Below are 144179 nucleotides of genomic sequence, written 5' to 3'. Positions count from 1 at the left end.
CACATAGCTTCCAAGTGAAGCTTATTCAAATTTTGCATGAAGTGACTAACAACCCCTATGACAAAAGATATGTCAGCTCAAGTCATGGTTAGGTAAATCAAATTACCTACCAATTGTTGATACATTGTGGTATCCTCAAAATCTTTTCCTTCTTTAGCATATAGCCTGGCATTAGTCTCCAAAGGTGTACTGATTGGCATGCACTCTATCATTCTAAATTTCTTTAGGAGGTCTTTAGCATACTTCCTCTGGCACAGGAACAAATTAACATCTATGCGCTCCACCTTGAGCCCAAGAAAATACTTGAGTTCTCCAAGTTCTTTCATTTGAAAATTAAAAGATAAGTTATCTCGTGTTTGGAGAATTTCTTCTTCATCGTCTCCTGTTATGATAAGATCATCCACGTAAACAAGCACTATTGCTAGTTTATCTCTTCTAACTTTGACAAGGAGACTTGAGTTAGCAGGTATCACCTTATATCCACTTTGCAGGAGGAACTCGACTACCTTCCTATACCATGCTCGTGGTGTCGACTTTAGTCCATAAAGAGCTTTTTTCAGCTTGTAGACAAAGTCAGGTTTGTTTTGATTTATGAATCCTCCAGGCTACTCCATATAAAATCTTAATCAATTTCTCTATGAAAGAAGGCATTCTTCACATCCATCTGCATAACTTCCAAGACTTATTAGCAGCCAGTGCTAATAAGACATGAATTGCTGTGATCTTCACTACTGGACTGAATGTCTTGTCATAGTCTAGGCGATATTGCTGAGAAAACCCATAAGCAACTAAGCGAGCCTTATATCTCTCGATTGAGCCATCGGAATGAGTCTTCACTTTATAGACCCATTAGCATGATATAAGCTTGACATCCTTCGGCTTTGGAACCAAGTCCCATGTCTGATTTTGTTTTAGAGCATTAATTTCTTCTTCCATCGCCTTTTGCTAATTATTGTTGTTGTATGCTTTTTCAAAAGTAGTAGGCTCCTCAATTTTATCTACTTCAGCATAGGTAGCATTGATATACCTTGGATTTGGACTCTTTACTCTACTAGATCTTTGAAGTTGAGGTTCTACTTGTTAAACTTCCTTATGTTGGCTCGGACGAATATCTTTAGGCGTTTCATGATGGACACCTGTCTGCCATAGGCTTCTAGATTGTTCTTAGTTTTGTGAGCTGGACTGCTCTCCATTATCAATGGTTGGCGCTTTGTTAGCTGCCTCTTGAACATCGTCTTCTTTATCTTGTTCTTCCTTATCCAACTTTTCATGTAGCTTATCTTTTAGCTCTTTGGAGTCAGGTAACACCATTTCCTCTGAAGACCACTATGATGACATTTTATCAAAGACTTGCTATGTAAGTGATCAGGCATGAACACATAGCAAACATAGCTGAAGACCTTCAAGTGACTGATAATAGGCTTATGATTCCATAGCTTCTCGAATAGGGAGTTGAAGCTTAACTTTGGTTATGGCAAACGATGGGTGATATACACCACTATCATCATACATTCAGCCCATAAATGTTTAGACATATTCTTAGCATGTAGCATGCTTCGAAAAATCTCTGTAAGATGCCAATTCTTTCTTGCTACAACTCCATTCTACAGCGGAGTGCCTGGACAAGTCAATTGGCATCATATATTTTATTCTTTTAGATACTCCGTGAACTCATCCGATATGTACTCTCTACCATTATTAGTACAAAGGCATCTAATTGTCCTTCCAACTTCATTTTCAACCTTTTGCTTGAATTCTTTAAATTTAATCAAAGTTTCAGACTTTTCTTTCATAAAGAATGTGAATACATACCTTGAATAATCATCGATGAAAGTCACCATATATTGCATCCCACTAATGGAAGGATCTTTGACTCGACCGAACACGTCTGAGTGGATGAGCTCCAAGAGTTCTTTTGCCTTGTACTCTAACTCTTTATATGGTAATTGTTGAGCTTTGCCATATTGACATTCAACGCAAACAATATCATCGTGTATCTCCAGTTGAGGAAGGCCTTTAGGCATTGACTTCGCCATCATAATCTTCAATTTATGGTAGCTAACATGTTCGAGTCAAGCCTGTCATAAGTCAACTGTCTCATTCTTTCTCGTTTTATCTGAAGGAGTGGAAGCGTGGATTAAAGGGCATTAGAACCTTGAATTTCAAAAAAATTATTTCTAAGGTTACATACACCATACCAAGTGTCTTATGATTCTAATCAATTTCCAATGCCCAATTGCATATCAAAACATATTTTAGCATGCATTAAAATTTTATTTGCTATTAAAGATTGTGAATTAACATTTAATTCAATTAAACCCTACCTAAAAGAGGGATTTTTAGGTAATAACCTCTTGATGCACAATTGATGTAAATCCAGGATGTTCTTAGGACCCCAAATGTTGTCTCTCTAGTTTGTCCACCGCAAGAACACACCAAAGTTGCAATGGCAGCCCCTAGATTGGCTTCTCAAGCCTTGTCAATCAATTTTGAGATAGAGTTTATACTTTGTGAAGGTTGTATGAATGTATTGAGAGTTAGAAACACTTTCTAATAATTTTAATTCAAGAGCAAATCAAAGTTTTTCCCTTGAATCAATTGAGAAATTGAAGAGGAGAGGAAGAGAGCATGTTGCCGTCCAACATAAGAGAAAAGAGAGAGGTGGCTGATTTTTTTTTATAACTTTTCTTTATATACTTAGGTCAAACCCTAACTCCCTTGCCACATATCATCACAAGATCCCATCTTGTTATTATTTGATTTAATCCTATGAAGCGAAGTGTCAAGCTCCATTTAAATCATGATATGTGGTCTTCCATCATAGGAAGACAAGTGGCAGGATCATATAGTGCTATGTGTCACCATCTCATGGTGCCACATGTCACCATGTGAAAAGACCAATTTGCTATTACTTTTTAATTTGAGTTCTGAACCCAAAATTATAATTTCTCCTCTTCAAATCAATTTATGGCAAATATAAATAAATAAATTAATTAATCTCCATTAATTAATTTCTCATAATTAAATTCATATTTAATCAAATTAAATACAAATTTAATTTATACTATACATCCAATAACCTAGATTTGGTTTCAAGTCATGCTAGGGACTTTACAATCTTATTGCAAACCAAACCTCTTTAATTAATTAATTAAACTCTTTAATTAATCAATTAAATCACATTTTAAATGATGATTAGCTTGTATAGATGTGTGACTTACTAGGCTCATTGCTTATTGGCAATGTGAAATGATATTAACTCTTAATATCATTAGAATTCTTTCTTACCATAAATAATTTCTCTAAATCATTTCAGGCATCTCATAGATCATGGTTGACACCTAGCATAGTATGCCATGGCTACCCAATCAGTAATAAGGAATACCTTAAATGAACATTTAATTATATGTTACCATACACTAGAATCTCTCCATTACAAAATCCCAATTCGAGCTGTAGTCATGATTAATGTCAAACCTCATTTGCTATAAACATTGTGTTCTCTTTTAATTTTAGTTCTTGATTAATTAGATTTTCTTGTAAGAAACTTTTTTCTGACTAAATCTGTCTGTCCTAGCCAGGAACTTGAAACATCAAGAACAATTAAATGAACATAGGATTTTATCCCTATTTACTTAGGGTAACAGATTCCATCTTGATCAACACCTATCTCCATATATAATTAGTAGGAGCCAACACATGCCCATATACCCATACACAGTACAAGTATGAAAGCAATATCAAACTCAAACCACCTATATACAAGATAATTGTGTTATCTCAGGTCTAAAGATTATATGCACTGATATGATATATGACAATGCATTGACAAGAGTAAACTCCATGTGCTTGTCATATGCGTCACTGGTTCGACCTACTTATCATGTATAAGTGCCTATCATGTTTGTTATGTGGCATGAGACTCACCACTCCATCTTATTTATATCTCATACAAATACCTTGGAAACAAACATGATTACAATCTTTCTAGATAAGTCATGTCCTTTGTGAAGTATCCATGATTGTGAATCAATTTATGATACTTTGTGCTAGAAATACTGTCACTCGTATTCTTAACAACTTAAGAATAGAATTTCCAACAAAACATCAATGGACCTTTTCTATTACATATAAATATATTATGTAAACGAAAAAGTGAAATTGCCTTTTATTAATAAGATATGTACAAGATACATACAAAATGATATGCTCTAGGACATACTACTAACAATCTCCCATTAGCACTAGAGCCATTCATTATAATATTTTAGACCCATCTTCTCAAAATGTCGGTCTAACTGAGTTTGTGACATAGGCTTTGTGAATGGATTAGCTAAATTTTTAGCTGATGCTATTTTCTGTATGGCTACATCGCCCAACTATCTCTCTGATAATGTGATAGTGCCTTTCTATGTGTTTGGATTTCTGGTGAGACCAGGGTTCCTTAGCCTGTATGACCGCTCCATTGTTGTCATAGTAGAAAGGAACTGCTGACTCAATGGAAGGAACTACTACAAGTTCTGTCACGAACTTCTTTATCCAAACAGCCTCTTTTGTAGCATTTGATGCAGCAATGTACTCTACCTCTGCAGTGGAATCAGTAGTCGTACTCTGTTTGGAACTCTTCCAACTGACTGCACCTTCATTTCAAATGAACACAAACCCAGAGGTAGACTTTTTATCATTGATATCTGATTGAAAATCAGAATCAGTATAACCATCCAATTGCAAGTCACCACCTCTATAAATAAAAAATAAATCCTTAGTTCTTCTCAAGTACTTAAGGATATTCTTGACAGCTATTCAGTGTTCCAAACCTGGATTGGATTGAAACCTGCTAGTCAAACTAATAGTATATGCGATATCCGGCCTAGTACACAACATTGCATACACTAAACTTCCAATAGCCGAAGCATATGAAATCCTGGCTATTTTATCTCTTTCTTCTGGTGTCTTTGGAGACATCTCTTTAGAAGGTGGATACCATGTTTTACTGGTAACAATCCTCTCTTGGAATCAAGCATGTTAAACCTCTTTAACACCTTTTCTAAGTATAGACTTTGGGATAAACCAATTATTCTTTTCGCTCTATCTCTATAGATGCGAATTTCAAGAATATAGGTTGCCTCCCCTAAGTCTTTCATGGAGAATGTATTTGACAACCATACCTTGATAGTTTTCAACATACCTATGTCATTACCTATCAATAAAATGCCATGTAACACCCTAGGCAAATCCCACATCGGCAAAACACGGGAGAGATGCTGGGTTTATAAATTGGTGGTTCGTAACCCCTAGTGACGCGTTTTAAAACCGTGAGGGCTTCGGCCCAGAGCGGACAATATCACTAGTGGGCCAGGCCATTACATTTGTGGTATCAGAGCAATGGCCCGGCCCACTAGTGATATTGTCCACTCTAGGCCGAAGCCCTCATGGTTTTAAAACGCGTCACTAGGGGTTACGAACAACCAACTTATAAACCAAGATCTCTCCCGTGTTTTGCCGATGTGGGATTTGCCTAAGGTGTTACATGCCATCTATATATAAAATAAGGAAAGTGACAACACTTTCACTAACCTTCTTATATACACATAGCTCATCCATATTTTTGATAAAACCAAATGATTTAATGACTTCATCAAAACAGATGTTCCAACTCCTCGAAACTTGTTTCAACCCATAAATAGATTGTTTTAGCTTGCATACCTTGGAATCATCTTGGGATTCAAAACCCCTAGGTTGTTCCATGAAAATGTTTTCATCAATGTTTTCATTAAGAAAAGCTGTTTTGACATCCATTTGCCAAATCTCATAATCATAGTATGCAGCTATTGCTAATTAAATCCTAATTGATTTAAGCATGCCAACAGGCGAGAAAGTATCCTCATAGTCGATTCCTTGCCTTTGGCGAAACCCTTTCACAACTAGGCTTGCTTTATAGGTCTCTACCTTTCCATCAGAACCATTTTTCTTCTTGAAAACTCATTTATTCCCTATATGTACAATACCTTCAGGTGGGTCAACTAGGTCCCAAACTTGGTTCTTATGCATAGAATCAATTTCAAATTTCATAGCTTCAATCCATTTTGAAGAATCTATATCTGATATAGCTTCTTCATAGGTAAAAGAATCATCTCCATGATCTATTTCTTCATGAGTAAACAACTCTCGTTCATCTTCATGAAGAAAACCATATCTCACTGGTGGGTAAGATATCCTGGTCGATCTGCGAGGAATTACTGTAGATGTTTCATCAATAGGTGTAAGTTGACTAGATGGATCTATATCCATTTGATCTATTGGTTGGTCAGAATTCTCTAATTCTAACTCTATTTGCCTTCCTTTGCCACTTTCTTGAATAAACTGTTGTTCAAGAAATATGGCATCTCTACTTGCCACAACCTTTTGTGATGTAGGCAAATAAAAATAATATCCAAAACTTTCTTTTGGATATCCAACAAATCGACCTTTTTCTGATCTGGTTTCCAATTTATTACTGTTTAGCTTTTTAATATAAGCTGGATAACCCCAAATCTTAACATGCTTAAGACTCGTTTTTCTTCCATGCCATATCTCATAAGGTATGAAAGAGACCGATTTTGATGGAATCCTATTCAGAATATGCAACGCTGATTCTAATGCAAATCCCCAAAAGGAGATTGGCATATCAGTATAGCTCATTATACTGCGTACCATATCTAATAGGGTACGATTTCTACTTTCAAATACACCATTCAGTTGTGGCATTCCTGGAGGAGTCAGTTAAGAGACAATGCCATGCTTTTTAAAGTATTCATCAAATTCAGTACTTAAGTATTCACCTCCATGATCTGATCGAAGAGTTTTAATACTTTTTCTTGTTTAATTTTCTACTTCACATTTAAATTCTTTAAACTTTTCAAAGGATTCATGTTTGTATTTCATCAAATACAAATACTCAAACCTTGATTTATCATCAGTAAAGGTAATAAAGTAATAAAAATCGCCTCTAGCTATTTCTTTAAATGGACCACATACATATCTATGTATCAATTCCAAAATATTTTCAGCTCTTAACCCTCATCCAACAAAAGGTGATCTAGTCATTTTGCCTTGAAGGCAGGGTTCACAAGTTGGAGCAGGTTCAGAACCCAATGAGGATAAAATCTCCATTTTCTCTAGCTTTGCAATCCTATCTTCTGCAACATGACCTAATCTTAAGTGAAAATATCTTCTGAACTTGAGTTGATTTTCATCATGGTATTACATTCATTTAGATTGCTTGCATTAGATTTGTATTTAACATTATTATCTAAATAATAAAGTCCATCATGCATATAACCCGAGCCAACATATTTATTTCCAAAATAAATATTACAAACATCATTTATGAATTAAAATTCATAGCCATTTCTAGTCAAACTAGATATAGAAATGATGTTCTTAAAAGCATTAGATATATGCAAAACATTATTTAAATACAAAATATGTCCATACATGTATAAAGATTTAGATCCTATGGCTAAAGCTTCAATAGTTGAGCCATTTCTAACCCAGAGTCTAATATCACGTGACTGCAAGCTACTACTATTTGCTAGTTCCTGCATATCAAAAGTAATGTGAGAACTAGCACCAGTATCTAAAACCCAAGCTGTATATGAACTATGAGTATCATCAGAATCTAAATAACAAGACACAGACATACCTTCTGAAGGTCTATCCTTCTTGTCTTTCAAAGAAGCAAGATACTCTGGGCAATTCCTCTTTCAGTGCCTATCCTTCTGGCAGTGGAAACACTTTCCCTTGCCTTTATCAGCTTTGGTCTTGCCCTTCTGTTTGGCTATCTTCTTGGAAGGTCCAAAAATTTGAGGTTTCTTATTCTTATTACCCTTCTTCTTTTTAGACTTTCCAGCAAAAGAAGAAGATGCAATCAAAGCCATCTCTTTTTCTTTATTACCCTGCATATTCTTTTGGGCAATAACCAGTATGTTAAGCAACCCAGCCAAAGTACACTCTTGCTTTGTCATATGAAAATTTGTCACAAAATTCCCAAATGACTCAGGCAGGGACTGAAGGATTAGATCCATCTGCAGTTGGAAATCCATGTGAAAATCAAGATATTTCAGCTACTCAATAAGCCAAATCATCTTGTGGGCATGATCTCCTACATTCTGTCCCTTAGACATTCTCATGCAGAATAGCTATCTAGATATCTCATACCTAGCATTCCTGCTGTGTAACACCCTCATTTGCATAGCCTGGTATATTTCACTGTTCCGGTGACCGGTGTTAGTCCGGACAATTATTGGGATTAGAACCACACCTAAGACAATTTGAGAAGCCATAAACACAAATAATTAGTAATGTTTAATTAGTTAACTATAAATAAGAAAAACAGAACATAAGAGGTTAAACGAGCCGAGAGTCACAGCGATGAGTGACCTCCTCGGGAACGCATCACAAGTCGTTTTAAACTCAAATTTCGAACCTTAAAAAGTGACGCTGCGGTCCTTAGGACCCTTATGAACACAGTGGAAAAGAGAAAATCACGAAAAAGAACTGTTAAGTCAGTCAAATAATTAGGTCAGGGAGCCGGAAGAAATATTGGATTATTTGCAAACCGGGATGAACCGGCGAGGGGCAATTTGGTCAATTGACCCCGAGAGCTGACTCCTGACATAACTGTCAAATAAAATCGGAGAAAAGAAAATATCGGAATCGACAATAGAATTAAAGAACTAATAGAAAAATAAATAGAAAAAAAAAAAGAAAAGGAAAGAGGTTGGAAAAGTCAAAGTTGATGACATCACTAATGATGTCATAAACAAATTAATTAAGTGAATTATTAAATTGGAATTTGTGGTCTTCCATAAGCCAAAAGAGATAAAAGAAAAGAAAAAAAAAATTTTGATTACTTCTCCATTCTCCATTCCCGTCACTCCTTCTCCCTCATTCATCTCATTTCATTTCCACCATTAACACTCTTCTCAAGCTTTCAAAAGCTTGATTTATGTTATAAACTCCCTAACTCCTTTAAGTAAGTCTTGTTCTTAGACTTTAACAAGCATCTTGACAACAAAAAGAAGAGGAAAGAAAGAAGATTTGAAGAGGGAGAAATTCAACAAAAGAGGTTAGTGGTTAGTTTTTAATATTATGTTTAAATTCATTATTAAGTAGTTGAATTACTTTAGAAATTGTTGAAAAATGAAATGAAATAAATTGTTGAAGGGCCAAACCTAAATTTTATTCAACTAGGGTTTGAAGATGTGTTTGCATGAATATGATGCAATTGAATGAGTTTAGAAACTTTACATAGTTAAATGATTAACATTTAAACCATTAGAACTAGTTAAAGGCATGAAAATGATGAGTTAGGGTTTTCAATGCTAGGGTTTATGAACCAAAAATTGGAGAAATACATAAATGGCATGTTTAACCTATTGTGAAATGAAATAATGGTCAATTATGACCAAATAAGTTGTGTGGGAATGGTGGAAAATTTAGCTAAATTCGTAGGTCAATGGTCATGCTGCTGGCAGCATGACCAAACCCACTTTGAAGGACCAAAACTCAAATTTTACAAGTCCAATTGATATGCCACCAATTGGAGATGAAAATAGACATAAAAGAGCACAATTTTCATTAAGGAACCATGACCAAAAACTGACCAAAACTTGGTGAAACAATTGACCAAAGTGAATTGATAGCAGGCTGCCCTGCACCAAACTGACCAAATGAACAGTAACTGTTCATTTGGTCATAACTCGAGCTAGGTAGGTCAAATTGACCTGAAATTTTACCAGCAATTAGATATGATATAGACCTAAAACTTTCATGAAGAACACCAACCCAAATTAGGCCATTAACCCTTTCAAAATCATTGAGCAAAATTAAATTACTGTACTGCAACTCTGCAGATTTTCAGTTGAGCAGCAATGTTTGGATAGCTATAACTCCCTCTAGAAAACTCGGATTTAGGCGATTCTTGAACCGATGGAAACGTAAGACATAGTACAACATTTCATATGAAGAAAGTGAGGCCAAATTATGAACTTAACTTGATCAAATTATTAACCAAAGTTGGACCAAAAAACTGCCAGCACCAAAATCTCAATATGAATAGTACACGTGAACAGTAAACTTATTTTGGCCATAACTTGAGCTACAAAACTCCGATTGAGGTGATCCAAAAATGAGAATACACTTAAGACAATAAGGAACATTTTCTATGAAGGAAGTTTTGTCAAATTCCAACAGTAGATCGACCAATGGAATAGTGCAACTTCGGAGTACAAAACCGAAAATTGGCAATTTTGCCAAAATGACATATGCTTTGAAAAAGTGACCAAAACCAACAAGTTTAATGAAAAAAATGTGGTATGTGGGTGAAGTTGGAGTTCCCATACCTATTAATCCTTAGAAAGTCAATTATTTGACTTAAATAGTGTAGTGAATAGTAACCCAAAACACAAAATTTCGAAAACGTCGAATTTAACAAGTTAGAAATAGGTAAATGCGAAGTTAAAATTTATTTTGGGATTTATGTTAAGTTCTAGTACTGAAACATTGTAAAATTTTGTGTTTCAGTTGAAAAGAATATCGGGAAGGAACCCGAGGAAACGAGTCGAGGCTAAGGGACGACTCGCTTGAGGTTTGTGCACAATAAACCCTATTTAAGCATTTTATCCTTGAAAAATTAATTTATTACGCATTATGAATTTATGAACTTTTGTGTTGCCACCTTGTGATCAAATTGTAACTTTGGAAATGGATTGATTTTTGTATGCAATATTTGAATGAAATGTTTGAAACGAATTTTTGATTCACACTTAGCATGACAGTTACTTATTATTCCTCCTCCATTTATGGGGTTGAGATCGTTTATTTTCCTCCCTCTCTGGCTTGCCAGTTGAGGTTGTAGATCGGATGAGTACTCATTAGCTAGCTAGCCACCTCCCTCATTGGTTTCGATTAATGGGGTTGAGATTGCTTTGTCGTGGTGTACAACACGGCATTGATCGGAAATTTTGTGTCATGGCTTAAGTTGTGTACGACTTTGGCAACACTGTGTTTATGCAATTGTTTGACTAAACTGTTGTTTAATATATTATTTGACAAAATGAATTGTTATGAGCTTTGATATTTGCGAAATGTGATTGTGAAGTATTCAAATTATGTTTCATCAATAAATGATTTATGTATCGCATTTTAAATCTTTATTGTGCACCACTGAGTATGTTTATACTCAGCGATAGTTTAATTTACTGTCGCAGATAAAAGCAAGGAGAAAGCAGCAGAGTGAGCTGCGGGATTGACAAGATCTTTTTGATCCCTTTTTGTACGGGTATTGTTTTATACCCTTATGGTTATTTTGATGTAAATACTGTAATGTCATAAGTATCAATGTAAATTGAGCAGTTGTAAATAAACTATAATCATATTATTTTAGATTTTCTTCTGTAAATTTAATATTTGTACATATGGATTTTCTGCCTTATGTTTTGTGAATGGAATTATTGAACCTACTGAGTTGACAAATTTGACTTGGATTGTGAAACTGTTTTGAAATGGATTGACTTGAGTTGAATTGTGAATTATTGGAGGTTGGGAGTTGTAAAATAGTTTTGGAAGTGCTTTTTACAGGTATTTGAAGAACTGGTTTCTCAAAATACAGAGGGAACTCTGTCAAAATTTTTATAAAATTTGTGACAAAATTTGAATGGACAAAAATTTTTACTAGTATTTAAACTTTGAATAAATGGTTTTTAATTCTTACCAAAATGCTCACCACTTCCAAAATGTAAGAAAATTGTTTTAAAATCCCTTGTAGGGTACTTAATGAGTTATCGGTAGGTGAAGTTCGGTAGTTCATTAAGTATTCTACGGGAGCATGCTATGCCTTACGGAGGGGTAAGGTGTGACATGTTTTAGTGGTATCAGAGCATGGTTTGCAATAAATTTTGACTATGTATGTGAATATTTCTTTGATAAGTACAACTGCTCAAGTGTCTTTAATTGATGCATATGACATATTTATATCATGAATATGCACTAACGGAGGTCAACCTCCTTGTGTTTGATCTCAGGAAGTAGAAAATTGTGAAAAACGGAATGGAAGGAGGAGATCATTCCGAAGAACAATCTGTTGAGGCTGAGGTTCAAGGGGAAGCCCCAGCACTCCAGAATGTGAGTGGGTCAGCCACTCCAGCTCCTGCTCCAGCATCGCAGTTTCCTGCTCAATTTATGCAGCAGATGGCTGCCTTCTTTCAGCAAATGGCGGGTAATGTGCCACCCCAAGCTCAAATGCCGATTACTGCAAAGACAACCACGACCCTCAGCTCGGCAGTATGAAAAATTGATGAAATTTGGGGCCACCGAGTTTAAAGGCACTGTGGATCCACTGGAAGCAGAACAGTGGTTGGAAAGAATGGAACGAGTTTTTAGAAAGCTGCAGTGTACAGAAGAAATGAAGTTTGAGTATTCTGTCTCCTTATTACAAGGGGATGCCTATGAATGGTGGAAGACCATCCCCCACAGCCTGGTGGAGCCACCTGTGTTAACACAGTCGACTTCTTGAGGGAGTTCAGCGAAATGGGTTCCGATGCATATGTGGACATGAAGTTGCAAGAATTCTTGAGTTTGAAACAAGGGAACCGAATCAGAGCGAGAATATGAGAGAGATTTTTCAAGACTAAGCCACTATCTTTGGAAGCTTAGTCTCCACCCCGAGACAGATGCAAGAGGTTTGAGGTGGGCTAAGGCAGTCCGAGAATGCAAATTGTGGGATTGGACATCGAATTTTGCGAATTGATCTCACAGCCCTAGAACTAGAAAAGATAGAATTAGAAGGCGGTGAAGAAGGGTCCACAAGAGAAAATCAAAAGACTACTGAACAAGCATCCGAAGTGGTTCTGGGAAGAGGAAGCAGTTTGGGGATCTAGCTCCGTGAGGCGAGGCAGATTTTACGGCCAAAGACCACCTCGATGCAGTCGTGACCCAACCAGACACCCGAGGAGCTCTATCGATGACGGCAGCGAAACCCGTGGTAGAACTCATGGTGGGGTTTGTTCTGAGAGCTCTTGGTGCGTGTTTTAGCGTGGAGGAGCGGACATTTTGCTAAGGATTGCACTAGTCCGCGCCGGCAGGTCTTTCACTACATCCAAGGATCACTCAAGTCTCGCACCTGCAGGGTCACAATCACCGCTAGAGGCAGAGCGGTAGGGGTCCCGTAACACCCACGGAAGTCGAGCACCGTTAACCACCAAAGATCGATGGCACACGGTTAGAGTATATACCATGCGTCAAAGGGAAGAGGCTGAAACATCAGATGTTGTAGCTGGTAATTTCTCCATCCTTGACAAAGATGTGCATGTGTTATTTGATCCTGGCTCCACACATTCATATGTTAGTGCTAGTGTGATGTGTTCTACTACTATTCCGTGTGTACCAATGGACTATGACGTGTTAGTAACTAGTCCATTAGGCCAGGAGGTCAGGGTAAATAGGCTATATAGAGACTGTCCTTTGGTGATCCAAGGACACACTTTTTTGTCTGATTTAATTAAAATGCCCTTCAGAGATTATGACATTATCTTGGGCATGGATTGGTTAGCCAGGCATCATGCTATGATTGACTGTAGACTGAAGACAGTCACTTTTGGTCTTCCTCAGTATGGTGATGTAGTAATACAGGGGGAGAGGCAGTTATTGCCTTCAAACATCATTTCAGCTGCACTGGCTAGAAAAATGATTAGAAAAGGGTGTGAGGCGTACTTGGCACATGTGATAGACACCCAAGTGGGGAGTCCAGCACTGAAGGACATTCCTACTGTATGTGACTTTCCGGATGTGTTTCCTGATGAATTGCCAGGATTACTTCTAGAAAGAGAAGTGCAGTTTGAAATTGATGTTATGCCTGGTGTGGACCCAATCTCCATAACGCCATACAGAATGGCACCAGCGGAACTAAAAGAATTGAAAGTGCAGTTGCAAGAGTTGCTTGATAAGGGCTTCATTCGCCCTAGTGTGTCACCTTGGGGAGCGCCAGTATTATTTGTAAAGAAGAAGGATGGCACTCTCCGGCTATGCATTGACTATCGGTAGTTGAATAAGGTGACAATAAAGAACAGATATCCATTACCCCGTATTGATGACTTGTTTGATCAGTTGAGGGGTGCAGCTGTGTTCTCTAAAATTGACCTGAGATCAGGTTATTATCAGCTAAAAGTACAAGAGCAGAGTATTTCTAAAACTGCCTTCAGAACCCGCTATCGCCATTATGAATTCCTAGTCATGCCATTCGGGTTAACCAATGCTCCGGCTGCTTTTATGGATCTGATGAACACTATCTTCAGACCATACCTAGACCAGTTTGTTGTGGTATTTATCGATGATATATTGGTCTATTCGAGGAATGCAGAAGAGCATGATAGACATCTGCGGATTGTACTACAGACTTTGAGGGAGAAACAACTATATGCCAAATTGTCGAAATGTGAATTTTGGCTGAATGAGATATCCTTTTTGGGGCATGTAGTATCAGAAGAGGGCATTAAGGTAGATCCTAGCAAGATTGAAGTCGTCCTTAATTGGAAGCCACCGAAATGTCACGAGATTCGCGATTTTAGGGTTAGTGGATACTACCGTCGATTTGTGAAGGATTCTCCATGTTGGCATCTCCATTGACCAAGCCGCTTAGAAAGGATGTGAAATTTCGGTGGACGGACAAATGCCAAAGTTTTGATGAATTGAAAAGATGTTTGACAGAGGCTCCAGTCCTGACTTTACCTACACCGGGTAAAGAATACACAGTCTACAGCGATGCTTCTCACAACGGGTTAGGTTGTGTGTTGATGCAAGATCGAAATGTCATTGCCTATGCATCACTCCAGCTAAAACCGCATCAGAGGAATTATCCGACACATTATATGGAGCTTGCAGCCATTGTGTTTGCTCTTAAGATCCGAGACATTATTTGTATGGGGAGAAATGTTACATCTACACGGATCATAAGAGTTTGAAGTATTTGGGCACCCGTAAAGAGTTGAATTTGAGACAGAGGAGATGGTTAGAGTTGATAAAGACTATAATTGTCGATAGACTATCACCGAGGAAAGCTAATGTTGTGGTCGACGCCTAAGTCGCAAGACTATGGCACGTCTACGGGTTACTCCTTTGTCTTTGGTACATGAGTTGAGGTTATTACATGCCAGTTTAGAGATTAATGATGATGGGCAAGCAGCAGTTGCATGGCATGTACAGCCAGTGTTGATTGATCAGATTAGAATGGCTACTCAGAATGATCAGAAGTATCAGAAGCTGTTGGGAGAAGTTCGGCAGGGCAAGAAACCAGAGTTCTCAGTTAGAGATGATGGTTTACTGCTACACCAGGGCAGAATATGTGTTCCTTTTGATGTTGAATTGAGGAAGATCATTTTGAAGGAAGCACATGAGTCTCCTTTTGCCATGCACCCTGGTGGTACAAAAATGTATAGAGGGCTAAAGGAGCATTACTGGTGGATGGGTATGAAGAGAGATGTGGCAGAGTTTGTGTCCAAATGCCTAACTTGTCAGCAAGTAAAGGCAGAGCATCAAGTACCAACTGGGTTGTTACATCCACTACCAGTGCCGGAATGGAAATGGGAAAGAATAACAATGGATTTTGTAATGGGACTTCCACGGACACAGAAGAGTCATGATGCAGTATGGGTCATTGTCGACAGACTGACTAAGTCTGCTCATTTTCTGCCAGTCCGGATGGACTCTGATTTAAACAGATTGGCTAGGTTGTACATTGATGAGATTGTGAGGCGCATGGAGTGCGGTATCCATTGTATCGACAGAGATCCTAGGTTCACTTCTAGATTCAGGGTAGTCTTGAGAGAGCCACGGGAACTAGATTGAACTTCGATCGCATTCCACCCACAGACAGATGGCCAGTCTGAAAGGGTAATTCAGATCTTGGAGGACATGCTACGGGCTTGTGTGATTGAGTTTGAGGGTAGTTGGGATACACACTTGCCTTTGATTGAGTTTGCTTACAACAATAGCTACCAATCAAGCATTGGGATGCCTCCATATAAAGCTTTGTATGGCAGAAAATGTAGAACCCCGTTGTGTTGCGATGACGTGGGTGAAAGAAAAATGATTGGACCCGAAATTGTTCAACAGACTGAAGAGAAAATCAAAGTGATCAGGGATCGACTTAAAACTGCATCAGACCATCAAAAGTCCTATGTTGATTTGAAAAGAAGGGATATTGAGTATGCAGTGGGTGAGAAAGTTTTCCTCAAGGTTTCTCCTTGGAAGAGAATTATGAGATTCGGCAGAAAGGGGAAACTAAGTCCTCGTTTTATCGGCCATATGAGGTTCTGGAAAGAGTGGGTCCTTTGGCATATCGGTTAGCACTACCTCCAGAGTTGGAGAAGATACATAATGTCTGCCATGTGTCTATGTTGAGGAGGTATCGATCAGATCCATCTCATGTACTACCAGCAGAGGAAATTGAAGTGAATCCAGACCTCACATATGAAGAAGAACCCATATAGATTCTGGCATATGAGGTGAAACAGCTAGGAAACAAGCAGATACTGTTAGTTAAAGTACTGTGGAACCATCATTCGGGCCAAGAAGCTACTTGGGAACGAGAGGAGGACATGAGGAGACAACACCCACAGCTGTTCAGAGATTGATACCAGGTAAAAATTTCGAGACGAAATTTATTTAAGGGGGGGAGAATTGTAACACCCCCGTTTGCATAGCCTGGTATATTTCACTGTTCCGGTGACCGGTGTCAATCCGGACAATTATTGGGATTAGAACCACACCTAAGACAATTTGAGAAGCCATAAACACAAATAATTAGTAATGTTTAATTAGTTAACTATAAATAAGAAAAACAGAACATAAGAGGTTAAACGAGCCGAGAGTCACAGCGATGAGTGACCTCCTCGGGAACGACTGCGAAGTCGTTTTAAACTCAAATTTCGAACCTTAAAAAGTGACGCTGCGGTCCTTAGGACCCTTATGAACACAAATGGAAAAGAAAATCACGAAAAAGAACTGTTAAGTCAGTCAAATAATTAGGTCAGGGAGCCGGAAGAAATATTGGATTATTTGCAAACCGGGATGAACCGGCGAGGGGCAATTTGGTCAATTGACCCCGAGAGCTGACTCCTGACATAACTGTCAAATAAAATCGGAGAAAAGAAAATATCGGAATCGACAATAGAATTAAAGAACTAATAGAAAAATAAATAGAAAAAAAAAAGAAAAGGAAAGAGGTTGGAAAAGTCAAAGTTGATGACATCACTAATGATGTCATAAACAAATTAATTAAGTGAATTATTAAATTGGAATTTGTGGTCTTCCATAAGCCAAAAGAGATAAAAGAAAAGAAAAAAAAAATTTTGATTACTTCTCCATTCTCCATTCCCGTCACTCCTTCTCCCTCATTCATCTCATTTCATTTCCACCATTAACACCCTTCTCAAGCTTTCAAAAGCTTGATTTATGTTATAAACTCCCTAACTCCTTTAAGTAAGTCTTGTTCTTGGACTTTAACAAGCATCTTGACAACAAAAAGAAGAGGAAAGAAAGAAGATTTGAAGAGGGAGAAATTCAACAAAAGAGGTTAGTGGTTAGTTTTTAATATTATGTTTAAATTCATTATTAAGTAGTTGAATTACTTTAGAAATTGTTGAAAAATGAAATGAAATAAATTGTTGAAGGGCCAAACCTAAATTTTAGTCAACTAGGGTTTGAAGATGTGTTTGCATGAATATGATGCAATTGAATGAGTTTAGAAACTTTACATAGTTAAATGATTAACATTTAAACCATTAGAACTAGTTAAAGGCATGAAAATGATGAGTTAGGGTTTTCAATGCTAGGGTTTATGAACCAAAAATTGGAGAAATACATAAATGGCATGTTTAACCTATTGTGAAATGAAATAATGGTCAATTATGACCAAATAAGTTGTGTGGGAATGGTGGAAAATTTAGCTAAATTCGTAGGTCAATGGTCATCTTCTTTGGCGGCATGACCAAACCCACTTTGAAGGACCAAAACTCAAATTTTACAAGTCCAATTGATATGCCACCAATTGGAGATGAAAATAGACATAAAAGAGCACAATTTTCATTAAGGAACCATGACCAAAAACTGACCAAAACTTGGTGAAACAATTGACCAAAGTGAATTGATAGCAGGCTGCCCTGCACCAAACTGACCAAATGAATAGTAACTGTTCATTTGGTCATAACTCGAGCTAGGTAGGTCCAATTGACCTGAAATTTTACCAACAATTAGATATGATATAGACCTAAAACTTTCATGAAGAACACCAACCCAAATTAGGCCATTAACCCTTTCAAAATCATTGAGCAAAATTAAATTACTGTACTGCAACTCTGCAGATTTTCAGTTGAGCAGCAATGTTTGGATAGCTATAACTCCCTCTAGAAAACTCGGATTTAGGCGATTCTTGAACCGATGGAAACGTAAGACATAGTACAACATTTCATATGAAGAAAGTGAGGCCAAATTATGAACTTAACTTGATCAAATTATTAACCAAAGTTGGACCAAAAAGCGCGACACCAAAATCTCAATATGAGCGATTACACGTGAACGAGAAACTTATTTTGGCCATAACTTGAGCTACAAAACTCCGATTGAGGTGATCCAAAAATGAGAATACACTTAAGACAATAAGGAACATTTTCTATGAAGGAAGTTTTGTCAAATTCCAACAGTAGATCGACCAATGGAATAGTGCAACCGAATTACAAAGCGAAAATTGGCAATTTTGCCAAAATGACCTATGCTTTGAAAAAGTGACCAAAACCAACAAGTTTAATGAAAAAAATGTGGTATGTGGGTGAAGTTGGAGTTCCCATACCTATTAATCCTTAGAAAGTCAATTATTTGACTTAAATAGTGTAGTGAATAGTAACTCAAAACACAAAATTTCGAAAACGTCGAATTTAACACGTTAGAAATAGGTAAATGCGAAGTTAAAATTTATTTTGGGATTTATGTTAAGTTCTAGTACTGAAACATTGTAAAATTTTGTGTTTCAGTTGAAAAGAATATCGGGAAGGAAACCGAGGAAACGAGTCGAGGCTAAGGGACGACTCGCTTGAGGTTTGTGCACAATAAACCCTATTTAAGCATTTTATCCTTGAAAAATTGATTTATTACGCATTATGAATTTATGAACTTTTGTGTTGCCACCTTGTGATCAAATTGTAACTTTGGAAATGGATTGATTTTTGTATGCAATATTTGAATGAAATGTTTGAAAGCAATTTTTGATTCACACTTAGCATGTGATTACTTATTATTCCTCCTCCATTTATGGGGTTGAGATCGTTTATTTTCCTCCCTCTCTGGCTTGCCAGTTGAGGTTGTAGATCGGATGAGTACTCATTAGCTAGCTAGCCACCTCCCTCATTGGTTTCGATTAATGGGGTTGAGATTGCTTTGTCGTGGTGTACAACACGGCATTGATCGGAAATTTTGTGTCATGGCTTAAGTTGTGTGCGACTTTGGCAACACCGTGTTTATGCAATTGTTTGACTAAACTGTTTTTAATATATTATTTGACAAAATGAATTGTTATGAGCTTTGATATTTGCGAAATGTGATTGTGAAGTATTCAAATTATGTTTCATCAATAAATGATTTATGTATCGCATTTTAAATCTTTATTGTGCACCACTGAGTATGTTTATACTCGTGATAGTTTAATTCTTATCGAGATAAAAGCAAGGAGAAAGCAGAGAGTGAGTCGGGATTGACAAGATCTTTTGATCCCTTTTTATGCGGGTATTGTTTTATACCCTTATGGTTATTTTGATGTAAATCGTAATGTCATAAGTATCAATGTAAATTGAGCAATTGTAAATAAACTATAATCATATTATTTTAGATTTTCTTCAGAAATTTAATATTTGTACATATGGATTTTCTGCCTTATGTTTTGTGAATGGAATTATTGAACCTACTGAGTTGACAAATTTGACTTGGATTGTGAAACTGTTTTGAAATGGATTGACTTGAGTTGAATTGTGAATTATTGGAGGTTGGGAGTTGTAAAATAGTTTTGGAAGTGCTTTTTACAGGTATTTGAAGAACTGGTTTCTCAAAATACAGAGGGAACTCTGTCAAAATTTTTATAAAATTTGTGACAAAATTTGAATGGACAAAAATTTTTACTAGTATTTAAACTTTGAATAAATGGTTTTTAATTCCTACCAAAATGCTCACCACTTCCAAAATGTAAGAAAATTGTTTTAAAATCCCTTGTAGGGTACTTAATGAGTTATCGGTAGGTGAAGTTCGGTAGTTCATTAAGTATTCTACGGGAGCATGCTATGCCTTACGGAGGGGTAAGGTGTGACATGCTGTGCTCACCATACAACTCTTACAGGTGAAGGAGTATCTCACTTGCATTCTGCATATTTTCATGCTGCTTTTGTAACTCATTAGTCATAAAAGCAAACATGTAACATTTAGCTCTCATATCATGCTCCTTCCACTTGTCCAAAGTGTCTAGTTCCTCTTGAGTGGCCTCTGGAGGTAAGGGACCAGGAACCTTTGAGTTTAAAAAATATCCAATACGTTCTAGGTTCAGGACAAGTTTTAATTTTCTGAGCCAATCAGAAAGATTAGGTCCCATCAACCTATTGTGATTAAGTATGCTCGCAAGGATATTGGATGGTGGTAGTTGTTGTGTGCTCATTATTATCAGAAAAATTAACTGTAGAAAATAACTAGATTAATTAGTAAATGTATCAAATAATTAACTAAAATGATTTTGGTCTTTTAATCAAATTGATCCTCCCACTAACTTGGCGAATCCTATACTTCCAAAGTAAGAAACGAAAATCACAGTTGGATGGATTTCTAGTGGGTTATTAAATTCTTATAATCTTATTGATCATCCTCAGGCATATCCATTATTGAAATCACAATAAACTATAAATGAGTAATTTATTGCCCATCAAATCTCATATGAGGTTCAATCATTTATTTAGCCCCTAATGCTCAAAATCTCAGGCACATCCATTATTAATTTTTCTTGCGTTAGTTAAGTTGATCCTGTTGAGCCAGTAAATATGCAAATAATTTTAATGTCCTCAGGCACATTCATTATTGGCCACCAACTATTTATATATTTATAACATCTTATGCTTAACAATTATTCTTAAGAAAATCTCTTAAATAAATGCATCACATGCAAGTATTTAAAATTTCTTAAAATAATTGCCTCAATGGAGGGCCATAATATAATTATCTTAATTATACCATTTCCAACTTAATCATTTATTTGGAAGATTTTGTGATCGACTTAATTACTATTATGGTCTCACTTTGCACATTATCCAATTGGCATGTATATATCATATAATTGCATACATTCATACACATCTCATGCATACATGGATAAACAAATAATATGGTATGATCATGGACTTTTTATGGGATTCAATTCTGAGCCACCAATAATTGAATAAGGGCATTCCTAGGTGTATTTCATTCATTCATTTTACAAGAGTTGCTGAAGAAGTACATAATCAACCCTTGATCTTGATTTCCTCCCACTGGTCCCACCAATGCTCTTGACCTCCTTGTTCTTCTTGCAATCCAATTGCATTGTAATCCTTGGCATACCAAGGCGAGTTTACAAAGAATATGGACTTTAAAGTCCTCAAATAAATGAAATTACAACCTAAATTATTATAACATTTATAATACATGCCACTAAAACAAAATTAATTATTTTACATCAAAAAAAAAAAAAGAAATAAATCTAATCACATTGGTTTTTTATTGTCCATGATCATCCATCGTGCATATTAAAATTTAACAATTAAATAAAATATATACACTAAAATTTAAATTGAATATCACATATTCAACCAAAATTAAATTTGAATCTCATTCAAATAATTTTAAATTTAGAAACCTTTTTCAAATTTAATACCTTGAAAATAATTTTTAAAAATTAATTGTGTAATTAAAATTCCTAATTAAACAATTTGATTAGGTATGAGCTTAATTATGGGCCTTAAGATATACAACAATTGCATAATGGGCCCAAAAACCTAGTCCAAAAATCCAATACACCCTTAGGGTGTGTATCTCGCCCAAACCGCCTATGGTGAGCGCCCAAACCAGCTTCAAATCAATCCAAATTTGATCTAATCACACAATTGAACCTCATAAACAATCTTAATGGCAAATATAGTGGCTCTGATACCAATTGAAGGAGTGGAAGCTTGGATTAAAGGGCATTAGAACCTTGAATTTCAAAAAAATTATTTCTAAGGTTACATACATCATACCAAGTGTCTTATGATCCTAATCAATTTCCAATGCCCAATTGCATATCAAAACATATTTTAGCATGCATTAAAATTTCATTTGCCATTAAAGATTGTGAATAAACATTTAATTCAATTAAACCTAACTAAAAGAGGGATTTTTAGATACTAACCTCTTGATGCACAATTGATGCAAATCCAGGATATTCTTAGGACCCCAAATGTTGTCTCTCTAGTTTGTCCACCACAAGCACACACCAAAGTTGCAATGGCAGCCCCTAGATTGGCTTCTCAAGCCTTGTCAACCAATTTTGAGATGGAGTTTATGCTTTGTGAAGGTTGTATGAATGTATTGAGAGTTAGAAACACTTTCTAATAATTTTAATTCAAGAGGAAATCAATGGTTTTCCCTTGAATCAATTAATAAATTAAAGAAGAGAAGAAGAGAGCATGTTGCCGTCTAACATAAGAGAAAAGAGAGAGGTGGCTGGTTTTTTTTTTTTTAATTTTTTTTTATATACTTAGGTCAAACCCTAACTCCCTTGCCACATGTCATCACAAGATCCCATCTTGTTATTATTTGATTTAATCCTATGAAGCCAAGAGTCAAGCTCCATTTAAATCATGATATGTGGTCTTCCATCATAGGAAGACAAGTGGCAAGATCATATGGTGCCATGTGTTACCATCTCATGGTGCTACATGTCACCATGTGAAAAGACCAATTTGCCCTTACATTTTAATTTGAGTTCTCAACCCAAAATTATAATTTCTCCTCTTCAAATCAATTTATATCAAATATAAATTAATTAATTAATTAATCTCCATCAATTAATTTCTCATAATTAAATTCATATTTAATCAAATTAAATACAAATTTAATTTATATTATATATCCAATAACCTAGATTTGGTTTCAAGTCATGCTAGGGACTTTGCAATCTTATTGCAAACCAAACATCTTTAATTAATTAATTAAACTCTTTAATTAATCAATTAAATCACATTTTAAATGGTGATAAGCTTGTATAGATGTGTGACTTACTAGGCTCATTACTTATTGGCAATGAGAAATGATATTGACTCTTAATATCATTAGAACTCTTTCTTACCGTAAATGATTTCTCTAAATCATATCAGGCATCTCATAGACCATGGTTGACACCTAGCATAGTATGCTATGGCCACCTAATCAGTAATAAGGAATACCTTAAATGAACCTTTAATCATATGTTACCATGCACTAGAATCTCTCCGTTACAAAATCCCAATTCGAGCTGGAGTCATGGTTAATGTGAAACCCCATTTGCCATGAACATCATGTTCTCTTTTAATTTCAGTTCTTGATTAATTAGATTTTCTTGTCAGAAACTCTTTTCTGACTAAATCTGTCTGTCCTGACCAGAAACTTAAAATATTAAGAACAATTAAATGAACATAGGATTTTATCCCTATTTATTTAGGGTAACGGATTTCATCTTGATCAACACCTATCTCCATATATAACTAGTAGGAGCTAACACATGCCCATATACCCATACACAGTACAAGTATGAAAGCAGTATCAAACTCAAACCACCTATATACAAGATAATTGTATTATCTCAGGTCTAAAGATTATATGCACTGATATGATATATGACAATGCATTAACAAGAGTAAACTCCATGTGCTTGTCATATGCATCACTGGTTCGGCCTACTTATCATGTATAAGTGCCTATCATGTTTGTTATGTGGCATGAGACTTACCACTCAATCTTATTTATATCTCATATAATACCTTTTTGGGAACAAACATGATTACAATTTTTCTGGATAAGTCATGTCCTTTGTGAAGTATCCTCGATTGTGAACCAATTTATGATACTTTGTGCTAGAAATACTGTCACTCATATTTTTAACAACTTAATAATAGAATTTCTAACAAAACATCAATGGACCTTTTCTATTACACATAAATATATTTTGTAAACGGAAAAGTGAAATTGTCTTTTATTAATAAGATATGTACAAGATACATATAAAATGATATACTCTAGGGCATACTACTAACATTATCTACGTATGCTGACTCAGCAGTAATTACGTAAATAGACTCTAATTTTTATCCCTCCATAATGGGGCCACAAAGTGATAAGCTTCTAAATACCTTGACATCATCTGGTCCAAACAATAAATAATTTCTAGAAGATGTTAATTGTGAAACTGATAATAAATTCTTCTTCATACTTGGGACATGAAGGACTTTCTCTAACTGCACTTGATTAGGACTAAAGCGTGGCACGATCATAGTACTGTCAACATTTTCGATAGGTAGTTTTGAATTATCCACAGTTATAACTACCATTCCTCCTTTATATTTAGACATGTTGCAGAGCCTCTTTCTATCTCCCGTTATGTGATTGGAGCATCCAGATTCTACGATCCAATCTTTTTTGTAGTCAACTAGCTTGTCATTATAGGCAATGAGTGACACCTCTTTTGTCTTCTTAGTTATGTCATTATATGTTGCATTTGCAAAGAATGTAAGAAAATCTCCTTCCTCATTGCTCTCTTGTGCATTAGTTGCTAAATTCCTTTCAACATATTGTTTCTTCAATCTACAGTATTGAGCGAAGTGACCTAGCTTACCACAGTTGAAGTAACTTCTATCACACTATCTATTATTTCTTCGATGTTGACCTCCTCTTCCAAGACTTTGTTGAGCTCCCCTTGATTGAGAGCTCCCTTTTTGTTGATCCTTTGATTGTTCTTGATTTTTCTTCAACCGCCCACCAGGGTGACACCCTTGTCTACCTCTACCTCTTTTGCTAAACAAGGCTTCTTCTTCTCTTTTTGAAGAAGTCCCCTCATTTTTCTTGTCTAGCATTTCCTATGAGGCTAATAGATTTTCCAATTCTAATAATGATGGTTGGGTTGCTTAACCATGTATTGCAGTGTTGGTTGGATTAAACTCTTCGCTCAAGCCATGAATATTATTCTTTTCATTCTTGTTTCACTAATTTTAGACTCAGGATCTAATTTGAAAATTTCATGGCAAAGAGACTTAATTTTTGTAAAATATTCACCATCATCTCCTTTTGCAAGGTAAACAAGAGCTCATTCTCCAACAATTGTAGACGAGCATCATTTCTCCTCTTGAATAAAGTGGCATAAGCATCCCATATCTCCTTAGGCAACTTTTCATCTTCGATGTGCATGAGCAAGTCATCCTCCACAGTGGTCTTGAGTGCAAACATGACCTTCCCTACTTTGATCATCCATGCTTCTTTCTCCTTGTTGTCAGTGGGTGGTGTTATCTTTGCTCTGTCGATAAGGCCCCACAAATTATGGCGTTGCAAACAAGACTGCATGCACGTGCACTAATACTTATAATTGGCAACATTCAGTTTCTTAGTGCTCCCCACAACGCAAGTTGAATATGCCATCATGACTTAGTATAATCTCAATTATAATACCAAGTAAGCGTGGTCCCTGACCAACAAGCTTCACAATCCTGGACTATACACGAGCAAAAATTTGAGCAGCACCTCGGGCAATACTCTGACCAACGATCCCAGACCGTTAGGCTCTGATACCAAGCTGTTGAAAAAATTGGAAGCAGAAGAAATAGGAAGCCCAAACTGAGGACTTGAGTGAAGAAAACTTTTTACTAGGAGGGACTAATTTGAAATTACAACTCACTCAGACATAGACTTTGGTGTATCTCACCAAACCATAGCACACTTACTTTCTTCACTCACACACACGCACTCTACTTTCATTCAAAAACTCCCACCACTTAGTTTACGCTCACACTTCACACGCTAGTCACTCTCACTCACACTCTGCACACATTCATCGTACTTGCCACCTGTACACACGTTCACCTATTTATAGTAGCAATAGGTTGGCAACTAAAGTGATTTGGGCACAATTTGAAGTCGGTGAAGGAGCTTCAATGAAACTTCTAGTATGGAGGTGATGATGCTTCTCCTACATTCTTGGTAACTCTGTAACTTTGTAGAATTCTCTGGAGGAAGAAAGGTGGTGATGAAGCTTCTAAACCCACTTTGCAGGCTCTTGAGCAATCTCCTAGAACTTAAAATGTGATGATGTGCTCTTTCACTTAAAAACATAAAATTTTCTAAACATTAATTTATTGTATATAAAAGTATTTCTAACATATGATGATAGGTTTCTTAATAATAATAATAATAATAATAATAATAAGATGACATAAATAATGGAGCTTCGGGCCATAAGGCCCAATTGAAAGAGGCCCATGAGCCCATTACCATCTAAAAATTCATATATACCGCCCCGAAACCGGCCCAAATGCCAACCTCAGACGCAGACGCATATAGACTCAAAGTTGTCCGAAGGTACTGAGGTTTTTGAGATTTTAGGTTCCACAGCTTTCGCTTTCCTCTCCTCCAAGCGCCCAAAATGGGAAAGAAGAAGAATAAGAATACGACGGAAAGTGGCCATGAAGGATCCGAAACCAAACACAGCCCTAATACTGTGTTCGTTTCTAACTTGCCTCGCTCTTTCACCAATTCTCAGGTACTTTACTTTCTTATCCTATGTTTGTTTCCTGAGAAAACGACAGAAAATACATCAGGATTTTTTAATTATAAAATTCTAAACAAACTGTATAATATAGTTGATTTAATGGAGTGGCTACTTATTTATAAGAACTGTTGTTTTAGCTTGAAGAAACATTCAGCGACGTCGGACCAATCAGGCGTTGTTTTATTGTTACGCAGAAGGGTAAGCAGAGCTTCCTATAAATAAGTGAAGAATTTTTGTTGATTTTGTGACTCTTTTTATTTGGAGGTTTGGCTGTTTTCAGAGTAATTGATTTAAGCTTTATGATATCTTTTCATCTTCCCAGGGTCAACTGAACACCGTGGTTTTGGTTTTGTTCAATTGTAAGTTGTATAGCTAAATTTTTCATCTTTTTTCTTCCTCAATGGTTGTTTGGGTCATTCCCTCTCTTTCTCTCTCTCTCTCTCTCTCTCTCTCTCTCTCTCTATGGTTGTGTGGTTTGTTTCATTTGGTAATTCTGATGTTCTTCAGAAGAATCTTCATTTATCTTTTTGTTGTGTTGTTTGCGTGCATTTTCAGTGCTATTAAAGAAGATGCTAACCGTGCAATTGAGCTAAAAAATGGTTCTTCTGTTGGGGGTCAGAAAATTGCCGTTAAACAAGCTAAGAGTCGTGCTCCACTAGAGCAACGTCAAACAAAGGCGGCTCAAGGTTGATTTGATTCATGAATTATTAGTTTCGGTCCACCTAAGTTTTCTTTTCCCCTATCCTGTTATTTCTTATCTCTCTTCTTCCTTTTTGTTTGTTACTATTCTTAGACAATGGTATATAAAACAAATTTGCTACTACGCCGAATATGTTCTGTTATTTTATTCATTTTCCTTTTTCCAATCAGTGGTTGACTCAGATGGTGCAACAAAGACCAAGAATGATGCTATTTCTAGGGTAGATAAGGATGCTTCAAACTTAACAGAATCAGGTTAAATGCTATTACATATATTTTCAAAATGTGTTCAATATTCATGTTTCACATTTGGCGTTTTTTATCTGAATTTGGTAATTTGAGCAAACATTCAGGGAAGGATCTGAAACCAAGACAAGCAGTGAAACTTGTCAATGAATTGGTCGACAAAGAGAGCTGTTCTGAAAAGCAGAGGTACTTATTTACTTATTGTTGTTTGAGTTGTTGAGAAAAGCAGCACACTGAATTTGTTAACCAGAGGAAATTAAATTTAACATGTTTAGTTATAAAACCTTCAACAAAACAGCTAAAATAGTAGTTTCAAACCGTTTTTCCCAATAGCATCTAAAAGGTTGTTCCTTGAAGAAGTATCTTAGAAACTCAATCCCAAATAGGCTCTTATTGATCTTACTGACATTTTCTGAGTCAAATAGATGGTTCAAACTTAGCTGTAAAGAACCTTATTAAGTTTTTTTAAAAGCATACATTTGTTGTATTTTATGTTTTTATGCTTATAAATGTCTAGATCCATGTTGCTTGTGAAAATGAGAATTTGGCAAATTAAGTCCAGTAAGTTTATATGTATGAATTTTGGAATGTTATTTGATATGGAAGGTTGGAATTATTAACTTTATTTTATTTTTCTTGATTAGACTTATATAATAGGGCATTTTTGTGATAACCCCAACTATCCCCAATATATCCTCTCTCTGGGAGGGCTTATGCTTGTTTCTATCCAACAAAACAACATTGAATATTTCTGTTGGGACCTAAGCTTGTGGTTTCAAGAAGCAGTTTGAGGGTCTAATGGCTTTGCTTTAGGACTTCTATGGCCCTTGGCTTGTTTTTCATTTCTTATAATGTGTAGATTAAATGGAATTAAATCTTAAATTTGGCATAATGGTGAAATAAGATTTCTAGTTGACTCCAAGGTGGTAGGATACAATATGGCATATTAACCAGATTGATGGTTCTTGACCGCAAAATTTGTAGCAATTAATTTGAATTGACAAGAGGATCTTGACCATCCTGTAATAATTTTTTTTATTATCAATTATATTATGGGCAATTTTCATGTTACATGTTCTATTTTGCATATGTATGCCATTCATCAAAAGATTGCATATGATTATTTTTATTCTCTTTTAGGGTAGCTAGGACTGTAATATTTGGTGGTCTTCTGAATGATGCTATGGCTGAAGAGGTTCATCATCATGCCAAAGAGGTTGGGAATGCATGTTCTGTAACTTATCCTCTTCCTGAGGAAGAGCTTCAGCAGCATGGTAAGGGCATTTGTTGGGGCTACGACTATATATATATATATATATATATATATATATATATATATATGCATGTGTGTGAATGTAATTATAATCATCAATTTTTATGTAGTCACCATGAAAAACTCAATTAAGATGGTAACATAATGTAAGATGCTGTCACACTTGTTTGAATTCACTGTTTGCAAATGTGTGCTGTCATGTATCATGTATAATGTTTTACTGTTGCACTAGTCATCCCATCACTGGTTACGTTATTTTTTTACTTTCAGGTATTGGTTAAAATGAGTTGATAATGAGTCTGCAATTCATTTAAAATGCATTTTTGCCTCCATATAGTATTTCTCGGATGTCTTCTGATATTGTGAATCTCTACTTCCATTTAAAGTTAAAAGATTGAGTTTTATGACCATCATATTGCTTTTTTAGAATCAACAGTGACAAATTTTCTCTGTTGTTTTGTTATAGATCCGTGGTGATATTATTGCATAAGGACCAAAATAAAGTTCCTTTTCTGTACATTCTCATGCAGCATGAATTTTTTTTTTCTTTTTTTTTGCGGTCTTATTACCTTTGGAATTATTTATAATTTCAACAATGGGGTAGTTGTCTGCTCATATGAATGGACCATCCTTTGGTCCTAGTAGTGTGTTTTGCTGTTATGGTTCTCAGCATCGATACTATAATGCTTTTCTCTCCTGCTGCTTTTTATTTGCTAGAGGTTTTTTAAGTTGCAGCATGCTATCTAATTTGAATTTCAACATTTCCAATTTTGAAATGCTCAATTGATTTAGTGGATAACTGGATATCATTTAAGCATCAAATTGATGCTTTTCCTGTTTGAATGCTACAAACTAACTTGAAACACTAATACACTTATTTGAGGATTTAGTTTTTTCAGTTCTCTGATGATAAATTGGTAAATGCCAAAATTTTCCAGGTCTTGCTCAAGATGGATGCAGATTGGGTGCATCAGCTGTACTTTATACTAGTGTCAAAGAAGCACGGTCTGCTGTGGCCATGTTACACCAAAAAGAAATCAAGGGAGGAATTGTTTGGGCACGCCAGCTAGGTGGAGAGGTAAATGAGAATTAGCTTGCTACCAGTATAATATTGCTTCAACAGAAACATAATTGGTTCATGCTTTACTAAGATTTGGTTAAAGGTTCCCATGTTAACTCTACAAAATAATGATTCCTCTATGTAGGAGTCAGCTTTATGGATTTATTCCTCTTAAAGATTATAACTTTGACTATTAGTGTACATAATTATCAGATGAGTCAAGGGTGATGTAAATTCTTCAAGCAAAAAGGATATCATGTAAAAGAAAGGGAGCACCATAATCTAATTATTTTTCTGTGTGTTTATGGGCCAGGGTTCCAGGACTCAGAAATGGAAAATTATTGTCAGAAATCTTCCATTCAAGGTTCTTCTGTGCTCATATTTTCTCACTACCACCAGTATTTATTTTGATGATGCTTGATTTAGAACTCAGCATGCTGGACATTAATGCAGGCTAAAGCAAATGAATTAAGAGATGCGTTTTCGTCAGCTGGTTTTGTCTGGGATGTATTTATTCCTCATAATTCTTCAACAGGGTACATGTTATTCAGAATAATCCTTGTTTGTCATGAACTGTTATATAATTTAATTTAACATTTTTGTTTTTCCTTTTGTTTTTTTAGGCTATCGAAGGGTTTTGCATTCGTCAAATTTACATGTAAACAGGACACAGAAAATGTATGGCTTGCTACTGTTCTTTTATTCTTATTACTGTTTGAATTCTGTAAAATTTCCAATTTTTATAGAATTTTTTCCATCTTACAGGCCATTAAAAGTTTCAATGCGCAAATGTATGGCAAAAGGACCATGGCTGTTGACTGGGCTGTTCCAAAGAAAATTTATAGTAGTGGTGCCAATGTGTCTGTCGCCACAGAAGATGGTAATTGTGGCTATTAATTAAATTCTATTTTCCTTTGTAGTTGTTAATCTTATTTTCAGTTCTGTATCTCTTTTTTCAGTGGACTTGAATAGCTAGCTTTTCAGTTGAAAATTTAAAAATGAAAGATGACGTATTTTATTCATAGTTGGGAAAAGCAGAAGGTAAGAAGATTTTTGATGGACCAACTGGAAATAGCTCCACCAGTATATTGGTGCTTCCTGTGTGATTATTCATTATCAGAAGTTGGGAATCTGAGGTAGATGAGTTTGGGTGGGTTATTATAGCTTGTGTTATGTGAGTCATGAAATGTAAGGGTGAGCATTAAACGGTTAAAATCGAAAAACGGAACCGAACCGATTTAGTTTAGTATTTCGGTTTAGTTCAGTTTTAATTTTTAAAAAATTTTGTTTATTACGTTCGGATTAGTTAATTCAGTATAAAAATCAAATCAACCAAATCGACTTGCTACTCTATAATACTACACTGTTTTACACCTTTCAAACCCTAGCTATTTAAATATCTTATTCTGCCTGTGTCTCTCATTCCATCATGCCACAACAATACCACCCTCCCTCCTCCCCCTCCTCTTTCTTCTTCTCCTTCTTCTTCTTCTTCTTCTTCTTCTTCTTCTTCTTCTTCTTCACTTTGACGTTGTTTTCGTTGATTCTGTTTTGGTTTGGCGAGATTCTGTTTTGAAACTTCTTCTTCTTCACTTTCCCACCGTTTCCCTCAATTCTTAACTAGCCATCACGCCGCCGCCGTAGTCGAGTTGGTTCAGTGAGATCAATGGAGAGCTTTGAGAATCTTGGAGGAATAGATCTTTTGCTCTGCTTGGGTTTGTTTTCCACCTTGGTTTGCTGACGATTTGACTGTTTGTATAGTAATTTTGGTTGCATTTCGTGAGAGTTTTCTAGAGTTTGTTAGATTTCCCTTCGAGGCTTATAGGTTTTTGTTTCAAGCTTGCAGATTTGTTGAGATTGAAACGTATTTGATGTATCTGAGTTAATTGAAATGATTTTAATTTGAGTTAATCTTAGTGGTTCTGTGTTTGTGATTTTGCGTTGATGTATTGAGAATTTGGGAGATTTTTTGCTGAGGATTTGGGAGGATGTTTGGTTCTGTAATCGTGGATGGGAACTGTTTAGGAACCAATTGGACTGAATTAAACTGAACCCTTTTTTCCTGGTTTGGTTTGATTTAGTTTTACTATTAGTTTGGTTCACAAAAATGCGATCGTCGGTTTTCCGGTTCGGCTTGGAACCAAACCGACTGATCACACCCCCCTAATGGTATGCATATTAAAGATTCCTATTCTGGGGGAGAAATCGTCGAAAAGTTATGTTTTCTTGAGTGTTTTAAGCATGGGTGTGTTTTCACTAGATCATGTACTGTAGAAACTTGGAAGCAATGCACAAAAGTGTATTTTCAAATCGGGACAAATAGTGCAAATATTGCGCTGATGCTTACTGTGATCCAGTGAATAGATTAGTGGCCCACATTTTTCGTTATGATTTATCCTCGTCAGTGCTGGAGTTTTAGCTAGATGAGTTTATTGGGAATATGTGGCTTGTTATGTAAGTCATACTCTATTAAATGTGCATGCACATTAGAAAGAGCTATTATGGGTGAAATTAGTCACTTTTTTAGAGTTTTTCTATACATGGGTGTCTTTTAGTAGATTATGTTCTGGAGAAACTTTGAAGCAGTGCACAAAACGTACTCTCATAGCAGGGCAAAATGCGCAAATATTACAAAGATGTGATCAAGTTAATTGGTTAATAACCCAAATATCTTGTTCTGTTTGTTAATTCTGAAATTTAATGATATTTTTGTTCAGGTGAATTGCAGCGCATTCTTCAGTTAGTAATTTTGCTTGTTAAAAATGTTCGTATTTTTTGTTTAGTGCTAATTGGATCATGCATAATTACTCCTTTGCTTTGTATGTGGTATATGATTTATGAAACAGGGGTTTATGCTTATCATTTCAGGTGTATGATCTATGGCTTTTTAAAAATGGATGCAGTTTGGTTCAAACATAGTTTTGCTTATTCTTATAAAACTTTAAAGTTGGAGACAGGGCAGTGCGAGGCTTTTATGTTTTGGGGTTTCTTTGAGCGAGGAGCTTCAGCTCGCAGATATTCAAACTGATCAAGCTATAAGGAATTTGCTGTCAAAAAGATTGATATTTCCTTTATAGATCTATTTCAGTTTTTACTTTTATGTCAACTCCTTTTCTTGTCTCTATACCTTTTTTATTAACAGAGCTCAACATCTTAGCATTTATGCTAGAAAATGATATCCTTATGTTGATTGTAGTTGAGCCATTTTAGTTCTTTTACAGGACAGCAGAATGAAACAGAAGGGAGCAGTGACAGTAGTAGTGATGATATAGAGGAGGAAGATTTTGATGATGATAGAGAAGATGTAGCTCCTGACAAGTCAGATTCATTTGAGAAAGAGGACATTCCTGCTGAAGTTGATTTTGATGCGGAGGCAGACATTGCAAGAAAAGTTCTTAAGAATTTGATCACATCTTCATCCAAAGGTTCCATTCTTTCTGATGTTAATGATTCCACACTGCCAAGGGGAAACAATAAGCCAAATTCTGATGAAACTGTTAATGTGCCAAATGAGAAGTCCAGTGAACAAGAAATTTCTTCTGGTATTACTCCAGCTGGAAGCTCGGGCAAGACTAATTCGGCTGATATTCAAAAGAGAGAGGCAGAAGACGATTTACAGAGAACAGTTTTCATAAGCAATCTTCCTTTTGATGTTGATAATGAAGAAGTGAAACAACGGTTCTCTGCATTTGGGGAAGTGAAATCCTTTGTCCCAGTCCTTCATCAAGTCACCAAGTACAGAGTCATACATAGTCCCACTTGTTTTCATATTTCCTATTCTTTAACTAACTTTATTTGATGCTTATTTTCATGGCAGGCGACCAAGGGGTACTGGTTTTCTCAAATTTAAAACAAAAGATGCAGCCAATGCAGCCGTTTCTGCAGCTAATATTGCGTCTGGTTTGGGGATTTTGCTGAAAGGTAGGCAGTTGACAGTCTTGAAGGCCTTGGATAAGAAGTCGGCCCATGATAAGGAAATGGAGAAGGCCAAAATTGAGGATCATGATCACCGGAATCTTTACCTGGCAAAGGTTGATTTTCAACAAGCCCACCCTCACCATTCTTAAATGCCTTTGTATTCCTGGTTTATTCTTGGTATCATCACATGATGGTTTTCTTTCTAATGCGCTTTGACCATTCTTTTTTCCCTCCCCAACTACTTATTAGGAAGGTCTTATTCTTGAGGGGACTCCAGCTTCTGAAGGCATTTCAGCCAGTGACATGGCTAAGCGGAAAACGTAAGTCTCTTTTCCCCTATTTCATTTGCCTTCAATTAATTGAGCTTAGAACGTGGTATGAGAAGAATACCTTCTCGACTGTGGTACATAAATGGTGCATGCAGGTATTGTTTAATATGTCATGTAACAGTTCTGTTCAGAACATTGGTCAGATGCCCAACTTATTTATAGCATTCTCTCATATACATATGTAGCCTGCTAGATGCCCACGTTAATTTTTCTTGAAACATTTTTTAAATTCAAAGGAAGTGGGAAGTTGTGCATAGTTTTTGAATTATGATACTGCCAGCTAGAGTTTGATGATGTTTCTCAATATTTTTATTGGTAATGATGGTGCTTTACTGCTCTTGTAAAATTTTACTGTGTTTTCCAATATCTCATGATGCTTCTTAAACGCTGCAGGCTGCATGAGAAAAAGATGACTAAGCTTCGATCTCCAAATTTTCATGTTTCGAGGACCAGGCTTGTTATATACAACTTACCGCAATCAGTGACTGAAAAAAAACTGAAAAAACTTTGTATTGATGCAGTTATCTCCCGAGCTACAAAGCAAAAACCCATGATTCGACAGGTGGGCTAAATTTATCAGTCAATAATTATTTTGAGGTGTTATTGTGTTGCTTTTTTTTGCATCTCAAGAACTACACAGACACTTCTTTCCCTCACTTGATATTGCTGATGCAGATAAAGCTCTTGAAAAGTATGAAGAAGGGAAAGGTTGTCATGAAGAACAATTCACGTGGGGTTGCCTTTGTTGAATTTTCAGAGCATCAACATGCACTTGTGGCTCTTAGGGTTCTTAATAATAATCCTGGTAATGCGTTTTGTTCTCCTTTTACAGTTGTTAATTCCTATGAATGTTGTGATAAGCAGCAAATTTGTTTCTAACTTCAATGCAACCTTTGACTACTTTGTAGATACTTTTGGTCCTGAACATCGTCCAATTGTGGAGTTTGCACTTGATAATGTTCAAAAATTGAAGCTCCGGAAAGCTAAGCTGCAAGCTCAGCAAAGCCATGGTGATTTGAAAGATATACAAGATAATGATGTGTCACATGAAACGAATGACATTCCAGGGAGAAAGGAGAATTCCAGAAAGCGAAAATCCCGGGTTGAGAATATAGCAGCAAAGAATTCAGAACTAGATAAAAATATAGAGGAAAATATGGTTTCAGAGGGAGCTTCCCCCAAAGAGCAAAGAAGTGATAAGAAGCGCAAGAGCAATGCAGGAAGTGGAGAAACAAAAGCTGCTGTACAAGATAAATTTAATAGCACAAAACAGAAGGTGAAAGGCTCTGTGCACGAGCAAAATGATAAGAGTTTCAGGAAACCTGATAACAGAAGTTTAGTCAAAGGTGAAATGACGGCTAGAAATACCGATGAATCCAAACCTGCCAAGGAAGCAGGTTTGAAGCTGAAAAAGAGGAAGCTGTTAAACCAGGCAGCACAGGGAGGGGAAAAAAGTTCAAAGAAAAGACCAAAAAAGAACAAAGATCCCTTAGGGCGGGACGTTGTAGACAAACTTGATATGCTTATAGAAGAATACAAGTCCAAGTTCTCAAAGCAGAGTTCTGAGAAACCTGAAGGTGACAAGCAAACTAATAAACCACTCAAGAGATGGTTCCAATCATAGTGAAATGATGAGGTTTTGTAGCGAACGTGGGTGGGATTTCAAATTTTGTGTTGTTAAATTCATCAATTTTGGGAATTTAAAAAAAATAATAAGTTAATATTTTTCATTGTAGGCATCTTTCCAATTGTTAAATTTATCATCATCATCATCATCATCTTTTCTTCGAGGGTTTGCCAATGCTACAACGTGTCTAAATATGCAGCTATTTTATGATTGTTTTGAAATAGGACATTACTGGGCATATTATTTGTTTTCATGTAATATGTTACCACTAGGAATTTGATTTCTACTTTTTTTCTGTGAATTATTATTATTATTATTATTATTATTATTATTATTATCAAAAAATGACATTTTAAAAATGATTTAATTTTTTTCGTGCCAAGAAAATATATCTGATTAATTCATTTTTTTTAGTGTAATAAACACTGAAAAAATGTGAAAAATGTTTTAAAAAAAAAATTATGAAAAAAATGGAGCTTAATCTCTCATTGCATATCTTAATAATATATATCTATTATTGTCCCCTAAACTCAATTTTAATGCAAGTAAAATTGGATATGTCATTGATTTTGATTCCAGTCAAATATTCTATGTATATATTAACAATGAGGAATAATCTTATCCACAGATAAGTATAAAAGTATAATGCAGTAAATAATATACTTTTTAGTGCGACCATTATTCTCTGAATAAACCTAAAAAGCCATGAATGAGGACTGGCTGGTATTTTTCTTTTTAATCTTAAATTACCTCTGTGGGATAATTATTTGGCTAATCTTTTCTAGAAGTTCATAGAATTTGCTGGTCCAAACTACCAAGCATTTACACTTGTACTTTTACTCTTTGTGATTCCACAGATAAGCTAGCATCCAAATAGTAGTGCGAAGGTGACATTACCTCCTTGGTGGTGATTGGAGTACCACGGAAGCTCCATGCTCTTTCACTGCTTTTGGATTGCCATTTAATAAATTCTCTGCATCGCTTCTTTGAAGATTTTATGCCTTTTTTTTTTTTTCTAGAACTGAAAGACTGGAATCCTAGGGCTCTCATTATCAGAGCACCTTCACAAATGATCTTACAAACTCCTTTAATATTATTCATTTCTCTGTTTTTTATTTTTTTTTATTTTTTTAGCTTTGTTTTTATTTAATAGTTTCCACTTCATGGGGTTTGATTTTTGTCTTTATTACACAAGAAAAGACATGAATCTATAATGAATTTCCTAATGGACTTACAGGCCTACTTTGATGCACCAAATGGGGAAGATGAAAGATCCCTTCCCTTGGGACAAGTTTGCTTCCAGGGAAATATATAATGGTTCATAAGTTTTCTACTCTCATTCTTGACAGTGAGGCTAATTTAGGGGCCCTGACCAAGGGAGACCTAGGTGCTGCACAGGACTAGAACTTTCGTCTAGTGACAAATAATATTGAAAATATCTTATTTAGTTGATATTTTATCACTATTTCTTGATAAATTAATGAAGTAATTTTCTTTACTTTTTAGAAAGTAATTAATTTACCTCTTAACAATCAGTCTTATCTATTTAATTGTGCTCAACCAACTAAGAAATGGTATCGAAAACTTTTCTAATAATTTATTTATTTTTTTCTTCAACTCAACAAATTTGGCCAATTTGGCTCCTACCTAATCTATAACTAATAATTCCTTGTAATCTTGTAGGTATCATATGTTCCTAAATAATGGTTGAAGCCAACAAAGAATATGGTGGTAGTGATGCGAATAAATTGGAGGAGATTTATCAAAGATATCACTTGTGAAAAAGATCGGTGACAAGTGGCTAATTCTAAGCCATATCTCTTATATATTTCATCTTTTACGGTATAAAAGAATTTTGGGATGGTATAAAGACCAAATTATTCTGACGTAAGAGCTTAAGATACAACAAGATGAAAAGTATAATTGAGAAATTAGTATTCCTATTTATGACAAAAGGGTTGATTGGTACCGAGCTACCTAAACATAGTTCAGGGAAAAGTCCTATAGAGTTATTTATTTTAAGCTTTTTTTTTTAGATAAAAGATTAGAGTACAAGCTCATATAAGTCCATGGCTTAAACAGGTGGATCCTAGATTGAAAGCTCAACTTCCCAACCCATAACAAAACCAAGCTCATACAAACAAATTCTAGCTAGGGTTGGAAATCTACCAAAAGCAAGGGACTTCTACAGTAAGAAGGCAACTGCGCCACGACAATGTCACAGAAGGACCATCACTGGGGAAGCTTTTTTATCGAGAAAAACACAAAAGAGTCGAGCAAATTGAGAGCCAAATCAAAAGATCCCAAAGAAGAAAAATATCTCGAATCATAAAGAATCTAAGCTAGGATCTCAAGCTTGGCAGAGCTCTAGGCACTCTCAATCTATTTTAGCCTTTGAGGTGCCGGAGAACCAACTATTGGTGCCGAAACGTCCTCGAGAATACCAGCCTCCGAAGATAAACCTAACACTTGCATGAATCACATAACCACAACACACACCCACAAACACAAATGCATATCAAAGAAAGAAAACCCTCTCAGTAGCTCAGATCTGTAGAGAAAACACAAACCAAAAATGCTTTTTACACCCCACCCAGTGGTGGGAAGGGCGAACCCACGGCCAAGCAAGGAGGAGACCTTCCCTACCGTAGATTGCAGCAGCGAAAAAGGACTGTGCCCAAGAAAAACAAAAACTAAGCTTTCTCTCTAAACTAAAGAGAGAAGCTTTCGAAGAGAACAAGTGTTTCAATAAAGATATAATTGATTAAAAGCCTTAAATTGGCATTGAGAAGATCATAAAATTTGTTTGGGTCAATCAAGCAAATACCTCCTCACTAAGCAATGTGCCGCCTAGTTTTTCATCCGATTAGCATGCATGAAGGAAACATTGTCCATGTCTCTCTTCAGATGGATTATTATATCCAAGATGACTATCCTGTCCGTGTCACGCCGGGAATGTGCTCGCATGACTATCCTCAATTAACCATCTACTTGAATTATTCTTATTATTATTATTGATTACTAAGCAATTATTATTATTACACAATAACTCAATTATGAAAATAAATTTATAAACTCAAAGAAATGAGGGTGCCCCCTTTTACTTGTTTTGCAGGAGTTCCAATAGCCTCATGCCTATGAGAAGCTTCCATCTTCAAACATCTAAAGAAATGAACAATTTAAATTGTCATCAATCATTCACATATTTAATTAAGCCACTTTAGGAGTGTTCATGGCTTGTTTTAATCAGTTTGAAGTAAAATATTTTAAATCAAACCATTAAAATTGATTTGTAAATAATCAAAATTATAATCAAACCAAATAAAATTTTTAAAAAAAATCCAAAATCAATCATTTAACCAAAAATAAAAATTATAATTTTTTATTTGAATTGGAATGAATTGATTCAGTTTTTATAATTTTTAATCATCATCCGCAAAATGCACAAAATCACTTTTTTTTTTAATTTTTTGGAAACTAACTCATTCTGCAATTGTTTTTCTCTTACTAATTAATTTCATAAAAAAAAATGCTATAAATAAAACTTGCATTTTTTTTTATAATTAAAATCATTAAATCATTAATTATATCACTTCCCTTATTAATTAAATATTCCAATAAAAATTAAAATTGCATGTGCTCGTTTATCCTTTCATCAATGCGGAACTCGCTGGATATGCTGACGTAACTCAGACCAGCATGACACTTGCAGAACACGCGAAAAACGAAACTTTGCTCGTGTTGTTCCTTGTTGCTGACCCATCCAATGGCCCCCTTCCTATGCTTTCATTTTCAACTTTTAATTATTATTATTATTATTAAGACTTATTTGTTTTGAAAAAATATATTTTAAAAAAAAAAAATATTTTTCATATTCATTATTACTTAAAGTGTTAAAAAATAATTAACGTAAAATATTTTTTTATTTAAAAAATATTAAATAATTAAAAAAATACTCACTTTTTTAAATAAAATATTATTTTTTATGAAATTGAGTATTCGATTCAAATCGAATCAAATCATTAAAATCGAATTAACTGAATTACTATATTTTAGAAATCGAATTAAATCAAAATGAATGAAAAATTGAATCACTTGATCTCGATTCGATTTAAATCGATGAGTTTTGAATTTTGATGAATTTTTTAATTCTAACTTGATTTTCAAATTATTTGATTTGATTTTTATCTTAATTTGAACCTAATAACTATTAATCAATAAAATTAAATAATTTATATATATACAATTACATATAATTCATAAATTTTTAATAAAAATAAATTAATAAAATAATTTTATTTAATTAATTTTTTTCTCTTTAAAATTAAATTAAATCGAAATAATTAAAAATTTAAAAATGTAAAACTAAATCAAATTATCCAATTAAAGTAGTTCGATTCGATTTATTCAGTTCAAACTGAATAGTTCTTACCTCTTATTTTTTAAAATTTTTATAATTTTATTAAAATGTGAAAACTCTGGTATATGTATAATTTAAATATTTTTTACTAGTTTAACATTATAATTAAATAATAAAATTTATTTATATTAAAAATTATTTTCTATAAAAATAATTTCTATAAAAATATTTTTTATACAAATTATTTTTAAATAAAATCTAAATATGATTATTTTCTTACTTATTATAATTATTAATTATTTATGAGTACATCATAATAAAGTATATTCCTATTGAATAATCACATTATTCGCCCTTATCCTATGTTGCTTAAAATGGACGGTATACATAAAATAAATCGTTTAATTGTTGTGTTATTAATTTAATGCTAACAAAATTATCATCTTTACGTGTATATATATATATTATAATTGCTTTTCTAAATTTTATGAAGAATTTTTTTTCATTGCGTCAATTAATATAATAAAATTAGTAATGAAAAATATAAAATGGGCAATAAAATTTTTAAATAATTAAATTATTATTTTAATCACATTAAAAAAATTAAAATACTTTTCTATCCTTCAAATGGTCTGCAATGACGGATTTAGCAGGAGCGACAGAATCTGAATATGACGTGGCAGATTCTGGTGAAACGTCACATGGAAAATTGACGTGGCATTATGAGAGAGAAACTCCAGATTTGTTTTACCTAAGATAAGATTGGTCTCTGCAACACACAATCACAACTCTCTTCCAAAGCAAACTTCCATTTCCTTCCTTGAATAACCCGAACACAACCGCAACACCCAGTTCACAAAGACTTACCAAATCCTTACAATGCTGATGTGGATCCCTTGTTTCACACTCCCCAAAACGCCCCTTGCTCCTTTCCTTATTTACCACATTACCCTTAACAACAAGTTGATTAAACCCGAGTGATTAGCATTTAATTATGTTAGAAAATTAATGCCATGACTGTCAACCATTTCAAGTTGCCTTAATTTTTTTTTCTTTTACAGAAATTAAAATATTTTACATTTCATGCTCTTAACTACTTTGATTATGTTTTTTTAGAATGTTGTACTCAAAATATGTAGATAAAATTTTATTTTAAACAAAATGATTTTATAAGATCCAAATTTTCCTTCAACATTGAAAGTTGTTTCTGTAGAAATAAAAAAAAATTTAATAAAATTTTTAAATTTAAATAATACAAGAAAAAAAAATCTTATATATTTTTTTAAAATTTGTTGATGGAAAACATAGAGCTCTAAAAAATAGAAAAATTTTTAAACTAAATAATATTTTATTTATTAATTGAGCGTTTGAGTCAAACTCAAAATTTAACTCGTGAGTCGAAAGTCCCATTTAAACAATATGAGATTAACCTAGTTTGTGAGTTAGAAGTCTTTAAAGATATATAAATTTAATATGTGTTAGATATTCAAGTGATATGAGATTTAGTTTGTTCGTGAGTTGAAAGTTCTTAAATGGTATATAATTTTAGTGGGCGTTAGATATTAAGCGATATAGGATTTCTTCACTCTCCCTCTAAATCAAGATTTTGATACTATATTGAGCCTTTGTGTTTAACCCAAAAGTTAGCTTATAAGTTAAAAGATATATAAATCTGATGAGTTTCAGATATTTAAGTTATGTAGAATTTCATTCTACATGCTCTTATGATGAGATTATATTCATAATATCTTAAAAATCATACATTAATGGTTTTATTTATTATTTTTTTCACGTTATGAATTCTTTGTGAATGGAAAAAAAAAATTAAAAGACCTATAATTTAATTTTATTAATTTTTTAACTATATATAATTAAATATTACAATTAATTTTAAGTATATTTAATATAAACTTAATCTCGTATAGAAAGTAATTTTATAATTATTAAATTAAATATTATATTTAAATTCATATATAATTAATTAAGTGTATTAAATTTGTGAATTTATATTTAAATATTTAATTTAATAATTATTAAATTCATTCTTATATAAGGTACCACACCTATATTTCAAGGTCTTATTTAGCCTTTAAAAAAATAATTTGATTTAATCATAATGGAATTAACATTAAAGCTTTAATTAAAAAATTTTAATTTTCGATAATAATTAATTGTATAATTTTATTGATATTCTATTATTTATTCAACTATATTATATTGTATAAAATATTTTTATTTTAAAAAAATAAATATATTTTTTTATTTTATTTAATTAAAAATTATTATAATAATATGGTATTACATATGAAAATTTAGTTCGCTCTTAATTTATTTTCCTTGAAGTAAGTTAATAATAAAATACAAAAAAGGATTATATTTTTTTTTTTTATTAATAATAATAAGATTGAATTTTGGTGTTTCTCTTCTCTCTCCCTCTCTCCACAATCTCTCTCTTGTCTTCGTGCGAGTTGTATTTGTAATCCTGGACAGACAACAAACATACACCACTTCCACTTCCACTTCCACTTTCATTCCATGGCCAAGCCAAAGGCACCCAGACGCACTCTAGACTCCTACACACTCAAGCACATCAACAAAACCATTAAAGGTAACCTTTTTTTTCTTTTCCCTTTCATTTCTCTTATTTTCTCGTGAAACAAACACTCCTTAACTCGCCTTCTTTCTCTCTTTCTCAGCTGGTGACTGTGTCTTTATGCGACCTTCCGATCCATCCAAGCCTTCCTACGTCGCCAGGATCGAGCGGATCGAATCCGACAGCCGTGGTGCCAACGTCAGGGTCTACATACGATGGTATTACCGCCCGGAGGAGTCGATCGGCGGCCGCCGGCAGTTTCATGGCTCTAAAGAGGTCTTCCTTTCTGATCATTATGATATACAGAGCGCTGATACCATCGAAGCCAAGTGTGTGGTTCACAGTTTCAAGAGTTACACGAAGCTTGACGCTGTTGGAAACGAGGATTTCTTTTGTCGTTTTGAGTACAATTCTTCTACTGGTGCTTTCAATCCCGATAGAGTCGCCGTGTATGTCGCGAATTTTTGTTTGTTCATTTTTATTTCTGTGTTTGTTGCCGGCCTTGGTTGTTTGGGATCATTTCATTTCCTAACTATATTTTTTATTAATTATCAGGTCGATTTATTGTGGTTTTGGTAATTTAGCCATTTAAATATTGATTAATTCAAGATTTCGTTTCGTGTTGCTGGCTCTGGTTATTAGTACTCTCATACACTCCAATATAAGTTTTATGGATATGACCTTAATTTAGTGACGTTTGATCAACTGATTCATTGAATTGACAAATTTATTTCAGGGGGGTAATGGGAACTTATTGGTTTCATTTAGGATGAAATATTGAAGTTTTTTCAGCTTGGTGTTCTTTGATTATTTCTTCTGCAACTGGGGTTTATTTTATTTTAATTTTTTTTTTCCCCTCCTTGCAGGTATTGCAAATGCGAGATGCCTTACAACCCTGATGACTTGATGGTTCAATGTGAAGGCTGCAGTGACTGGTAAGTTGCATGCTGTTGAAATTATTGTATAGTTCAATTTGAAACCCTTTTGGATGTTGACTCATGAATGGTTTTATTGCTTGAAATTGTTGGACATTTCCATGGTGTTACTAGTTATTGATGTTAATCATACCTCATGTTCTCCTTATTGGATATTCATAATACATAGAACGGTGAATAGTGACTCATCTAAGCCAGATATGCCTAGGCTGGTATTGCCCCTTATTAATTGTTTCATAATATTCCATTAAAAGAGGTGGTAGGGGGGCCCGGCCTTCTGTGGGTCAGAGGGCTGACATGATGGGGCCATTTACAAGTTAGATAGGCTAAATTGGCACCAAGTTTTGAACAATGTCCATTAGGTTCTAACATGATGGCCATTGCAATGGAGAGCCATTAAAAAGATTTGGGGAACTTGGTATTTGATGTGTGATATTTTTCAGGAACCAGCCTTACTCAAGGTTTATTGTCATTCCATTCATTTAATAATTTTCATAGTACTATCATATGGCAGAGTTTTAGATGTGCATACCTAGTTAATTAGTCCCTAAAAAATAAAATTTGCAAACATGTTATACTAAGATCTTATTTATATCAATTTGGCAGGTCACATGTGGAATGCACCTTGGAGATTAATATAGTGTTTGGAAAATGGAGAAGCTCATGGTTTAGGTTTCATAAGTGTCCTGTTAAACAAGAAATGGTTTTTTTTTAATTTTGGGAAAACTAATATAATATGGTATAAAAGCATTCATGCAGAAAGTCAACAAGGGAGAAAATTTAGAGGCAAGAATTTAAAAATATGCACACCAACCCCCACCACCCCAACCCCGGCCCCCCACCCCTGCCGCGCCCACCCCGCCCCCCCGCCCCCCCCCCCCTACTGAGTGCATGATGGAATTGATTCAATTTAGGTCTCTGTTGTTCTTGGCCCCCTTGGAATCTAGGGTAATGCTTTGCTTAGATATTTTAGTTTTCTCTTCTAAATTCATATTTGTATATGTTATAGATAAATTTAAGTTGTGTGCTTGTGTTTTGAATGAGTTTAATGGATGCTTATTGTTAGTGGAGTAACATTTTACTAATCTTTTACTATATTTGGTTGGAAAGGGAAAAATTTTAGGGAGGTTAACATTTCATCCCAGATGGACTGGGTTAATTGGGATGAAAGGAAAAAGAAGCAGTTTCATGAAGGAAAAAGAAGCAGTTTCATGCCATTGTCACCTTCTACCACCACCACTTTTACTGCCGTTACAATGCCATTAATGAGTTAACACCATCACTATTATGATGTGTTATGTTGGTTTTAACATTGTGCACAAATATAGAAATTGTATTTATCATCCTCTTAACCATTTACCGAACAAAATCTTGTGGTAATCTTATGGCCTAAACAATTGTGAAAGTCCGAGAATTCACCTCATTAGTGTCCCCATTAGGTGGTAATGCAACCTCTTATCTGACACTTTATGTTTCCATGTGATAACTTTAGCGTGAAAAACCTTAAGGATGTGACGGATCATATATTGCTAGAATATCTCTAACCTGGTGGTGGAGCACTAGCTCAACATCAAATTTGTAATAGATAGATCCCTGGTAAAAGTAACAGAGGTTTATATTTGTTAAAACTAGTGGCTTGGTGATAAATGGACTGATTAAACTACTTTTTGTTTACAACAACACAGTAAGAATGAACCCTTTTCATTTTTCGAAAAGCTTTGTGTCATTGTCATTTTCTCTGTGTTGAATTACTTACTGCATATCTTTAAGTACCATAATCTCTTGAAGCCTATCAAAGCTTGGGTTATATTATTTTTTTTTTTCGCTGTCAGTATTAAATTGTTTCACTTATAAGTAAATAAAGTCATTTCGAGAGCTGAATATTATGGGAAAATTTGTTGTATTAAGTAATGATAACCATTGTCATAATGTTAAAAAGTAAAGAAGCATGAGGACTTGTCATCTGGTCAATGTTTTGAAGTATTTGCTGAGAAGGACAGATAAATTGTTCTTGTGGCTTATAAATGGGACAGATGCTGTACCCTTGAGAAATATCTAGGTCTTCACTTCAAGGAACTTGTTAGATTGAGGTCTGATGCTATCTACCAGACCCTGTTATAAAATAGTTAACAACAGTGTTTGTAAAAGGCTTAATGCCTACGTGCCATTTCTTGAAGTTGTGGTTTTTTTGTCTTCACATTATTACTTTTGTTATAGAACTGATTTCATGCTGCAAACATTTCCAATTTATGCAAATCCGATGCATCATTCAAAATACTACTTTTGCTTCAGGTTTCATCCTGCTTGTATAGAAATGACTGCAGAGGAAGCTAAAAGACTTGATCACTTCTTTTGTGAGAATTGTTCCTCTGAAGGTCAAAAGAAACTGCAAAATTCCCATGCTACTTCCAGACAATCAGATACAAAGGTATCCTACTTTCTGAAAGTGTCATTTAAATCTTGCAGCTTTAATTTCTTACCTAAGAACATTTTTTAATTTGTACTCAAGTTGAATGAAATATCTTAATTATTTTTTCACTGTCTAGAATGATTTAATGTGTCACCTCAATGTATTTCATTTGCTTGAGCTTATGATAAATCAGCTTCTCCCACACACTTACACATGCTTTAAAATTTATTTATGATTTTACTGGATAAGAAATATGATATTGGAATAGAAATTCAAGTAATGAGTTAGATATAGGCATATGCTGTGGATGCAAAATGTGGAGTGCATGTGGTTTCTATTGGCTAGATGATGCATCTGATAGAGTTTGCTGAAAGTTTATGCAAAAGATCTGAATGGCAACAGTGAAGATATGTGATGCTAAGGAAAACAAATCAATAGTATTAAGTGCTCTTTGTTTTTTTGTTTCCCATGATGCTTGGACATAGACATGTTAACTTGGACACAGAAACAGGACAAGGCAAACAAATCAGGACTGCGTATTGGGGACAATGGACACGTTACTTAAGAAAATATATGTTAATTAGCTTTATATTTATTGTGAAAAATATCTAATGCATTGATAATTTAAAATCATATTTTATCAAGAATACTATAATTCATAGTAATATAAAAGATAAGTAGAAGTGTATATATAAAAGGTCTATCATCCTATTGGGAAAAAAAAAAGTTAGTCCATAGTATATAATGAAAAGTTTAACATCGATGTCAAAATTACAATTGCACATCCAAAGCATCTTAATAGATAATTCACTATACAATGTTTAACCTTTTCTTAAAAAATATTTAAATGATCATTTTCTTCATTTTGCTGATGCAAAGTAAATAAATAAAATCCATTGAAATGTCTAATTTGTGTTTTGACACTTGTAAGAGGTGTGCCAAATGCCAGCCATGTGTCCTACTTTTCATACCCCTCCTAAGGGTGTGCTACTGGTTCATTACCTATTTCTACTCACCTTGCTTATATTTAAAGCTGTTTTCAAGAGGATCTTGGTTAATTTCTAGTAGCATGCTGTTGTCTTGTGAAAATAGAACTTTCTAATACTGTCGAATATGGTGCTTCTGTGGTTGTGTTCACCACATGAAACACTGTTGAATCTGAGTGGAAACAGTATAGGAATGGCCACTAGCACAGGAAGTATGATCGTAACTTATGGGTTGTGTTGTTCTTTCAGGTGGAAACAAAGAGGCGTCGGAGGTGATAAAGTAAATAATGTTGATATAGAGTGGAGAATATGTTGATATAGAGTGGGCAAAGGAGGAACTGGAGTACGATCTTTTTAACTTGGGTAGGCTTCAAGCAAACACCGAGGCAAAGATATTTGCATAACAAGCTGTACCATATTCTGGTTGTGTTTGGTTTTTATAGTTGTGTTATGTAGATCTCTAATATTCTGGTTTCTTGTTTATAATTTAGGTTTGTGTATAACCAAAACTACTTTAACTTCATTGAAAAGCAAATAGATACAAGGATCTTTTTATGCCTGTTCTTGTTGCAATATTGTTCTGGCTTCTACAAGTTGAGACAAACAGGCACACAAGCACCATCATTGTTAGCAATGTTACTGTAAAATGTTTCTTCCTAGCTGGGTGAGACTGATAACAATTTCTTTTATTTTCAAAGTAAATGTCACTCATTTTAGTATACAAATTACTATCAGTTTGGTGGACCCTGGAAAAAAAAAATTGCATTTGCAGAGGTTTTAAATCTGTATTTTTTAGGCCTGCTCACTTTGTTCATTTCTATTCTGTTTTGACCTGACCAATGGGAGCTGCTTCTGCCAATATATATGGTGGAGGAAATCTTTCCTATGGTAATGCTAACATTCAAATCACCTACATCAAAATATTTTATTGCATAATGCTTATTTTCTGTTGAGGCAGAGTAAAATACATGCTATTTTATTGTTGTTGAACTTGAAAATAATATATGTATTTCAGAATGTAGGAAACTGACCAAACAAATTGAGAAGGGGCAATGAGGCTAAAAAACGAAGGCTGAAGATGAAGATTTTGTATTATGGCTAGCTTTGACATGGCTATTTTATTCCATAAAGTTAACAGAAGAAATCATGTTTTCACTATGATTGGGAACTTGTAGAATCATCTACTGGGTGCCAGTATCTGTTGTTGAACCACATAGAATCAGCTTCTACAGCATATCCATCCTGATTTCGGTGCCAATTGTAGTAAGCATGGGTTCTGTTTTTAATATCAAAAATGGCGTGACCGAAACTTGCCTCCCGATATGCAGAGTATGCAGGCTGTGGCTCTGTCATGCTGCATTACATAAGAAGACATTATATTCAACTATGCTGATACACAGGAAGACCTGTTAAGAAAATTGGGTAGTATCTGATGATCTTACTTAGTTGCCAAGCCTTCAAGATTTCCTCCATCGCCGATGGTAATATATACCGGGGCGGTTTGATCTGCTACTGGAGTGCACTTTCCATTTACGATATTGTAGGCGACATTAGATATGCGTTCCTAAGAAGGAATGAAATGTAAACGTTGATCATACACAGATGTCAGGATGATTACTTTGGTAGTCCTTAAACTCTTTAAGTTATAAACATGATCACACAAGGGATCAAGGTACACTTACAGATCGTTCATAGGCATGAACATGGCCAGCAAATACGACATCAACTTTGTACTCAACGAACCATGGCTCATACATTACTCTCATGGTCTCTCCTTCCATGTAATGATAGTTGTAGCTATTATACCATGGTGCATGCATAAGAACAATCAACCATGGTGTCTCAGTCCTGTTAACCTTTGGCAGCTCCGCTTCAAGCCATTTATACTGAGGAGTGTATTTACCTAAAACATGACAGATAAGCAGAAGTGAAATCTGTGAATACTTAGAATGTAGCATTATATATTAGTCCATTAATCTGAAAACAAAATCATCTAAACATTTCACAGAGTGGCGAGTTATATTCAGTTTTCCAAACCTAGAAATCTCTCGTTTGGATTCGACCACATACGTGGGTGCTCTCACTTGAGCTTTAAGAATTACCAAAAAATTCAAGTACATATTCTTACCATATGCTGAATAGGAAGACAAGACAATAATATATGCTGAAGCTCTCTTGATTGAGTACCAAAATGGAGCAGTACTCCCTGATGCTTTATATGGGACATGATAGCGGTGAGTGTAAGGCTTAAAAGGTTTAGTTTCACCCTGCAACAATAGTACATTTTCTTATTAAGAATCAATTCTTCTTGTAACTTGTACCCATTTGGCAAATATACATATTAACATATAATCTGGACTACAATCAAACAAGAGCAAGCATCAACTTTTGAAAGTAACAGTGCCATGTGCAATTATCACACTAAAATTGGAGTTGTCCACGCAGCTGATAATGGAGGTAATCCTCACAAGTTCCAAAGGTAGAAGAAGCCACATTAGCAAAGTTAAAAACAATATTTCACTAAGGGTGAAAAACCGAACTGAACCAATCTTAATTCGGTTTTTCAGTTGTTTGGTTCGGTTCCTTTATCCCTTTGGTTCGGTTCGGTTCGGTTTTCATTATATATGATTTTGGTTCTTCTGTTTTTACAGTTTAGTTCAGAACCAAACCAACAGATTGCATACGAAATTTAATGTAGCTGCAATATATCTACTAGCTAAAGAAGATGAAATGGCATCAGGCCTATGAAGGCACTGAGCTGCAGCCCTGAGACTGCATAAACTAACAATTTCTCAGATCTCAAAAATTCATCAAATTAAAGAAGCTGTGATAGAATGAAGCATTTCTATTTACTATCTCATTTTAGACTTCAGATATTTCAGAAATGTTAAAGATGTTGATCTTGATTAGACAATAAATTAAGTAAATATATGCTTACGATCTCAGGGGCAAAATCAATCTCGTGATTTCCTGCAGTCCATATCCAAGGTTGGTAAGCAGCACTTCTCTCTGTAAACCTTCCCCATGTATCCCATCTCACATTGTCATGATTTGGGTAGTTATCTGCATAAGAGACGTCTCCAACAAGCAAAACGGTCTTTCCTTTTTGTGGGTTCATTTCATAGTGAGTAAGTGTTCTGTTTGAATCAAAACTCTGACCAAGATCCCCTGCAAACAATACCCAATTGTGAGTATGTAGATCATGTAAATATACTGAACCCTCTTCTTAAACCATATATTCATAAACTAATATATAAGTTCATGATTTCTTGAAAACACAGAACAGAAAATCATCCTTCCTAAGTGACAAACCTCAATAAAAGAACTTGACTGTCATACCCAGCAGTTAATTCCTATTGAACTGTTATATCTTCTTGAACATTTCTATGCTAGGCCTACCTCATTGACTAGATTTTTATAGAAACCATAAAATTTCGCACCAGACACAAACTGCACATATGCCAGAACGATTATATCAGTAATTTGAGCAAATAAAATGAGGAGTTGCAGAAAGCTTATGCATACCTATGAGACCAAATGTATAGGGGGCATCAGGGCCAACTGCAGGAGGGGTTATAAACCAGAATTGCCTTGTTGTGTGACCAATCCCAACTACATAGTAATATTTTGTGTTGTACTGCCAAAAGAAATATTGGATATTATAAGCTCTAATCCAATACCACAAAGAAAATGATTTTATTCAACAATTCAAATTTCCAAGAAAAGAATAAGAGAAAATGAAAAATTTTGACATAAAACAAAGAAATTATTGATGTATATAAACATTCCAAGATTTACCTTCAAGTTTCTGATGGTGCAGTGATGAATGTAACCTGAGGTGTAATTGTAGAATTTATAGGTATAATGTTTGCCTTTAGCCTCTTTCTTATGTGTGCTATTTTCACTCCAGTAAAGCACTGAGTTTGAACCAGGTTCATCTTCTGTAACCCATGACACTATCACTGCCTTCCCATCATGATCTCCTTGTGTTATGTGAACCTAATCACCCACATACCAACAAATTAAAGAAACAAGTAAACATTTTTTTTTTCTAGCAAGAAGATCATTAAAATTCTAAAGCCAAACATCAATTTCTTTAAAAAGAAACCAAGAAATTATAAATTCTTCACCATCCCAAATCCCAACTGAAAAACCAAATAAAGAACCATTTCCTCCAACACTAAAAAGAACAAGAAACCTGTTGAGGAGCATTGTAGCCAGGAGGGACTCGGAAAACATCGCTATCAAGAGGCATATCAATAGTTTTCTCCACTGGCCTAACAAAATTGCTTGTTTTGCCTCCATTACACAACACTGCCACATTCAAAACCAAACCAAGAAGAACAAGAAACAAGAAAGAACAAGAAAAAGAAGAAGAGCCCATCGTGGACCACAGCTTAAGCTCTCCACAAGCTTCTATTCCCAAGTCTTACCCTATTATAGACATAAAAAAAAAATGATGGGTAGCTTAGAATACGGGGAATATTCAGGGAATTATAGAAAGTAGCCAAGGATATGAGTTAAAATGTCAAACAAAAAAAAAAATTATGGTTTCTCTTGTTTTCGTGGAAAACTAGCTGCAAGTGATACCACAATGTGAATATAATCATATGCTTATATGGTTGCTTGTGAAAGGAAAATTGTAGTTTTCTAGGAAAATAAAAAAGAAATATATGCAATAAGAAGATGTAGATGGCAACAAAGCCAGTTGACTTTTATCAGAAACACTCCCAACCCAAGATCTATGATTTTATTTTTTAACATTCCTGGAATTTAAAATATTTTTATTTAAAATTTGAATTTAACATAATTATATAGAGTTTATCAATTTCAATTTATTAATTTATTTTTCATTGTCAATATTCAAGAATTAATTTTTAAATATATAAACCAATTGTGCTTTAATTTTCTTTGAGTAATCACTTCCTAATCTAATTATTTTAGTGACCACCACTTTGAAGTTGATTTCTAAATGTGCTTTCATTGATTTGACTGTCTCTTTCCTTAATTTCTTTTATCATTTTAATAATTGACTATAAAATTGTAGTAAAAAGGTTATATTTTGAGAAACCTACTGGCCCATCTGTGAGTTGAAGAGGAAGAGAAAGAGAAGTTGATGGAGACAATGAATGAGATCATGGAAGAATTTATCAAAATATTTTCAGTATCAGGCCGCTTGGAAGTAACACTTGATGAGTTTAAATTATAGTTTCAAACCCATTCTCATGTGAAATTGAAATTATAATAATCGCATTCAAAAAATAATGCAAGTCAATGCAGAGAAAAGTCAAGATTCTATTGATGCAGAAATCAAGAAATGCCCACTTTGTATGGCTTTAGGCTATTAAGTCCTAAAAAGAAGCTCACTTTATATCCAAATCTTCCCACAGCCAATCTTTCGCATGTGTGAGGATTCCCATCACTATTTTCATATCATGATTATATATATATATATATATATCTTAAGATGAGAATAATGGAAATTCAACCTTAATTTTTTCAGGTGAATAATATGTTTCCGACAATTAGAAGAGCCATGCCAAATTATAGCTATTATTTTTTAGCTACATATAACTCAAAAGTTTATTTTGATTCATCACACATTTCATTTCTCTTCCTTTTTTCTTTCCCTTTCACATCTTTTTCTATGTTTCATTTGTTTATCTCCCTCTCTTAAATGTGATTTCAATATGTCAATCTCATACATTCTTTAAAAGCAATAACATGTCATCAACATATAGTAACAAATATATGTAGTAATCATCAATTTTTCTAAAAGAAATACGATAATCATACTTACTTGTGAAGTATCTTTTAAAGATTATGAAGGAGTCAAATTTCTTATACCATTGACTGAGACTATTCAAAACATATAATGACTTCTTGAATAGGCATATATAGTCTTCTTTTTCTTCAACAACAAAGCCCTTTGATTGCAACTTGTAAATTTTCTCCTCCAATTTACTGTATAAAAATGCATTCTTAACAACAAATTGCACTATTTACATGCTATACAATCATGGCAACTCTAATTAATTTGTGTTTAACTATTAGAGAGAATACCTATCAATGCCTACAACATGATTGTAGCCTTGGTAATTAGACTAGCTTTTTTATCTTGTATAGGGATGGTAATGGGTGGGTATCCATGAAAATCACTTTACCTGAATATGAACTAATTAATATTACCAAATTCAAATTTGTCTTAAATTTAATTAAAATTTATTCTCAACTACCCGAACCCATTCCAAACCCGATTGTTATTACAAAAAAAAAAAAACCAAACCCGTTTAATTGTATATATTTTAATTAATATTTTGCATTAAAAATTTTTTTATTAATAATTTATATTTTAAAAATTTAATAATTTCATAAAATATTTAAATTTCATTTTATATAAAATAAAATATATAAAAGCTTATAAAATATTATTATAAAATATTATTATAAAAAATATATATTTTATATTTAATTAAGTATTTATAAACGGATTCGGCTAACGAATACCTAACATATAAAACTCGAACCTGATTCAAACTCGTTATGGGTATTATTTTTCAAACCCGAACCAGTTTCAAATTCGATTATATAATATCCAAACCCGTTCTATTAAAGTTCTGTCAGATCGAGTACTCGAAAAAATCTAACTCTTTGCAGTCCCTTTTCTTGTATCTTCTACTCTTAGAATGTCTTATTTCTTTTTGAAGACCCATTTATAGCCCACATACTTCTTTACTTTAGGAGGTTGCAACAACTCCCTCATCTATTTTTCTGCAAAGACTCAATTTCTTCGTAGATAGACGAAATCCATCTATTTGAATCATGATTAGAAATAGCTTGTATGGATAATTATCATCACAAGAATCATACACAACACAATAGACAAGGTATAAGCAACGAGATCAATATTACAAAGTTGTGCAATATTATTTTATATGACTTATTTCTTTATCTCCTGTTGGATTTGTTCTTGGCAATACTATAAAGCTCCCCCTTCGATGTCTTTGTGATCTCAGAAAAAATATGCACCTTTTCTGAATTATGTTAATCTGAAGTAGAGTCTTGTAGAGGACTTGAATCCACAGTTTCTTACTCCACTTACTTTATGCTACCCTCTTCTGAGTCACCATTTGCAATTACTAATTTTTCTTTTGGTAACATAATTGACTCATTAAAGGTAACATCTTGAGTGATTAAGATTTGTACATCAAAATTTATAGCCTCCAAGTTTTTTTTTTTTTTTTACCAACTTGTTGGTGAGTGACATTATCATATACAGGGATTCTAATTTTGACCATAAGTCCATTTTAGTTTTCTTTGCCAAATGTTCCCTTAGAACTCCATTAGAAAAACAAAGTTGTATCGCCATTAAATCCTTTTCATCAAACTTGTTGTGTCGCCATTAAATCCTTTTCATCAAACTTTTCTCATTCTCTATAGACATTGATTCTGGTTTCTATGCAATACGTAGTATTGCATTCTTCACGCACTTCTGGGTTAATACCATTTGCATCTTCACTTGCTACAAGTTGTAGTTGTTGGCTTTGTCAAACTTCTCAATCCTTACTTCTATGAGTCTATTACGGATTAGTAAGAAGACAAGAATGACTCTGATACTAATTTGCTAGGAATAAGATAAAAAAGAAGAAGGATAAAAACAAACACATGGACAATTCAAAATTTACGTGGTTTGATTTATTGCCTTCATCCATGAACAAATACAATATCAAAATAGAGTGTACAAGTTACAAAGTTGAGTGGAAACTCTCAAATCCAAAGACCCCTTTGACACCCAAATAACTCACACTTGCTCTCTCACAAATGGCTTTCACTTTTGGTCTCTCAATACCACACTTAATGGAGGCCTCTAATTCTCTCTCAAGGGACACTTCAGTACTCTAACCTTCACCTTGAGAGCGCGTCTAATTATAACCATCATATGCTTGATTTTGATCTCACATGATAACGAAGAATCCACCATACCTTGATCAACATCTAGACAAGCTTTGAGAAGATTTTTTTAACTTTTCATAGTCTGCACATGATAACATCTTCCTCCATTCTTATGACAAATTTATTCAAAGATTCATGAAAATTTGTCTAGAATGTTTATAACTTGCTTACTTGATGTCCCTTTGCATATCATTGGAGACTTGAGTTAAGCGCCTAAACCTGAAGATTGAAAAGGGAATTTCGTTGTTGAGATGGAATACGAGCTTTCCCCATTTTCATTAGCTCATCTCAATTGGTTGAAGTTACCTTCAAGGTAGGAATATACATGAAAAAATTCAAGGAACATGAATAGAATCAAAAGAGCTTTCGTCTCTAGTAAATGGAACCCTAGATTCCCTCTTTTACCTCTCTTGGCACTTGGACGTGGACCTTGTGATCCTAACCCCATATGGTTTTCTTCTTCCTAGCTCCTTGGATTGGGGTTCCAAACTGTCTCAAGGAACCTTGAGTGCATTTGGAGACAAATGGCTAGAGTTGCATTTGAAGCTGACATCTTCTCCACTTTTCACAAGAGCACTCTTCTTGGCATCAATCAAATGAGCTGTAATTGATAAAGTGGAGAAGATGCCAGCTTTTGTTTCAAGCAACTAGATTGATATTCATCAAATCATGCGTCACCTCTCTTGCCTTATACTATTTACCTTCATTCAAAATTCCAAGCATCCCATTTGAATAGATTAATTGGAGTTCACTCACAAAGCCAATGAGGTGTGCTTGGAATCTTGACATCAATCGGGCATTGTTTTTAAGTGGATTTTGAGGCTTCAAGAGAATAATTCATTACTATGGAGCTCTATTATCACCAATAATCTTATAGTAAATGATCATCTTTCTTCTTCCATAAGATCAAATATTGGATTTTGTGTGGGTAACAGAAGCTTTGCTGCTAGGAATTGCCCTTTAAAACTTTGTACCCATTACTGTTTGGAATATCTTTGCATAAAGTCTTAGTATATACTTCTATAATAGAAAAAAAAAATTATTTATTTCATTAATTATATTCCCTCCATTTAAATCTCATTTTTAATTTACTAAAATATCTTTTGTATTCATTTTACGGTCCACATATAACTAATTTCATTTAATATATATATATATTCTCAATTTCTACTCATATCATCGATCGGAAATCAACTTTAGTTGTATTATCTCAGTCAAAATTCGGCAATTTTCATTTTTTTTCATTAAAATAAAGAACAAAAACTAATTTCACTAATTGCCATAATACAATATGATTGCAAATGAGCAGAAATAAGCTTTACAAGTTCAGATTTGGCTTATTTAATATGTGAATTTTTTTTTATTTACGTATATATTGACTATTTTCTAGTTAAGTCAAGTCAAATTAAATATATAATAAATTTTTTATACATTACAAAGAAAAGTCAATTTTTAATAAAATTACATTTATAAAATTATTTAGAAATCTATTTAAAATTTTTAATGTACTTATAATATAATTCTTTTTAATAATTTATATGACAAATATACAAATTATGAAAAAATTTTTCTCATGAAATAAAATAAAAAGGGGAAAAGGAGAGAGGGGGGCCATTGTACATCTAAGAAAAGGCCTTTTCTAGGCCTAATTCTATTTCTTGGCCTTTTGATCTTCCATGAGTTCCTTAGGCTAGGGCCTATAAACATTTTTTAAGGTAAAATAGTCCAAATACTACGATGATTTCTTTATTAATTAGGAGTTTATATATATATATATATATATATATATATATATATATATATATATATATATATATATATATATATATATATAATATGTTAAATTAATTAGTATTTTATAATTATTATATATTAATACTTATTATAAATTATTTTGATATTTAGACTCTATTTATTTTGTAAGAAGTAATTTATATAAAAAATATTTTTAATTATTTGATTACAATGTTAAATTAATGATATTTGTTTATTCCTTATATGTATAAGCGTTTTCACATTTTAATAAGATTATCAAAATGTAGAAAGTAGAAAATAATTTTTCCTTTTTAAAATATAATATTATTTTTTAAAAAATAATTTAATTTTACTTTAATTAAGAAAATATTTTTTGATTACTCATTTTTTAAATGCCCTGAACGTTAAAAAAAATATAAAAAATATTTCTCAAAAAAATATTTTTCATAATAATATAAATGGAGCATTAGGTAAACCGATGTTTACATTCTAATGGTACTATAATTCTTTAAAGATAATAAGATACTTTTATGTTGTTTTATTTTATTTAATGTTAATGCTCTTATATTAATAATTTTTTATTTTAAAATATATTTATATTATTTATTAAGTTAAGGTAAAATTATATTAAAAAAAAGAGACGTCTTTAACTTTATAAAATATAATTAAATAATAACTATTTTTGTTTAAAAAAATAACTATTTTAATATTAAATAGAATTCTATTTAATTTATTCATGAGCTTCTTTTCCTCATGTTATATCTGAGAAATTCTAAAAGTAACGAAGTGTAAATTAAGCATTTAGGCATTATTTAGGCATTATTGCTATGATTTGCACTTACTACCAATAAATTTTCATATGTTATTGTTAATTTAATTTTCAATTAGATCAAAAAACTTTTAATAAAATTTTATTTTAGAATTTAAATTTAAATAAAAAATATTTTAATGGATCAAATTTCTATATTATTTTTTAGCTAATTAAAATAGAGATCAATTTGTCGTTACTTGTATTTAAATAAATTTATTTTTTTTATAAATTATAGATTTATTTTTTATGAACTATTTAAATAGTTATACACATATAAGTTCTTTAAAATTATAAAAAAATTAATTAAACAATAATTTAAAAGACAAAAGCTATTTATATATAATAAATAAATTTAAACCATAATATATTATAAAAATGAAAATATCATTATTATATATATATATATATATATATATATATATATATATATATATATATATATATATATATATATATATATATATATATATGACTTTAAAAATGATTTTACAAAAACCACCTAATTTGGCATAACCTCTTTTTAATCTTTATTTTTGTCATATGAAAAGGTATATATCTTTAAAATCAATTGGTTTTTAATTAAATTTTCTTTAAGATCAGAAAAATGATGAATTACTATGAGATCTCTAGATTTTGCCATTATTTATAATAACTTAAATATATTTTTATTTTTTAAAAATATATAAATAATTATTTACTAAAAAGTTATTTATGGGATTTAAACATTTATATTAAAAAACAATCCTTATACTCTAACAATAATATTTTAAAATTTGTCATGTACTTATCTTTTTATTGGTCTTAGTTTTTCTACAACGAGCATCGTATGTTATTGTATTCGTTATATAAATTTATGATTTAATTTTCTGTTAATTTTTATATATAGCATAATATTATTATAGTATTATAAAATTATATTTAATTATTTAATTTGAAATATTAATTTTAATGTTATTTTAATTAAGTACATAAATAAAATATTTATTAATTTATGAATTATTATATTTTTATTGGATCATATTGTTATGAATGTTATGTGTTATTTTATTAACATATAATATTAACTTAATTATAAATTTCAATGTAATATAATAAAAAAATGATAATAATAAGTTTTAAAAATATAAATGGATGAAAATGTTTAAAAATTAAAATAAATTGATAATAAATGCAATTTAGCTAATTGAATTAAATGCACTGAAATTTTTTAAAAAAATAAATAAATTTGATTTGTCCATATTTTGTTTTTTTATAATTTAAAATAATGTTAAATTGGATGATGAGATTATATAGTTGGATTAATGTGAAAGAAAATTATTTATAAAATTTTTAAAAAGATGATAATTTTAAAATGTATTTTGCAATTTAGTGCATTATCATTATAAAATTTTTATTTTCATAAAATTAGTATCTTGAAATTTTATATTGCTATATTATTTAATACAAATAATTTGAAAACTTATTTAATAAATTATTTAATATATTTGATAAGTTTTTTTTTTAAATTATAGTATAATATATATGTTATAAATACATAATAGATTAAAATATAAATATAAACTCAATCATGTATTTTTAATTATTTCACAATAATTATATAACTAAAACTCTCAAGTGGTAAAATTGTTTTTTTTTTCTTCTTTTCCTTTTTGTATATTTTTCTTGTTTTTATTATAATAAATATTTTAAATATAATTTAAATGTAATATTGAAAGGAGTATAATTTTTCCGCATAAATATATGTAAAAATATAATTAGATTTTCTTATAATATTATAACAAAAATCAACAACCTTGTTATGACTACTAATAAATTAAAAAAATTAAAAAAATATATTAATGCACATATTAGCGAATTATAATTAATCTACATTTAAACTAAGTAGGCCAAAAAAAAAATTAAAATCTCACACTATTATATGCAAAATGCACTTTTTATATAAAAATAATATTAATTATCCCAAATATCATTGAATGCATCAATATTAAATATAAAAGAAATAAGAAAATCAATTTATCATAGCCTATATAAATATTATTGAAGTTGAATGGACATGTAGGAAGTGATAGACAAGGTTATGAGAATGGTCATGGAGGTTTTGGTGTTGGCAGTCGAAATGAGGAGGGAAAAAGCATCCTGGATTTTTCTATGGCATACGACCTAATACTAGCAAATACCTACTTTATAAAAAGAGAGTCACATTTAGTGACTTTCAAAAGTGGGCAACATAAAAGCCAAATCGACTTCCTCTTAACCAGGAAGATAAATAGAGCTCTATGCAAGGATTGCAAGGTCATTCCAGGAGAGACTTTAACAAGTCAACATCGGTTGGTGGTCTTGGATGTCAAGTTTATGAATAATTCAAATAAGTCAGAAGAAATAGTGTAGCTCGATCAAAGTGATGGGTGTTCAAAGGAGTAAGGCAAGTGAAGTTCAAAAATAAGCTTCTCGAGTCCAAAGTATAGAAGCTGGGTATGGAGGCCAATGATATGTGGATACAGATGGCATTAAAGATTAGAGAAGTAGCTAGAAAAGTACTTGGAGAGTCTAAAAAACATGGACCACCCTCAAAAGAGAGATGGTGGTGGAATGAGGAAGTACAAAAGGCAGTGAGGAGAAAAAAGAAATGGTATAAGAAATTACCTAAATGTGATAATAATGAGGCATATGAACAGTACAAGATAGCAAAGAAAGAGGCAAAAAAGGCAGTTAGTCAAGCAAGAGCACAGGCCTTTGAAAAGTTATATGAGAAACTTGGAACTAAAAAAGGGGAGAAAGATGTTTATAGATTAGCAAGGAGGAGAGAAAGGAAATGTCCAGATCTTAATCAAGTTAGGTGCATTAAGGATAAAGAAGGAAAAGTGTTGGTGAAAGATGAGGACATTAAAGAAAGATGGAGAAATTATTTTAATGATCTCTTTAATAATAGTCAAAATGGTAATAGCGTGAATATAGACTATAGAACAATAGAAAAGAATGTGAATTATACTAGAAGGATTAGATCTTTAGAAGTAAAGGAAGCACTTAAGAGAATGAAAGTGAGTAAAGCCTGTGGACTCGATGAAATACCAATTGAAGTGTAGAAGTGTTTGGGAGATATGAGAGTGGCATGGTTAACTAAATTATTTAATAAGATTCTAAACTCAAAGAAAATGCCTGATAAATGGAGGAGGAGTATTTTAGTACCTATTTTTAAAAATAAGGGAGACATACAGAGTTGCTTAAACTATAGAAAAATTAAACTCATGAGTCATACTGTGAAGTTGTGGGAGAGAGTTGTGGAGCATTGACTATGTCATGATACTTCTATCTCTCTCAATCAATTTGGTTTCATGCCCAGTCGTTCAACTATGGAAGCGATCTTTCTCATTAGAAGCTTGATAGAGAAATATAGAGATGTGAAGAAAGATCTACACATGGTTTTTATTGATTTGGAGAAGGCTTATGATAGTGTTCCAAGAGATGTCTTATGAAATGTGTTAGAACAAAAGAGGATATCTATTAGGTATATACAAGTGTTAAAAGATATGTATGACGGAGCAACCACTATTGTGCGTACAGTGGGAGAGGACACAAAAGATTTTTTGATCTCAATTGGATTACACCAAGGATCAGCCATAAGCCCTTACCTTTTTACATTAGTTTTAGATGAATTGATGAAACATATACAAGAGAGTATTCCTTGATATCTGATGTTTGCGGATGATATTATTCTGATAAATGAGACACGAGAAGGAGTCAATAGAAAGCTAGAGCTTTGGAGAAGTACTCTAGAGTCAAAGGGTTTTAAGTTAAGTAGAACGAAGACAGAATACATATATTGCAAGTTCAGTGAAGGCCAAACGGATGATAGGGAAGGAGTTAGTTTGAATGGAGTTATACTATCCCAAAGTATTCACTTTAAATATCTAGGCTCAGTCCTTCAAGTGGATGGGGGATGTGAGGAGGATGTTAGTCATAGGATTAAAGCCGGATAGTTGAAGTGGAGACGTGCCACGGGAGTTTTATGTGATCTTAAGATTCCCAATAAGTTAAAAGGAAAATTTTACCGTACAGCCATACGACCGGCTATGTTATATGGTAGTGAGTGTTGGGCACTGAAAGAGTCGTATGCGTCTAAGATAAGAGTTGCAGAGATGAGAATGTTAAGGTGGATGAGTAACCATACTAGACTAGATAAAGTCCGTAATGAGAGTATTAGAGAAAATGTAGGAGTGGTGCCAATTGAAGATAAGGTGAGAGAAGGAAGATTGAGGTGATTTGGTCATGTGAAGCATAGACATACGGAGGCTCTAGTTAGACAAGTAGAGCACATTAGGTTAGAGGATAGAAAGAAAAAAATGGGTAGACCTAAATTGACTTGGAGGAGAGTAGTACAATATGACTTAGAAGCATTACATATTTCTGAGGATTTAACCCCAAATTGTTTAGAGATGAGAAATCGAATCCATATAGCCGACCCCAAATTTTTGGGATAAAGACTTAGTTGAGTTGTATCATTTGATGTTATCAATAATAACAAAATCCTATTGATCACATTCAAGTGTAACTACACTCATAAAAATGATACTTGTAATATAAAACAACTCAAAAAATTTAAAATCTTACAAATAGATTTTGTCCATTGGAGAAAAAAGGCACACAAAAATATAATGAAGAAAAAATTATATTATATGTCAAAGTTAATTAGGCTTAGATCCTATTGCACAAAAATAGAGTATTTAAATATAAAAGTTTATCGGCTACTAATATTTAAAAAATAGCTAAAAATTTATAGTCAATAAATAAATAAATAAATAAATATATATATATATAATTAAATAGTTAATTTTTAATTGTAATTTCATAATTCAATATTATATATTTATAAATATTTAGAATAATTAAAAAATAAATTAGTAAAAATGAGATTTAGTGTTTAAAGTTGTTTAGGAATTTGATTATTATAGACTAAATAATTTAAAAGAATTAATAATATTTATAAAATTAAGAATACATAATTATAATATAATTTTTAATATAAGTAGAATTACTATTAAAATAATTTTTAAAATTTTAAGTTATTTTAATTATAATAATATTAACAATTAAAATTATTTATAAATTTAATGATGGATAAGTTATTACTAAAAATTATTAGCGACCAATTTATATAAAATTATGGATGAAAATATTAGCAATAAATATTTTGTCATAAAAATTATTAACACGAATTTGTATATAACAATTTTTGTTACTAAAAGTATTAGAGATGAATATGTCATCACTAAAAATAATTACCCACAAATTAATATAAATTAATGACGGATTTTTTTATTGTTATTTATGTTATTAATGATAAGTAATATATCTATCGCTCTATATACTCTAATACCTCTAATTTTTAAATAATTATTTTATATGTAAATATTAATATTTTATTGTATTAAAATTATGAAAATTATTTGAAATTTTTTTGAATTTTAAAAATCGGGTTCAATTTTCTTACACTAATAAATTTCATTTATTTATAAAAGTTAATTTAAAGACTACATGGCAAACATAAAAATATATTTGGACTCCAAAATTTTTTTCGAGTTTTCTGAATTTTTTTCTAAATTTTTGGCTCTGGTTTTTTGTTCCAGGGCAAAGTAAAAATTCAATTTCTAGTATTCTGAATCAGACTGATTGAATTGAACTGGATCGAATTGGACTGATTCTCTTCTTTTTCTTCATCCCTCTTCTCTCTCCCGATACCCTCTCTTCTCCCCTTCAATTCTCTCCCCTCCCTCCTCGCCCAACTGACCAACCATCTCCCCTCGCTTCCCTAGTCGCCGGCGCACCACCCCCACACCATCCCCTTGCTAGATGCTGCCCCAGGATGCTGGAAAATGCGCCCAAACTTCTGCCTTCGCACAGTACATCTCTTCACCTTCCCGGCCAAAATCCGGTTGATCTGACCACTAATTCGACTGGGTCTTATCCTAAACCCCTTTTACTCCTCAAGAGTTTTTCATAGACACCAAGAACACCAATTTTCATTGAGCAGTTTGTCTAATTTTTGCCCGAAAAGTTTTAGCCTATTTCGACTTTTGAGCTAAATTTCTCCTAAACCGATAACCCCACTAGAATTCCGAGAATACCGCCGTGCTCTACATGACGAGAGCTTCGCGGCAATATACATTTTAAAATTTTCTGATACTAAAATTTCAATGGGTCCCACAAACTTCGCAATAATTTTTCGAGATTTAAATGAGCTTAAATAATTTTGTAAATATTTTATTCTAACCCCTGGTATTGTGGGCTTCGCATAAGTACTTTAGTTTCGTGGAAATTCGACCATCACCCGGATGCAATTTTAGGCCGGACAGACAAGTTGCTAGAACCGTTTCAGAACCGAATTGGAATTGCGGTCCTCCTCACCATTTGCAAACACCCTAGACGTGTTCCAAGTGTCATAATTAGCATAGGTAAACTCGAACTCCAACTTTCTTCAATTTCATAGTGCCGAGTTTAGAATAAAAATTTATAAAATATTCATGGGTAGTTAGAAAATTATAATTCCTTTTGTATTAGCTTTGTAATATTGCTAAAGACTGCGAGACAAAATTTTAGAAATTTTAGAGCTCGTTTGAATGATTTATAATAAAATGTTAGTTATAAAGACTAAAATATATTTTTTTCAAATTTGTGAGTATTGACTGTTTTGAAGGGCTCAGGAGGGGCCATATGATGTTGATGAGATGTGATTATGAGAATTTGATATTTAAAAGTGTTATTTGGATCATTTTGCAGGTTGGGTAAGTCCTAGGTATAGAGGAGACTCTGCCGGATTTTCAGCAAAACTTAGGATTTGTCCCTTAACTCTTTAAAGTTTTGTTTGAATAAATATTGATAAAATTTTTTATATAATGTTTAGGTGAGCCGGGCAAGATTTCCTCCCCCGCCCAACCGCCACAGTGATCAATAGTTAATTAATGAGTAGATATTGATTTTATTTACAATTTCAATATTATTATATATGCAAGGCATGCTCATGCATCACATTTAAATATATGTATGTAGCTAAATGCTAGACACATTTTATGTTGCATTTTCTTAATTGCAAAAATGGATGTGGATGTTACCTTAGGATAATTTGGAGCTGTGTGCATGTGGTGTGGTGTGATGGATATGGATATGACGGGAAAATCGGCTTGAACTTGTCTCGCTTGGAGCTCGGTCCTTTTTGAGGAATTCAGGGTGAGTACGGCTTTGAGTTAATCTCGCTGAACCCCACAATTAGACTTTCAAGCGAAAGTCCGGCTCGAGTTAATCTCGCTGATAGGTTTTAGACTAAGAGAGCTGTATAAGGGATCAACTCCCATATGTATTTTATTTGATATGGTATATGTGTGTGTGTGTGCTCCAAATTATTCTTTGTGCGAATATTGCTTAAATTTGATGAAATTACTGATTGGTGTTGCATTTCATCCTTAAGGATGCATTAGAATTATATAGTTATAGAAATTATTTTTAAAATCAATATCTTACTCTATGAATCGAACACTCACTCTTGTTCACCCCATTTTTCCAGGTTACAGGAGAGTTTTTCTTGTGATTGACCTGTCTCCTCCTTCGCAGGTCTATTGGTGCCTTGTTTATATTTATTGTTGTTGATTGAAATCTAAAACTCCGCATGTGCTAGTGACATTTTATTTAACTGGGTCTATAAAATATTAACTATTTAAAATTGTTAACTTATTGATTATGTTTATGTGGACTTATGGATTTATTTATTTATGTGGATGAGGGAGCTGGGCTCCCAATAATCACATTATGTTGATTGAGAATGTTGTGGGTGAGCTGAGCTCCCCAAATGGTTATATATTATGATTACAGATCCAGTGAGTTAAAAACTTCCCGTTGAATAGTCTAGATATGGCTAGACTCTATCCGATTATTTTCTTGATTTGGGTTTTAAAATTGAGCTTATAGTTTGGGCTTGAACAGTGAAGTTTGCTAAAAGCTTTGGGGGCCTTATACTGACCTAAGTTATAGTACCGGTCCAGCCCATAAATTGGATCGTGACATATATGTTATTATTGGTATTTTTATAAATAATATAAATCATAAAGGATATTTTGAGCAATGCCATGTCTCCTTTCTTTTCATACATTTATATATATTATAAATATATTAACTAATTTAAAAAGTAGAAAATAATATATTAATTAAATTTTGTTAAAATTTAAAAATTAAATGATATATTTTATTTAAAAAAAACTATGTTAGTTGTTATTAAAAAAATTATTTATTAACATTTAAAATAAAATTATAATTAAAGTATAATTTCAAAAATATAAATATAAAAAAATAAATATTAAATTATTTTAATAAAATAAAATAATAAATAATTACGCAATTAAAAAACAAAATGATTAACTATAATAACTAATTATTGTTATTAAATTAAACATACTCCTAATATTATAAAAATAATTCAATAATAAAATATTTATCATTAAATATGTATATCATAACACAAAATTAAAATTGAGATTGTAATTTTTTTTCTTTTTAAATACTTTTCTATTAAGTTCTAAGATTTTGATGGTTTAGAACCTATTTAGTATTATTGTTAAAATTATAATTAAAATTTTATTTTTTAAAATATATTAATTAAAAATTATTAAAAAAATAATTTAAAATTAAATTTAATAATTTTTAATTATAAAATAATAAAATAATTTTTTAATTTTTTAATTTTTTAATTTTTTAATAATATTTAAAATAATATTTTTATTTAAAAAAATAAACTCTCTAAATTTAATGTTAAGATTTTACAATAGAAAAAGGAAGTGTGATTGGTTAAATGATTAGTAGGCTCCAAAGAAAACAAAGGATTAAAATAAGTGTCAACTTGCCTAAATTCAAACCCAACTACCTTTCCGACACAGAAATCTCTCCCCTGCCATTCAATACAAAACAACCCACCATTCAAACTCTCCCCCGCCACGCGTCCTTTTTCCATTCGCCTGTCTCTTTTCCTTCTCCACAAGCAAAGACTCATATATCTCTGTACAAGAATCTATACGATGAATGATTATAATACCATTATTATATTTAATAATGATTATATTTTTAAATTTTTTTATTCATCTATCCATAATTTTTATGAAAATTTATAATTTAATTCTTAAATTATATTTTAATTTTTAAATTTTAATAATTAATTATTAAATTATTAAATTTTATATTATATTATATTTTCATCTTTAAATTTTTAAAAATAAATTATTTAATTCATTTAATTTTAATATATAAAATAATATAATAATTTTAATTTTAATATTTATAATAATTTATAAATTATATATATTAAAAATACAAAAATTAAAATATAATATAATATAATATAAAATTTATGAATTAAATAATTAATTTTTAAAAATTTACGAATTAAAGTGTAAATATAATAAAATTTAAGATTAAATCGTAAATTTTTAATTTTTATTTATTTTTCAGTTGTATGTACGTATAAGTATAAAAGTACGTATTTTTATACGGTCTCTAGCGTTTCTGCTTCTATAAATGTATCTATTGGATATTGCTTTGATTTCCAACCTTTACCTACCATAAGCATGGCTCTCCGATTCGCCTTCTTCGCTATTTTCTCTCTTCTCTTTGTCTACGTTGTCATCGCGGAGACTTCGACCTCATCGGATGGCGACGATCAGCTTATCAGGCAGGTGGTCGACGGCCAGGATGAATCGTCGATGAGCTCTCATCTTCTGAGCGAGGAGCATCATTTCTCGCTCTTCAAGAGGAAGTTCAAGAAATCCTATGCCTCTAAGGAGGAGCATGATTACAGATTCACGGTGTTTAAGGCTAACGTGAGACGCGCGGCGCGTCACCAGACTTTGGACCCAACGGCCAGCCACGGAGTCACTCAGTTCTCCGATTTGACTCCGGCTGAGTTTAGGAGGCAGTTTTTGGGGTTGAGGCGGCTTAGGTTGCCTAAGGACGCTAATCAAGCCCCAATTTTGCCTACCAATGACTTGCCTCAGGATTTTGATTGGAGAGAGAAAGGAGCTGTTTCTCCTGTCAAAAATCAGGTCTTTCTTTTCTTTTCTTTTCTATGATCAATTTTTTTAATAATATAAAAAAAATTATATTATTTTTATATGTTGTGGATTAGGATTATTGATGATGAATTTTGATTGGGGATTTAGGGTTCGTGTGGATCGTGCTGGAGTTTCAGCACAACCGGGGCTTTGGAAGGCGCTCATTTCCTCGCCACGGGAGACCTTGTTAGTCTTAGCGAGCAACAGCTTGTGGATTGTGACCATGAGGTTGGTTTTTTACGCCTTTCATCTTCTCTTTGTTGATGTTTCCTGATTCAACTAATTCCTGTCCTTTATATTTATAAGTTGTGATTGATTGTTGCGTGATTAGCCTGCAAGTGCAAATCATATTTAGCTATTGATGGATTGCTCTTGTGGGTTGTTGACGTTGATTCGTTGTTATACATGTTGTGGGTTAATGTTGATTCACTGTTAAAAGAAATTTTTTCATGGGAAGAGAATACCGTCTGATCCCAAATTATTAGACCTGTTATCCCAAATTATTAGACCTATTACCTTTCTTTTAAGCTCGGTGGACCGCAATCTGATAGGGTTGTAAATTCAATGTTAATTTATTGAAATATGTTGGCTCGAATGCTTGTGGAATTTTACCTTTACCCATGAGTCGTGTACATTTTTTTTATTTGTCAAAGATTGATTGAGTAGATTATTGTTATATGTAACTGGATAGTCTTTGAATGTTCTGCTGATTCATCTACATAAATGCTGGCTGGGGAAGTGGGGAATCTTCTTGTGAAGTCATATGCTAACATCATTTCAATTATGCATTTCAATATAATGGTTAAATTGGGTACTCAAAAGTAATTGTTCCCTCAGATTGCTTTGTCTAAATTAAGCCTGTGCATATCTGCAGTGTGATCCAGAAGAGGCAGGTGCATGCGACTCTGGTTGCAATGGTGGGCTGATGAATAGTGCCTTTGAGTACACTCTCAAAGCTGGTGGTCTTATGCGTGAAGAAGACTATCCTTACACTGGTACTGATCGTGGTGCTTGCAAATTTGACAAGACCAAGGTTGCAGCATCGGTGGCCAACTTCAGCGTTGTGTCCCTTGATGAAGATCAAATTGCTGCAAATCTCGTGAAAAATGGTCCTCTTGCAGGTAAATACCCTGAGTTATCCATTGATTCGTGACTAATTTTTCAATTTTTTTTATGTTGTGCCTAACTTTAGCTTTGTTTGAATGCAGTGGCTATCAATGCTGTGTTCATGCAGACATACATTGGGGGAGTCTCGTGTCCTTATATCTGCTCAAAGAGGCTGGATCATGGAGTGTTGTTGGTAGGGTACGGTTCAGCAGGCTATGCTCCTATCCGGATGAAGGAGAAGCAATATTGGGTTATCAAAAACTCATGGGGTGAAAACTGGGGAGAGAGTGGATACTACAAAATCTGCAGGGGTCGCAATATTTGTGGGGTAGACTCCATGGTGTCTACTGTTGCTGCTGTTCAAACCCCATAACAGTAAGTTGTTAAAGCCCAGTGATGTTAACATTGGATCTTTGTATATAGGCATTTTATGATATGTCAGCTTTGATGATTTGAACTGTTTACCTGTCATATTCACCCAAAGCATCGGATAGAAATTTCTTGGAAAATTCCTATACTTGGGAATATTTGGATTGCCCGACTGTAATTTCCTGGAAAATTCCTATGCTTTGGGATGTCAGAACAGCTGAATTGTGTAATTTGTATTTCAGTTTAAGACATTGGATCCTCAGTACGTGGGGATATTTTATTTATATATAAATGACGTGATATTGGCATGAAATTGGGTAATCATTATTAAGTTTAAATTAAATCAAATCATATGGTTTAATTTTAATTTTCCAAATTCAATTTGATTTGAATATATATAAATATTTGCAATTACACTTTTGCATAGTTGGATGAAATCATTTCAGAAAAGGACTGTGGAATAGTCGAATAGACCATTATTTTTTCTAAAAGTTCTTTTCATTTTTTAAGAAAATAAATTTATGAACATAATTTTTTTATCCTTTATAATAATTATTTAACAAATATATTTTAAGGATATTTTAAAAAAATAAAAAAATGATACTTTCCTATGATTACCTTGAATTTTCATTCTCAATTAACTCTCAATTCTCTTTTACATTTTTCTATTTGCTTAATTTCATATTTTTTTTTTTCATATAAAAAGGTCAAGTGATGTTCTTCCATCCAACAAATGACGAGAAAATGAAAAATTAGAAAAAAATTTAACTGATCGGAATTCACGCATCTAGAATATTTACGGAATTCTAATGGAGAAGTTTAGGTAATAAATAACTAAATTTATAACGAATTTAAATTTAAAAAATAATATTTATAATGTGTTTTTTACTATTTATTATTTGAATTCATTTATTTATAAATGTATTTATATAAATAGTTAATTAAATATAAAATTTTTTTATAATAATATTTATAAATTTTATATATTATATTTTAAATAAATAATTTAATTTTAATATTTTATGAAATTAATAAATTTTAAAATATAAATTATTAATAAAAAATATTTTATGTGAATTATTAATTAAAATATATAAAATTAATTAAATTTAATATTTTTTGATAATAATAAGCAAACTTATAATAAATTTAGATAATTAGATTTGAATTTACATAACGTAATTGTTATGGATATAATACCCAAGTGCTGTTCATTTGATAGTGAACTCTCGTTGACTCGTTTAATTCAAGAAAGTGAGCATATTGATTTGGATGAAGAGAATTTACAAAGCTCCTCCATCCAAAACGGACAAAGAAGAAAAGTCCCTAAAATTTTTATTAAAATTAAAATGCAAACATATTAAAATTGGGGTAGCCAATTTTCTATCTTCACAACTCCACCAAATCTTCAATTAATCCGACCAAGTTATGAAAAAAGAACTTGCGAAATTTCGTATCAGTTGAACACTTGTCTTTTTTATTTAAAGCAAAATTATTTCAAAATTCTTACCAAAATTCGTTAAAAGATTTCTAAAAAATACTTTAAAAAGAATTATTTTACAATATTTTTCTAAAAAGAATAAGTTAATAAAATTATTGAGAAAGTTGGGAGACTACATTTTATTTGTTTAGATGTGAAGTGTGCAATTCTAGTTTTAATTCGGTTTTTGGTAAGAATTGGAATTGAAATCATACTTTGATTTCTTTATTTTTTTTTAAATTAAAATCAAAATTATATTTTGATTTGAAGTACTTTTGATTTTGATTCAATTTTAGTTTTAGTTCTAATTTCAATTTTAATTTTTAATTTCTACAGTCAAAATTATATTATTATTGTATTTATTTTTAAAAAAATAAAAATAATTATATATTTCTAACATTAAAATATCAATAAAAATAAAAATATTAATATTAAAATAACAATATTAATATCAAAATAAAATATTAATAAAGTAATATAAAATCAAACAATTCTCATATAAAAATATAAGATAATACCAAATATTCATAATAAGTCACATTATATTTCTATATTCTCAATTATAAAATAACAGCAAATCACATTATATAAAAGGTGATTTTATCATGTAATTATAACTTAAAGTGATTTTATGTATTTATGATTAAAAGCAATAAAATTAATATCAAGTTATATGTACATTTATGATTTCGATATGATTTCAATTAAATTCTTGATAAAAAAATCGAAATTGAACCAAAATAGTAAAATAAATTCAATTCAAAATTCATAAAGTAACAATTCTTCTTTAATTTTGATTTGATTCAATATAATTTTTCAATTCAAGACCCAAAAACTGTGCACATCCCTAATCTATAAGTTTTATACTCACTCCATGGGCATAACTTGCATTTTATTTTAGAAAAGACTTTAAACTTTTAAAAGTTTATTATTATTATTATTATTATTATTATGGACACCATGATATTGTGAAGGGATCTCCCATTCATAACAAAACATCATTCGGTTGAAAAGCAAACTTTGCTAACCCATGTGCCTTGTCACCTGATTACCATTTCCTCGAACCAAGGAGAATGCAAGGGAAACCAAATGGAGAATATAATCAACCAGCTGGTAGAAAGGAAAGCGACATAAGAATTGGCCCACCAATGCTTGAAACTGTAGCTGAGGGTCGGTTTCCAGGGTGACCATCACAACGCCATGCTCAAGGGCGACCTGCAAGCCAAAAATCATAGCCATTGCTTCCGCCATTTCAACCTCCAGAATACCTGATACTTTCCTCGCAGCTGAGACAAGAAATGAACCTCCTCCATCACGTATCACAACACCTAATTCCTATGCAACCAAAGCTTAAAGAAACAACAGCATCAAAGTTCATTTTCAATTTTTCATGCAAGACAGCAGAGGCAGCAGCCAGCCACCAACGTTAACATCCACAGTCGAAGGAAGTCAACGCAAACTCCAAAATGAGAATAGAGTGGCTTCTGCTACCATTGATATGGTATCCAGTTTAGCTCCATTGTAAAGAGGAACTACTTGAAGTCTCATGGCTAAATAATTTTCACATTAGTAAAATTCCAACTCACACCAATAACATCAAGACTATTTGCATACCATCACAAAAAGAAATATATTCTTTTTATAAATAGAGCAATAAACAAGAAGTTAAATAAATTAAATGTTCTCATTATTATGCTCAGCTTGAACTGCAATCACATACAAACCCACCTTCCAAACAAGAAAACTGCTTATTCCTCCCAATAGAAAAGAACATTTGGAAGGGAAAGGAGCAGTGCTCAAATGGTAGAAAGCTGCCTTAACTCTCCCTACAAGATTCATATTAACCAGCTTCTCATCATGTTCAAATGAATAAAATCAACTTCAATCATATACCTATGCACACTACTGCAGACCATTATCATTGATGCCAACCATGACTGACTTCAGTGAATCATTCATCTTCGTCGCTAAGTAATGCAAATGAAAAAGGATAGAATCTATAGCCATCTCCCTCGTAGAACTTGTTTTGGAATTCCACCCAATGAAGTCGCAAAGCATGCAGGAAAGCACTGAGAGTTTCCATCACCAGTAGCACACCAATAGTTGCAAAAATAAAGATGATGATACCGACAATGAGTATAATGACATTGTTGAACCTGTGTGAGAAGCAAAGCAATGTCACTATCCATGCAAATGTTTGTATTTTAGATATTCATTTAATTACTAGGTTGGGTCTTTTGATTGCCTGACTATTTTACTCATTTAGTGCAAAGAATTGCTCATTGTGCAAAAGAAATGCAACAGATGATACTTGTTGACAGGATTTTGTCCTTTTATAAATAATTTTATTTAATATATAAATAAAATTACCAAGACAGGCACAGATATATCATTGGTCTATCTCAAACAGAAGTGATCATTCAAAAACTATGAACTTGAAAAAACTGTTTTACTTGACCATAAAAGAAACATCATAGAATGTAACATACCCCCAAGCAAGGAGAAGAACTTTCTCATAGAATACACTTGACAGTTCTGAGTGGGCAAGACTGCAGAATGAGAGTGACAAGATAAAGCACATAATTAGTCCCACTGGATGGATCAGATGCCTGTCCAAATAAAAAGAAAATGATGCTGGAGAAGAGACCACAGCCAATTATGTGGAAGCTATCTAGAGGTGCCAGCGTCATGCAACATCAATGCTCCTCTCACAAGCAATACACAGACATGAAGATGGCATCCTTGAGACTTTTAACAAAGAGAATATAACATGCCTTTGCATGTGACCACCCAACTCTGTGGCAATAGGTGTGAAAATATATGCATATCGAGTTATCCACAACCAATGTTGAACAGTCCAGAAGACAAATTTTTACAAAGGTATAATATTGAACTAATCTCATCCAGGCTCAACAGATGAACAAGAATTTGAATGCAGACCAATGTGTATCTTCAACTTTATAGTGACATACCTGAGGGCCCATAGACGAAGGTAAGATGCTGTGTTTGAGACTGCTCCAAGTACAAACTCAATGGTATGTATCAGCTGATGTACAAAAACTTCACTGAATTCAAATTCTTCATGACCATGGGAATCATGATTCACCTCCACTTGAAGAGACTCCTCAGTACTCTGAAGTGGTGTGTATGATTGTCCTAAGTGCCTCTGAAAATAAGACATTCAGAACTGATGAAAAGAGAACAAACTAGAACATACTTAAACATACAAAAGAAACGTGGCTAATGGACAACTAAAGCATACATCTTCGTGCTGCTTCTTCATAAGGAAAGGCTTTGGAAGCAGCATCCATGGCACCGAAACAAGGGCCAGTAATAAGAGAACTTGCTGAAAACAGAAGGCGGAATATAAGGAACTGGAACATCTGCATGTCATAACAAATGGAAATTGGGAATGTGTGAGTAGAGATGAAAAGATAAAACCAACCTGTACCATCTTTTGTCCTGCAAAGAGTTGATTTTCCCCTAATTCATCTGTTGGACTCAAGAACATGTATATCATTACATGGTATAAATCAGCCTGTGAACCAGTGGCCCACTTCACAATGATAAGGAGTGATAAATAGCCAAACAAGCTGTTTAAAAATATCATTTGGGGAATGAACTGAAACCTGGAAAATGGAAGAAAAAGGATAGCTTTCAGTGACAACACATATTATGAATTCTTTCATAACTCAAGAAAAACTCGAAATATTCTTAAGCAGCCAGCATCCATGTTACCAAGCTTACCAGATATTCAAGCCATTTCGAAAATAAACAGCATTGAAGAAACTCAATATGATACCAAGATTCATTTGGGCAACTCCAAGAAGGATCGACATTTTCATCTTCAAAGAGTTTAAAAATGGCAGCTCACTGCGAGTGCCATGCCACACAGGATCCACACCAAATGGGTAAGTAGGGCCCACCTTAATCAATCCATCTGTAGTAGCATCCCTGGAAAACAAGAATGCATGGGACCATTATATGATTTATAGATCATAAAATGTATCAAAGGCTTGAGTCACCTACCTGCAAGAAAGATCACGACATGCATATGCTGAATGTCCAAACAGCTCAAAGGGAACTGAAAAGAACTCATTATAGATCAAACCGGTGTAAATTGAGAAGAGTGCCATCAACAAGATAACATAACGACCACCAAAAGTCATTTCAGTGATATCCCCAAGCTTCTGTAGTTCACAAGAAGCATTATTAGTTACATTCCAAGTATAGCTAGGAACACATTTTATTCTTGATACAAGCATATCTAAAATCATTTGTTATTACAACCATAAATAAATTGATGAAAGCTGAAAGACCATTTAAAATTCAATGAGGTCAATGTTATACAACAATAATATCACGATAAAAATCAAATGCATAATTTTCTGGTTGATGATAACAAATCACATGGAGTTTACCTGTCCAGAAAGTTTATTTTCCCTGATTATAAAGACTAAAGTTGTGAGTAACAAGCATATTCCATGCCCCCAATCACCAAACATGACAGCAAAAAGGAAAGGGAATGTAACAATAGTGTATACACCAGGATTTGCTTCTTGATACCTGGCCACCCTGCAATAATATTCAACAGCAACTTATATTAGTTTTATTAAATTAACATTTGGCAATACAAAACAAAGAAACAAAAGTATTATATGAACATATCAGCACACACATGCACGAACTTGTATGCATATGCAGGTGCAAACACGTTCTACTCTTAGCAGCAAAGTATAAATGATTTTATATAAAAAGAGGCAGCAATTTATTGGGTTCCAGCATCAGGAAATGACAGGCCAAATCATATTACACGTATCAAACAGACACCAAACCATGTGCTTGGATTTCAAGCATGCCTTCCATTATTATGTGATGCTCATCATCAACTCATTATCTTTTTGGAAGGCCTGTTGGTAAGCATTGAACAGAAGAATATGGCCGAACAGCATGAAGGATCTAAACTACATGATTATAGAATGATGCTAGACATGTTGGCACAAATGGGATCCAGCACATATTTTATGATACATTGGTTGGTGTTCTAACACATTCACCAAGAAAGTAATAGCATGAGACTAATTTAAAGTGACACTCACCCATATGCATCAACAATTTCCTGGAAAGCGGTAGTAAATATATTTGTGCGAAAATAAGTAGGTGGGGACTCCTTTGTATGCAAAACCTGGAAAATGGCCCCAACCTGTGAGCTGGAATCAAATGCAGCCCGTTGCAATGCTTCCTGGATCTGCACAGATCAAGTTCAAATTAGTCTGTAATCCCTTGCAACATTTGATTGTATATATTAGATGAAAATTACTATGAGCACTTTCTAAAATAAACTCAAAATATTTACCTGCTTTGACGCAAAAACAGGACTCCAACCCTCAGCGACAAGACACTTTTTGGTCACATCAAGACTAAGCATGTTCAGAGTGTGGCAGATGGATTTCTCCTTCCGCACCTTCATGGGTTTGAAGAGATGATAATTAATGGCTAAAATAATACATACAACACAAAATACTATTATCAAATTGATGCAAAATGTGCAAGGCATGAAAAAGAAAACAAATATTACACATTATATGTCAATAAAGGGGGCAAGATTATTTCCACAGCCTCATCAATATATAAAATTGTGCAGAAGCATAATGAATGTTGTTTGGATGAAAAAGAATTCATTTTATTGTTTTGGCTGGGAGATAAGCAACATGACCTAGAAGCATTACACATTTCTGAGGATTTAACCCAAAATCGTTTAGAGTGGAGAAAGCGAATACATATAGCCGACCCCAAATTTTTGGGATAAAAGCTTAGTTGAGTTGAGTTGAGTTGTTTTGGCTGGGAGATAAAGTTGACCACCAGGCTTTATCTTCAATCGTATCCCCTCATTTCGATTCCCTTTTTCTTCCACTTCTAATTTCTATAAATGCTAATCTAGTTGCATGTTAAGCCATTGTCTTGAATAAGTTTTATCACACCAGATCAAGAGAAGAAAAAAATCAGTTGATCAGGATAGCAAGGTTCTGATTGCTTTCACAGTATCTGAACTCATAAAGTAATGGGATAACATCACAGTATCTAAGTCCAATTCATTGGCCATTTCTTAACATCACAGTATCTAAGTCCAATTCATTGGCCATTTCTTGAATAAGATTTTTATGGCACCAGATCAATACACATATCCCGAAAAAAAAATCCAGTTGATTATGATTGCAAGGTTCAGACTACTAATTGAACTAAACTTTGATTAATTTAAGTTATAAAAACCAATTGCATTGAATTTAGTCTCTTGAAAGTCTGGCAATTATCTTCTCATAGGAAATACCAAAAGAGAGGAAAAGGTCACGAGGTAGGTAATAAGATCAATAATCAATGAAACGCTGCTAATACTCAAAATAAAAGCAGAGGTCTAGAGTCTAGATGGGAAATCCACATTTTAGGATATGAGAGAGGCCACAATCACATGTTGATGTTACACAAACTTAGCAAGAGAAAGCAAATTATATGAATCAAGCATCATAGCTTAGAGCCATTTTAGAACAAGAATATATCAGAATTGCAATGGAGCAACAGCAGATAAAGAAAGGTGTAGCTTTTGATGTGTATGCGTGTAGATTTTGAACAGACCAATGAGTTCCATTGCACAAATTGATCACCAATAGTCTGCAACAAATTGCTCCTATGAAGTAATCCTGCATCTATGGTAGTCTTCAACTCTGAGACTTTTCCTGAGACCTAACAATGGAAGTAATAATACAAATCATTCCAGATCAAAAGGTTTCAATACCACATGCACAAAAAGGTTGAAAACATCTATCCGAAGGTAATTGTGCACACACAATTACATTTCTTTGAAATATGGATAAATTGAAGTTTCAAATATTCAGAAGAAAATAGAGCTTTCAGCAGTTAATTTCCAGTGTTAACAAAGCATCAACAAAAACAAGAGTTCCATACCTCATCAATAATCTGGTTTTGTTTGCCCAGATCCTCAGTGAAAGGATAACGATTTGCCCCAAAAGCTTCACATATTTTGAGTATTTTGGTTTTAGCTCTTTCCCCAGAATAGAATACAACGAATACATTCTTCTCAATCTGTAAATTGAGATTCACAAGTCATCAGCAAACAAGATAGATTGGAGCGTAAAAACAGTTAGAGAGGAATAAAATTTCTGCAAGAAGCTCACAATTCATGTACTAATTACAGGCATAGCAGGTGAATTTCCAATAAATTATACACATCAATGAAGGCTATTGTGCAGCCTTTGCACTATGTTACTGGACCAACCCACATGGCAATAAGCAAAGGCACATACCCAGACCCTCACAAGAACTCAGACTAGCATGAGACATGATTAATGTAATGCAAAAAGCTCAAAAAACATTAGTGATAAAATTGCTTAATCCCATTATTCAGTAAAATTCTTAAATCACATGCACTACTTAATAGAACTAGTCACTGAATGTGATTTTTGTGACTTTGACCTCATGAATACATTTCTTTTTGTATATTTTTAAATTATAATTTTATATCATGTATATTATTTAGTGTATTAAAAGTCCATCAATTCAATCCTTAAGCCAACAGCTGAACCTTTATTTATTATTGTCAAAGTTAGATAAATACTTGATTCATGAATACAAAGACAGGCTCATATTCTACTCAATCAAATAAAATTGTATTTAATTATAAGTCATACATAATCTACATCCACTCAATAATATGAATAATATTAGAATTAAAAAATTTAGTAATATACAATATTAGAATTACTAATTTAATAATCTCTCTAAATTTAACTTCAAAATCATATTTATATTTTATAATAAGACGTCACCATAAGCCAAGAAATAACAACAGTAGATTGCTAGAGAAATTTTCTCTTGGTATTCTAGGGCTAGCAGGACTTATTAGATTTTGTATTTAAGTAGGATTAGGTTTAAGATTATTTAGTGCTTTTATTTTTTTAAAAATATAATACTTAATGCATGTACTTTTTTGTCCATATCAGTTATGTTTTCTGTAAATATTAACTTAAACCATGTACTGTTTGTCTCTTCAAAAGTTCTACCCTCCTGCATACTTATATATCTGGCATAAGTAACCACAGCAATAACATATAATGATTAGCAAACTGACCTTCTCCCCAGAAATAGGATCAATTACAGGCACTTCAATAGCAGACTGCCTGATAAACACATTGCCCCTGGTAGCACGGAATATAATCCTTTCAAACGCCAAAGACTTTTCCTTGGGAACAAGGCCAGTGAGAAACCCCAACTTTACTTGCTTTGATGAATCAGTTGATATTTCCTATGGAACATTCAATCAAGTCATAACGGTATGCTATGAGTAATAACAGTATGCAGGAATTGTTAGTAGATGGAAAAGTAGTTAGAATTCATACTTGGTCAGCTAGTAAAGGAGTGTCTAGTGATTCTTCACCAACTTGATGTGATTCTATTTCCCTCTGCTGAGCAGTTGCACTACTTAATGCTGAAGAAAAAAACTCACCAGCCTAAGAGGAAGAATATCAGTATCTTCTTAATTATCAAAAGTGTTGAAGATATATTTTTTTCAAAAGATAAGCATCTCAATTGATGGGCAAAGAAAAAAAAGACTTCTAACATGTAACTGAATCCAGGAAAAAACAAGTTAAACATATGATCAAGCACTGTTGTTAGAATCTTACAATTCGATTCTCTGTCTTAACGATTTGAATCTATAGGGTGAATCTCAAATGTACTTGAATCTTGACTGAATCTTACGATTCGATACGGGTGAATAAATATGAACCTACCAATTTGGTCGATTCTTTTCTAGAGGGTTGTTACACCCTACAACTTCAAAATTTAATATTTTACCTCATTTTCACTATGAAAAGTACACATAAAACCTTTCCTTGGCTATTTTTCTTCAACTAGCCATTCTTTTCCCCCTCCCTCTTTTTTTGTTTTCCTTTTTTCTGTGAATATACTTCCCTAATTATAGTTGTCAAATTATGACATTTTATATTAATATATTCTGACCTTTTAATTTAACCCATGATTCTTTTTTATTAATTATTTATTCAAATTTAAATGGGATTTTTAGCACATGCACAATGATAATCATTGTCTATAATTAAAGAATTCATAATTTATAACATAAAACCAAATAACATAACAAGAATATATTATTCTATTATAAAGCATCCTTCTTATTAGCTAAACGATAATTCTATAATTATCATAATATGTCATTATAATATTTTTTTTTTACTTATTTTTTAGAATATATATCATTTTTAATTAATTTTGAGAATTTTTATCAAATCTTACGATTTGATTTGATTCTCGATTCACAATTCACAAAATGAACATTTTGATTCCTAATTCGAATCTCGATTCGACAACTATGATCATCAAGCTTGAGGAAAAAAAAAATTAAGGTTAAACATGAAATACAAAGTCCTCAAGCTATGTTGAGGGAAAAACTATAAAAAGGCTGCTTGTTAAAAATATTCCAAAGCTTAATAGCTTATATATGGATATTGATAGCTTTTTTTCTACTCCAAATTCTAGAAGACCTTAAATACATCAAAAGCAATAGGTATCAGGTAGATTGGCATGACTACATGACTCAATTCTATCACACAAAGGAACTTCCCAATTAGCTCAAATACAGCTTGGCTGCTGGTGAAATCAAAGGTATAACTATTTCTGGTGCTTAATTATGTTGCTTGAACAAGTGACTCAAAATCTAATAGCTAGACTTATCATACAACAATGTCAAATTGAGCTTTTTGTTTTTCTAATTTATTTATTGAAGATCCACCAACTTTTTCTTCTCTTTGCAAACTTTTCTCTTCTGTGTCCCTTTTCTTCCACTACCCAAGCAGTACATAAAATCTAGATACCAACTATTAGAGCATACCCACTGTAAGATATTGGATGCTCATCCTAATGGCACATTATGTATGAAAATAGAGCCAATAAATATACTTGGTCATCACAAAAGAAATAGCCATACCTTTAGGAGAACAAGCTTATATTCTATAAGCTCATTGTAAGTGCGCTGTAATTTATCATTATTTGCATTCATTTCTACCAGTTCTGCCTCAAGTTCTCCAAGTTTTAACTGGCACACCCAAATGGAACAAAAAAAATTAGAGCATGACAACCAAAACCAAATTTTAGCCAAATAATAATTAACTTAACATACATCTAGGCCATCCATATCAATGTCAGTTTGTGTCACAGGCTTTGATGAAGGTGACACACCCGCCTTATCCATTTGCTCCTTGAAAAAACGTAACTTTCGTGCCATGTCTCCACATTTTTTTATCTTAAAAATAAATAAAAATAAATAAATAAATACTCACACCACCAAAAATCTATTAACTGATCCCATTGTACATTGTTTGATGCAGGGAAAGAAAATGAAGCTGAGTATGCTTTTTTTTTTTTCACATCTCTTTCCTTTGCCTATGTGTGTGTGTGTGTGTGTGTGTGTGTGTGTGTGTGTATGTGTGTGTGTGTTTGTTTTAAGAAGTAATAAAAAATACGGCCTAGCGGTGGTCAAGGTTGTATAAAAGAGAAATCCCAGTTGAAAAGAGAACAAGAGAGACAGAAAGGTAACAAAAACAGAACATGATTGCATTTTTCTGGAAGTCATTTTCAAATTTCAGCATGTATTTCGTGCTATGTCTCCACATTTTTTTATCTTAAAAATAAATAAAAATAAATAAATAAATACTTACACCACCAAAAATCTATTAACTGATCCCATTGTACATTGTTTGATGCAGGGAAAGAAAATGAAGCTGAGTATGCTTTTTTTTTTCACATCTCTTTCCTTTGAGCGCGTGTGTGCGCGCGCGCGCGCACGTGTGTGTGTGTTTGTTTTAAGAAGTAATAAAAAATACGGCCTAGCGGTGGTCAAGGTTGGATAAAAGAGAAATCCCAGTTGAAAAGAGAACATGAGAGACAGAAAGGTAACAAAAACAGAACATGATTGCATTTTTCTGGAAGTCATTTTCAAATTTCAGCATGTATCATAAAATGGTTGTCATAAATGGTTTAACATTAATAAGAATTCTTCTATAATTACTGACACAACAAAAGTATTTAGTATAAGACAATGTAAACAAAATCAAGCTGTGCACCAGTTTATCAATCTAATTACATTTTCCATTGCAAATTAAGTTCAATTTTACTTTTTATTACTAAGCCACATCAATAGATGCTAGCAAGACAAAACAAAAATGCGCAGCCTACACATAACATAAACGCAAACCTGAGCAGCATAAGTTCTCTGAAATGGGCTCTTCTCTGAATTGAGCTGGCCAAAAAAAAAATAATAATACAACAAAAACACCATCAGAAGATAAATATCTGATAAATCAGAGATCAATAGCTAATAACACATCAATCTTCAGCTAGCAATTCCAAAGCTACTCTGTTAGCTATTAGGGGAAAAACATGATCCGTTGTCGGACGCAAGAAACTTCAAGTAAAATTCAACTTCTCTAACCAAAAATTGGCAGAGAAAGAAAATCCTAGCAACAATATGAGAACCTGCTAGGTTTTTCCCCTCCATATGTCAATCAGAAGTCAAAATCACGCGCGAATTTAAAATTTGAAGCCACCAACTTAGAAAGCAAAGAATGTTAGCTATGCAAGACAGAGCTACAATGTAAGAACTTGGAATTCAATACCGCAACAAACAATTGAGCATCAGAAAGAGTGAAGATGAAGAAACGAGCGAAGATACAGCACATGTACAGATTAAATTAAAATTTTTACTTCACACAAGAGAAATTGTACAGACATCTTTGAATTGAAGGAAGCCGAGGTCGCCCAGATAAGAGACCGTGACATGGGCTGATTCGATGGGTATGATGAGCTGCACCAATTGCATCGCCTCCGACCTGAACAGATCCATCGGCGGACAGCATCCTCCGCGAACCTCCCCCATTATTTCCGTTCCGTTCTTTTCCTCGCTAGTTAAGGCAGATTCGATTTCTCTTCCTTTCCTCTCTCTCTCTCTCTCCAGGAGAAAAGAGGCAGCTACAGAGAGTCGCAGCTGGATTTGTTTACCTTGCAGCTATCTACTGATTTCAATTAGCAAATTTTTTACACAAGACACCTGAGAGGACACAGAGAGATGTCGTGTTACTTACTTACTATATTTTGGCTTTTTCCAATTGTGTCCCTATCGTAAGAAGTATCCTTTCAGTTTTACCCTCTCAGTGAATGATTGAAGATCCTTTTGACAATAAGTCCAAATAGTACATCTCTTTACTAAGCATAGTAATTAGGGTCGTGTATGATTTTCGGTAATTTTGAATTAAAATAAAAAAATTATATTAAATAAAATTTTAATTTAATTTTAATTCTCTGTTAAGAATCGGATCAGGATTATATTAAAATTAAATCATTTTTTTAATAATACTAGACTAAATCAAAAAATTATATATATAAATATATATATGAACTAAATAAAACATAATAAATATTATATTTTTTATATTTTTATAATAATTTTAATAAAAAAATATATTAAATTATCTTATGATTATTAATTATAAATATATTTTTATATTATATTTATATTTTATAATAAAATATTACATAATTAATAAATAATTAAAATATATATTATATTATTATGTTATATAATATATTTAATTCTAAACTATAAATTAACTTTATAGTTAACTATTATAAAATTTAAAAATAATTAAAAGATATATTATGCATTAAAAATTTAATCTAAAATTTAAATTCTAATTTAAATATAATTTTTTTAATAAAATAATTATATAAAATTATTTTAAGAATTAAAAATCGAATCAAATAGATCAAACGGAATAATTAATAATCATATTGAATTAAAATTAAAATAGTAAAAAATTAAATCAAAATTATATTAAAATTTTAATTTAATTTTAATTCTTGAATAAACTCTAAATTGAATTAGAACTATGCATTTGACAATGAATTCTAATAAAATGAATTTAATTAATATATTATTAAGTTTAAAATGGGTTAAGATTAGACTTATATAAATGAGTATAAGTGAGAAATTTTAGAGTTATTGGGAAAAAAAATTAAATTGGACTTACGTAAATTTAGAAAAATAATTAAAAGGCTTATATTTGGATTTATTTTTATTACTTTATTACTAGCGGCTTGTAATGACTCATTCGCATATTGCCGCAAGCTTCTCCAGCTTTCTAGAAAAATCCCATCCTAGGTGGATCATTTTCAATTATACCACTGACACTGCAAGATATTTTCTGCACCTATGGAGTTATAAACTTATAATTTGTATTAAGGCTTCTTAATACATATTATAATAATTAGGATAAATTACTGAAAGTGATTGAGGTTTAACAAAATGGGAATAAGCTCAAAATGTACCATAAACTTTTTGAGAGGTTTAAATAAGAATATTTTCAACTTTTTATCTAAATAACTTCTTAATTTTTCAATTAAGATCAACCTCAGTAATTGTGGTTCAGGAAGAGACTTGTTCTTGAAGTCTAGAACCTTTAGAAAGGATGAGCTGTCCATGACCACAGTAAAAAAGTGGCCAATGAGATAGAATTCGAATCTCTTTATCCCATTCTTGACAGCTAATATCTCTTTATAGACCGAATGATAATGTTTCTAAGGCTCTGGAAATTCTCCACTAGCATGTCCGCAGATATGCTTTTCTCCTTGTATCTCTTCGATGAGGACTGCACCCCAGTGGATGTCACTAGCATCAGTCTGAAGGATGCGATATCCAATGCTGGGAATTTTTAGAGGTGGCAGGTTTAGAGCCACTTCTTTTAATGCTTTAACTGCATATGTCTGTTCTTCTTTCCAAGGTGGAGCATTCCTTTTAAGGATTTTTGACAATTGGCAAGTGTGGGTGGCCACATGCGGGATAAACTTCCTGATATAATTGATAATACCAAGGAACTGCTGTATTTGTTTTACTGTCAAGTCCTTATCGGGGAACTTCAGTAATTCTTCTGCTATGTGAGATCCCGATTGGTATTTTTCATCCTTGAACTTCATTCCAAGAAAGTAGATATCAGTCTGAGCCAGTGAGCTCTTCTTCTCTGATAGCATAATTCTATAGGAATCCACCAACTGTTGGAATATAGAGAGAAGTGTTCTATGGGCCATAACATATTTGGAAAAGAGAAGGATATCATCTATGTAAATAAGAGCACTGTGAAATATGGGCTCGAATATCCTTGTCATGGCCTTTTGAAAAACTGATGGGGCCGTTTTAAGGCCGAATGGAAGGACTGTCCATTGGTATTGGGCCGTAGGAATGCAGCAATCTGTCTTGGGCCTATCAGAGGGGTTAATACCCAATTGCCAAAAGCCAGCCTTGAGGTCAAACTTGGAGAAAATATGGGCTTCGTGGAGTTGAGTGAACAAGGCTTCAGGCTTTGGTAATGGAAAATTGTTATCTTGAAGAAAATGATTGAGGGGCTTGTAATCAATGACAAGTCTTTTCTTTTCTCTTAATCGTTCAGATCTTTTCTCAACATAAAAGGCCTGGCAGGCCCATTAAGAGGAAGTGGGTTCTATGAGACCTTGTTGGAGAAGCTGTTTACACTCTTCTTGGGCTAGAGCCAAGTCTGCAGGATTCATCCCTGGGTGTGATGCCTTTGTCGGGTTGATATCTTCATTGAGTTTGAATGGAAGATTGATAAAGAATTCTGGGTTCTTCCATAGGGGGTGATGATGGTGAAAATGGGCATGAGAATTTGCACAAGATCTTAAGAGGAGCTCCTTGTGTTCTTGGAATTCTGCTGAAGCGTCAGCCAAAGAATACAATCTTAGGACAGATGTGAATGGCTGAAAATTCCTCTTATATTTTAATTATGTGGGGAGGATCTTCAAATGCTTCGCCTGTTGATACAAGTCAAAGCCTATTAGCAGATCTTTGTCAGGAAGATCCAACCCGATGACCCTGGTCCAGATGATACAGGTAGGGAAGAATTGAATTCCAATGGGATACTTAGTGATAAGGCTAGTTTTGAAAACATTTCCATCTGCTACCTTAAAGTATTCTTCATGGGGGACCCAATATTCTGAAGATAAGATGGCTGGGTTCATCATGCTTTTGTGAGCCCCGGTATCTAGGAAACCAATGACACTACCACATATATAATGAACTCATGCTATGCCTATTCCCTCTCCATAGGTACTCTCTGGCTGTGTCCTTTTGCTCATTATACATGTGATAACGGGACCGTCGCACTCAATGTCAAAACAAAGATATTTCTGATTGTGAAAACCCATATACATTTATTATTTAGTATTATTTTATTTTAATTAGCTAACAATAATTTAATATATTTATAAAAAATATATTTTTTTTTATTAGATGGTCTGCTTATTTATTTTTAGATACATATATTATTTTTGAAATTAAATATATATCTGCAATCTGAACAACCCAGTTCAATAATAACTCTATTTCCATTCTACACCTAATAGAACTCTTGAAATATATATATACCCTAATCATCTCTAATGCTAAACTTTGCTCTCGAAACCTGTTTGTCACCTCCTTTTTCTATCAAATACTCTCAACAGAGAATCCCTAAATTTTTACTTCTTTATTTATCACATTCGATTCTGTTTTCAAGGTAAAAATTCTCATTCTTTATTCAATAATGGGTGAATTTGATTTTATTTTCTTTCATTAATTTATTACAACTACCCTAGAAATTTTTTTTTCTTGATCATTAATATTGAATTGGGTTGATCATAATTACTGTTGGACAATAATTAATTATTATTATTATTATTATATATATATATATATATATATATATATATATATATATATATATATATATATATATATATATAAAGCCGTAATAGCCTATCGTCCCATCCCATTCATCACGTTTATATATATATATATATATGTCAGTATAACCATTCCTCCCACATGCACAAATCCTCCACTGCAAATCTCCAAACCATTCGTCCCATATGCACAGATCCAAATGTATATATATATATTATATTTTATTATTATTTAATATTTTTTTTTCTCTTTTTCTTTCTTATATTTTGGGTGTGTAGGAGATTTGAATATTCAATCAGTCAGTTGAAATTGTTTCTCTTCCATTGAAAATAACTATTGTCTTAGAGATTCTGGGTGAGTGGTAATTATAGTACATGATACCGTTTTAGTCTCTTTCAAAATTTCTTAGCATTAAGTTTGTTATTAAATGAAATTCTAAATTAATATTTTAATAATTATTTTATATGTGATTTTCTATAGTTTTATTTTATTATTGAATTTTATTTCGATTTTGATTAAATAATTGATTTTGTCAACTATCTCTGCATTAGACCCATTAGGATTCCGGGAACAGACCTTTAATGTATTTATATTGATTGATATTTGACTATAAAATTTACCGATGTGTTACTGAATTTATTTGAGATTGATTTGGTTTTATTGACTCTCTGAAACTATTGAAATACACTATTGGAATTACACTATCAGTTATTATTTGCTATCTGAAATTTTTTATTGATTTTGATTGATTTGTACAAATTGATTTTCTATTTTGAATTGGTACACTGCATCATTTACATTATCCGCCCCGCCATGTGGACTATCACGGTATTAGGTTGCATTGTCGAGTCATGCATCATTGCAGTTTATGGTTTGCATTAGTATCATATGCATTGATATCTGTGAAGGAGGAGGAAGATATCTGATATCTGATAGCGCGCTTACCATCTGGCCTTTGGTGATGTGGGGTATCATCACCCTGGTGCACTGTACCATAAAATTTTTATTGAATGAATTTCTTTTATATTTATGTTTTTATAAAGTTATTTTATTAATGATTTTTGACAGCATGAGCATGATTTTATTGAATAGAAAATTTATTGTGAAATTAATCAAGCGTCTGCCTGTTCCTATTCCGTTGTGTGCTATAATTATCATTCACTGAGCAAATAGCTCAAACCACGTTTTCTCTGCATTATCTATTTGGATCGGAGAATTCTGCAGCTGATCCAAATATTCAGTCCATTTTCTGGAGAGGGACAAATTTGATTTGTTCTCATGGTATGCCCGAATTCATGTTTTCTCGGGCTAATAATTAGTTTAGTTTATTGAATAGTTTAAGTTTTTATTTGAAATCTGTAGAGACTCCGAAATTTACTTATGGGATATTTATGATGTTTTTCAGCATTTTGTTTATTTAGATTTTGTCTATTTTTAGGATTAGTAAGTAATAATATATTCATTCAAGATACTCTGATAAGGCTTGTATGATTTAAAAATACTTAAATTATGTGCCGGTCACGGTTCAGAACTTTGGGTCGTGACAAAGTTGGTATCAGAGCTCAGTTGAGGTCTAGTAAACTTGCGGAGCATAGGATCCTTAACGTCTTTTCAGTTTATCATTGCTTTAGATATATGTGTCCTTCGTACCTTCTCACCTGTCTTAATTTGGCGCACATTTTCAAATTTAATACTTGTTTATTAAAATGAATAGGTGCATGAGTCTGTTAAACGTAAGAGGAGAGCTTGGGTCAAGGGTTTTAATGGTGCAAACCTTGATCCAACAAGGGAGATACCACTTCAAACTATTAATCAGACATCTGAACAGACGCTTATGGCTAAGACTGGGGCACAATCATTCCTTTGTTTCCCCATACTTTTCCATAAGATTTAGTACACCACCTACTTTGTTAAAGTATCCTTTATCTGTATCAACACCTATGGGGGATGCAATAGACACTGATATGGTGTATAGGGGATGTATAGTTCACATTTGAGATAGGGAATTAGCTGCAGATCTTGTTTCATTGGATATGTTTGAGTTTGATGTGATTTTAGGCATGGATTAGTTAGCCACTTATCACGTTTCATTGGATTGTCATAATAAAGTTGTACTCTTTAAAATTCCTGGGGAGGCAGAATTTCAATTTCAGGGAGATCGCAGTATGGCCTCTAGTAATCTTATCTCTGTAGTGAGTGCTAGACAATTATTGCGAAAGAGGTGTAAAGGGTATCTAGCTTATGTTAGAGATGTTCAGGTAGAAGGTGCAGGTTTGGAGAATGTTGCAGTGGTTAAGGAGTTTCCTGATGTGTTTCCAGAAGATTTATCAGGTTTACCCCCGGAGCGAGAAGTAGAGTTTGGTATAGACTTAGTTCCTGGAACTGAGCCCATATCTATGCCACCTTATCGTATGGCACCCGCAGAACTTAAGAAGTTAAAGGAGCAACTATAGTACCTACTAGATAAGGGGTTTGTTCGCCCTAGTGTTTCTCCATGGGGTGCTCCTGTGTTATTTGTACAAAAGAAGGATGGGTCTTTGAGAATGTGCATTGATTATAGGCAATTGAATAAGGTAACTGTGCGTAATAAATATCCTCTTTCACGCATAGATGACCTGTTTGACCAACTTCAAGGTGCAAAGTATTTTTCCAAGATTGATCTTCGATCTGAGTATCATCACATACTCAAGACGGCCTTTAGGACTAGGTATGGACACTATGAATTTCTTGTAATGTCTTTTGGTCTTACCAATGCTCCGGCCGCTTTTATGGATCTCATGAACAGAGTTTTCAAGCCTTTCTTAGATCAATTTGTTACAGTGTTCATCGATGACATTCTAGTGTACTCAAAGAGTAAGGAGGAGCATGAACAGCATTTGAGAATTGTCCTTCAGACCTTACGAGAACACACGCTATATGCCAAGTTCTCAAAATGTGAGTTTTGGTTAGATAGTGTGACTTTCCTAGGCCATACAGTATCTAAGGATGGGGTGTGCGTTGATAAGAAGAAAGTTGAGGCAGTGCTTCATTGGCCTAGACCCACAACTGTGTCAGAGATTCGTAGTTTCTTGGGTTTAGCAGGGTATTATAGACGGTTTGTTCAAGACTTCTCTCGTATTGCAGCAACTTTAACTAAGTTGACACAGAAGAATGTGAAAATTCAGTGGTCTGAGGCTTGTGAAAAAAGTTTTCAGGAGCTTAAGACTCGTTTAACTACAGCACCAATGTTAGCCCTTCCATCTGGATCAGGGGGTTATGTAGTATATTGTGATGCTTCTAGGATTGGTTTAGGATGTGTTTTGATGCAACATGGACGGGTTATTGCATATGATTCTCGTCAGTTGAAAAGGCACGAGCAGAATTATCCAACTCATGATTTGGAAATAGCTGCTGTAATTTTTGCTTTGAAAATCTGGAGGCACTATCTATATGGTGAGACTTGTGAAATCTTCACTGACCACAAAAGTCTCAAATACATATTTGACCAACGTGATCTTAATCTTAGGCAAAGGAGATGGGTAGAATTGCTGAAGGATTATGACTGCACTATACAGTATCATCCTGGAAAAGCTAATGTAGTAGCTGATGCTCTAAGTAGGAAGTCTTCTGGTAGTTTAGCCCATATATCTACCAAGATGAGGCCTCTGATTGGTGAATTACATGGGTTGCTAGATCAGGGAGTAGAGTTTGAAATCATAGCTAGATCATTCTTAGCACATTTTCTAGTTAAGCCTATCTTGATTGATCGAATTAAGGCTGCTCAAAAGAGGGACTCTCAGCTATGTGTGATTATAGATAGTATTCATCAAGGCCAAGCTCAAGGGTTCATGTTAAATGATGATGGAGTTCTTCGTTATGGCACTAGACTTTGTGTCCCCAATGTTGATGAGTTGAGAAGAGAAATCATGGAGGAGGCACACCATTCTGCTTACAGTACACGAGTTCAACTAAGATGTACCGTGATTTAAGGGAGCATTATTGGTGGGGTGGCATGAAGAGGGATGTTGCAGACTTTGTTGCTAAATGTTTGACTTGTCAGCAGGTTAAGGCAGAACATCAGAGACCATCTGGGTTACTTCAGCCATTGCTTATTCCTGAGTGGAAGTGGGAGCATATTGCCATGGACTTTGTTGTGGGTTTACCTAGTACACGAGGTGGTTACAATGCAATCTGGGTGATAGTGGACAGATTGACAAAATTTGCTCATTTCCTTCCTGTGAAAACTACATATGACTTTGCTAAACTTGCACAGTTGTATATAAACAAGATTGTTAGTCTTCATGGAGTTCCAGTTTCCATTGTCTCTGATCGTGGTACTCAGTTTACTTCTCGATTTTGGAAGAAATTCCAAGAAGCTTTAGGAACACGAGTAGACTTTAGTACTGCTTTTCACCCTCAGACGAATGGACAGTTAGAAAGGACCATACAGACATTAGAGGACATGCTTCGTGCATGCGTTATGGATTTTAGTGGCTATTGGGATCATCATTTGCCTTTAGTGGAGTTTGCTTATAATAACAGTTATCAGGCAAGTATAGAGATGGCTCCATATGAGGCATTATATGGTCGAAAGTGTAGGTCACCGGTTTGTTGGGATGAAGTTGGAGAAAGAAGGCTTACTAGACCAGAGTTGATACAATTAACTTCAAAGAAGGTTCGACTAATTCGTGATCGACTTTTGACTGCTCAAATTCGATAGAGAAGTTATGCTGACCCTAAGTGTAAAGATGTAGAATTTATGATTGGTGATCATGTATTTTTTAGAGTTTCCCCTATAAAAGGAATCATGAGGTTTGGGAAGAAAGGGCAGCTTAGCCCTCGTTTTGTTGGTCCATTTGAAATTTTGAAGAGAATTGGAGTAGTTGCTTACCGTTTAGCCCTTCCACCTGGTTTCGCACATGTACATCCAGTTTTCCATATTTATATGCTTAGGAAGTATGTACCAGATCCATCTCATATTTTACAACCTTAAACCATGCAATTTAGGGATGATATGTCATATGAGGAGCAACCAGTAAAGATTTTAGATCGACAAATTAGGAAACTCCGGTCTAAGGAAGTGGCTTTGGTCAAAGTCTTGTGGCATAATCATGGGAGGCAGAATCTGAAATGCGAGCCAAATATCCTCACTTATTTGATCCTTCAGGTTAGAATTTTGTCTAATAATATATTTATAAAAAATATATATATTATTAGATGGTCTGCTTATTTATTTTTAGATACATATATTATTTTTGAAATTAAATATATATCTGCAATCTGAACAATCCAGTTCAATAATAACTCTATTTCCATTCTACACCTAATAGAACTCTTGAAATATATATATACCATAATCATCTCTTCTGCTAAAATTTGCTCTCGAAACCTGTTTGTCACCTCCTTTTTCTATCAAATACTCTCAACAGAGAATCCCTAAATTTTTACTTCTTTATTTATCACATTCGATTCTATTTTCAAGGTAAAAATTCTCATTCTTTATTCAATAATGGGTGAATTTGATTTTATTTTCTTTTATTAATTTATTATAACTACCCTAGAAATTTATTTATTTATTTATTTTTCCTTGATCATTAATATTGAATTGGGTTGATCATAATTACTGTTGGACAATAATTAATTATTATATATATATATATATAAAGCCGTAATAGCCTATCGTCCCATCGTCCCATCACATTCATCACGTTTATATATATATATATATGTCAGTATAACCATTCCTCCCACATGCACAAATCCTCCACCGCAAATCCCCAAACCATTCGTCCCACATGCACAGATCCAAATGTATATATATAAATATATATATATATATATATATATATATATATATATATATATATATATATTATATTTTATTATTATTTAATATTTTTTTTCTCTTTTTCTTTCTTATATTTTGGGTGTGTAGGAGATTTGAATATTCAATCAGTCAGTTGAAATTGTCTCTCTTCCATTGAGAATAACTATTGTCTTGGAGATTTCAGGTGAGTGGTAATTATAGTACATGGCACCGTTTTAGTCCCTTTCAAAATTTCTTAGCATTAAGTTTGTTATTAAATGAAATTTTAAATTAATATTTTAACAATTATTTTATATGTGATTTTCTACAGTTTTATTTTATTATTGAATTTTATTTCGATTTTGATTAAATAATTGATTTTGTCAACTATCTCTGCATTAGACCCATTAGGATTCCGGGAACAGGCCTTTAATGTATTTATATTGATTGATATTTGACTATAAAATTTACCGATGTGTTACTGAATTTATTTGAGATTGATTTGGTTTTATTGACTCTCTGAAACTATTGAAATACACTATTGGAATTGCACTATCAGTTATTATTTGCTATCTGAAATTTTTTATTGATTTTGATTGATTTGTACAAATTGATTTTCTATTTTGAATTGGTACCTGTGCCCAGTATCTGTTTCTGTTATCTGGCCCCGCCATGTGGACTATCACGGTATTAGGTTGCATTGTCAAATCATGCATCATTGGAGTTTATGGTTTGCATTAGTATCATATGCATTGATATCTGTGAAGGAGGAGGAAGGTATCTGATATCTGGTAGCGCGCTTACCATCTGGCCTTTGGTGATGTGGGGTATCATCACCCTGGTACACTGTACCATAAAATTTTTATTGAATGAATTTCTTTTATATTTATGTTTTTATGAAGTTATTTTATTAATGATTTTTGACAGCATGAGCATGATTTTATTGAATAAAAAATTTATTGTAAAATTAATCAAGCGTCTGCCTGTTCCTATTCCATTATGTGCTATAATTATCATTTACTGAGCATCTAGCTCAAACCACGTTTTCTCACATGCATTATCCTGCTTGGATCGTAGAATTTCTGGTGATCCAAATATTCAGTCCATTTTCTAGAGAGGGACAACTTTGATTTGTTCTCATGGTATGCCCGAATTCATATTTTCTCAGGCTAATAATTAGTTTAGTTTGTTGAACAGTTTAAGTTTTTATTTGAAATCTGTAGAGACTCCGCAGTTTACTTATGGTTTAAGTTTTTATTTGAAATCTGTAGAGACTCCGCAGTTTACTTATGGGATATTTATGATATTATTCAGCATTTTGTTTATTTGGATTTTGTCTATTTTTAGGATTAGTAAGTAATAATATATTCATTCAAGATATTCTGATAAGCCTTGCATAATTTAAAAATACTTAAATTATGCGCTGGTCACGGTTCAGAACTTTGGGTCGTGACACTGATACACAGGATTCTTTTAGAGAGGCAAGTGTAGAGCATACGTATATCTGATTATAAGAGTATGATACACGTTCAAAGGTTTTTGGAGAGAGAGAGAAGAGTTTAGAAAGCCATAGAAGAGAACTTCAGAGAATATTATTGAAAAGAAAACTAAGTCTGATTACATCTGAAGAGAGCAACTCCTTATATAAACTTAGAGGCTCTTTATATTACAGGCAACCGGTTAGAAACTGGCTACCGACACTCTTAAAGTAGATAAAGTAAAAGTAAAATAAAGATGGACACATTATTACATTATTGACTGACAAACTTTAACTTTTCTCATGGAGTGGTGGACAAGTTGAGGGTGTCAAAGTCGGAGTCATCAGAGTCGATTCCAAAAAAGTCCTTTGGCCACTGTCGGTGCACAGGAGATGGTGGGTCAGCGCTTTGAATGGCATCCCGTGACTCTGTGTCCATAGGATCCTAAGAATCTTGCCACATGGGATGGGTCCAGTCAATGGGCTCACCAGTGAGAGACCGGATGGGATCAAGTGATGTACAATTCACATGGGGAGGCACTAAACAATAATAGCTGTTGATTTCACAGAGATATTCAGCTAATTGTTTTCTTAGGGGTCCCATGGTGTCCTTTTCAATAATTAATCCCTCATAAGTTCTCCATTCGTACTCAGTATTTTGGGTCCAGAGGAGTCCATCGGGCCTTCTAGAAAAAGGCCTGTGCATTATGAACATGGTCCTGATTTTGGGCTGAGTGCTGATGGGCCTGTCCTCAATTCCATGGGTGTCTATGATGTGCTTCAGACTGTAGCGCCATGCTGAAATGGGCTTGAACCATTCCAGGAATCTGGACAGGAGAGTCCTATTGGTGTTAATGACATACTAGTATAGGGCCATAAGTGGGAACTCTATCCCTGTGGAATAGAGAGTAACCATGCACCAGAGGAGCCACAGTTCTTCCAGGATGAGTTCTCTATCAGGGTGGATACTGAAACAGGTGAGGAAAGGGTTGTCAGGTATAAAGATAGACGAGGATAGGAGTAATCCTCTCAGGGTGTTTCTTGCACTCAGGTAGTGGAACAGATGATCCCTTGCAAACTTAGCCATTTTTGTGATAGGCTGGTTTGATGAGCATCCGGGAGAAAAACTGTCTGGAGTAGGGACTAGGAAGTTGTGCATTGGAGAAGGAGTATGTGGAGAGGATGATGATGATGCCATGAGGATCAAAGGGAGTGTAGAGAAGGATTGAATCAGGGAGAGGTTTTTGGGCCTGGATAGAAGATCAAGAACCAAGTTGTATTTCCCTTTGATGTGTTGGACTGTGAATTTATACTTGGCGAACCAGTCCTTTAGCCTCAGTAATTATGGTTCAGGAAGATACTTGTTCTTGAAGTCTAGAACCTTTGGAAAGGATGAGCTGTCCATGACCACAGTGAAAAGGTGGCCAATGAGATGGAATTCGAATCTCTTTATCCCATTCTTGACAGCTAATATCTCTTTATAGACCGAATGATAATGTTTCTGAGGCTCTGGAAATTCTCCACTAGCATGTCCGAAGATATGCTTTTCTCCTTATATCTCTTCGATGAGGACTGCACCCCAGTGGGTGTCACTAGCATCAGTCTGAAGGATGCGGTGTCCAATGCTGGGAATCTTTAGAGGTGGCGGGTTTAGAGCCACTTCTTTTAATGCTTTAACTGAATATGTCTGTTCTTCCTTCTAAGGTGGAGCATTCCTTTTAAGCATTTTTTACAGTTAGCAAGTGTGGGTGGCCACATGCGGGATAAACTTCCTGATATAATTGATAATACCAAGGAACTACTGTATTTGTTTTACTGTCAAGTCCTTATCAGGGAACTTCAGTAATTCTTCTGCTATGTGAGGTCCCGGTTGGTATTTTCCATCCTTGAACTTCATTCCGAGGAAGTCGATATCAGTCTGAGCCAGTGAGCTCTTCTTCTCTGATAGCATAATTCCATAGGAATCCACCAACTGTTGGAATGTAGAGAGAAGTGTTCTATGGGCCGTAACATCTTTGGAAAAGAGAAGGATATCATCTATGTAAATAAGAACACTGTGAAGTATAGGCTCGAATATCCTTGTCATAGCCTTTTGAAAAACTGATGGGGTAGTTTTAAGGCCAAATGGAAGGACTATCCATTGGTATTGGGCAGTAGGAATGCAGAAAACTGTCTTGGGCCTATCAGAGGGGTTAATACCCAATTGCCAAAAGCCAACCTTGAGGTCAAACTTGGAGAAAATATTGGCTTCGTGGAGTTGAGTGAACAAGGCTTCAGGCCTTGGTAATGGAAACTTGTCATCTTGAAGAAAATGATTGAGAGGCTTGTAATCAATGACAAGTCTTTTCTTTCCTCTTAATCGTTCAGATCTTTTCTCAACATAAAAGGCCTGGCAGCCCATTGAGAGGAAGTGGGTTCTATGAGACCTTATTAGAGAAGCTGTTTACACTCTTCTTAGGCTAGAGCCAAGTCTGCAGGATTCATCCCCGGGTGTGATACCTTTGTCGGGTTGATATCTTCATTGAGTTTGAATGGAAGATTGACAAAGAATTCTGGGTTCTTCCACAGGGGGTGATGATGGTGAAAATGGGCATGAGAATCAACACAGGATCTTAAGAGGAGCTCCTTGTGTTCTTGGAATTCTGCTGAAGCGTCAGCCAAAGAATATAATCTTGGGACAGATGTGAATGGCTGAAAATTCCTCTTATATTTTAATCCTGTGGGGAGGATCTTCAAATGCTTTGCCTGTTAATACAAGTCAAAGCCTATTAACAGATCTTTGTCAGGAAGATCCGACCCGATAACCCTAGTCCAGAGGATACAGGTAGGGAAAAATTGAATTCCAATGGGATGCTTGGTGATAAGGCTAGTTTTGAAAACATTCCCATCTGCTACCTTAAAGTATTCTTCATGGGGGACCCAGTATTCTGAAGGTAAGATGGCTGGGTTCATCATACTTTTGTGAGCCCCGGTATCTAGGAAACCAATGACACTAATGGGCCGTTCATATTTACTAAGAAGAATATGAAGTGAAACTAAAGGAATTGGAATAGTGTCTGGGCCATAAGTTGATTGGGAGGATTGGATATGTTGGGCCAGGTAAGATGGGTAATGGACTTCAGTATCTGAGCTGGATTCCTCTGAAGAGAAAGAGTAGTCTTGCTCTGAGCCAGTATCTGCTCCAAGGGCAAAGACTGTGTCTCCATCTGGTTTGTCTTGTTCAGAAAATAGGGATTCAACATCATCATGCTCCAGGGAGATGTGAGAAGCCTGTTGTATGTGTTGTAAAAGCTTAACTGCCTTATTGGGGTTCTTAGGGTAGTTCTTGGCATAGTGACCTCGATTGCCACAGATGTAGCATCTATCAGACTTCTTTGTACCTGTTCTTTTCTTTCGAAAGTATCTGACTAGCCTTCTTCCTTTCTTCTGCTTGAAAGGGGGTTTGAACCCAGAGAAATACTTCTTGTAATGCCCTTTCTTCTTTAGTTTGCATTCACAATTCTTTTCCTTGCATTTGATGGCAAGGTGGGACTTCTGACAGATATTCTTCAAGGCTTTGCTATTGTCAATGATATCCTTGAACAATTTCTGTTGCTCGCACATCTTATCTAAACAGGCTAAAGTCATCTGATGGATTTCTCCAACGGTGATGGCACTCATTGCTCTTCTGGTAGCAGTGATGCTTCTGTGGAGTTCAGGTTGTAATACTTATGGAAGAGAAGCAATGTAGGTATGCCTGAGGTTGACATCATTATACCCGTTTAGTAAATAATAGCGCTGAGCCATGCGCTGGTAATGTTTTTCAATATCTGTCCTTTTCAAAGAGTAACAACGCATGTCAAAAAACTTATGTCTTAGCTGTTTGCTATATAAAGATGCATCGCAAAGAAACTTAGCAAAAATAGCATTGACAGCCTATACAACATTCAGGTGACAAAACTGGACTTTATTATATTCTCCAATGGAGGCAAACCAGTCTTGTAATGTGCCAGTAGTCTGAGAGATATATTCTCTGAGAACAGTGTGAGAATCAGCATCTTCTCGAAGCATCTGAACATCAAGCCAAGCTTTAAATTCTACAAGACGATCCCTCCATTTTGAGGGAGGAATGTCGTCCAAAGTGAACCATGGTTATCAGGTGTTACTGCTCCAATGGGAAAATCTTCTTGCTCATTTTCTAATGGCTGGACCATCATGGTCTGGAATACAAGCAAAGATCCTGTAAAATGTCGTGGTGGCTGGAAGGAAGTCTGTACTGTACCGTCAGGATTTCTTCTGAAAGTAGATTCTGTGATCTGGATTGGTTGGGAGGTTGAATGGAGCCTTTCATAATTGGTTAGCCAATCCTTCGGAATGAGCTGTTCAAGCTCATTTCTAGGCAGTTGCCTAGGTATCTGAAAAATTGTTGGGGTGGTCTCAGTATCTGCTAACACAAGCAGAGCGTCATTTGATACAGATGGCTGAGATAGATCAACTGCATGATCTTGTAGCCTGTAGATAATCTGATGGTGTAACGTAGCCATCATAGAGGATGTGACTTGAGCTGCACCAGTGAGTTGGATTTGGGCTTTCAAAGCAGTGCTGAGATGTAGATCTCTAAGGGAGAGATTGTAGTTTGGGAATAACGTCAGTACCACACTTCCAGCATGCAAAGTGATAAGGCATGTTCCTATCACTGCATGTTCATACTGTAAGAATCTTGTATCCAGGAGTGATACTCTTGCCGTCACTGGAAGCCCCCGTCTTCCATGTAGACTGAGGATAAGTCTAACAGCTCCGACGTGGAGATGAGAAAATCCTTCTTGTCTCCATCTGGGGATGAGTTGAGGAGGAATCTCTAAAGTTACATACTGTTCAGCAGAGGAGCTCTGAAGAGAGCATTGGTCCATTTTGGAAGCCTGAACGTATTCTTTTGATAAAGATCTTGTAGAGGAAATGAGAGATCTTATAGATCTGGTTAAGGATCTAGATCGTCTATAGATGTTATAGGGACTGAGAAGAGATAAGAGAGATTCTCCAACCTGTGCATCCTCAGGTGGAGTAGATATTTCCACGAGATTATCAATTCTGGAAGATAAGGTTCTTCGAAGCGGGGAAGAAAAAGAAAGAGATGAAGTGAGATTAACAATTTCAGAGGGAGAAGGGGTCTGAAGATGAGTTTCAGCAACAGGGTTAGGTGTTTGACAAGCCATGTTTTGATACGTGGCGTTATGGCTAGAGATCGCTCTACCTTTTAGGAAGAAATCAAGCTGTTACTAGTTTCCAACTGATATACCAAGATAAGAAAAGATGATAGAAAAAAGTGATACAAAGATTGAAAGAGATATCATAAGTTGAAAATTTCTCTCCTACTTACCAATAAAGTATGTATAATACAAGCATAACCAGGCTCTGATACAATGATAAGCCGGGAGCCCTTACTACATATATAATGAACTCATACTATGCCTATTCCCTCTCCATAGGTAATTAAATCAAAAAGTTAAGAAATAAAAAATCTTTCAAATTTAATTAGAAAATTCAACAAAAAAGAAAATCTAAAAATACAACAACAAATCAAACAATGAAATCCAGAAACCAAACCCAGAAAAATATCAAAAAAATCAACACAAAGATTCGATGGAGGAGAAGAATTCGAGTGGGGTTTGTGAATATAGGGCTTTTGATGGAAAAGTGAGGGGAAATTTTGTTTGATGGTAAAGCCGAAGAAGACTACTGGAAGGTATATTTTTTATTTTTTAAATAATAAATAATTTTTAATATATATAATTATAAAATTAATATTTAATTATTAAAATTAGAAAATTTATTATTTTTTTTAAATAATTGGCTTTGATCTTATTTGAATGAAAAAAAAAAAATCAATATAGACGCATTCAAACCTCTCAAAAAGTAAGGATATATTTCATCTAATTTCCTTAATAAGATACACACTTACTCTGGTTTAAGTGAGTTACATATTTAAACGTCCCACATAAGCCACAGACGCTGTTTATTTTTATCAGAGCTCTGTTTTGCTAGCAAATGGCTTGCAATAGTGGATTGATGAAAGATTTATTTACAGTTTTTGCCAATCCGAATAAGAATGATTGCTTACACCCCAACCAAAATCTGATCACAAATTCCTCCACCGCCATCCATCCCCATGCACAACTGCAAGCTCAAGCATTTGGATTCAAACTATCAAAAGAATTTATCAATTTATAATCATGTGATAGCTAATCTACAAATGCTGGACAACTTTCACCCAATCATATAGCACTCATTTCTATTTTCTAGGTCAGCTTTTATAGTTATAAATCTAGGCCATTCCGATTTCTATATCCGTTTTACAGTGTCACCATGGAAAACTACAAATCCCTCGCTCGCTAGTTGCAACTGCATTTCTCAGCTGAACAGAAAGAAGAAAATGAAACGCATGGTGTAATCAGTTCGCCATTTATCTTCCCGGTGCACAGGGAGAGAGAGAGAGAGAGAGAGATTCTTACGTCTTGAAGGTGAACTTCGCTGCTGGAGCTCTGCTTCTTCAGTTCTTCCAGTAACTACAAGATCAATCAAGTGCATCCAAGTGTGAGTTGTAATATTAGGTCTCGTAAAAGATTAGACTGAAATTTGATTTACCTCCAACAAGCGCATTGAATTTGAAGGTCCCCCAAGTTGCAACTTCTCCATGATCACGTTTCGAGTCGCCGATACAAGATTCTCTCTCCTTATCCTTTCACTTGCTGAAACTCCAGTTGTGATGAGATCCATATCGATAGTTCCTTTGGAAGAGAGAAGGGAGAAGGCATCATTACAATCCTGTTTGTCTGCTCTGGAAAATAAAATAATAAAACCATTGGAATTGGAGGATTACCAGTGGAGTGATCTGTTGCTGACTGTTGCATTGCAACTTCCAGAAGTCGAAATGCCTCGATTACATCATGCTTCTCAACCTGCATGTACCAGTTCCAGAGCACAAAGGAAGCTCAAAATTCTGAAATTCCAATGAAACATACACACAAAGGAAGCTGTACTAACCCATTCTGACAAACGAATCCGTGCCAGAGCTTCACTAAGGCGTATCAAACTTTCTATCTGCCTAGGTGTTGCAGTTATCACCTAACAATACAAGATGGCTAAGTCAAAAAAAAAAAAAAATTCTATTTGGATCATAAATAGTTCAGAGTTGAATTATCAAATCAAATATCATAGAAAAGGGATAGAAGGAGAAAGAATGGTACATAGTAGACCAACAAATGCACCAATATAGAAAGTTGAGCATATTTAAGGCAAAGAAAGTAGCAAAGCTAGGATCATTTGGAGGGAAGTACTGTAAAGATGTTAGAATATATATTTGAAAGATATAACCCTCAAACATGTGGAATAGAGGAAGAGATTCACACATAGCTAACCCTAACTACTTTGGGCTTAATTGAGTTGAGAATTGAGATAAAACACTGAGGACATATGGCTGCATGAGAATATATTGCTAAAAGATATATTTACTAATTCTATCAAACTAGTATGCATGAGACGCAGAAGAATGAGAAATAGGGAATACCACCATCATACCTTTTTGCTACTGCCAGGGAAATTACCTCTCCTTCTCATCTCAACATATCCCCGAGTCAACTCTTCAGCAGCTTCATCAGATAACTTTGGGTGAACATGCTTACGAGCATAGCTCACATATGCAGTTAATGCAGCAATGTCTAAGACGTCCTCCTGTGCAATCTGCAAATGGACCAAATTTTAAGAGAAATCACTGAAAATAGGCTCTCAGAAAAGAAGTTTGCTGAAATTCACACCTCAGGATTCTCAAAGTGCAATGAAACAATATGCTTGGCAAGGTGCCTGTCTGTTCGTTCATCAGCCTTGTCAAGAATCAAGTATATGAGGTCAAACCTGAGAAAACATCCATGATTAGATTCATTATTTTAGCAATAACAGCCACTTACAAGAATTTACCATTTTTCAAAAAGAATTTACCATTTTTCTGTCAAATTTTATTAACTTTTAGCAGCTGAAGTGAAGGTAACACTCAAGAAATACATTGGAAATTTGCAACCTATTTTCTACTGCTATATTACATTCAATTCAGATGCATGCACAGCCTCAATCATTTAGCAGACCACAAAGCTGTTTGCTGCCCCAGATGCATTGCATAAGGATTGTATCCCTCACCTGGATAACAAGGTAGGAGGAAGGTGCATGTTGTCGATCACGAGGATTATAGCGTGAGCCAACAGGATTTGCACAGGCTAATACTGATGTTCTAGCATTAAGGGAAGCAATAATTCCAGCCTTTGCAATGGAAACAGTTTGCTGTTCCATTACCTGCAAGAGTTGAAATAAACAATTCCATTATATGAAAAAATACCAAACAGATTATGTTTAAAAGCATGATGCCAAGCCACACATGCCAGTAATGCTTGACATACTATTAAATCAGATCTTTTACAGGGAAACAGGGAACCCCTCAAGAAAGCATATCTTATGAAATTGTCAAAAGGTCATCCTTAAATAATCTCAAGCACATATGAGTAGCAGAAAAGTATGCATGCTCATTGAAGTTCTCATCTCCAACATTTGTACCGACTCAACTCAACTCAACTAAACCTTTATCCCAAAAATTTGGAATCGACTATATGAATTCTCTTTCTCCAATCTAAATGATTTTGGATTAAAAATTTTGACATCTTAACAAAAATTTTATTTTCAGTGCCATTTATAACAATACTCCTCTAAACTTATAGGAAAGGAAAATACAACCAGCCTCATGTAACATGCTCCTTGCATTTTCAGACATTTTGTCAAATTCATCAATACAGCAGATTCCTCTGTAGCTCAGAACAAGAGCTCCACTCTCAAGAACCTATAAGATTGTCATATATATCAACATCTCCCAAAATTTTACATACATATCAACATCTCCCAAAATTTTACATACATGTATGAACTTGTTCGATGAAAAGGAAATACAATAATAATTACAGTCATACCGTTTCCCCTGTCTCAGGATCTTTGCTAACATATGCAGTCAAGCCAACAGCAGAGCTCCCTCTTCCACTAGTGTAGATGCCACGGGGAGACAATTTGTGTATGTATTGGAGCAGTTGGGACTTGCTAGTTCCAGGTTCACCAACAAGAAGGATATTGATATCACCACGAAAGCTAGCACCAGATAACAGCTTCAGGGCATTCCTTCCAAAGAGCTACATTTTGGGCAATCAAACAACAATCACTAACAGAACTGCATTAAATAACAGTGATTTTTAAAAATCCATCTGACAAAGCAGCAATGGTGCAGTACACAGGTACCTGGCAGAGAAGACCTCTCTTCACATCATCCAGTTCCCATATGTTGGTGCCAAAGACCGTGTTAGTCTGTCATAAATATCAGGCTGTCTAGACAGCTCTTTTAATTGCTGTATCTGCAATTTCAAACAAGAATGTGATCAAAGTAGACAAAATGAACAAACTTTCTTTCCAGAAGAGAAGAAAGCATATACGAACATACTTTGACTTCATCAAATTGGACATCTTCCTCCACTCTACGTGAGCCATTATCAACTTCCATAGGATCCTCTGCCAGCATTCTTGATTTGTCAGTTTTCGTTATATGAAGACAATCAATGTAGGTCTGCAATCAGAAGGAAAAGATCATTACATTCATGTCACATCATCCCTGAAAAATAAGTTAACACATGGCCAAAGAGGCTTCAACTCATAATGGGCAAAAGTTTGAAACATGCCTTGAACACTGATTTTACGGTTCTTTGTGTGGGCCCAACTCTAACACTCATAGCTCTGTAAATCCCGGTGACCTATTGAAGAAACATACATTAATTGGATAGAAGTTTCCAATTTCCTTTCTGCAGTCCGACAATATGTCCTATGGCTATTCTGGTCTCATCTCAACCCTATCACCAGGCTTTCCAGTATCCACCAACTTGTCATGCATCAACAAGCTCACCGTGTGTGGTGTTCCTCCTTCAGGGATCTCATCAGGGGTCTCCTGAAGCCTCACAATCTGCTAATCTGCAAACCTGATTTTTTGAAGCAGGAGCAGTTAATTACGATCCAAAAAATCAAGAAACCACAACTCTCATTTTGAAGGTCTATTTTTAAGAGGACAGTTGGTCTTATTTGTTAGCAGTAAAACAATCCATAAACTTCTTCCTCCTCTCCATTCAGAAGATTGTGTCATAATCTCATTTATCTCAGACTTTAAGTTCAGATCTTTCAACCTATAGGTCTGATCCAAGTCTTAATGTTAGACATAGGCTCAATTTAGTCAACGTTGCAAGTTGCACACGGTTTAGGCTTTAGAATAGCTTCTACCATAAATTCACCCAAATGTGCACGTTAGAGCACACATAGTAGAGAAGTGTTGGAAGTCTTATTGCGTAAATTGCACCGACTATCCTTGAACCTAGGGGATTGTTTAATTTTATTTTAATTTGTTACAAAAAAAATCACTCAACTTTAATTTTATTTTAGAAAAATCTCTATAACTTAAAATAGTAAATTTTCAAGTTAAAAAGAACAAAATTACCCTTTTGCCTCTCTCTCTAAAAATAAAATTACTATTTTATCCCTTTCTCGTTCTCTTTCTTTCATTTTTATAATCAAATTAATTAATAATTATTTATCATTTAAATGATTTTACTTTATAATAATTATTATTAATTATATATTATCATTAATTCTTATTATTTTTTATTAAATATTATTATTATTATTATTATTATTATTATCAAATAAAATATATGGAATTATTTTATTTGAAGATGGGTAACTAAGACATTTTAATAAAATATTATTTTAAATTTTATTATAATAATAGTAATAAAAAAAAGAAAATAGAGAAGCATTCACAATAATTATTATAAAATAAAATAATTTTATTGATAAATAATTATTAATTAATTTGATTGAGGGAGAAAGAGAATGAAAAAAAGAACAAAGTAGTAATTTTATTTTTGAGAGAAGGGTAAAAGGGTATTTTTATTCATTTTAACCTACAAAGCTGTTATTAGGGTAAAGGTTAGAAAGTTTTTTTTGACATAAATTTATAGTTGAGTGATTTTATTGTAACAAATTGAAGTTTAAGCTCACAAGTTCAGGGACGGTGCAATTTACTAAGTCTTATAAGACATGTGATTATGATTTTTAAGTCCCAAATGAAACAAGGTTCAGACTGTTAGCCAAGTAAATCAAAGATAGTTGTTACCTGCTCCGGTCATGAACCAATGTCATAGAGTTCCTAGCAAGACATTCTTGCTTCATGCATGTTGTAGGTTCATTTATTCTTCCTGATAACATCCAATAGTCAACAAACGGCATAAAATCATACAAAACATGTATTCAGTGGAGTTGAGCCAACTAAAAGCATGCAGCAGTTACCTCTGTCTACAACAATGGGATCAGAGAAGTACCCACACACAAGGCATCTAAATATTGCTTCCCTGATCTCTGGCATTAGAGAACTGCAACGAATCATCATTCCCTTAAGGGACACCATCTTCTCAATATCTAACCAAATTACACCCATAATCCATCAAAATCTTGATTTACAAAATACATACTATCAGGATTAAATAAAAGGCCAAAAATGTTCACCTAAAACACAATTCGAGGGAAACAAAACCCAGTAAACTAAAGCATGGTATGACATTAAAAAAACTCCAAATTCTTACTTAAACAAACAACCTATCAGTCATAAATCAATAAGCAACCTATTGAAAATTATCAATGACACTACACTAACTCGGTTTAATTGCCCAAAATTCAGCAAAAAATATAAGACATCCCACACTTTCAGTCTAAGCAATCCTTTACCAAATTAGAAAAATAAATGAAATGTAGAAAAATGAATCTCTATCAAATTGGACTACAATTGAAGAGAAGAAAATTACCAGAAGGATTGAGACTTCTCATTGTAGTGGATGTCTTAAGATTATAAATCCTCACTTGAACATGCTTCTCGAACAAAGGATAATCAAACTCACAATATCCATCAAAACAATATCAAAAATGGCCAAAACCTCAAGTGGGTACCTAACCATCTTCGCATATAAATCAGAATCATAACCAAACACACCATGAGCATCAACATCAAGCAGCTCGCCTTCAATTTCCAGAACTCTATGTATCGCTTTCATGTACTTCCCTTCCTCAAAAATCTCAGTCCCATGACTTTGACTATGATCCCTAAAATGCTTCAAAAACATCTGGATAGCAGCTTTAACATCCTGAACACTGATGTTGGTACCCCACACGAAAGTGGGTGTAGCCTCGTCCATGTCATCCCCTCCTTCTGAGGAGGGTGGGCCCCCAGAAGCGGAAGAAGGGGTTGAAACGGCGGCTTGGCGAGCATTGGATCTGCTCAGGTGAGGAGTCGGGGTTGATTCTGAAGTGGCAAAGCGGGATTGGGAAGGAGGGGTGGTGGCGAAGGCCGAAGTGGTAGTGGATCTACCCCTGCATCTGTTCCGGCGAGAGGTGTTACCAGCGGGGGAGGAGAATGTGCTGCCGATGGGACTGGAGAGGGATTCATCCGGAGAAGAAGGTCCTGTTAGGATTCAGAAACAAAAATTGAAAGACATATAAGATACAAAAAAAAACACAGAAAACCAGAGAAAGAGATGAATACCGTCACTGAAGGGAGCTGGAGAGGAATCGGGGGCCATGGCTGCAGAGAGAGGGAGGCAGAGAGTAGGCTCAGCGTATGCAAGGAGTAAGAGTGTATTTTTGGCTTCGCCTAACGTAATGTGGCGGGAAATGGCATGTTTTTCCCGCCACAGCCATTAGTGGACTTTTAACTGGCTCGTCTGTTGAAATTAGGCTTGGCTTTAGCGCATTAGAGTGGTAAGTTTTCGAGTTTAAATTTAAATTAGAATTAATTATACAAAAAATAAGCTTACTAAATTCAACTTTTAAGGAAAATGCAATGCAAAAAATAAAAATTAACTCATTTGCACATTTTTGTAAAAAAAATTCATTTTTTTACGGCAGCAGTGAGCTTTAATTTTATTAATTTGATTCAAATTTAACTCAGTTATATTTAATATGACATAATATTGTAATATAATTATAATTATAATTATATTATAAATTTAATTATATTATTTAATAATAAAAAAATAATAAAATAAAATTACAATTATATAACATAATTAATTATATTAAAAAAATAAGATCATTATTATATATAAAAAATAAATATAATTATAATTATTTATTTTAATTCTTTTTGTTATTTATTGCTAACGTTATCACTGCCCCTCATCCTTTTATCATCACCGCTGTAACAACCCAATTATATATATATAATATTTTAAATATTGTGATTGTAACTTATTACTGTCTTATTTGAGGTCCTAAATTAGTATTTTTATAATAATGATATTTACCTTATGAATGTCATTTGCTATATATATTATTATTATATTTTTTTAAATTGTTATTATAATTTTGTTTCCATAAAAAAAAATAATAATAATAATAATTAAAGTTAATTTATTAAATGAGAATAAAATAATTAAATTTTCCTATATTATATTTATTTTTATCATTATTAAAGTTTTATTAAACTTTAACATAATAAAATAATTTTGGACTTAATTATAAACATATAAGAAGTTGAGGGACTAATAGTGTAATTATAAGTTAAAAAAGAAAAAAGAGCAAAAAACGTAGCACAAGAGACACCCCTTCCTTCTTGTCTCTCTCTCCCGTTCCTTCTCCTTTCCTTCCTCTCGTTGTCTTTCTCTGACAACCCACCCACCACCACTGGTGACCCGCCCAGCAACTCCTCCATGGCGGGATGACGATGGCGAGGCACCAGACGGCTATGGACTGCAGCAACGTCAGCGAGAAGAAGAGGAGAGACAGAGAGAGAGAGAGAGAAATCGCACGAATGAGGATCCAACTTTTTGACGATTTTTCGGCTGTTTCTGACTACCATTTCTAGTGGTTCCAAGTGCCACGAACTCCTGCGATGCCCAGCTTTTAGATGGGACCAGTGGCACTTCGTTTGGTGGCCAGAGGAAGGAGAACAGGCGAGGCAAAGATAGGAGAAAAACACATGGGTTTCGAGATGTTTGGCTGCTTTTCCGCGTATCCGACCGTTGGATCTGAAATTTAAGACCACCGATGGACTCAGAGTGACGAAATCTTCAAAATGGGACCAGTCTCGCTCTGATCGGACGCTGTTTGAAAAAGGCAATTATCGGACGGTCCAGATCGCTTGATGAGAATTTTGAGCTTTTTCGATTTCCAAAAATTAAAAATAATTTCATGATAATTATTAACAATTTTTTGGAATAATTTAGGTGCGATCGAATTGAAGATAGCTCACTGGCTCCAGGACCTCATTTTCGGCCAGATCCAACTGTTCGACGACTTGTCTCGGATCGTGATCAATATTATAGTCAATCCTAGCATTTTCAGACGTTCTGGACGCATTTCAGGTGTCATATTTAGCATAGGTAAACCTAAACTTTACGCTGCTCAATTTTTGTCTCATACTGGGTTTAGAATAAAATTCATAAAATATTTGTGAATAATCAAAAAATTATTATTCCTTTTGCAATAGCCTTATAATACTATTAATGTAACATCCTCACTGTAGCAATTCCGTACATTCTACTGTTCCAGTGATTGGTGTAAGTCCGGATAGCTAGAATGTCTGAAAAAACATTTTAAACTAAAGTGAGGAGCCATAATTAACTCAAATATTAATAAGAAAAATTTAGAAAAAATTTTAGAAATAAAATACAACCAAGTTAAATGAGCTGGTGTCTTAGTGATGGGTAACCTAGTGGGAAGTTGCGGTTCTCGCAACTAGGAGCCCTAGACCCGAGAGAAAATTTATAAAATAATTTTTGGGACTCTAGAGAAGGGTCATTGAGGTTCCTATGACATTAAAATGCCAAGAAAATACTTAGGAAATTTTTTCAATCGGTACAGACAATTTTGGCTCAATAAGCCAAACGGGGGGCATTTTGGTCATTTCGTCTTCAGAGATGATTTTTTGCTAACTTGTCCAATTAAGTAAATAATTATTATGACATAAAATATGAATAAATATTACTAAAAATTGAATTGAAAATGAGTAGAAAAGAAAAGAAAAAAAAGAATTAAATGGAAATTTATGACATCACATGATGTCATTAGTGTGCCTTCACCCAATCACATGGTGACACGTGGCTATAACCTATTTAAAATGAATAAATGGGGCAGAAAATGAAAGAAAATAATCAGATTCTCTTCCACTTTCTCTTTGGTCGAACCACTCTTCATCCTTTCCTCCATTTTTCTTTTCCTTCCCAAACTTAAAATCCTTGCAAAATCTCCATAAATTAGTTAGTCCCCAAAACAAAAACTTCATATTTGCTTATGGTAAGAAGATTAAAAGTGAAAGATTAAAGAAAACTTGAAGTTTGAAAGAAGAAGAAAAAGCCAAGTCAAGGTTAGTGCCATAATTACCTCATTTCTCTTCTTTAAGTGTTATATGCATGTTGAAACAAGCTAGTATGACATGATAATTGAAGAAAATATGAAGTATGGGAGAAGTTAAATTTTTGGCAGCCATAGGAATAAGAGGAAAATTAATGGTTTTGATAGAATTAGTTATGTTTATTAGTGATATTGATGAGTAATTGTGATGAACAAATTGATTGGCATATTTTTACATGATTTGAGAAATGTTGGAGTTAGGGTTTGGGGCACAAAACTTGGACTTTGTTCATGTGTTGGTGAATGAAAGTTTAAATGGTCAATTAGTGACCATTTGGCTATGTATAATGAGGAATTGAAGTGAGTTGTAGCTTGGGATTTGAGTTTGGGTGAGCTACCTTGGGTGACCTGCAGGTCTGGAAGTGAGTCCAGCCTGTTTGGGCAGTTATAAATGGAGTTGTAGAGGTTCAATTGGTGCAAGGCCAATTAGATATGAAACTAGACACATAATGACACAACTTTAGTGAAGAAACCCTACCCAGAAAACCAAACCAAGTTGGCTTAAAAATTGCCCTAATCCGGGTGACTTGCATTTTGCCTGGGCAAAATGACCAAATAAACAGTGTTTATTCATTTAGTCATAACTCAGTGTAGAAAAGTTCAATTGATCTGAAATTTTACCAACAGAAAGCTGAGACATAGACCTACAACTTTCATGAAGAACACAAATAGAAATTCTGACCATAACCTAGTCAAATTGCTAACCAAACTTAGGTTACCAAATCTGGCAGAACCAGTTTTGCCCAGAATTTTAGATTTTGTCCAACCGGCCAGTTATGGTGTTTAGGCCATAACTTGAGCTACAAAACTCCAAATGGAGTGATTCAAAAAAGGAAATGTAACTAGACAAAATAAGGAACAACTTTCGTGAAGACAATTTTGCCAAATTCCTATTGTACAAATGACCAATGGAATAGTAAATATGAGGCTTGAAATCTAAAAATTTTGAATAACTAATACTAAACTTAGAAATGGTATTGGCAACCAATACCAACAATTTTAGAATGCAAAATGTGGTATGTTGGGAGTATTAGAACCAATGTACCTATTGTCTATGCAAAAGTCAACATTTTAGTTGACTAAGAAAATGAATAGTAACACCTAAACCTAAATTTATAGAATTGTAAATTTTAAAAGTGTAACATGCCCTAGTACACCTAGCAAGATTGGTTTTGATAGGTTGGCATGCTAATAGGTTTCAGTTAGCAATACTGCACATGATATTATGCCATTCTGTGATTTTATGGCTTTAGCCATTTTGACATTGTGTTGATACTTGGCCTTGCGCCTAATGTTTATTACAGCTTATTAGCTGTTCTGTTGCACACCGTTAGATACATATGTGACCGATGGTGTGACAGCCTGAGGTACTTGATACCCAGTGCCAGTTTACCCGTTTATCCAGTCCAGTCATCTAGTATAGGTTGCTTGGGCAACCAAAAATGGAAGTGGATAAATTTAATGAAATTATGAATCTAACAAGTACAAAATAAATAAGATTATCAATAATGATCGAAAAATTGTCTGCATAAGACATCAAGACATGCACTGCATATTTATTTTCTGTTATTTCTTTTTATTTTATTATTGGCACCACTAAGCATTATTGCTTAGCGTGTTACTTTTTGTCACGCGTAGGTTCTGGAGAGACCGACCGAGAGCCTAGTAGACCACAGACTGGGTGAGATCTTCTATAACTCTGCATAGTGTCCGTGTCACCTCACCGACATCAGTGCATTGGTAGGACACTAGGTTTCATTTTGGGTATTTTGTAATTAACTTTTATTTTCTCATACGAAATTGAGACTCATGTAATGTATTTTGTTATCAATGTAAATAGTAAAAATTATGTTTATGAATGAAAAAGTGAATATTTATTTATGACTTGTACATGAATATCCTATGAAATGAAATGATGAGAAATGGGAGTATATTTGAGAAATATTGAGATTTTGTTGATGAAATGGAGTTTGGGATTGATTGAAAATTTTGGAAGTGTTTTTCATAAGTTCCGAAGAACTTTTTTATCCATTTTTAGCAGGTGTCGCAATGGGATTTTGCGGTCGCCTGGACGATCACTCACCGAAGTGGGAAAGAGTGAGGAGTCGCCACCTTAGTTTTGAGGGAAACTAAAGAAAACCATTTGGGGAAATAAATTAAAAATGAAACCACTTCAAGACAGAGATTCTAGGTTCGGGGTCCGTAAACGGGTGGGGAAGGTGTTAGGCACCTCACCTCGTCCCTTAACAAGGGTAAGTAGATTTAACTTTACACTTTCAAATTTGATAATTAGGAAGGCTCGAATGAATATGTCACCCTTCTGATATAGGGGAATATTTGCTTTATCACTATTTGGATTACCCAGATACATAAGTAAATGAGACAACCTTAGTGAGTTGAAGTTGAGTTATGTCTTTTGCTTGCGAGATTATTCTGCATATTTATTAAAATTTGATTTGGAGATCGGATAAGAACTCTCCTCCGATCTCTTTTGAATATTTATTGGGGTTTTGAATTGGAGACCGGATAAGAACTCTCCTCCGATCCCTTTAAATATGTATTAAAAATTTTGGATCGGAGATCGGATAAGAACTCTCCTCCGATCTCCTTTAATGGTTCATTAAAATTTTGGATTGGAAACCGGATAAGAACCCTCCTCCGATCTCTTTTAAGAGTATTGAGATTTTTGGATTGGAGACCGGATAAGAACTCTCCTCCGATCTTCTTTTATTGGGATTTCGGGTTGGAGACCAGATAAGAACTCTCCTCTGATCTCCTTTAACTGTTGATTTAAAACTTTTAGGCAAGGATAGGATAAGGACTCTTCCGACCTCTTCTATTTTGACGGGACTCGGACAAAGACTTTTCCGACCTTTAAAAATTTAACCACATCTACGGGTCCTAAGAACCTAAAACTAAGAATTCTGGCATTCAAAAATGCTGGGGATAAGGTTTCTGGATACCCTGTGACTGAACGGGGAACACTAGACTTGATTCACTGACCTTTTCATGTAGTCATTTTACCAAATCTATTAACATCCGATCTATTCTGTTTTGTTTACTTTGGTTTTATTTCGCTTTATGACATCTTGCCAAATTGTCGCTTACGTTAGCCTAATAGTTTGGCTATCTTCCGACGTGTTATTCATGTTTTCTCTTTAAAAGAGACCTCTAAGTTGCAGTTACCTACGTTTACCCAACCATTTATATACTACTAGGAGTTTGAAAACTTGCTTTCAGAAATGATAAAGATTAATAAAAATGAACTGATCACTAAAGAGATGATTTGGAAGTGTCATTCTTTAGGGATCGTTTGTGCAAAAGTAATCTTGAAGAAAGTCACAGATGTAAGAAGAACAAAGAAAATGCCGAAAATAAATATAGGCACTTAATAAAACTGAGCTCTTACCTGTAAGGAGCCAATTTTATTGAAATAACTATGGGGTGTCGAATGGTGATAAGGCAACGGATTGATAGTCAGGAGGGTGGTGTTCTTCGTGAACTGGAGGGTACTTAGCTAAAATGCGATCAGATCAAGATAGAAAGAACCGAGTGATATGAAGTTGAGCTTGGACAGTGAAAACAGAGATGATAAAAGGCAGAAAGTGAGAGTATGACCAGATAATGAACAAACCGAAATGTAGAGTTCCGATTCGGAATCTCTTCAAGAAAACACTTCAGAAAACTAGTTTCAAAAGTCTTTTTAATCGACACTTCTAAGTAGCAGAGTAACAAACTAAATGAACTTTCAGAGTTCCTCTGCTATAATAACAGCCTCTTGTCTATTTTTCCGTCCGTCCCTTGAACAGTTTTTATGCAGGTATTTATAGGAATCGGGTGCTCTTCGTGAAGGGTCAGGATTTATTTTGAGGGAGATGGAGGGTCAAGATTTCGAAGGACATGATCGGAGGTTCAGGAATTAAAGAGAATCAAAATGAATGGTTGAGATCACTCTTCATAATATTTGTCCTTTTCTTCTTTCCATCTGACGGTCCAAATTTCCTTGTCCGGAACGATCTTAGGGCTAAGAGCGAAAGACGCCGGTATTGTCGTCTTCTCTCTTGATCTAAGGGTTCCGGGTTTGTCCTTACAAGTGGGATCAACGGTGGAGATTGGAATGTACAGGACTGTCATGACATACCCTGGCACCTGTCAGCATTGCGGGCGATTCTTAGGCGTGCGGTGGAGATCTCGTTTGCAACGCCTTAACTACCTCGGCTCTGATTCTGACGACGGTTATTGGGATTTGTCTTATTCTTTTTGCCTACCGATCCCTCCTCTTTCTGATCTCTTTCACATGTTCTTTCCGACCTTTCATGCTGGTCTCCCACCTTCCGATCTACTATTCCGATCTTTACCCTTCTTCAGGTCCGGTCTGGTCAAAGCATTAATTGTCCCTCGATTCCCGAAGCGTCCGCTTCGTTTTCTGCTTAGCAATAAATGCTCGTTTTCCCCCTATATATACCCCTGACAACAGAGACATTTCCTTCATCTGATTCTCCTCTCTTCCTTCTTACTTGTTTTAACTGTTCCGGCAGTAATTCCGGCTAAGACTGTGGCTTTTGATCCCTTTCCGATGGACCTTTTTACTCACCGACTGAAAATTTACGATCCCGGTGATCGAATAACCTTGTCTGATGACGGTGAGAGAACTGGATTAATTGACCGATCTGGATTGCGGACCTTGATCATGCCGGTCTCGAGTCGCTCATCTGAGTTTATTCGGCTTCTTACCACATTGGGTGTTCCGACAGCGTCTTTCCTCCACATTGGGTGTTCCGACAGCGGGTCGGTTTCGAGTGGTAACATCGGTGACGATGTCTCTCATCTTCATGGGAGTCATAGTCACCCCATCCGAGCCGACATCTATCCGATGTCAATAGCCGGTCTCCTGATCAAACACCTCTTTTGATTCAGCCACGAGACTAGGCTTTGACATAGGTCCTTTAGATAGGATGTTCCACCGGTCTCTAGAGATCGCCCAAATGATGTAATCCTTCAATGTAATCAGATCTCTAGGGATTGCCCAAATGATGTAATTAGACCTTTATCATAATCCGATCCCTAGAGATCGCCCAAATGATGTAATCCGAACTTTTGGAAATAAAAATCTTGTTTCTCCAATTATTATCTTATTTGATTATTTTCTGATCTCTGATATATTTGTCCGATCTGGATTCTAACAAAATGACTCTTAACTGATCCTTTATTCAAAATATTCAACTTATTATGCCGACCTCTACTTAACCGATCTCCTTGGGATGTTCGAGAGACGTGTCAGAACAGCTGGCAGCTCACGTTAACCGATGCACTGCCTGGAATCTCGTGAGCATTAAATGCTCGGACTAGTATAAATAGGGGTGAGGGACTAGCCAGTTGTTCTCTCATTCCATTTTCAGTCTCTTGCTCACAACTTCGAAGTTCTCTCATTTTCTCCAGTTCTTCCGACGCCGATCAGACTCCGGTAAGGGCTTTGATCCTCTTTTTAGTTTAAATTCTTTGTTTCTTTTGAAAATGAGCGGTGCCGAAGGTCAGAGAGCGGCGAGCCCTCCTTCCATTCAGTTCTCGTGGTCATCGTCTGATGAAGGAGAGGCAGTCGGGCCAAGCGTTCAACAAAAACCTCCCAGGGTCTCCGCTCCAACTCGGGGGCGGGTCATACCATCTAGGCTTGCACCTTCTTCAGGGAGAGAGACTCTCCCTATAGACGAGCTACTGTCGATTCTTCGAGAATCCGATCTGCAATTGTTTAGCCAAGAATATAACATTCGGCCTGATTCGTACGAGCTAATCAAGTGCCACGGCGATCTTCGTGTCGATCACTCCTTTGAAGAGAACGACATGGTTATGGTGTACGAGGAACAGTTAAAGGCCGGTCTGAGGTTCCCTCTAGACGATTTCTATAAGGAGGTCCTAAAACTTCACCGAGCATGCATTGTTCAAATTCACCCCAACTCGTGGCGGATCTTGATAGCCTTCCGAGGTCTATGCCGATCTAAGGGAATCAGACCTACGGCTAAAGTGTTCGCCGAGCCGCATGCACTAACTCGCCAAAGGATGACGAACATCGGTTCTTTCAGGCGAAGCCTCATTGCGGGCTCTTTTCCGATCTGCCCTCATCCCTTAAGAATTGGAAGAACCGTTTCTTCATTCTGAGGAGCAAAGATCCGAGCTGCTTTGAGGACTTCCCCCGTAGCTGGTGGTACCAGGGGCCCTTGCTTCCGAGGCACATTACCCTGAACCAGGAGGAAAGCTTAATAGTGATGGATCTGAAGAGTCAGGCCGCCACTCAAAAGTATTCTTGTTTGGATGCGATGACTGCCGAGCTGCACCATTGGACTATTCAATTGCTCACCGCCAAGACCGCGAACTTCCGCTCTCGACTCGGCATTGGTATTTTCTATATCTCAGTTCTCACGACCTTAGCGATCTCACTAACCTTTTCTTTGTGCAGGTATGGCGGGTGGTGAGGGTTCTAGGAAGCGGAAGAAGGAAAGAGAGATCTCCCGGAAAGTAAAGGAGATGAAGCGTTCAGAAATGCTTCGAACACCCGGTCATGAGCCTGGGGAGATACAAAGAGACCCGCCTCAACCTTCGGATCCGCCGACCTCAGAAGCTGTCCGATCTCCTCCTAGAACGGAAGAGCAGCCTCCACCTCTCCCAATTGTTCCAAGCACAGAAAGGGGGCCTACTCAAGCTTCTGGGAGGACCTCTTCTCGTGGCGCTCAAATACTGATCGACTCCTTGAAGAATAACCGATCATAGAGAGAACCCGATTTTGCCAAAGTCCCGGGTCTACCATCTTCTTTCAGAGGATCGGGACAGTTATCCCGGAATGGTCTCGATGATATCTTGACTCGATCCATGAGCTCGAACGTGGAGTGTCCGTGAACTGCACCATGGTTCGGGAAAAGATTCAGTCAGGTAAGGAGATCGGGAAGAAGAATGAGGAAGTGGCTTCCCTCCGATCCCAACTCTCATCCACTCGGGATTATATATCTCAAGTCGAGGGACGGGCAAAGTTCCATGAAGACAGGCTGGCCGAACAGAATCATATTTTGGCTGAGAGGGACCGTGCTCTTGGGAAAGTCCAGGCGCTTCACGCCAACGAAGCCGCTCAGGTCACTCAACTTATAGAGGAACTCAAGGCGAAGGATGAGGAGCTTAAGGAGAAAGACGAGGAGCTGAAGGAGAGAGACGAAGAGATGGTGGCGGGAATAGCCGGAGCCTATGTGAATGCTCACAAGGACCTCTTGGCTGAACTCGAGCGCTACTCAAGAGGAGTTCTCTGGATGGCCGACTGCCTCGAGGGCGGCGATGAGGACAATGAGGAGGAAGCCGAGGGTGAGAGAGAGAGTGAGCAAAATGTAAATCAGGCTGGGGGTGATCCCCCAGCCGAATAGCTTGTACAAAAAAAATGAAATGAAATGGAATGTCTCTTTTATTCAATGAATGGATGTGATCGGAAAATCTCTGAATTGCCTAAGTATCTAAATGCAATTATTAATCTAAGTATAAGAGATCGAAAAGCACAATAAGCATGAGATCGGTGGGGAAGAAATGCTGAACGGGACTTGATTAAAATTGAAAATTTAACTTGAAAACTTAAGATCGGAACCCTCGTTAAACCGAACCAAAACTTTAGCTCTTAATCCTCCGAAAAGGAGATCGGCAATAAAACTGGTAAGAAAAGATCTAATGCTAGTTCACTTCATTTATCAACAGAGATCAGGGATATACCCGACGGGTCCGGAAATTCGACAGCGGGTTTGAGAGATCGGTAAATGATTTGAGAGATCGGCAGGGCTTTAACGAATGTTAGGACTTAGCATTGATTCAATTCCTTTTAAGGAGAGTTCGGAAATATGGTCATCTGGTAAAGAAAAATAAAGAGGAATCGGAAATGTCATTGGCTGGCCCAGGGAGACCTAGAGCTGGGGATCGGCTTCAAAGTCTTGTTGATCTTGGGGATCGGCCAAAATATGGTGTCGACAGCTGCCCCTCTTTACATAATTTCTATTAAAGGAAAGAAATTTCCGTGTAGGAATTATGTAAAGATTCAGACTCATATTTTGGACGATTAAGTGTTTGAAATTAGGGAACTAATGACCTAGAAATTGTTAACAGAAGTTGAAGTACCAGAAAATTAAAATCAACTTAGATCAAGGAACCAGAGGTTGATAACAGGAAATTTAAATTGCTGGAAATTAAAATCAACTTAGATCAAGGAACCAGAGGTTGATAGCAGAAATGTAAATTGCAAGAATTTAAAATCAACTTAGATCAAGGAACCAGAGGTTGATGACAGGAAATGTAAATTGCATGAAATTAAAATCAACTTAGATCAAGGAACCAGAGGTTGATGACAGGAATGTAAATTGCATGAAATTAAAATCAACTTAGATCAAGGAACCAGAGGTTGATAACAGAAAAATTAAATTGCAGGAAATTAAAATCAACTTAGATCAAGGAACCAGAGGTTGATAGCAGGAAATTTAAATTGCATGAAATTAAAATCAACTTAGATCAAGGAACCAGAGGTTGATAACAGGAAAAATTAAATTGCGGGAAATTAAAATCAACTTAGATCAAGGAACCAGAGGTTGATAACAGAAATTTAAATTGCAGGAAATTAAAATCAACTTAGATCAAGGAACCAGAGGTTGATAACAGGAAAAATTAAATTGCATGAAATTAAAATCAACTTAGATCAAGGAACCAGAGGTTGATAACAGGAAAAATTAAATTGCAGGAAATTAAAATCAACTTAGATCAAGGAACCAGAGGTTGATAGCAGAAATGTAAATTGCTGGAATTTAAAATCAACTTAGATCAAGGAACCAGAGGTTGATGACAGGAAATGTAAATTGCATGAAATTAAAATCAACTTAGATCAAGGAACCAGAGGTTGATAACAGAAAAATTAAATTGCAGGAAATTAAAATCAACTTAGATCAAGGAACCAGAGGTTGATAGCAGAAATGTAAATTGCTGGAATTTAAAATCAACTTAGATCAAGGAACCAGAGGTTGATAACAGAAATTTAAATTGCAGGAAATTAAAATCAACTTACAAGGCAAGTCTAACCCTGACACATGAAGTTCTTCCCCGATGAAGTGTACTTAACAAGATACCGAAGGCCGATGATTAACGGAAAAGAAGTTGCAAGACTTGACCTATGACCCCATTTCTTCGAATGCCCCTCCTCTGTTCCCGACTTTCTTCTTATTTTACGGAAAGCATCTTTGCGGGTTTTTACTTTCTTTTTGTCCATTCGACCAGAGGCGCCCTTTCGGGTTTTCACTTCTAGTTGTTTTTTTTTTTTTTTTAGACGATTCCCTGCAAATCTCATAATAAAGTACGTGAGGTTATCAATTTTCGAATTCAAATCTTATGGCAAAAATTTTAACTAATCCATAGCACATTAAACAAAGAGGAAGGATAGTATTTAAAAAGTGAGTGAACAGGAAAACAAAAGTAGAAGGAATAAAGTATGACTTTATTATGGCCTTAAGAAAAACAGGGATAGACTTTCAAAGGAAAAGGAAGGGTACAAGGATAGATCTCACATATTCCTTATAGTTGGTTTTGAAGTCTTTTAACTGCCATTATTTCAAGTTCTCTGAAGTCCCATGCCGTGACGGTTTCCTCTCCATCCTTGGTTCCATACCCCCTTCCTTATTTCTCCATTTTGGCTCTTGGGACGCCCTTTCGGGTTTTCACCCCAAGTTTTTTTTTTTTTTTTTTTTGGACGCCCTTTCGGGTTTTCATCCTTCACTCGTTTATGCATAATACCTCTTGACAGTGTCGGCATTCACAGGTCTCTGAAACTCTTCGCCGTCCATTTGGGTCAAGATCAAGGCTCCTCCGGAAAATGCCTTTTTAACCACATAGGGTCCCTCGTATGTTGGTGACCATTTGCCCCGTGGATCGTTTTGGTTTGACAGCACTTTCTTCAGAACTAAGTCCCCGGGTTGGAATTCGCGTGGGCGAACGCTTTTATCAAATGCCCTAGCCATTCTCCTCTGATATAATTGCCCATGACATGCCGCTGCTAACCTTTTCTCATCAAGCAAGTTTAACTGTTCCAACCTCGACTGAATCCATTCTGACTCATTAATTCCTGACTCCTTCAGGATTCTTAGGGAAGGGATTTCAACTTCAATGGGCAATACTGCCTCCATGCCGTAGACCAGCGAGTATGGAGTTGCCCCGGTTGAGGTTCTCACGGAAGTTCGGTATGCGTGAAGAGCGTAGGGAAGCATATCATGCCAATCCTTATAGGTGGCCGTCATTTTCCGGATTATCCTCTTTAGATTTTTGTTCGCGGCTTCTCGCTCGATTCATCCGGGACGATGCGGGAGGAATTGAGATGCCGGATTTTGTATTGATCACATAATTTCTGAATCTTCGGACCATTCAAGTTCTTGGCATTATCAGTGACAATTTCATTCGGGAGACCATGCCGGCAGATGATATTGCTTCTGAAGAATTTGAGAAACGTGTTCTGTGTGATGTGAGCGTATGACGTTGCTTCGACCCACTTGGAGAAATAGTCGATGGCCACAAGGATGAATCTGTGCCCATTGGATGCCTTGGGATTGATGGGACCAATCACATCGATGCCCCACATTGCGAAAGGCCATGGTGAGACGAGGTTGAACAACTTGTGAGGTGGCACATTTATCGGATCTGCATAGATCTGACACTTATGGCATTTCCGGAAGTACTCGATGCAATCCTTTTCCATTGTGGTCCAAAAATACCCACGTCGCATGATTTGCTTAGCCATCATATGCCCATTGGCATGGGTTGCGCAATTCCCCTCATGAGTCTCAAAGAGGATTCTCTTTGCTTCTTTTGCATCTACACATCTCAATAATTCACCGTTGGAGCTCCTCTTGTATAGGGTTTCTCCACTGGGGAAGTACCCCAATGCTAATCTCCGAATCATCTTCTTTTCATTTTTGCTTGCCCCCAAAGGGAATTCTCTGGTTCTACAGTAGACCAGGATGTCATGATACCAGGGCTTTCCATCGGGCTCTTCTTCAATCATGAAGCAATAAGCTGGCTCATCCCTTGCTTTGACCCTCAATGCTTGAGTTGTCTGCCCTTCTTCCATTTGAGCCATAACGGCCAGGGTAGCTAAAGCATCAGCAAATTGATTCTTGTCTCTGCTAAGATGAGTGAAAGAGATTTCTTCGAATTCCTTAATCAGCCCCAGTAAGTACTTCTGATATGGGATCAACTTGGGATCCTTAGTTTGCCATTCTCCCTTGACTTGATAGATTATCAGAGCCGAGTCTCCGTACACCTCCAACTTTCTGATTTTCATTTCGATAGCAGCTTGTAGACCCATCACACAAGCTTCATACTCATGACATTGTTGGTACAGTCAAACCTCAACAGCGGCTATCGGGAAGTGCTTCCCATCAGGGGATATCAATACTGCTCCAATTCCATTACCTGACAAATTGACAGCTCCGTCGAAATACATTTCCCATACATCGGCTGGCCCCCCTTCTTCGCAGTCTACTTCATTAATGTGCTCATCAGGGAACTCAAAATCCAGAGCTTCATAATCTTGGATAGGATTTTCTGCTAGGAGGTCAGCAATCACGCTACCTTTCACCGCTTTCCGGGTCATATAGACTATGTCATATTGGGAGAGTATAACCTGCCACTTGGCTATCCTACCTGGCACGAATGGGCTTTTAAATACATACTTGATAGGATCCATCCTGGAGATAAGCCATGTCTTGTGATTCAACATGTAGTGTTTGAGGCGATTTGCTGTCCAGGCTAACGCGCAGCAAGTCTTTTCTAAGAAAGAGTACCTTAACTCACAATCATTGAACTTCTTGCTCAGGTAATAAATGGCCCTCTCTTTTCGGCCGGTATCATCATGCTGTCCCAAAACACATCCCATAGAATTCTGTTGGACTGCCATGTGCAGGATCGAGGCTCGCCACAAAGGGACCAATATCGTGGGTTTGACAAATCGCTTGATTGTTTGAAAGCCTTTTGACAATCCGAATCCCATTGGGTAGGGTTGTTCTTCCGAGTAGTCCAAAATAGGCTCGGCTTTGGCAGTGAGATTAGAAATAAATCTTGAAATGTAGTTCAACTTTCCTAGAAAACTGCGCACCTCCCTTTTTATTTTTGGGGATGGCATTTCTTGAATAGCTCGAACTTTGTCTGGATCCACTTCTATCCCTTTCTCGCTTACTATGAATCCCAACAGTTTTCCCGATCTAGCTCCGAATATGCACTTAGCAGGGTTCAGCTTCAACTGGTATTTCCTGAGCCTTTCGAACACCCTCCTTATCACCTGAACGTGGCTCTCTTCTCCCCGGGATTTGATGATCATATCATCCACATATACCTCCACTTCTTTATGCATCATATCGTGGAATAATGTGACCATTGCGCGTTGGTAAGTAGCCCCGGCATTCTTCAACCCGAAAGGCATGACCCGATAGCAAAATACCCCCCATTGGGTGATGAAAGCAGTTTTATCCTTGTCTTCCTCGTCCATTGGGATCTGATTGTACCCTGAAGCCCCATCAATGCACGAACACCTACCCAATCCCGCAGCATTGTCAACTAGCACATCAATGTGGGGGAGAGGGAAATCGTCTTTCAAGCTAGCTTTATTAAGATCCCGGTAGTCAACGCACACCCTGACTCTTCCGTCCTTCTTCATTACCGGGACGACGTTAGCCACCCATTGGGGATATTTGACCACTTCCAAGAACCCGGCGTCATACTGTTTCTTGACTTCATCCCGAACCTTAAGCAGTGTGTCGGGATTCATTCTTCTTAGTTTCTGCTTCACCGGAATCGTTCCTGGGATTAAGGGAATCTTATGCGTCACTATCTGAGGGTCCAAACCCGCCATATCATCGTAGCTCCAAGAGAATACATCGAGGAATTCCTTAAGCAGACTGATCATATCTCCCAATTCTTTACTCTCCACTACCTTAAGTTCCCTTTTTTCTTCTTCCGTGCCTAGGTTTATGGTGCGCGTCTCATCTCCACAAGGCACGAGGGAGGGCTCGTTCTTTTCACTGTCTTTTTGTATAAGGTCTTCCTCAGAATCACTCGAAGTAATGGCAGTTATGGGGATTTCAAAATTAACCAGAGGAATTTCTGAATCTATTGGATTATTAGGTGTTAATTGATGAATAGTCCTGAATGAATAAAGAATAGAACGTGTTATAAGGACGGAATTAAAAGGAAAGAAAGAGAGATTTAAAATGCGCTATCAATTTATTAATATTAATGCCATAAGAAAAGGTCCATTTACAGTATTACACTTGTCATCATGGACAAAATGATCAAGTGCAGATAACCAAAGGTACTTTACTCGAGATTGAGTACAGGGATATCCTCCGTTGTCCAGTTATCCAGCTCTTGCCCCTCAGTCATTGGCGAAACTAGGGCCTCATACAAGGAATCCAGTTGGATGACATCTATGGATGGATCATCGGGTGATTCTTCTGTACTTGCCGGATGTTGAATGACCGGTTTAGTGAAGATCTCCGTAATTCTCGGGACTATTTTCATCTTTCCCATCTCCTGGTCGAACCTCTGATCCCGAAGTATTTTCCTCATCCAGAACCGCCCATCCACGAGGGCATCCTCCTCATATCCCAAACCACAACGGCCTATCTTCTGAATAGCCGGTATAGGTTCCACGATTCCTTGCAGTGCGGTGCCCAAGCCTTTCCCCTCTTGATACCCGTTCCTTGACATCACCTTGGCCACCATAGCCATAGCCCCCTCATTTCCGTTGTCTTGCAATTCAAGGGCCTGGAAAGAACTCTCCAATGACTCCTCGGCCGCTTCCACATAAGGAAGTGATTGCGGCTTGGTAACCAATATGGCTTCTTCACCCCTTACAGTGATGATTTTGCCGTCCTTAATGTATTTGATCTTCTGGTGCAAAGTTGAAGGAACAGCATTCGCAGAATGGATCCACGGCCTTCCCAACAGCATAGTGTAAGCCGGCTCAATGTTCATCACCTGGAACGTGATGTTGAAAGTACATGCACCGACTTGGATTGGCAAGTCAATGTCTCCCAGTACTTCTCTCCTTGTACCGTCAAAGGCTCTTACCACCATCGCGCTCTGACGTATATGCGATTGGTCGACCGGTAGCCTGGCTAAGGTTGCGCTAGGCAGTACATTAAGGGCCGATCCGTTATCGATGAGAACTTTGGCCACTATACAACCCTTGCACTTCACAGTTACATGCAGAGCTTTATTGTGCCCTAAGCCTGCGGGATCTACCTCCTCTTCAGAAAAGGCTACAAAGTTGGAAGCCTGGATTTGTTCTACTATCTTCTCAAACTGTCCCGGTGTGATGTCGGGGTTCACAAAGGCTTGATCCAGGATTCTCTGCAAGGCTTGTCGGTGGACCTCAGAGCTCAGGATCAGTGATAACAGTGAAATTCGGGCAGGTGTCTTCCTCAATTGCTCCACTACATCATACTCACTGTTTCATTATTTGGAGCAGTAGTTCTTCCTCTTCTTTATGTTCAGTAGGTTCTACTTCCCCTGCTTTCTCAACCTCCTCTTCTGTATTTTTTGATGACTCTCCCATTTTTACTTTCCCTTTCCTCTTTTCTCTTTCTTCGTTCCCGTAACACCTCCCACTTCGAGTTATAAACTCAACTTCTTGCTCAGGTGGAGAGGACTTTGTTGCGATAACGGGCCGAGAACTGGTTTGGGGAGTAATGTTGCTGGTAGGTCAATCATAAGTCAGTCTGAAATGCTCGTGAGGAGCGAAACATGGTTTTGGTGGTGCCGAGGTGAGGCGAGATCGGGAGTGGATGTACTGCTTGACGCATCCTGAGTGAAAACTTGGAAGTTATAGTTCCAAGGGACAGCGTGAGTATTGGTGATGGGGAGCTGGGGTGGAGTTTGAATAACCGTTACTGGCGGTGAGGCTACCGGGGGTGAGAAGGTGATTCTGGGCTTGGAGGTAGAAGCAGTTTGCTGAACCTAGTGGTGTTCACTCCTCTTCCGTCTTTGACCTCTTCGATATCTCGGAACCTTGAGAGACAATAAGTTAGGACCTCTTGCCAGAACCCTTACAATCTCGCAACTCATGGTTAGCCGCCTCCATGGTAAGGACACCTGCATTTCTTGAATCCCGCTACCCGAGGGCAAAGGTAGCCTTCCTCGTTGCTACAAAGAAAATCTCCTCAAAGTGTGGAACCAAATTATCCATTTCTCGTGTTGATCCTCTCCCTTAGACTCTATCATATTTACACCACCGCCGCATTATGGTTAGGTAGTGGGTTTGAGGTGACATTGGGAGGGAACCATTTCTCGATCTTCAACCACCCGTTTCGGATTAAAGCGTGCACTCTCCCTCTGAGTGCCCCGCAGTTGTCGGTTGAATGCCCTTGTGCTCCTCCATGATACTCACAACGGGCAGTGGCATCATACCACCTGGGATATGGCGGCTGGATTGGGTCTAAGGGGACTGGTACGATTTGGTTTATACCGACAAGGTATCGGTATATTTCACTGAGAGGGAGGGGAAGAGGTGGATCAGGGTTCCTTGGAGGTCTCGGGTTGTTTTGTGGTGGTCTTGGTTGAACGGGAGGAGGAGGTGGTCTTGGTTGAAAATTTGTAGGTGGGGGATATTGTGGGCATGGTTGCGGATAATTAGGGAAAGGAGGTGGAATGTTGGCGATGGTTTGGCCATGAGAAGAAGGATATGGCCGGTAATTATTTTGGGGAAACTGGGAGTAATTATTCTGACGGGTGACAGAGTGCACATCACCCTCCTTCTTTTTGCCAAAGCTGGCAGTCTTCTTCACAGGGTTCTCAGCCAACTCCTGTAGTCTTCCTATTCTCAGATTAGCTTCAATTCTCTCACCAGCTTGGATGATATCTGAGAAGCTGTTGGAGGTATTTCCAATCATCAGGTTGAAGTAGGGAGCCTTCAATGTTTCGATGAATAGGGAGCAGAGTTCATTGTCGGTCACCGGAGGATATACTTCTGCAGCCTTCTCCCTCCATCGTTGGGCATACTGCTTGAAACCTTCCCGGTCTTTCTGCACTGTGTTCGAGGTCCCTCCTTGTGGGTGCCGATCACAATTGAATTTGTACCGCTTTAGAAAGGTATCGGCTAAATCCTTCCAGAGTGCGCTTTGCTCGCCCAATTGTATGCACCATCTCAGAGCTGCTCCGGAGAGGCTCTCGTGAAAGAAGTGAATGAGAAGTCTATCGTCTTCTGTTAAGGCAGACATTTTGGCAATGTAGGTTGCCAGGTGGATGCGGGGATCTGAGTTTCCGGTGTACTTGTCGAAATCCGGAACCTTGAATTTGGGTGGTACCACCACATCTGGCACCAATCTCAGTGATTTACACATCGACTGAACCATACATGTTCAGCCCCTCTATTGCTCTCAGTCTTTCTTCTAGAGCCGATAGTTTCTCGTTTTCTTTCGCCCTATGTTCTCCTTCCACCGTATGATACGCTCCTCCAACTGGGAGCTGAGGGGTGGAGTAAACTGGAGGGATCGGGATTGAAGGGTGAGGCTCGGCATTTGAGATAGCCGGGTAATAGGAAAAAGGTAGGTCATTATTTATGGTCACCGGATTGACAGTGACTGTCGGGTCCGGGATTGATGGCTGGAAAGTGAAGGAGGTTGAAGCGTAGTGAGAATCAACCGTTGTAGGAGGTGGGGGAGGTAATGGTAGGTTAGGGTCTGAAGTGGGCCTATTTTGGGACATCTCCCTCATCATCTTCATAAGTTCTGAAACCTGGTCTTTTAGTTCAGACACTTGCCCCTGTAGGTTTTGTACTTGTTCCTGGTCTTCCATTAATCTTCTTGTTCGAGATCTTGTTAAGTACACTCGCCGGGGTTGAACCGTGTGCTTGGTCAGACTTGCGTTGTTAGAAGCAATATTGATTTCCTGTAAGGGTAAAAAAATTTAAATGAATTTTAAATTTTGCAAAGAAACTAAAAGTTCTGGTCTGGACGAAGGATACAGTGGCATTTGAGAGCCAGGTTGGGAATCTGCAAGAAGGATAATCGTATCAACTTTATCATGGCATCGTTCGATAGTCTGACTGCGAATGACGGGATTGAATGCGCATTTATGATACCTGTCCATATAGCGCATTTCAATTTTTCACATAACCCTAGCGAGGAAGTTCCTACGGGAGTCATACTATTCATTCACAAATTTTGCTAAACAATGGTCCAAAAATCACTTCATTAACTGAGTAATTTGTACATCGTATCTTTTACACTGGCCTAGGCTCTGGAAGGTTCTTTATAATAAGATGACATTTTCTGAGATACTCATATAACCTTTCTTCTTGCTTGGCGGGGTCGAATGCTTTCAGAGCGTACTCGGATTCAGGTAATAATTCTTGTTTTCCCCGTGCTATCGTTCTTTCCAGCTGGTCCACATTCTCTTTCAACTCTTGATAGAGAGCAGTTTGTTTTTCCCTTTCCTTTCTTTCCTTAGCACACTCTTTCAAGATATCGTCGATGAGTTGTGCCTGTCCTTTCAATTCGAGCTTCTTCTTCTTACTTTCTTGCTTATATTCTTCGACGAGTACCTCTTGGTATTTCATCTTTTCCTGAAACTTACTATTCTCAGACTTTCGCTTCTTTTACCTCACTTGGAGAGAGTCTCTTTCCTTTCCCACTGTACCTCTTGCTCCTCGAACCCCATCCTTTCGGCCCTTACCTCTTCCTTAAGTCTTCTTACTCTTCTTTTAAGTTTCACTGTTGGTCCTTCAATTGCTTTATTTGTTCCTGCAGCTTGTGAGTTCTCGATATTAGCCTCTCGTAGTGAGTCATCCAGATGGCCATTCGTTTCTTCTAATAGGACATCTCGAGCGGGTTCTTGTCTTAATTTCACGATTGAATGTTCTCGGTCCCCGCGCCCTCCATTTAAGATAATCGCCCGAGGTGCTTGGGCCTTTAGGCGATCTCTCCATCAGAGTCATGTTTTCCCAAGATTTGCGAGCCTTTTTCAACCCTTTTTCTCCTTTGAGCTCGTGGTAGAAGCGACCTTGGTGGTATTCTTCAATGTTGATCACAGACTGTGTTGAGCCGAACTGCCAATGCCGGAGTGTAACTTGTGTATCCGGTTACTCCGATCAGGGACACCGACTGAATACCCCACATCGATCAAAACGGGTTGGCTTGACGTCCACAGCTTCCTCCAACAGTAATCATGGCTATTGAAACTCAAAATCCGTTCCCACCATTGTTTTTCATTCTTCGGGCTGATCACTAACCGGATCATCTTCTCAATGGGAGGCTGGTCAAGGTACCAAGTCAATCCTTTCGTCTCCACGGGACACATGTGACTGATAGTCCAGAGGTATAACAACTGAGAGCAGCACAAAATGGACCATTTCCTGTTGTCCGATAAGTTAGGGTTAACAAGGTTTCGCAAGAATTGGGTATCGGATTGATCCCCGCCTTTCTATTGTCCAAAATACCTCCACGTGTCTTGCAAGTGATGATCCCCAATGGCCCCGGGAACAGAATCAGACCGTAGATTCCCAAAGCGAGAGCTACTGAAGCCCGGTCCCACTGTTTCTCTTGGAGGCATTGATCTAAACATTTCTGGAGATATGTCCAATACCAACCATGTGTTTTTCCCTTGGCAGTTTCTTTGGACTTTACTTCTTCTGGGGGAGAACCCAACATATGTGCCAACCGTTTCCAGGTCTGCCTATGCTCGAGGTGTAAGTAGATCCGGTTCTGCAATGAGTATGGGATCCCCAGCAATGCCTGATATTCTTCCATAGTGGGGACCGTATCAATGTCATTGAAAGAGAATACCCCGTACTTAGGATTCCAAACCGACAACATGGCTTTTAATGCCGGGATTTGGACCTTGACTTGCATTAAGGTTGCAATCCTCCCGTACTTCTCTTCAAAACGTGCCTTGGCCTGATCGGGAAGCGACCTCCATCCGTTAGACAGACCCTCTAGGCTGTTCATTCTGACCTCTATTTTATTCAGATCTAGCGAAGGTAGCGAGCTAGCAGGTGCCTCGGAAGCATCATTTTGCGAGGGTACCGGACTATGAGCTGATTCGGACCAAAGTTTAGCATTCTGAATCTTTTCTGCCGACTGACTCGAGGATGCCATGGTAAAAATGGTGCCTATCATTTTACAGAATCTTGGTTTGGTAATGCCTGCTGGAAAATTTGTTAGCAAGATAAATTCGGGTAATTTTGAATCATACTGTTGACAAGGTGACACATACACATTTATCAAAGTAGGAAAATATGTAGGTGTTTCAGTAGAATTCAAGATTACCCTCACAAAATGAACAAAAGGAAGTCAAAACAGAGCAAGGTAAGAGTAAACATGTCCCTTTTTGTCCTATAATAGGGAGACTCCTGATACCGGATAAGCGCTACCTATCTGGACAGTTCTATCTTATAAGGTAGTTTACTACGGCTTTCAGCTATCGTGATAGTTTAGCTCAGGATCTATTTTCCTAAAAGCCACAGGTTCCCAAATTGCCCCTCATGTGCAGTAGAGCCCCATTCTACCCTCATGATATTATCGGGAAAATTCCACGGGTATCACGGTGAATAGAATGAGTTTCAATTTGAGCAGAAGCCTTCATGGATACTAACGGGGTAAAACCCACGGGTACCGCTACATGACCCCCTCCTACTTTCCTAAAAGGGTAAGAAAGCCCGGGTTAGGACCATAGTGTGTGAGGACATTGTGTGAGTGTTCAGTGTGTGAAGGGACACCTTTACCTCTTCCCAATTTAGGGGGATTTTGTTTTTCCATTTTCCCCTTTTTTCCCTTTTTTGAAAGGAAGAGCACTGTAAGGAATAGGACAGGTAAAACAAACAAAATAGTTAGCAGCAATAATAATTAACGCATACAACATCGCCGAATGAGCCTATCTAACTATAATTTGATCGGGCAAAATTTGATCGGACAAAATTAAATCTACTTTTGGACCACTAGACCGGGATACGATCCCCAGCGGAGTCGCCAAGCTGTCGCAATGGGATTTTGCGGTCGCCTGGACGATCACTCACCGAAGTGGGAAAGAGTGAGGAGTCGCCACCTTAGTTTTGAGGGAAACTAAAGAAAACCATTTGGGGAAATAAATTAAAAATGAAACCACTTCAAGACAGAGATTCTAGGTTCGGGGTCCGTAAACGGGTGGGGAAGGTGTTAGGCACCTCACCTCGTCCCTTAACAAGGGTAAGTAGATTTAACTTTACACTTTCAAATTTGATAATTAGGAAGGCTCGAATGAATATGTCACCCTTCTGATATAAGGGAATATTTGCTTTATCACTATTTGGATTACCCAGATACATAAGTAAATGAGACAACCTTAGTGAGTTGAAGTTGAGTTATGTCTTTTGCTTGCGAGATTATTCTGCATATTTATTAAAATTTGATTTGGAGATCGGATAAGAACTCTCCTCCGATCTCTTTTGAATATTTATTGGGGTTTTGAATTGGAGACCGGATAAGAACTCTCCTCCGATCCCTTTAAATATGTATTAAAAATTTTGGATCGGAGATCGGATAAGAACTCTCCTCCGATCTCCTTTAATGGTTCATTAAAATTTTGGATTGGAAACCGGATAAGAACCCTCCTCCGATCTCTTTTAAGAGTATTGAGATTTTTGGATTGGAGACCGGATAAGAACTCTCCTCCGATCTTCTTTTATTGGGATTTCGGGTTGGAGACCAGATAAGAACTCTCCTCTGATCTCCTTTAACTGTTGATTTAAAACTTTTAGGCAAGGATAGGATAAGGACTCTTCCGACCTCTTCTATTTTGACGGGACTCGGACAAAGACTTTTCCGACCTTTAAAAATTTAACCACATCTACGGGTCCTAAGAACCTAAAACTAAGAATTCGGCATTCAAAAATCTTGGGGATAAGGTTCTGGATACCTGTGGATCGAGCAGGAACACTAGACTTGATTCACTGACCTTTTCATGTAGTCATTTTACCAAATCTATTAACATCCGATCTATTCTGTTTTGTTTACTTTGGTTTTATTTCGCTTTATGACATCTTGCCGAATTGCTGTTTACGTTAGCCTAATAGTTTGGCTATCTTCCTGACGTGTTATTCATGTTTTCTCTTTTAAAAGAGACCTCTAAGTTGCAGTTACCTACGTTTACCCAACCATTTACATACTACTAGGAGTTTGAAAACTTGCTTTCAGAAATGATAAAGATTAATAAAAATGAACTGATCACTAAAGAGATGATTTGGGAGTGTCATTCTTTAGGGATCGTTTGTGCAAAAGTAATCTTGAAGAAAGTCACAGATGTAAGAAGAACAAAGAAAATGCGGAAAATAAATATAGGCACTTAATAAAACTGAGCTCTTACCTGTAAGGAGCCAATTTTATTGAAATAACTATGGGGTGTCGAATGGTGATAAGGCAACGGATTGATTGGCCTGAGGGTGGTGTTCTTCTTGAACTGGAGGGTACTTAGCTAAAATGCGATCAGATCAAGATAGAAAGAACCGAGTGATATGAAGTTGAGCTTGGACAGTGAAAACAGAGATGATAAAAGGCAGAAAGTGAGAGTATGACCAGATAATGAACAAACTGGAAATGTAGAGTTCCAAGATTCGAATCTCTTCAAGAAAACACTTGAAAACTAGTTTCAAAAGTCTTTTAATCGACACTTCTAAGTAGCGAGTAACAAACTAAATGAACTTTCGAGTTCCTCTGCTATAATATGACCTCTTGTCTATTTTTCCGTCCGTCCCTTGAGCAGTTTTTATGCGGTATTTATAGGAATCGGGTGCTCTTCGTGAAGGGTCGGGATTTATTTTGAGGAGATGGAGGGTCAAGATTTGAAGGACATGATCGGAGGTTCAGAATTAAAGAGAATCAAAATGAATGGTTGAGATCACTCTTCATAATATTTGTCCTTTTCTTCTTTCCATCGACGGTCCAAATTTCCTTGTCCTAACGATCTTAGGGCTAAGAGCGAAAGACGCCAGGTATTGTCGTCTTCTCTCTTGATCTAAGGGTTCCGGTTTGTCCTACAAGTGGGATCAACGGTGGAGATTGGAATGTACAGACTGTCATGACATACTCGCACTGTCGAGATTGCGAGCGATTCTTAGGCGTGCGGTGGAGATCTCGTTTGCAACGCCTTAACTACCTCGGCTCACGATTCGGCGACGGTTATTGGGATTTGTCTTATTCTTTTCGCCTACCGATCCCTCCTCTTTCTGATCTCTTTCACATGTTCTTTCCGACCTTTCATGCTGGTCTCCCACCTTCCGATCTACTATTCCGATCTTTACCCTTCTTCAGGTCCGGTCTGGTCAAAGCATTAATTGTCCCTCGATTCCCGAAGCGTCCGCTTCGTTTTCTGCTTAGCAATAAATGCTCGTTTTCCCCCTATATATACCCCTGACAACAGAGACATTTCCTTCATCTGATTCTCCTCTCTTCCTTCTTACTTGTTTTAACTGTTCCGGCAGTAATTCCGGCTAAGACTGTGGCTTTTGATCCCTTTCCGATGGACCTTTTTACTCACCGACTGAAAATTTATGATCCCGGTGATCGAATAACCTTGTCTGATGACGGTGAGAGAACTGGATTAATTGACCGATCTGGATTGCGGTCCTTGATCATGCCGGTCTCGAGTCGCTCATCTGAGTTTATTCGGCTTCTTACCACATTGGGTGTTCCGACAGCGTCTTTCCTCCACATTGGGTGTTCCGACAGCGGGTCGGTTTCGAGTGGTAACATCGGTGACGATGTCTCTCATCTTCATGGGAGTCATAGTCACCCCATCTGAGCTGTACATCTATCCGATGTCAATAGCCGGTCTCCTGATCAAACACCTCTTTTGATTCAGCCACGAGACTAGGCTTTGACATAGGTCCTTTAGATAGGATGTTCCACCGGTCTCTAGAGATCGCCCAAATGATGTAATCCTTCAATGTAATCAGATCTCTAGGGATTGCCCAAATGATGTAATTAGACCTTTATCATAATCCGATCCCTAGAGATCGCCCAAATGATGTAATCCGAACTTTTGGAAATAAAAATCTTGTTTCTCCAATTATTATCTTATTTGATTATTTTCTGATCTCTGATATATTTGTCCGATCTGGATTCTAACAAAATGACTCTTAACTGATCCTTTATTCAAAATATTCAACTTATTATGCCGACCTCTACTTAACCGATCTCCTTGGGATGTTCGAGAGACGTGTCGAGCATTTGTGGACTCACGTTAACCGATGCCTTTGCACGAATCTCGTGAGCATTAAATGCTCGGACTAGTATAAATAGGGGTGAGGGACTAGCCAGTTGTTCTCTCATTCCATTTTCAGTCTCTTGCTCACAACTTCGAAGTTCTTTCATTTTCTCCAGTTCTTCCGACGCCGATCAGACTCCGGTAAGGGCTTTGATCCTCTTTTTAGTTTAAATTCTTTGTTTCTTTTGAAAATGAGCGGTGCCGAAGGTCAGAGAGCGGCGAGCCCTCCTTCCATTCAGTTCTCGTGGTCATCGTCTGATGAAGGAGAGGCAGTCGGGCCAAGCGTTCAACAAAAACCTCCCAGGGTCTCCGCTCCAACTCGGGGGCGGGTCATACCATCTAGGCTTGCACCTTCTTCAGGGAGAGAGACTCTCCCTATAGACGAGCTACCATCGATTCTTCGAGAATCCGATCTGCAATCGTTTAGCCAAGAATATAACATTCGGCCTGATTCGTACGAGCTAATCAAGTGCCACGGCGATCTTCGTGTCGATCACTCCTTTGAAGAGAACGACATGGTTATGGTGTACGAGGAACAGTTAAAGGCCGGTCTGAGGTTCCCTCTAGACGATTTCTATAAGGAGGTCCTAAAACTTCACCGAGCATGCATTGTTCAAATTCACCCCAACTTGTGGCGGATCTTGGTAGCCTTCCGAGGTCTATTTCGATCTAAGGGAATCAGACCTACGGCTAAAGTGTTCGCCGAGCTGCACAGACTAACTCGCCGAAAGGATGACGAACACTGGTTCTTTCAGGCGAAGCCTCATTGCGGGCTCTTTTTCCGACCGCCCTCATCCCTTAAGAATTGGAAGAACCGTTTCTTCATTCTGAGGAGCAAAGATCCGAGCTGCTTTGAGGACTTCCCCCGTAGCTGGTGGTACCAGGGGCCCTTGCTTCCGAGGCACATTACCCTGAACCAGGAGGAAAGCTTAATAGTGATGGATCTGAAGAGTCAGGCCGCCACTCAAAAGTATTCTTGTTTGGATGCGGTGACTGCCGAGCTGCACCATTGGACTATTCAATTGCTCACCGGCCAAGACCGCGAACTTTCGCTCTCTGACCTCGGCATTGGTATTTTCTATATCTCAGTTCTCACGACCTTAGCGATCTCACTAACCTTTTCTTTGTGCAGGTATGGCGGGTGGTGAGGGTTCTAGGAAGCGGAAGAAGGAAAGAGAGATCTCCCGGAAAGTAAAGGAGATGAAGCGTTCAGAAATGCTTCGAACACCCGGTCATGAGCCTGGGGAGATACAAAGAGACCCGCCTCAACCTTCGGGTCCGCCGACCTCAGAAGCTGTCCGATCTCCTCCTAGAACGGAAGAGCAGCCTCCACCTCTCCCAATTGTTCCAAGCACAGAAAGGGGGCCTACTCAAGCTTCTGGGAGGACCTCTTCTCGTGGCGCTCAAATACTGATCGACTCCTTGAAGAATAACCGGACTGTTAGAGAGAACCCCGATTTTGCCAAAGTCCTGGGGTCTACCATCTTCTTTCGGAGAGGATCAGACAGCTATCCGGAATGGTCTCGATGATATCTTGACTCGATCCATGAGCCTGAACGTGGAGTGTCTGGTGAACCAGACCATGGTTCGGGAAAAGATTCAGCGTCTGGGTAAGGAGATCGGGAAGAAGAATGAGGAAGTGGCTTCCCTCCGATCCCAACTCTCATCCGCTCGGGATTATATATCTCAAGTCGAGGGACGGGCAAAGTTCCATGAAGACAGGCTGGCCGAACAGAATCATATTTTGGCTGAGAGGGACCGTGCTCTTGGGGAAGTCCAGGCGCTTCACGCCAACGAAGCCGCTCAGGTCGCTCAACTTATAGAGGAACTCAAGGCGAAGGATGAGGAGCTTAAGGAGAAAGACGAGGAGCTGAAGGAGAGAGACGAAGAGATGGTGGCGGGAATAGCCGGAGCCTATGTGAATGCTCACAAGGACCTCTTGGCTGAACTCCAGAAGCGCTACCCTGAAGAGGACTTCTCCTGGATGGCCGACCTGGCTCCTGAGGGCGACGATGAGGACAGCGAGGAGGAAGCCGAGGGTGAGAGAGAGAGTGAGCAAAATGTAAATCAGGCTGGGGGTGATCCCCCAGCCGAATAGCTTGTACAAAAAAAATGAAATGAAATGGAATGTCTCTTTTATTCAATGAATGGATGTGATCGGAAAATCTCTGAATTGCCTAAGTATCTAAATGCAATTATTAATCTAAGTATAAGAGATCGAAAAGCACAATAAGCATGAGATCGGTGGGGAAGAAATGCTGAACGGGACTTGATTAAAATTGAAAATTTAACTTGAAAACTTAAGATCGGAACCCTCGTTAAACCGAACCAAAACTTTAGCTCTTAATCCTCCGAAAAGGAGATCGGCAATAAAACTGGTAAGAAAAGATCTAATGCTAGTTCACTTCATTTATCAACAGAGATCAGGGATATACCCGACGGGTCCGGAAATTCGACAGCGGGTTTGAGAGATCGGTAAATGATTTGAGAGATCGGCAGGGCTTTAACGAATGTTAGGACTTAGCATTGATTCAATTCCTTTTAAGGAGAGTTCGGAAATATGGTCATCTGGTAAAGAAAAATAAAGAGGAATCGGAAATGTCATTGGCTGGCCCAGGGAGACCTAGAGCTGGGGATCGGCTTCAAAGTCTTGTTGATCTTGGGGATCGGCCAAAATATGGTGTCGACAGCCGGCACTCTGCCGGATTTTCTATAAAATTTGCGGAACCTCAAATAAAATTATGATTTCAATAAATGACTTCAATGAATGATATTTCACGAATTATGCTTCATAACTATAAAAGAAATAAATTAGGAAGGATAAAAATGATTGAAATAAAATAGGATGTTCTAGTACACTGTGTGACATGTCTTACTCGACTATACTGTAGACAGGTAAGGGGTGTCGCATTTAGTGGTATCAGAGCACGGTTTAGGCGTTTCTGGGCCTAGATCGAGTTCATACCATGCATTGCATTTGTAAGAGTCGAGCTGACACTAATGTAGATCTATTTGTCTTTATTATTTTGATTAGGATATGGACCCCACATCTCAGAGGGCAATTGAGGAGGAAATGGAGAGTCATACTCCACCTGCAGCAGCTAAGACTGGGGGTAGGGGAGAACCTGCTCCACCAGCTCCAGCAGAGCCTGCTCAGCCTCCATAGGCCATGTTCCAGCAAATGGCCGAATTCTTTAGACAAATGGTTGGGGTAATACCACCACCACCACCACCTCCACAGCAGAAATCACAGCTGGAAAGACTGAGAAAATTTGGAGTAGTGAATTTCTTTGGCAAGAGAGAAGATGATTCTGTTGCAGCCAAAAATTGGTTGAACAGAATAGGAAGGGTTTTAAAACAACTCCACTATACTCCAGAGCAAAACCTAGAAGCTGCTGTATCTCTGTTGCAAGATGATGCATATGAATGGTGGGATAAGGTGTCCAGTGAAGTACAGCCAGAAGTAATAACTTGGGACTTTTTCCTCTCAGAATTCAAGAAGAAATATGTGGGTAGTGTATACCTAGAAGAGAGAAGAAGAGAGTTCATTAATTTGAGGCAGAGACAGCTGACAGTGGCAGAGTATGAAAAGAAATTTGTCAGGCTAAGCCGCTACGGAAGGGAGATAGTCCCTAATGAGGTCGAAAGGTGTAAGAGATTTGAAGAGGGATTAAATGACAATATAAAAATCATGATCACTACCTTGGGAATCACAGACTTCACCAAGTTAGTGGAAGCTGCAATAAAAGTTGAAAAGGTTAGAATAAGTGAGCAGATCAGAAGAGAGAGATAGCAGAAGAGGGGTCCGGGTCAGTCTAGTTCATCTCCTGCACCTGGGAAGAAGTTCAAAGGTCCACCTGCATAGAGTTCAGGTCAACCTCAAGGTCAGGGTCAGTATCAGGGGCCCAGGCCACAGTTCACCCCTAGGAGAGGTCAGTCCACACCATCAGTGGGCAGCTCTCCAGGGAACGGGTTCAGGGGACCGGCCCCAACATCTTCTGCATGTCCACATTGCCTGAAGTGGCATAAGGGGGAGTGTTGGAGAGTGACTGGTGCCTGCTTAAGGTGTGGGTCAACAGAGCATCAGTTAAGGAACTGTCCACACAGAATTGCTACAGCTGCTCCAACACAAGCAGATAGACCTACTCCTGCACCACAAAGGAGTAGGAAATCTGGCAAATCTGAGGCAGTGGGACCATCACAGAGGCCTACATCTGAGCCAGCAGAGAGGCTTGAGGGCAGAGCACCTACCAGAACCTATGTCATAAGAGCTTAGGAGGAGCAAGATGCCCTGGACGTCATCAAGGGTACGTTCTCCCTCTATAATACATCTGTGCATGCATTGGTGTATCCAGGATCCACTCATTCATACATCTGCATCAACCTACGCGTAGAAAGGGGGATATTAGTAGGGGAGAGTGACCAAGACATTCTGATCACTAATCCATTGGGCCACAGTGTAGTGGTGAACAAAGTGTACAAGGGTTGCCCGTTAAGGATTCAGGGGTATGAATTCTTGGCAGACCTGATTGAGTTGCCTTTCCATGAGTTTGACGTGATTTTGGGAATGGAGTGGTTATCACGTCATCAGGCAATGGTTGATTGTAAATTGAAGAGAATTTCCTTAAAAACTCCTGAGGGTAATGAGATCACAGTTGTAGGGAAAAGGACAAATTTTTTGTCCAATGTCATCTCAGCCACAGTTGCAAGAAAACTGATGAAAAAAGACTGTGAAGCCTACCTAGCACATGTGGTGGATACTAGGCAGGCTAAGCCAGATCTATGTGACATACCCACAGTAAGAGACTTCCCGGATGTGCTCCCTGAAGAATTGCCTTGCTTGCCACCAGAAAGGGAAGTTGAATTTGCTATTGAAATACTGCCAGGTACAGCACCAATCTCTATTGTTCCTTATAGGATGGCACCCACAGAATTGAAGGAACTGAAAATTCAGTTACAGGAGTTACTGGATAAGGGGTTCATACGCCCCAGTGTGTCACCATGGGGAGCTCCAGTGCTATTTGTGAAGAAAAATGATGGGACTTTGAGGTTATGTATCGATTACCGGCAGTTGAATAAAATGACTGTGAAGAACAAATATCCGTTGCCTAGAATTAACGATCTATTTGATCAGTTAAAGGGAGCAGGAGTATTTTCCAAAATTGATCTCAGATCAGGGTATCATCAGTTGAGGGTGAAAGATGCAGATGTGCTAAAGACTGCATTCAGGACCCGGTATGGGCATTATGAGTTTCTGGTGATGCTCTTTGGCCTAACAAATGCATCAGCGGCGTTCATGGACCTTATGAACCGTATCTTTCATCCATACCTAGATCGGTTCATAATGGTCTTTATTGATGATATTTTGGTATATTCCAAGATCAGAGAAGAACATGATGAGCATTTGAGGATTGTTCTGCAAACCCTGAGAGAAAAGAAGTTGTATGCTAAGTTGTCTAAGTGTGACTTCTGGTTGAATGAGATTGCATTCCTTGGACACATAGTGTCAGTTGATGGGATTAGAATGGATCCCAAGAAAATAAAAGCAGTGATGGAATGGAAACCTCCTAGGAATACAACTGAGGTCAGAAGTTTCTTGGGGCTAGCTGGGTATTACAGAAGATTTGTGAAGGGATTTTCTTTAATAGCTGCTCCAATGACCAAGTTGTTACACAAGAATGTCAGATTTGACTGGAATGACAAGTGTCATACCAGTTTTAAGAAGTTGAAGGCTATGTTAATAGAGGCACCAGTGTTAACACAACCAGTGTCGGGAAAAGACTTTGTGGTCTATAGTGATACCTCTCATAATGGGTTAGGGCGTGTATTGATGCAAGAGGGGAAGGTGGTCACTTATGCTTCCAGGCAGCTGAGGCCAAATGAACAGAATTACCCTACCCATGATCTAGAACTTGCAGCAATTATCTTCGCACTGAAGATATGGAGGCACTACTTGTATGGTGAAAAATGCTACATTTACACAGACCACAAAAGCCTGAAATACTTGCCAACCCAGAAGGAGCTCAACCTCAGACAGAGGCAATGGATTGAGTTTCTGAAGGACTATGATTGTGTGATTGACTACCATTCTGGGAAGGCAAATGTAGTTGTTGATACTTTGAGCAGAAAATCCATCACAACTTTGAGATCATTGAATGCCCATCTATCTTTGGCTCGAGATGGAGCTGTTTTGGCTGAGTTGCAAGTGAGGCCAAACCTGCTATAGCAGATTTTAGATGGGCAGAAGGTAGATGAGAAGCTAAAGGCTATTATGAGCAAAATCCTAAAATGGAAAGAAACTAACTATGAAGTGAAAACAGATGGGTGTCTGTACTACAAAGAAAGATTATGTGTACCAGATGATGGGGAATTGAAAGCCAGTATCCTGAAAGAGGCACACACCAGTGTTTATGCTATGCACCCAGGAAGTACAAAAATGTACCATGATCTGAAGCTTCATTATTGTTGGCCTGGTATGAAGAAGGACATAGCTGACTATGTGACTAAATGCTTGACATGTCAGCGAGTCAAGGCAGAACATTAAGTTCCATTGAGTTTGCTGCAGCCTATACGTATACCTAAATGGAAATGGGATCGGGTCACTATAGATTTTGTAAGTGGTCTACCTCTCACCCAGAAGAAGCATGATGCAGTATGGGTGATAGTAGATAGATTGACGAAGTTAGCACACTTTCTGCCGGTTAGGACCGACTACTCACTGGAGAAGTTAGCAAAATTGTATATCAGTGAGATAGTTAGACTACATAGAATTCCACTTTCCATCATATCTGATCGAGAGCCAAGGTTTACATCGAAATTGTGGAAGAAATTGCATGAATCCTTGGGTACACAACTCCACTTCAGCACAGCTTTCCATCCTCAGACGGATGGGCAATCAGAAAGAGTAATCCAGGTAAACAATTGAAACCAATTGAACTAATACAAATATTGAACTGAAATGATAATAATAACATGAAATATATGTATGGTCCTTGAGGATATGCTGAGGAGTTTTATCATTGAGTTTGAGGAAAGTTGGGATAGATACCTCCCACATGTAGAATTTGTATATAACAATAGCTACCAAGCTAGCATCCAAATGGCCCCGTATGAAGCACTGTATGGGAGGAAATGTAGAACTCCAATGTGCTAGACTGAATTAGGCGAAGATAAACTGGTAAGGCCAGACCTGGTGAAACAAACTGAGGAGAAGGTAAAGCTAATCTGAAGGTTGCCTCAGACAGACAAAAATCTTATGCTGACCTGAAGATAAAAGAAATAGAATATGCGGTTGGCGACAAAGTGTTCCTCAATGTGTCACCATGGAAGAAGGTACTGAGGTTTGGAAAAAAAGGTAAGTTAAGCCCTAGGTTCATTGGACCATATGAAGTCATTGAACGTGTGGGTCTAGTGGCCTATAGGCTAGCTTTACCACCAGAGCTGGACAAGATCCACAATGTGTTCCATGTATCTATGCTAAGAAGATACCGCTCAGATCCTTCACATGTCATCTCCATGGAAGAAATTGAAGTTCAACCGGATTTGACATATGAAGAAGAACCTATATGGATCCTGGCTCAGGAAGTGAAAGAGTTGAGGAATAAGCAGATTCCACTGGTGAAAGTGCTTTGGAGGCACCACAACACCGAGGAGGCAACTTGGGAAAGTGAAGAAACAATGAGGCAACAGTTCCCTCAACTGTTTGCATCAGGTAAATTTCGATGACGGAATTTAAATTAGAGGGGAAGAGTTGTAACATCCTCACTGTAGCAATTCCGTACATTCTACTGTTCCAGTGACCGGTGTCGGTCTGGATAGCTAGAATGTCTGAAAAAACATTTAAACTAAATTGAGGAGCCATAATTAACTCAAATATTAATAAGAAAAATTTATAAAAAATTTTAGAAATAAAATACAACCAAGTTAAATGAGCCGGTGCCCTAGTGATGGGTAACCCAGTGAGAAGTTACGGTTCTCACCACTAGGAGCCCTAGACCCGGGAGAAAATTTATAAAATAATTTTTGGGACTCCAGAGAAGGGTCATTGAGATTCCTATAGTATTAGAATACTAAGAAAATGCTTAGAAAAATTTTTCAATTGGTACAGACAATTTTAGCTCAATAAGCCAAACGGAGGGTATTTTGGTCATTTCGTCTTCAGAGATGATTTTTGGCCGACTTGTCCAGTTAAGTAAATAATTATTATGACATAAAATGTGAATAAATATTACTAAAAATTGAATTGAAAATGAGTAGAAAAAAAAAGAAAAAAAATGAATTAAATGGGAATTTATGACATCACATGATGTCATTAGTGTGCCTCCACCCAATCACATGGTGACACATGGCTATAACCAATTTAAAATGAATAAGTGGGGCAGAAAATGAAAGAAAACAATCAGATTCTCTTCCACTTTCTCTTTGGCCGAACCACTCTTCCTCCTTTCCTCCATTTTTCTTTTCCTTCCCAAGCTTTAAATCCTTGCAAAATCTCCATAAATTAGTTAGTCCCCAAAACAAAAACTTCATATTTGCTTATGGTAAGAAGATTAAAAGTGAAAGATTGAAGAAAACTTGAAGTTTGCAAGAAGAAGAAAAAGCCAAGTCAAGTTTAGTGCCATAATTACCTCATTTCTCTTCTTTAAGTGTTATATGCATGTTGAAACAAGCTAGTATGACATAAAAATTGAAGAAAATATGAAGTATGGGAGAAGTTAAATTTTCGGCAGCCATAGGAATAAGAGGAAAATTAATGGTTTTGATGAAATTAGTTATGTTTATTAGTGATATTGATGAGTAATTGTGATGAACAAATTGATTGGCATATGTTTACATGATTTGAGAAATGTTGGAGTTAGGGTTTGGGGCACAAAACTTGGACTTTGTTCATGTGTTGGTGAATGAAAGTTTAAATGGTCAATTAGTGACCATTTGGCTGTGTATGATGAGGAATTGAAGTGAGTTGTAGCTTGGGATTTGAGTTTGGGTGAGCTGCCTTGGGTGACCTGCAGGTCTAGAAGTGAGTCCAGCCTGTTTGGGCAGCTATAAATGGAGTTTTAGAGATTCAATTTGTGCAAGGCCAATTGGACATGCAACTATACACATAATGGCACAACTTTGGTGAAGAAACCCTTTCCAGAAAACCAAACCAAGTTGGCTTAAAAATTTCCCTAATCTGGGTGACTTGCATTCTGCTTGGGCAAAATGATCAAATGAACAATGTTTATTCATTTGGTCATAACTCAGTGTAGAAAAGTCCAATTGACTTGAAATTTTACCAGCAGAAAGTTGAGACATAGACCTACAACTTTCATGAGAACACAAATCCAAATTCTGACCATAACCTAGTCAAATTGCCAACCAAACTTAGGGTATCAAATCTGGCAAAACCAGTTTTGCCCAGAATTTTGGATTTTGTCCAATCCGGCCAGTTATAGTGTTTAGGCCATAACTTAAGCTACAAAACTTCAAATGGAGTGATTCAAAAAAGGAAATGTAACTAGACAAAATAAGGAACAACTTTCATGAAGACAATTTTATCAAATTCCTACTGTACAAATGACCAATGGAACAGTAAATATGAGGCTTGAAATCTGAAAATTTTGAATAACTAATACTAAACTTAGAAATGGTATTGGCAACCAATACCAACAATTTTAGAATGCAAAATATGGTATGTTGGGAGTATTAGAACTAATGTACCTATTGTCTATGCAAAAGTCAATATTTTCATTGACTAAGGAAATGAATAGTAATACCTAAACCTAAATTTCAAGAATTGTAAAGTTTAAAAGTGTAACATGCCCTAGTACACCTAGCAAGATTGGTTTGGATAGGTTGGCATGCCCATAGGGTTCAATTAGCAGTACTGCACATGGCATTATGCCATTATGTGATTTTATAGTTTTTAGCCATTCTGACATTGTATTGATACTTGGCCTTGTGCCTAATGTTTATTACAGCTTATTAGCTGTTCTGTTGCACACCGGGAGATACATATGTGACCGATGGTGTGACGGCTCGAGGTACTTGAAACCCAGTGCCAGTTTACCCGCTTATCTAATTCAGTCATCCAGTATAGGTTACTTGGGCAACCAAAAATGGAAGTGGATAAATTTAATGAAATTATGAATCTAACAAGTACAAAATAAATAAGATTATCAATAATGATCGAAAATTGTCTGCATATGTCATCAAGACATGCACTGCATATTTATTTTCTGTTATTTCCTTTTTTTTTTTAATTATTGGCACCACTAAGCATTATTGCTTAGCGCGTTGCTTTTTGCCACATGTAGGTTCTGGAGAGACCGACCGAGAGCCCAGTAGACCATAGACTGGATGAGATATTCTACAACTCTGCATAGTGTCCGTGTCACCTCACCGACATCAGTGCATTGGTAGGACACTGGGTTTCATTTTTGGTATTCTGTAATTAACTTTTATTTTCTCATATGAAATTGAGACTCATGTAATGTATTTTGTTATCAATGTAAATAGTGAAAATTATGTTTATGAATGAAAAAGTGAATATTTATTTATGACTTGTACATGAATATCCTATGAAATGAAATGATGATAAATGGGAGTATATTTGAGAAATATTGAGATTTTGTTGATAAAATAGAGTTTTGGATTGATTGAAAATTTTGGAAGTGTTTTTCATAGGTTCCGAAGAACTTTTTTATCCATTTTTAGCCCGCACTCTGTCGGATTTTCTATAAAATTTGTGAAACCTCAAATAAAATTATGATTTCAATAAATGACTTCAATGAATGATATTTCACGAATTATACTTCATAACTATGAAAGAAATAAATTATGAAGGATAAAAATGATTGAAATAAAATAGGGTGTTCAAGTACACTGTGTGACATATCTTACTCGACTATACTGTAGACGGATAAGGCGTGTCACAGTTAAATACTGCAGGCAAATTTATAGAATTTTTAAAGTTAATTTGGATAATTTTTGAAAAATATTAGTTTCCAAATCTTATAATTGAATTGTCTGATATTGTGATTATTGCCTGGTTTGGAGGGCCCATGAGGGGCTATATAAGATGATGATATATGGGTTGAGTTTAGAAGTGTTATTTAAACTATTTACCAAGTTGGGTAGGTTATAGGTATAGAGAAAATTCTGCTAGATTTTCGGCATAAATTAAACTGTCTGTTGTCTCTTTAGAGTCTTATTTTGAATTAGCACTAATAAATCTATAATATAACTATTTAGGTGATCGAGATTAGCTATTTTCCTCCATCCAGCAACTACAATAGTCCCCAGTGTACAATGAGTAGATATTTATTTTATTTACAATTTCAATATTATTATATTTCTGTAATGCTCATACATTACTTATACTTATATTTATGTAGTTAAATATTATGCATGTCTTGTTTTGCATTTATACTTAATGATATTCTTTGGTTGCTGTGTTTTGATAATCTA

The 144179-nt window shown here is 35.7% G+C and overlaps 5 protein-coding genes, 1 long non-coding RNA gene and 1 pseudogene across 10 annotated transcripts; 3 read left to right on the top strand and 4 right to left on the bottom strand.

Annotated features, from left to right (window-relative positions):
- The first annotated feature begins 26648 nt into the window (after positions 1–26648).
- On the top strand, positions 26649–36133 carry LOC110647777 (uncharacterized). Its single transcript, XM_021801753.2, has 18 exons — positions 26649–26860; positions 27007–27067; positions 27192–27228; positions 27425–27555; positions 27740–27823; positions 27922–28000; positions 28955–29088; positions 30026–30165; positions 30461–30511; positions 30601–30683; positions 30771–30825; positions 30913–31027; positions 33369–33882; positions 33965–34178; positions 34315–34385; positions 34788–34956; positions 35070–35199; positions 35303–36133. Exons 1-18 carry the CDS (start codon positions 26744–26746, stop codon positions 36016–36018), a joined length of 2901 nt encoding a protein of 966 aa, XP_021657445.2. The 5' UTR covers positions 26649–26743; the 3' UTR covers positions 36019–36133.
- Positions 36134–42779: 6646 nt separating this feature from the next.
- On the top strand, positions 42780–47864 carry LOC110647780 (chromatin remodeling protein SHL). 2 transcript variants are annotated; one of them, XM_058147094.1, is made up of 6 exons: positions 42780–42989; positions 43078–43423; positions 43841–43909; positions 44516–44581; positions 46202–46337; positions 47555–47864. In XM_058147094.1, the coding sequence occupies exons 1-6, from the start codon at positions 42917–42919 to the stop codon at positions 47579–47581; spliced, it is 717 nt and encodes a 238-aa protein (XP_058003077.1). In that variant the 5' UTR covers positions 42780–42916; the 3' UTR covers positions 47582–47864. The 2 variants fall into 2 exon arrangements, with proteins under 2 accessions (XP_058003077.1, XP_021657447.1); XM_021801755.2 differs by lacking the exon at positions 44516–44581 and having other exon boundaries at positions 42783–42989.
- A 352-nt stretch (positions 47865–48216) lies between these two features.
- Positions 48217–51895, bottom strand: LOC110647779 (purple acid phosphatase 2). The gene is made up of 8 exons (XM_021801754.2): positions 51504–51895; positions 51104–51304; positions 50831–50942; positions 50244–50473; positions 49434–49572; positions 48988–49208; positions 48748–48869; positions 48217–48659 (listed from the first exon to the last, which is right to left on the bottom strand). Exons 1-8 carry the CDS (start codon positions 51687–51689, stop codon positions 48461–48463), a joined length of 1410 nt encoding a protein of 469 aa, XP_021657446.2. The 5' UTR covers positions 51690–51895; the 3' UTR covers positions 48217–48460.
- A 3076-nt stretch (positions 51896–54971) lies between these two features.
- On the bottom strand, positions 54972–55834 carry LOC131179836 (uncharacterized). The gene is made up of 2 exons (XR_009148731.1): positions 55664–55834; positions 54972–55564 (listed from the first exon to the last, which is right to left on the bottom strand). It is a non-coding gene; the product is annotated as an uncharacterized LOC131179836 (long non-coding RNA).
- Positions 55835–67396: 11562 nt separating this feature from the next.
- Positions 67397–69698, top strand: LOC110668145 (cysteine protease RD19A). The gene is made up of 4 exons (XM_021829264.2): positions 67397–67900; positions 68018–68137; positions 68784–69030; positions 69118–69698. The coding sequence occupies exons 1-4, from the start codon at positions 67427–67429 to the stop codon at positions 69387–69389; spliced, it is 1113 nt and encodes a 370-aa protein (XP_021684956.2). The 5' UTR covers positions 67397–67426; the 3' UTR covers positions 69390–69698.
- A 2832-nt stretch (positions 69699–72530) lies between these two features.
- Positions 72531–83004, bottom strand: LOC110668144 (V-type proton ATPase subunit a3). 4 transcript variants are annotated; one of them, XM_021829261.2, is made up of 18 exons: positions 82681–83004; positions 82147–82191; positions 81073–81195; positions 80881–80988; positions 79277–79387; positions 79009–79182; positions 77826–77963; positions 77496–77603; positions 76222–76329; positions 75965–76113; positions 75287–75440; positions 74895–75055; positions 74613–74819; positions 74311–74494; positions 74128–74211; positions 73838–74031; positions 73355–73474; positions 72531–73021 (listed from the first exon to the last, which is right to left on the bottom strand). In XM_021829261.2, the coding sequence occupies exons 1-18, from the start codon at positions 82825–82827 to the stop codon at positions 72817–72819; spliced, it is 2520 nt and encodes an 839-aa protein (XP_021684953.2). In that variant the 5' UTR covers positions 82828–83004; the 3' UTR covers positions 72531–72816. The 4 variants fall into 4 exon arrangements, with proteins under 4 accessions (XP_021684953.2, XP_021684954.2, XP_021684955.2 ...); XM_021829262.2 differs by having other exon boundaries at positions 73355–73414; positions 82681–83003; XM_021829263.2 differs by lacking the exon at positions 81073–81195.
- A 16949-nt stretch (positions 83005–99953) lies between these two features.
- On the bottom strand, positions 99954–106717 carry LOC110668114 (DNA replication licensing factor MCM4-like; annotated as a pseudogene).
- Positions 106718–144179: the final 37462 nt, after the last annotated feature.

The sequence above is a fragment of the Hevea brasiliensis genome, chromosome 1 (genome assembly GCF_030052815.1).
Source record: "Hevea brasiliensis isolate MT/VB/25A 57/8 chromosome 1, ASM3005281v1, whole genome shotgun sequence".
Taxonomy (NCBI): domain Eukaryota; kingdom Viridiplantae; phylum Streptophyta; class Magnoliopsida; order Malpighiales; family Euphorbiaceae; genus Hevea; species Hevea brasiliensis.
The sequence above is the reverse complement of the archived record's forward strand: the minus strand, read 5'-3'. Positions and strand labels throughout refer to the sequence as shown.

Coding starts and splice junctions, on each gene's coding strand:
- LOC110647777 (XM_021801753.2), top strand. CDS start 26,744: ATGGGAAAGAAGAAGAATAAGAATACGACGGAAAGTGGCCATGAAGGA. Junction 28,001..28,954: donor AGCTGTTCTGAAAAGCAGAG/GTACTTATTTAC, acceptor ATTCTCTTTTAG/GGTAGCTAGGACTGTAATAT. Junction 31,028..33,368: donor GTCTGTCGCCACAGAAGATG/GTAATTGTGGCT, acceptor GTTCTTTTACAG/GACAGCAGAATGAAACAGAA.
- LOC110647780 (XM_058147094.1), top strand. CDS start 42,917: ATGGCCAAGCCAAAGGCACCCAGACGCACTCTAGACTCCTACACACTC. Junction 43,910..44,515: donor TGTGAAGGCTGCAGTGACTG/GTAAGTTGCATG, acceptor TCAATTTGGCAG/GTCACATGTGGAATGCACCT. Junction 46,338..47,554: donor CCAGACAATCAGATACAAAG/GTATCCTACTTT, acceptor TTGTTCTTTCAG/GTGGAAACAAAGAGGCGTCG.
- LOC110647779 (XM_021801754.2), bottom strand. CDS start 51,689: ATGGGCTCTTCTTCTTTTTCTTGTTCTTTCTTGTTTCTTGTTCTTCTT. Junction 51,305..51,503: donor GCTACAATGCTCCTCAACAG/GTTTCTTGTTCT, acceptor GTGGGTGATTAG/GTTCACATAACACAAGGAGA. Junction 50,943..51,103: donor GCACCATCAGAAACTTGAAG/GTAAATCTTGGA, acceptor TTCTTTTGGCAG/TACAACACAAAATATTACTA.
- LOC110668145 (XM_021829264.2), top strand. CDS start 67,427: ATGGCTCTCCGATTCGCCTTCTTCGCTATTTTCTCTCTTCTCTTTGTC. Junction 67,901..68,017: donor TTTCTCCTGTCAAAAATCAG/GTCTTTCTTTTC, acceptor TTGGGGATTTAG/GGTTCGTGTGGATCGTGCTG. Junction 69,031..69,117: donor GAAAAATGGTCCTCTTGCAG/GTAAATACCCTG, acceptor GTTTGAATGCAG/TGGCTATCAATGCTGTGTTC.
- LOC110668144 (XM_021829261.2), bottom strand. CDS start 82,827: ATGGGGGAGGTTCGCGGAGGATGCTGTCCGCCGATGGATCTGTTCAGG. Junction 75,441..75,964: donor GAAATTGTTGATGCATATGG/GTGAGTGTCACT, acceptor ATATTATTGCAG/GGTGGCCAGGTATCAAGAAG. Junction 74,495..74,612: donor CGAAATGGCTTGAATATCTG/GTAAGCTTGGTA, acceptor TCCATTTTCCAG/GTTTCAGTTCATTCCCCAAA.